Here is a 144,179-nt window from a genome sequence, read left to right as displayed (position 1 = left end):
GGCGCCCTCTTCTTCGACATCGCGAAGGCGTTCGACAAAGTCTGGCACAACGGTTTAATTTATAAACTGTACAACATGGGAGTGCCAGACAGACTCGTGCTCATCATACGAGACTTCTTGTCGAACCGTTCGTTTCGATATCGAGTAGAGGGAACTCGTTCTCGTCCCCGCCAACTGACCGCCGGAGTCCCGCAAGGCTCCGCGCTCTCCCCGTTATTATTTAGTTTGTATATCAATGATATACCCCGGTCTCCGGAGACCCATCTAGCGCTCTTCGCCGATGACACGGCTATCTACTACTCGTGTAGGAAGATGTCGCTGCTTCATCGGCGACTCCAGATCGCAGTAGCCACCCTGGGACAGTGGTTCCGGAAGTGGCGAATAGACATCAACCCCACGAAAAGCGCAGCGGTGCTCTTCAAAAGGGGTCGCCCTCCGAACATCACTTCGAGCATCCCACTCCGTAGTAGGCGCGCAAACACCTCCGCCGTTAGTCCCATCACTCTCTTTGGCCAGCCCATTCCGTGGGTCTCGAAGGTCAAATATCTAGGCGTCACCCTCGACAGAGGGATGACATTCCGTCCCCATATAAAAACGGTACGCGACCGCGCCGCGTTTATTCTAGGACGACTCTATCCAATGCTTTGTAGTCGAAGCAAACTGTCCCTCCGTAATAAGGTAACTCTCTACAAAACTTGTATACGCCCCGTCATGACGTATGCAAGCGTAGTGTTCGCTCACGCAGCCCGCACCAACTTGAAATCCCTTCAGGTTATTCAATCACGATTCTGCAGGATAGCCGTCGGAGCGCCTTGGTTCCTTAGGAATGTGGATCTCCACGACGACCTGGAGCTCGACTCCCTTAGTAAGTATCTACAGTCGGCATCGCTGCGCCATTTTGAGAAGGCGGCACGACATGAGAACCCTCTCATCGTAGCCGCTGGAAATTACATACCCGAACCAGTAGACCGAATGGTAAACCGTCGACGTCGCCCAAAGCACGTCATTACGGATCCTCCTGATCCATTAACGGTGCTTTTAGGCACCACAAGCACCGGTCACCGTCCTCGTCGAACCCGTCGCTTGCGACGAAGGGTTCGACGAGCGAACTAACCCATAGACACAGCCCACTGAGTTTCTCGCCGGATCTTCTCAGTGGGTCGCGTTTCCGATCCGGTGGTAGATTCTGCGAAGCACTGCTCTTGCTAGGGTCAGTGTTAGCAACTCTCCGGTTGAGCCCCGCGAGCTCACCTACTAACGTTAGGGCGAAGCTGAAATAGCCTCTCAAGGCTATCAGCATAGGTAGGGAAAAAAAAAAATGCGTTTCGATTTGAAGGGCGGGGCAGCCGTTGTAACTATACTGAGACCTTAGAACTCAAGGTGGGTGGCGCATTTACGTTGTAGATGTCTATGGGCTTCTTCTTCTCAGTCGGCCACTCTTGTCAGAGTGGTCGTGGTTGCGTTGACGCTGTATGTGCAGTAGGACCTGTTAGGTCGCCCATGCTCCCGACAACCGCCCTCCAGGCAATGCGCTTCCAGGTCTGGGGGCTATGGGTCTATGGGCTTCAGTAACCACTTAACTCCTCATGCTCCGAATTATGAAATAAAAAACATTAAAAAATACTACATAATTAAAATAATAATAGAAATAGAATAATAGTTAAAAATGACGCGTGTGTAATAGAGTTCTGAATAATTATTTACTCATTAAACATGTTAGTCAAAATACACTCCTACAAATGTTAAAATTTAAATATTAATACACAAATTCACATATGCATGCAAAATATTCATAATTACAAATATACATAATATTACTCACATTATTGTTATTTACTAACTATATTATGCTTACAATCCTGTAAGTCAGACGACATACCCTCAGTGAGTGGACACGATCATCATTGCACGTCAGCAATATCAGGAGTAAAACCAAGCTGCTGGCTACTATTTCCTTTGCCTTTTGAAAATTTCCTTTGCCCTTTGAAAAATTTGATTCGAGCCCTACACACCCCATCAGAGGGTAATAGGAAAGGATGATGATGATGATGCCTTTTTAGATGATGCCTTTTTAGTATGATGATGCCTTTTTAGTATCTATACTTGAGGCCTTAGAACTTATATCTCAAGGTGCGTGGCGCATTTACGTTGTGGATGTCTATGGGCTCCGGTAACCACTTAACACCAGGTGGGCTTGTGAGCTCGTCCAACCATCTAAGCATTACAACCAACCTGATCGTGAATGCTTACTGTCGCTCATAAACGTCAGCAATGGCAGAGGTAGAGCTACGCCAGTGTTTACCGTTAAGTGCTCCGCAAGCCTCGTTTGAAGAAGGACATGCCATAGCGCTCGGAAAACACCGTGGAGGTGAGGTCATTCCAAAGCCGGATAATACGTCGCAAAAGATAATTAGCGGATACCTTCCGCGTTACACGAAGTCAATGACCCCACACGGCAGCTCATTACTAATTGTGTTATATTAACTCTCAGACACAGCCCACTGAGTTTCTCGCCGGATCTTCTCAGTGGGTCGCGTTTCCGATCCGGTGGTACATTCTGCGAAGCACGGCTCTTGCTAGGGTTCGTGTTAGCAACGTCATCAGGTTTGAGCCCCGTGAGCTCACCTACAAACGTTAGGGTTACGCTGAAATAGCCCCTAAGGCTATCAGCTTAAGTAGGAAAAAAAAAAAAAAAAAGTGGTATATTACTTGCTGTGCAAAAAAAAGTTCTATCATGCTTATTAATCTCTATTCAGCTTTGAGGAATAACAAACAAAATATGTATTATTGAGTTTGAAAATTCATTGCCCAAATAAACATCTAATTTCGCTCCATTTAAAATGTATTGGATCCAAACAGTTTTGATTCAGGTTCGATATTAAAATCGTGTTCAAACCTACTAAAACGAACGTTTTGCATATTTATTACTTCGCTTGTATTAAATCTCGAGTGACAAAGGCGGGCTCTCGACGCGACGCAACGAAATTTTCCCGAAGACAACCTATTAAATCACTGTCGAATGAATATTGGAAACCGTTTAAAATTAGCAACTTACAGAGTGAAGTTCAGGTAGAAATATACCTGAATTACATTTAATAAGTTCATATAGAATCAGCTTAAGAAGAGTTCATTGCCACCACTATTCTAAGCAATTGAAAGTGGATGACTTAAGCGTCGTAATGCAAAATAAAGAGAATAATCATATTTAAATCTATTAATTATCTAAGTCTATTTGTTATAGAACAAATTTGCTAAATTTTATCAATTAGTGGTTTCTAAAAATTTACAAAATCCTTCATTAAAAATAAAATATAGGATGGATAATATATTTCTGCCGTGAAGCAGTAATGCGTTTCGGTTTGAAGGGCGGGGCAGCCGTTGTGCCGTTACCTTACAACTCATGCCTCAAGGTGGGTGGCGGTTTTTACATTGTAGATGTCTATGTGCTCTGGTAACCACTTAACATCAGGTAGACTGTGAGCTCGTCCACCCATCTAAGCAATAAAAATAAAAAATAAAACTAAGATAATGAACTGATCCATTAAAATCTGCCATGAGCGATCCCTTGTGTTTAGTCCCTTAGAATTACGACCAGTTATTTTTTTTTTTTTTTTTTATTGCTTAGCTGTGTGGACGAGCTCACAGCCCACCTGATGTTAAGTGGTTACTGGAGCCCATAGACATTTACAACGTAAATGCGCCACACACCTTGAGATATAGTTCTAAGGTCTCAGTATAGTCACAACGGCTGCCCCACCCTTCAAACCGAAACGCATTACTGCTTCACGGCAGAAATAGGCGGGGCGGTGGTACCTACCCGTGCGGACTCACAAGAGGTCCTACCACCAGTAATTACGCAAATTATAATTTTGCGGGTTTCATTTTTATTACACGATGTTATTCCTTCACCGTGGAAGTCAATCGTGAACATTTGTTGAGTACGTATTTCATTAGAAAAATTGGTACCCGCCTGCAGGATTCGAACACCGGTGCATCGCTTCAACACGAATGCACCGGACGTCTTATCCGTTAGGCCACGACGACCACAAAGTTAGAAGACATGTTGAGACACATGAGATCTACGACATCTAACAGCGAATCGACTCACTTGACCCTTATAACCGTAGCACGCGCTTAAAGGTGAAAATATCCAGAGCAATAGTTTTCATCCTTATAAGATCACAATACTGCCCATCACAGCAGTAAAAGTAATCCTTCTTGGCTATAACTTTAAAAAGAGACAATATACGTAATTTCTTTCCGAACAAGCGTTTTACGATAGCTAATCGTGAATCAGGATTTTCACCTTCGAACGGTTTCTTGTACGATTCACTAGCAACATTCTTGGGGTTTGCCTGGATTTACTTTAAAATATATAATGACAATGAGAACAATTAACAACTTAGATAAATTTAAGAACATTTCTTATTGACACCAAAAACGGAGGAATTCTATGGATCGACGGTATGTATTTTTTTATGTATGTTCAACTGATATCTCGTGTACACTCTCTTTTATAATACTTACTTTTATTACTTTGCTACACATACATACACGTGCATTGCTTTTACTTGTGGTAAGGACGTGTTGTGAGTCCGCACGGGTAGGTACCAAAGCCCTGTATATTTCTGCCGTGAAGCAGTAATGCGTTTCGGTTTGAAAGGCGGGGCATTGTAACTATATTGAGACCTTAGAACTTATATCTCAAGGTGGGTGGTGCGTTTATGCTATAGATGTCTATGAGCTCCAGTAACCTATTAACACCAGGTGGTCTGTGAGCTCGTCCACCCATCTAAGCAATAAAAAAATTAAATATGTATGATGTGGTCCTCGCAAATTAAAATTTTAAGAACGAACATACAGACCTACCCTGCATTTTAATATAATTCAACCAAGACATTATCATAAATTTAAGTGGTCTAGCGCGGGTAGGATCTCGACGTAACGCCTTAGGAAATTAGAATAAAGCATTGTATCTAACGACCAATTTCGTTTTTCTAAGCGAAAATCTAAAACTCCTATGTTAATGGTCTCTAAATTTTACTGAAAAAGTCATTGAAGGTAATGGAAATTAGTTTAGAATAGGATAGTGAATTAGTAATATATAAAGAGCGGACGGTAGAGAAAAGTTGCATCTGACTAGGAGATGTATGGAAATGGTAGTGCAAGGTACAGGGGGAAGAGGTCGACTGCAGAAGACATGAATGGAGTGTGTGAATGAAGATATGAAAGAGAGAGGAGTGATTGTTGAGATGACGGCTGATAGAAGAGAATTGAAGAAAAAAATTAGCTGTGTCGACTCCACCTAGTGGAATAAGGTGGTGAAAAAGAAGAAGTGAATTAGTAATTTAATGGTTTTTGGCATAGAGCGGCAAATATTGGAAATTGGAATGGATATTTATGTTTTAAAATGTTATTTACGATCGATATGCTTCAGTAACTGTTTAAAGCTAAGTGAGACGTGATCGTCTACCTATATAATAATTTTAAAGGCTTCTTTTTTCTTTTTCTTTGATAATATGTAAATAAGTTATTTATTACATTTTTACAGTATAACATATCAATCCCATGTTCGGACGTTCGACATCGGAATTAATGTGTTTGTTTGCTTAATATCTCAAAATAAATAATCTTTTATGTGAGTTTGACGTACGCCTAAGAAAATAACTAAATAGTCCGGAACAAGTCACACACACGATCATTTTGGGCCGAACTGGGATTTTATTTGGGAAACAAAGAATGACAAATATATTTGTTTACGTTTAAATACTGCAAATAGAAATTAAACACCCAGACAAAGAGCAAGCAATCCTGTTTGTGATAAGGTCTGGTAAGGCTGACATTGCTTAATATGAGTTCGAGCGTTCTACTTTACGTCACGACGACTTTTAAGTCATAGGGTAAAAATAAAAGTAATCACTAATTTTACTCGATAGGATCTCTAAAAACGACAACGACAATCCTTATAATTTCGAGTCTCCGCAGGGGGGGCGAGCCCTAAGGTCCCCGGGGATAGGGTTGCAACAAAAGCACTTGCCAGCCCTCGTCTGGATGTTAATGAACGCATTTGTTCTTTGATATGGATGTTAAATTGAGAATAAATCACTTTTCTGTCTCCTTTGTTCTGTTTGGGATTTTAACTCTTTGATGTAATACAATATTAGAAAAAAAAACTGATAAAGGATGCTCACTTTTAGATGAGCGGAATGGCCGGGTAAGTCCACCACACGAAGACGTCTTCCTATATCAATAACTAAATTGGGATGTTATAAAAGCTACGCTAGCCCTCAGATCGGAAGGAAGCCATAGTCACACCGCAGCAGAAATACTAGTGTAAAAATATAGCAATATAGCTTACCATTCGTAAAAAGATTCTAGGAAATACACAGTGGATGAATGTTCTTTCTAGAGCCGAGTGGTACGTTGCAAACAAAAACTGAAAAAATATTATGGTTGTCAATGGTTCTACGTAGTATGGCCAGGCCAGTGATGGGCGGTGCAACAATAAAGTAAGATGGCGGAATCATCTCGAAGAATTCTCTGGACCATACGATACAGAATATAGAGCGAATTGAAGTTCTTTCATAGACCTAGAGATTTAAAATCAGGTTTACCGACGATATCAACGGCCTTTTACCAGAAGTCAAAGGAAAATAGCTAGTACTTAAGAATTCTAACCCAGAGATGAGATTTGTGCTCCGCACGAACTCGAAGGGTGCGTCTTTGCATAAGACCTTGCGCAGATTATTGAAACCGGTTGAACCACGACATCTGGTCTATTCTTTATAGCGAGAACGAGTATTTAATACTTTCACCTTTGTCAAGGACTCAATTTTTGAAAGAAGAGGTCCTGGTGGTAGTCCGTCTTGTGAGTCTGCACGGGTAGATACTGCCACCCTGCCTATTTCTGTCGTGAAGCAGTAATGCGTGTCGGTTTGAAGAGTGGGCCAGCCGTTGCACTGTTAAAACTGAGAACTTACAACTCATGTCTCAAGGTGGTTTGCGCATTTACATTGTAGATGTCTATGGGCTCCGGTAGCCACTTAACGTCAGGTAGGCCGTGAGCTAGTCCAACCATCTATGCGAAAAAAAAGAAGAAATAATTCCAAAGAAGGGTGTTCTCAGGAAATTCAAAGGGAGTCATTTAGAATCGAACGGCCTGACAACGGACTTCTTGATGCTGAAGACATCATTTTGTGAATTTCAAACTTAAAATTAGTGATGATCACATAATGTTTGGAGCGCAAAATGTGATTGCCTCCCACGTATATTCTGATAGCTCTACATAACAATGCACATTGTCAATAGACAACCGATTTAATCAGGTGAGATAATCAAAACTATTGGAGACCGAATCACGAGTTCAAAGTTCTTGGTAGTAAGTTATGCGTTGTGTCAGCCAGGGTCGGAGCTGCTAATTCCACATTGTCACCACCTTCATCCTGTATAAAGTTTGTCGTACAACAGGCGCGTAACGTGAGCGAGCTGAGACTAGCGCCAGAGACGAGATTTTGAGGAATCTTGTGGTACAAAAAGTGAAGTTTTAGCGATATTTTTCTAAGAAAAAAAGCTAAAATAAGTATATAGTTTATTTAAATAATCTTATTTTACAAGAAACTAACAATCCATCCGGCATAAAATGATTAACGAATGTCGTAGAATAATTACGATAAGTTCAATGTCTTAATTGTATTGTACACGTAATATTATAACGTCTGTCCCAACCTTTGAACGGAACGTATGACTGATTCACGTCAGAATTAAGCAGAGATATGGTATCTAAGTCGTTGTGACCTAAAGGATAAAACTTTCAGTGCATTCGTATGTAGCGATGCAACGATGTTCGAATCCCGCAGTCGGGTACAATTTTTTCTAGTGAAATACGTACTTAACCAATGTTCACGATTGACTTTCACGGTGAAGGAAGAATACTGAGACTTTAGAACTTATATCTCAAGGTGGGTGGTGCATTTATGTTGTAGATGTCTATGGGCTCCGGTAACCACTTAACATCAAGTGAGCTGTGAGCTCATCCACATATCTAAGCAATACAAAAATTAAAAACTTACCCGAACTGACTCGCGGATCTTACAACTTGCACCAAACTCCATGCCTTATGTTGGATGCAAACTTCGGTCGGCAGCTGAATTATCGACATTGTACCGACTGGCTGAGGATTGGGGTTGGGGATAAGGGAGCAAAGTTCGAGAGCCGTGTTCAAACAAAACGTAGAAAAAAAAATGCCTCGATTTGGTGAAATGTTTTTCTTTTTCATTATTTTTTTCTATTTGATCGTTTTTCGCGTGGCACGGACAGAAATTAAAACTATTTCGACATTCCAAATACAGTTTCCAAGCTGACGAACCATTAAATTTATACATCGACATTTAAATATTATTCTAGCTAAAATATTATTCTTTTTTTTTTATTGCTTAGATGGGTGGACGAGCTCACAGCCCACCTGGTGTTAAGTGGTTACTGGAGCCCATAGAAATCTACAATGTAAATGCACCACCCACCTTGAGATATAAGTTCTAAGGTCTCAGTATAGTTACAACGGCTACCCCACCCTTCAAACCGAAACGCATTACTGCTTCATGGCAGAAAATAGGCAGGGCGGTGGTACCTACCCGTGCGGACTCACAAGAGGTCCTACCACCAGTGATTACGCAAATTATAATTTTGCGAGTTTGATTTTTATTACACGATGTTATTCCTTCACCGTCGTGAACATTTGTTAAGTACGTATTTCATTAGAAAAATTGGTACCCACCTGCGGGATTCGAACACCGGTGCATCGCTACATACGAATGCACCGGACGTCTTATCCTGTAGGCCACGACGACTTCAATATCACTTTGGTCGTCCATTACCATGAAAACTATGAAGTGTTCGAAGCGCTGGATTTAATCAAATAAAAATAATACATAAACGAGAAAATTAAAGGTACAAATAGTTTTAATTATCTCTGCGTCGATTTAGAACAGATGAGAATAAATTTGAATACTAATCGTTCTGTCTAATATATTATTATGCTGCACTGTACTTTCTCCTAACTAATTCTCAGAACTGTTCTCCTTATAAACTAGAGCCTAATCCAAACTGTACTCAGTGCAATAAATAAACACTTTCATATCTTTGGGGGCTTATAAATTCGAGTAAAATAGCATCGTAATCGCTTTTATAATCGATTCTCGTCTTGTCCTTAAAATCAAACATTTGAATCTAGAATCTGACATCCAATTTCCGTGAGAGAACCGTTATAACTCAGCGGTGATCCCGGGAACGCGAGCCTGTCGGCAAAAACTGTCCCGGAAAGAAAAGGAATGCAGATGGAACGATAAATCTTATCCGGGGTTGTGGGAATCGTCATTTTGTTACCAAATCCGAATGCACGTCAAAAGGTTTGCGTTTCAAAATCAAAGCTCTGACAACTAAGTCAGTCTTGTGGATTTATTGTTTAATTTTAGGTGCCATTTTAAATTAATTAATGCTCACAGAGGCTGTTTCTGAGATGGGACAGTTTCTTATCAAATTCCAGTTCAGTGTTAAGTTAAATCTGGTTATTTTTTATTTTTATGTTACTACTAGCTGGCCCGGCAGACTTCGTAGTGCCTCAATCGATAACTATGAGACTTTTGTATAAAATAAACTTAAAACAAACAAAAGGAATCCGTCCGACGGAGGACACATCAAAGGAAAAACAAAATTGTTATTTTTATTCAAATCCGAGCATTTTCATATTTATCTACCTTTTAAACATTCTCTGGGCTTCCACAAATAATTCAAGACCAAAATTAGCCAAATCGGTCCAGCCTTTCTCGAGTTTTAGCGAGACTAACGAACAGCAATTCATTTTTATATATAGAATTTATATAGTAATAAGTGATTTTGGGTTCTTTTATTATTCCATATTATTATGTGTAAACTATCTCACGGCCAACGAAATATTAAATTCTTGCCGAAGTTTCTCAACAAATCGCCAATCAACGTAAAAACAGCACGAGCTATCCAGAAAAAGGCTCGGAAAATTTTCAAGTCCTAAACTAATATCTCCTTAAAGTAATTCCCTCGCCAAAGGTTTACACGCCAGCAGCTCCGGAGTCGGCGAGCCTCCGAACGTCGACAGGTGGTGTCTAAAACAATTTCCGTGTTCATCTCTCTAGATTCGCTTCCTTTAAACTTGTTCGGAACAATTGGCTGGAGTCCCGACGGACTGTGTGCTTACTGCTACGATATTTTCTCGTACCCGTTTGACTTCTTTTGGTGTGAATTGGTAGATTTATGGACAGACTTTTAATCTTATTCCTTAATCGAGCAATTCTTGTATATATATAATCTGAATCGCGGAAACGGCTCCAACGATTTTTATAAAATTTAGTATACAGGGAATTTCGGGGGCGATAAATCGATCTAGCTACGATTTATTTTCAGAAAATGTTGTTTTATTCGTTTTTTCAATGGTCAACTCTTCCTGACATCTATTGGCGAATAATAATACTATTTTTCTTGATTGAGAGCAACTAACCGCTTTAAAGATATAACAAGATGGCAATACCAAAAAAAAAAAACGAGCAAAGCTCGGTCATCATCTAGTATTTATTTAAGTGTTCACGAACGATATTCGCGAGAAAAATACTTATTTAATCAAAGAAGAGCCCATTTCATTAGTTACGGTTATCAGTATCGGGACTCCAACTCTTATTGGAAGCAAATCAAATCAAATCAAATCAAATCAAAAAAGTTTTATTTATTTTAAATATATATTTTTTTTTTTTAATATTAATTTTTACAGTAAGTAATTATAACATAACAATTATTACAATATTGAAATGCCCGGAGCGAGCAACTCATTCCCACTTTGTGCAATCTTCTAGATAATCATTGACTTTATAGTAAGCTTTATTGCACAGATGTTCTTTAATAGTTTTCTTAAACCTATGTATATGTAGGTTCTGAACATCTTGTGGGATTTTGTTGTACAGGCGCACAGACAAACACCCGAATGAATTTCGTATCTTATGTAACCTACTCATCGGCACAACAAGCTTGTGTTTGTTCCTAGTATTTCTATTATGTATGTCCGACATTTTAGGAAATTCCTCAATATGTTTACGAACATACATCAAATTTTCAAAGATATACTGGGATGGCATAGTGAGAACTTTAATTTCTTTAAATTTTTCCCTCAGAGATTCCCTTGAGTGCATGTTATAAATAGCACGTATAGCTCTTTTCTGCAGAATAAATATATAGAAGCGGCTATAAAGCTTACTTTAACATTAGTAAGGATGATAAATGACACCCTAATGGAAATAAATAATCTAGAATTATGAACAATATCATGTATTGCAAAACAAATCACTTTTGTTTTTAATTTCCGTTTTTATCTGGGCTATCTCGCCTTGATCGTGCCTTTGTGTTTGAAGAGTGGAATAGTTAATATGAAACACAATTAAGAATTCAACTTCATGTCACAGAGTTGGTATAGCGACCATTTACGCTGTAAGATCTCTTCCGCTAACTCCAGTTTTTTTTTTTGCTTAGATTGGTTAGATCGGACGAGCTCACAGCCCACTTGGTGTTAAGTGGTTATTGGAGCCCATAGACATCCACAACGTAAATGCGCCACCCACCTTGAGATATAAGTTCTAAGGTCTCAAGTATAGTTACAACAGCTGCCCCACCCTTCAAACCGATTTGCTCTGAACTCCTATACGTTTTTTTTGACCAGGGGCTTCAATACCCCCTACTTAGTCCCCGCGCCTTAGGATGAGCTCCTATACTATAAAACGCATACCATTTTGGGCCTAAATTATTGTAAGCTTTGTTGACAACCTTAATAAATAAAGGCGAGTTTTTTTTTATCTTCTACGCATTGCTTCTATTAAGCTGAAGCGTCATACTTTCGTTTTCGCTACTTCGGAAAATATTTCTATGAGTTCACAGTAGGTATTTTCCGTAAATAGCGGAGCATGGACGTATTTTACTTGGAAATATATTTAATGAAACTATATTAAAAATAACAGAGACAAAATGTAGAATATCCGAATACTTATCCATTTAGATTCAATAGAAATTACACGGCTCCTGAACTAGTTTGTTAAGAATTCCGCTGATGAGGGCGACGTTCAATATTGCATTTTTTTTCCCTTGAAGACGAAGGATAATCCTTCGCCTGTTTAATTTATTGGAAAATTGTTTCCTATCCAATAGCGGTCCGGAAGGATTTTCATATTATTGTAATGCCAGTGATGATAGTGGTTTCATTTTAGTTGAATTTTTCGAATATTTTTTCAGTTGATTTTTTGTTTAACGAAATACAATCAATCATCTTCTCGTTTGGAATAACAAGCTTCTTAGAGTCAGTGAAATTACTTATATATTGAATAAAATGTGTTAGAGAGAGAGAGAGAGAGAGAGAAAGAGAGAGAGAATACACTTTATTGCACACCAAAACACAATTTACATTTTTAACATTCAAAAAAAAATCAGAAAAAGCAGATACATTTGTACAATAGGCGGTCTTATCGCTAAAAGCGATCGCTTCCAGACAGCCGTTTAATTTATAGAAATTCTGGAAAATATAAAAAATATAGCAGGTATGTTGCGGTGTACTATAGATAATACCTTATCACAGAAAATATATTATACATACAATAAACAAAATATATACCGTTTACTTATTTATAATATGAAATATATACCAATATACATACTTACATACAACTTTAACTTATACTTATACTAAGGTGCTAAGTTTGCGCATTATTCACGATTTTGATTGTTAAACTTAGCTTTCATATACAGGACGATGTTGGAGTTGCATGATGCAAAATTTAATTAATTTTAATAATATCAATCAATCCAATAATTTTTTTTCGTACTGAACTTAACCCTTCAAATATGACTGCCAAGATTCCCACTTATAAAAATATATTAAAAAACTAAAATTCAATGTGTGGTGAATATTAAATTACCAGGCCATATTTTCTTAGCGTCTTAAGCTAAATACCTTTTCTTTTTTTTTTTTTTTTCCACAGGAGAAAATCGCCGGATCCCCACCCGCACGGCAGGTGGGGTATGTGGGAGTCGAACCTCACTAAAAACTCCTGCCGCTCACAGCCGGCGCCCTACCCCGGACCGGGCGGGAACCCAGTCGGAGCTATTGAGACGGCGGGACAGGGTTTACGCAGAGCACATTACATCCATCCCGCCGTCCCCCAGACGCCGGACCGGCGGCCGCCAGCAACATGACCGCCGGTTCCCTCGGTCGACGGGCCAAGAGCCCGATTGATAGTGCCGCGCTACACCTTCCCCCGGAGCGATCGGGGGAACGCGACCTACCACGCCACCCCACGCCAAGGTTCCTCCCCGCACAAAGCAGGTGGAGCCCGAAGCTCTTAGGAGGCCGGGTTACGGACGGGACCCCGGTCCCGACCCCCTGCTCGGCGGCGGCGGGTTTCTGCGTAGTGAGGAGAGCTTTGCCTCACTCGCCCCGCCGCCTCCTTCTGCGAGATGGTGCACTCGCAGAAGTCGAGCATAAGCTAAATAGCTAAGGGTATTTGGTAAATATTTTGAAAAATAATTATTACAAAATCACTTTTCGGATTGCTCATGCTAAATTAATTTTTTCCTTCAGAGGAAAACCTGCCAGCGACACGTTTGACTTCCTTAAGCGGTAATTAGTTTCAAGTTAAAAAAGTTCCGTTCCGAAGAGAAGATAGGAGATTTAGTTATTCTAATGATTTATTGAAACGCAACATCATTTTTCTTCGTGACTGGTCTTGTCTTTAAATCGCGTTGCAAGAGTTTTTCGTGATGCTTTCATTATCATTCAGGAGTCGTTCTTGAACTTGTCTTAGATTATTTTTTTACCATCGTAGGCAGCCGAGTCAATGATGAGTAATTACCGTCGTCCATGGACATCAGCAATGTCAGGGGCAGAGCCAAGCTGCTGCCTACCGTTAAGTACTCTCCACAAGCCTCGTTTGAAGAAGAACATGTCGTAGCGCTCGGGAAATACCGTGGAGAGGAGCTCATTCCAAAGCCAGAGGGCAAAAAAATCTCTGGTAGCACACTGAGGATGAACGCATTGGTTATATGTAGTATGGGTGACCTCTACTCCGATAGCGAGCGATGGTAAAAACGAGAGGGTGGTATTATCTCAAACAATTCCACAGAGCAATCCCCATGGAACGTATGGTACAAAATACAGGGAGAACCGAAGACCCTTTGAAGTCATCGTGGCCTAAGGGACAAGACGTCCGGTGCATTCGTGTTGAGCGATACACCTGTGTTCGAATCCCGGGCGGGGTACCAATTTTTCTAATGAATTACGTACTCAACAAATGTTCACGATTGACTTCCACGGTGAAGGAATAACATCGTGTAATAAAAGTGAAACCCGCAAAATTATAATTTGCGTAATTACTGGTGGTAGGACCTCTTGTGAGTCCGCGCGGGTAGGTACCGCCGCCCTGCCTATTTCTGCCGTGAAGCAGTAATGCGTTTCGGTTTGAAGGGTGGGGCAGCCGTTGTAACTATACTGAGATCTTAGAACTTATATCTCAAGGTGGGTGGCGCATTTACGTTGTAGATGTTCATGGGCTCCAGTAACCACTTAACACCAAGTGGGCTGTGAGCTCGTCCACCCATCTAAGCAATAAAAAATAAATAAATAAAACCCTTCGCAAACCTAGAGAAGAATACGTAGAAGAATTTGGTACCTATTGCTGTAATTTGAACTTAAGTATTGTCACTTCCCTAAACAACAGTATAATGGGAGACTAATACGTTCGATGAATATAATCATCAAAATTCACAACAGACCTTTATATACTAGTTACTAGCTGTACCCGTCCGCTTCGCTGGGCTTTTAAAATTAACATTATTATGTCTCACCCCCACAAAGGTTCTCATCACAAACGCCCCCGCAACTGGTGTAAGGAGTCCAACACTCATGTAAATATTAACCTATCCATTAAGTACATGTATTTTCTACATGGATACCAAGTTTCAAGTCAGTCGGATGCATGGTTCAATAGTTATAACGGAACATACGTAAAAACCACTATTGATTTATTTAATAATTATTAATATTTATTTAATATTTATTTATTTAATTATAGACGTGTATAGTTTAGGTATGAAACCAAATGAAATATTATATTTTTATCTCTTTTGGTATTGGAAAATCTAAAATATGGTGCATCTAAATATTGTTTTTTAAAGCAAGCGTTTAATATAAGAAATAAATACGTTCCGAGGTAAGACTGAGTGAGGTGAGAGAAAAACTGTACGTCTTAGGACTTATTTCCCCGGAGGGTTGCGTTCATAAGTCGCTGTCTTAGAATGTTTACACAGCCGCCTTCGAGGAATAAACATAGGCCTTGAAAAAGGAGATATACAGGTTCTTCTCCATTTATTGTCTAAAACCATCAGACAATTGATATGAAAGGTTAAAATTCTATAGTCACTTCCGCAACGTGACTAATTTAAATCGTAAACTGTAAAAGTATTCGAAAGGTCGGAAATGCTGTAATAACAATAAAAAAGAATGTCAGATCAAACAGAAAAACTATGAAGTTTTTTTTTATATACTACGATCTGCGAAATCCGAATATATTCGATGTCGCTGCACGTAAATTCAACAATTCCTGAATCGCGGTGACGAGATGTTACACAGTTGATAGACATTCTCGTATTTCTCTTGTTAAATCATACTTACCTGGCGTAGGGATACCGTGATCATGCAGGCAGTTCTCCCAAGGTGAGGCTGCTCCATTGCACTGCGGAGTGGTTGACCCTTGCGATTATTTTTATTTTTTATAAGTTTCACTTCTACCGTGTGTGACTTGCACACACAAACTTTTTTTTAAAATCCTTCATTAAAAATAAAATATAGGACAGTTAATATGTTACTGCCATCTACAGGTGCTATGAGAAACTAATAACCCATATAGTGGCCGACGCCCGTAAACAGAATGTGTATAAGAGAAACGACCTAGCTTGCTTTCTCCCTCTCTCCAAGGTCGAGTAGTTCGCGAGACGCTGTGTCTATTTTCTCACTCTCGCTCGTCCTGAACTCTATCTTTTCTCTCTAGCCGTAACGAATCTGTAGCAAGCTACGTCGATTTAACAATATCTAAATAACTTAATTACTATTTAACAAAATTTGGCTATAAATGAGCAGACATTAAAACGATAGTACAAATTCAATTCAGTTTGTACAACATCGAATGCGTGCTCTCTCTCGTTAATATGCAGAATTAATTGACGTTGTTAAGTGAAAATCGATACACGGGCGTTTTCGATTTTGAGAACCGAACTAAAATGCGCGTCAATTAAGACGGGGCGAGAATTTCACTGTTTTACCGTGATTAGTAACTCTATTTGGACAACATATTCAATGCCCAACCTAGTGCGTAAAATGTCTTAGATGACTGGTGGTAGGACCTCTTGTGAGTCCGCACGGCTAGATACCACCACCAAGAAGCTCACTTACCTGAAGCAGTAAAGCATTTTGGTTTGAAGGGTAGGGCAGCCGTCAAGGTAAGTGGCGGCATTTACCTTTTAGATGTCTATGGGCTCCTGTAACCACTTAACACTAGGTGAGCCGTGATCTCGTTCACCCATCTAAGCAATAAAAATAAAACAGAGGCCTTACCGATCACAATCGAAATAAAATATTTAACAACAACTGTACGTACGGACTGAGAGGGGGTGTGCATCGAACTCAAAAAATTGCATTAAACATTAAAAACGAGTTATATTGGTGCGAGGTGACGCCAAGATACATTTATTTTTGAATTTAAGTTTTAATACATATCGTTAAAGTGAATTGTTTGATTCATTTTTTTTATAAATTATATGTTTTTTCTTTTTCTTTTTTCGATTATTATTAGCACATGATTAAAATAATTTTGTGAAACTCCGTTTCGTAATTATGCATTAATTATAATTAAGCCACATTATTGGTATTTAGTACGATATTTTCATATCATTATCAGTCGGAGTATTCGCTTTTTTAGTAGATATGTTAAGATCTAATGACCGACATGAGTGGTATATTCATTTCGAGCCATATAATCGTGGCGGTAGCCATCATAAAACACAAGATATTTGTTAATACCCGAACCTCCCTAATGACATTATTAAGATAAGCTTGCATTTACACAAGTTCCGAACAACAACATTCGAACCTTCGGTCTACCGAACAATATCGGTAAAAATCTTCTCTTTTTCGTATATTTCCAAATGTTATTATTGGTATTAAGTAAATGCGTACCTAACATGCGTTATAGAAGACCTTTTAAGTTAAACAAATTTGTCGACGTCGCCCCAAACACGTCATCTCGGATCCTCCCGATCCACTAACGGTGCTTTTAGGTACCCCAAGCACTGGTCACCGTTCTCGTCGAACCCGTCGCTGGCGACGAAGGGCTCGACGAGTAAATTAACCCTCAGACACAGCCCACTGAGTTTCTCGCCGGATCTTCTCAGTGGGTCGCGTTTCAGATCCGGTAGTAGATTCTGCGAAGCACGGCTCTTGCTAGGGTTCGTGTTAGCAACTTCGTCAGGTTTGAGCCCCGTGAGCTCACCTACTAGTTAAGGTTACGCTGGAATAGCCTCTCAAGGCTACTAGCTTAAGTAGGAAAAAAAAAGAACAAATTTTACATTAGATTCCGAAAGTCAAACTGACAATTTCTAAATTTGCACAATTGCTAATTTAATAAGCTAAACTAAACGAATAGGCACATAGAATACTCATATTCATTCTAACTGAGGCAACCGCATAAAACATATTAGGTAGAGTCCTCAAATATTGCTATAAATGTCTGAGTTGCATCATTTAAGCTGTGAGCTCGTCCACACATTTTAGCAAAAAAAAAAAAACTGTGACATTTATGGGTTTTGGTAGCCATTTGATACTAAACTGCGACCTTGTCCTCTCATCCACATTAAAAAAGGTAACACTACTACTGCTCTCCTTAGTCGATTTCGACCATGACATCAAAAGCGGTCAGTTGCGCAGGACTTATTAACGTGCACAAATGTACGCACGAGACACAGTAGAGGCATATACTCAACCTTATCTTTCTAGACCCGGTGGAACGACCGTTACGACTGGAGAAATACTCAGATGGACCAGTATAATGGTGAATAAGTTAAGGGGATCAGTGTAATTAGTGCGATCTTTTTAACGTTCTCGATAGCGTAAAAGTTAACTCAAGTTTGTATGCAGTTGGAACAGCGCCCCTAGTGGCAAACGTTCCAACTCCATACAAATTTGAGTTAACTTTTACGCTAGCGAGAACGTTAAAAAACTCGTACGCGTAGAGTACTTTTTCACACTTCCTTAATCGCCTTGAACGATACCCACGGGAAGACATGGGGTTGTGATACTCTAATCTAATCCGCCGACACCATACAGCTAAACGAAAAACTGACACCGTGAAATCGTTACGGCAACACTCGTCAGTGATCGCAGTAGCTAATGCCAAAAAACCAATCGTTTCCCGTGCCATGGAAAGGTATTTTATTACACGCTTTTACTAGTTTGGTAAGTTTCTGCACACCTATTTGTTGGTTGCCTAAAGAGCTATTGGAGCTACACGCGGACGGGTAGGTGAGCTCACAAGGCCAAGCATGAGAGAATTTTCTAGCACTAGCCCTAGCAAGAGCACTGCGTGGCAGAATCTATCACCGAATCGGAATCGCGGCCCATTGAGAAGATCCGGCGAGAAACTCAGCGGGCTGTCTTTGGGTTTATATACTTATATATGCTTGTTTGCATGTAACATAATCTTTGAACGTCATTTTCCTCGACTAAAAAACGTCCGATTGACGTGAAAATTTGCACAAACGCATCAAGGACCGATGATAATATAATAATTTTATAGCTTCGCTCTAATATAGTGACCAGTATCGACATATTAAAAACTAGAGACCCGCCCTCGCTTCGCTTCGGAAACATTAAAACACACATGAAACCAAAAAAATAAAAAAAAAATAAAAAAAAGTAGCCTATGTTCATCAGGGACAATGTCGGCTTCTAATGGAAAAATAATTTTTCAAATCGGTCCAGTAGTTTCGGAGCCTATTCGAAACAAACAAACAAACAAATCTTTCCTCTTTATAATATTAGTATAGATAATGATGCAATTGTTAATTCGGTTTACTGTTCAAACTAACTGCTGGAAACTAAAAAGTTGATAAACTACTAAAATGCTATACATTGCCAACTACGGTAATTGAATCGCAGTGCTATTTTATTTATTGCTTAACTAGCTGACCCGGCAGACTTCGTAGTGCCTCAATCGATAAATAAAAGACCTAAACTTTTGTATAAAATAAACTCAAATCAAACGAAAGGAATCCGTCTGACGGGGGACACATCAATAAACGAAAAACAAAATTGTTATTTTTATTTAATTCCGAGCATTTTCATATTTATCTACCTTTTAAACCTTCTCTGGCCTTCCACAATTAATTCAAGACCAAAATTAGCCAAATCGGTCCAGCTGTTCTAGAATTTTAGCGAGACTAACGAACTGCAATTCATTTTTATATACATATATAAATTGATAACAATAATAATAATTAATTAGAAAAAAAATACTAGTTACTATTTTAAAATTAACTATATTACCATGACATAGTGCAGCCGGAACATGTTTTGATTTTGAACGATCCCCTCGTTTTAAATAGGGTGCAAAAATAATCGGATGCTATAAAAATTTAATGCGATAAAAACTTAAAGCAGCTCTGAGCGAGAGTTTAAAATTATTATTTTGTTGACAAAGAGAAAAACATGGTTTTTTTTTTTTTATTGGAAAAAATATTATTTATTCTTGGGTATTGCAAGCAGCTTTATTTATTTTATTATTATCTTACCGTGATTGATTACATAAAGATTTCGAATCATCAAGTTTCAGCGGTAACTCATAAAAACAGAAAAGAGGGTAGAGAGATTTGTCGACACTAACGCCTTGCCTACAGTCTTCAGTCTACATCTACCCGCGCTCATTCCGCTTGCAGCTCGATAAAACTAAAAGACTTGATGGTTTATTAGTAATGTTTATAATATAGCATACTAATAACAATATGCTATAAGCAATCCTAACCAAAAGAGAAAATACGTCCGTTTAATTCTCATAACAAATAATTTTGAATTCATTCGCTTGTGAGACACGTTCAAGTAAATTGAAGGATGAATTGAAATTCATAACTTACAGCGTTTTTCATCAGCCACTTCATAAAATCAAAGCTTCGCTTTTGTAACGTAAAAACCGCATTTTCAAATCCAGTCCGCCATGATTGATGACGTATCCGAGAACGAGCCCCGATTGGCCGATTCGAATCACGAAGAGCCGTTCGTTCCACTTTCAAATTGAGTGTTGGAACGAACACTGTTGATTTGTGAATTGTATGCTTCATTAACGTTTTTTTTTTTTTTCGAATTTAGGGAGAAATTTCTAAGAGGTAATTTTACGCGCAATGAATAGGTAGTATACTTAAAAGGTATTGAATTGATGAGTATTGTTGGAACGTTGAATGGAGTTTTTTTTTAAATTAAGAAAGTCCCCTTTATTATTTTCTATAAGTAGAAGGGTCTAGATTTTTGTTGGGTGGCAGCGGCTTGGCCTTGGTGGGCAGCTGCTTAGCTGTGCCTTTAGCATCGCTGACGTCCATGGGCGACGGTAACCACTCACCATCAGATGGATGGTGACGTATGCTCTTCGTGATTGTGACGCTAATTAATAATTTTGACTAATAAAATGTTCATCGACTTAAATTCGAAACAAGAAAAGAGTGGCCACTCAAAGGAGACTTGTTGTTGATTTAACATTAACAAAGGGAAACAGACCAACGGTTAGTTCCTACGAAACTTCTGATCCTTCATTCGTATTGACTGTGCTCGAAATATAATTTAAAATATTAATAAAGAACGAAGCAAAAACTGACGTGTTTTACAAGGAAAACATTTATGATTTTTTTTTTTTGGTCAGTAGGAAATCGCCTGACTTCCGCCCTCCCCTGGGGATGAAGGGCGGGGCATGTCGGAGTCGAACTGACTAAAACCTCCTGTCGCTCAACAACCCGCGTCCGAACCTCGCATGAGACAGAACCCATGAAAAGGCAAAGGGGGGAAAGTGAAGCGTTTAGTGCGGAGCACATCTCTCCCATCACCCTCCCCCTCGGGACGCCGGACTGGCGGTCGTCGGCGCCACGACCACCAGCCCTCTCGGTCGGCAGGCTATCCGGAGCCCGCCTAGATGGCGCCGGTTAGAATGGGTTATCCTACAGAATACCCCGCTGAGTCAGAACCAGCGTGGGTCGAGGATAGCCGGCCTTCCATCACCCGGATGCTCTTGCGTAAAACGCGTGCAGAGCAGCTTGCACGTCGTCTTCTTAGGCCCCCTTCGCCGGTCCCCAGACCGACATGTGAAGGGGACCCGAAACCCTTAGAGGGCCAGGGCTTGGGCGAAATCCGCCTCCCTGGCCCCCGTCCGACGGCGGCGGACTTGCGCGTCTCTCACGCGCCCCGCCGAAACATTTATGATAGTGCCTCGAAATTCATCTCAATTGTAAAAGTGAAATAGAGCATATCATTTCAAGATTGATTACGCTCAATCAAGCGAAAACAGTATTCATTTTGCAGACTTTTAATAACGCCATTACTTCATCGTAGATGTCGATCGATAAACTAGGCCAGGCATGAATTTGCTAAAAAATTGGTACCTACTCGCAGGATATGAACTCCGGCATAACCGCATCTTGAAATATAAATACACGAGGATATAAATATACTTTTGACTTCAGCCGATTTTGATGATAGACTCTGAATAAAATATTTGTGACATTAAGACAGATAACCTAAACAGATAAACGAAAGGTCTCGCTACTGAATCCTAGATTGTTATTTCGAAAACTGGTGGTAGGACCTCTTGTGAGTCCGCGCGGGTGGGTACCACCACCCGGTGGGGCAGCCGTCGTAACTATACTTGAGACTTTAGAACTTACATATTTCAAGATGGGTGGCGCATTTGCGTTGTGGATGTCTATGGGCTCCAGTAACCACTTAACACCAGGTAGGCTGTGAGCTCGTCCACAAATCTAAGCAATAAAAAAAAACCCACTTTACTAAAACAAAATTTAATCAATTTTATTTAAAATTACGTGCCTACACCACACTTATCCCACCCCATGCCTTGAAAACACTTCAAATATCCCTTAAAGAGAATCCTCCATCTTCGGAATTACCACTCCACAAGGAAACAATGTATTAAAGGGTGCTTCGCATTGAGTTAAGTAAACGCTCACATCTCTGTAAGAGCATTAAACTTTTTGTTGCCTACCCTCTGAAGCAGTCAAATTGGGCGTGAACTGCGTAAAGGAAGGAGGGTTGCGTGAAGATGTGTTAAATTCTTTGGATGTTCATTGATTTTTTAGGCTTGTATAAATTACATTCATTATATAAAATCAATTAGCAGACAAGATAGATTTGTTTAAAAAGAAACTGCAGATCTAGTCACTTAATTTCCTCCTCCTGGTGAAAGTCACAGGGCGACCTGATGGGGTCGAGGCTGTACAAGGCGCCACCAGCTCTCTAACGGGCCACTCAGGAGTGACATCATAAGAGCAACCAGTTGGTGGTGTATCGGGTACCGACCCGGCAGGCTGGATCCGACCCACTATCCCGGGACACCAGCGTCACCGCCTGGTGGGTCTAACGAACCACTGTACCAGTACTGCCGATGTCCCAGAACCTTCGTTTTGCCTGGAAGGCTCCGTCGGCCAGGTGTCCTTGGGGTGAGCCGCGTGTCTGGTTGCAGGGCAGAGCGGTCTTTTAGTGAGTAAGGTCTTAAATACCATCCTGGGACCCCTGATTCGCTCCCAAAATCTACGGACAATCCAATCCCACATACCACGTGCTCCCCTCAGGCGTGGGTACCTAGTTTTTTTTTTTTTTTTTTTATACCTAAGCTGATAGCCTTGAGAGGCTATGTCAGCGTAACCCTAACTTTAGTAGGTGAGCTCACGGGGCTCAACCTGACGATGTTGCTAACACGAACCCTAGCAAGAGCCGTGCTTCGCAGAATCTACCACCGGATCGGAAACGCGACCCACTGAGAAGATCCGGCGAGAAACTCAGTGGGCTGTGTCTGAGAGTTAATTTACTCGTCAAGCCCTTCGTCGCAAGCGACGGGTTCGACGAGAACGGTGACCGGTGCTTGAAGTACCTAAAGGCACCGTTAGTGGATCGGGAGGATCCGAGATGACGTGTTTTGGGCGACGTCGACTGCTTTCCATTCTGTCCGCAGGATCGGGAATGTAGTTACCGGCGGCCACGATGAGAGGGTTCTCGTGTCGTGCCGCTTTATCGAAGTGGCGCATGGACGCCGACTGCAGATACTTACTGATGGACTCTAAGTCCAAGTCGTCATGGAGGTCGACGTTCCTGACGAACCACGGGGCTCCGACGGCTATCCTGCAAAAACGGGATTGAATGACTTGGAATGATTTCAAGTGTATGCGGGCCGCGTGAGCGAACACTACACTTGCATAGGTCATGACGGGGCGTATGCAAGTTTTGTAGAGTGTCACCTTATTTCTAAGGGACATTTTACTTCGCCTACATATCATCGGGTAGAGACGTCCTAGAATGAAGGCGGCACGATCGCGTACCGTCTTGATGTGGGGGCGGAATGTCATCCTACTGTCGAGGGTGACGCCTAAATATTTGACCTTCGGGGCCCACGGTATGGGCTGGTCGAACATCGTGATCGGGCGAACGGCGGGGGCGGGGGTATTGACGCGCCTAGTCGGGAGGGCGTACCTAGCAAGAAGTTCGTTCGACCCGTGTCCAAAAAAAGTCACTTAATTTGCAGTTTAAGCAATTATGAATTTGCAAGTTAACTTAAGTCACGTCCTATAAATATCTTGTAAATACTACCGTAAGTAAATATTATCTTGCGAATGCCGTATCCAAAATTATTTTAAATTTTCTTTGCTCCTTGGACAGAATTCGACGATGTGGAAAATAATAAAAAGATTCAAACGTAAATAAGTTTCAGTAACGGTTCTGTCTGTTCGATCCAATAGGCGCTTTCGCCAATTACTTACCGAGCTTCGGCAGATACCGACCGCGGTAGTGTAATTGATGAAACATGAAAAAAAAATGTGAATTTATTTTATATACGTAAATACTTTTTCATGTTGAGATATTTTCCGTATCATATAAAAGAATTTAACTTTAAATGAATTAAAGTTTATTCGTCTTCGAAAACCAATTAATACCAAAAAACATCTTCGTTAGGGATTATTGGCTTAATTGGTTTTACTTATTCAGAAAAAAATATGTAAATATTTAATGTATAAAGACACGTTGTCTTGGGTTTTCGGTTTGATGTCAATATTTCAATGTAATCCATGCAATTCCAATGACAAATAAATTTTACTGCAAATACAATAAAAATCGGTAAAAAAACTTTTAAGTTAAACGGTTTTATGTGCACTGAAAACTACAAAATAAATAAATAGTTACTTACCTATCAACCTACGTAAGTGATCTCGGTCATTAATATCTCTGATGGTAGTGGTTGTTATAACATGAACCATGTCAGCGGCCGAAAGGCAGTTCATGAAAGAACACTAACACCAGGGTTTGCTTGGTAGGTAAACTAAGCAGCCCACACTATAACAAGTAGGTATTTAGACCTTCTAGTTCAGAAATATTTTAGTACTAGGCAGAATAGCTTTTAGGCATATTAGAATAAAATAAAAACGTGGGGCCCCTCTGAAATCATACCTATGGCAGAGCATATCTTATACTTTGGTAGATCATGAGCTCGGCGCTCGCTGGTGAAGCCGCCACGGCTGGTTATTGATGGTCAAAACCTCCAATTACGATTATAGTAAGTCGATTCAGCGGACCCTGGACTCCGGAGCTATGAGGTTTCGGATGCGACCGGGATAAACCGCTAGGATGATGATGATGACGATTATAATAAGTCGATACAATCCACACTTAGTATAGTAGAAAGTAATATAGAAATAATAATGGGCCCCACGTTTTTATTTTAGTCTAATATGCCTAAAAGCTATTCTGCCTAGTACTAAAATATTTCTGAACTAGAAGGTCTAAATACCTACTTGTTATAGTGTGGGCTGCTTAGTTTACCTACCAAGCAAACCCTGGTGTTAGTGTTCTTTCATGAACTGCCTTTCGGCCGCTGACATGGTTCATGTTATAACAACCACTACCATCAGAGATATTAATGACCGAGATCACTTACGTAGGTTGATAGGTAAGTAACTATTTATTTATTTTGTAGTTTTCAGTGCACATAAAACCGTTTAACTTAAAAGTTTTTTTACCGATTTTTATTATTTTTGTTTGCTTTTTTATTTATTGTTACCATGTTGTTCCCACGATTAAGGAGAATTTTGACGGTCGACCCCCCCAGAGGTCCAGTAAAGGGGCAAGGCTTAATATACAACAAGATGCGCCCAATCTTGAGGGGGAAGCGGTTACGACATTACATTTTTATCCACCCTAATGCCATACAGTCCTCGGCACGTTTTAACCTATTATTTTCATCGCCGGATCATCATGCCATCGTCTTTAGTGACTGTGGTCGTAATCATAATGGATTGGATCGGAAGACCCCCGAGATTCCCACCCTCCCGATCGTGGCCGTACGCCGGCGAAATTGGATCAGTAGATGTTTAATGTCTGTTTCTGATGTTAAATAATAAGGGAAGCCCAGGGAGCGGGCTCCGGGGGAGAAACAGACGGGCCTGATCTACACCCTCTCCGCTGGACTACTGTGCGAAGCTCAACCAACGCCGCCCCCCATGACGGACGTCATCTGATTGAACCTGGTCCAGTTCATATGCGATCCTCTCAACACCAAGATTGTAACAGTCTGCAGTGTCGGTTCCCGAAGCCCGATTATGGTCCTCAACTCGTTAAAAGAAGCCAGGCTCCATACTCCCCTCCAAGATATCGTGCACGAAGTGGCTCGCACGCACTCAGCTTTCGGAAGTCCTAGTCTACCTGCGACCAACTCAACCAGCTCCCCGTGATTCCCGTATTTATTACGTTTCTCACGGTGGAGCTCATCAAGCGACCGCTGGCCCGAGACGACCTGCACGTCCACGATCATTCCGACACCATCCCTGGAGGCGATAATATCCGGCTTACGGAGACCCACCGATGCTCGTAGCCTAGGCTCCAGCTCAACCGTCCACTTGTTCTCTTCCATAGCTTTCGCCACGAAAGAGACAATCTTGTTATGTCGTAGAATCCGGCCGCCGTGTGTTCTGTGACACTGCTGTAGGATGTGAGCCGTCGTCTCCCTGACCCTGCAACCAGCACGGCAGGTCAACGCCGACTCACTCCCACCTCTACGCCCTCTCGATCCGCGAATGCGGGATGGGAGGGCGTTGATGTGCGTGTGCACGAACTGCACGAAGTCCCGTCCGGTTATCTGCGCGCATCGCTCCCTCATCCATTTAACTTGGGTGGTATAGCTACCGCTTACTAACGAGGTATCTAATTACCTAATTTTTTTTATCTGCCTCTCTAACGTCACACAATCTTGGACGCAATCTGTTCAATCTGTTCTCGACACGACTAATCATGCCCCCACCTAATACGCCATTTTGTAACAGCGTCCATCTTGAGTTTGAAATTTTGACATAATGACAGTATTCTGCTAGTGTAGTCCTATTATTTGATACCCATATTGTGGTGGTTGTGGAAAAATATGTACCTAGTCCGCCATATTGGAACGGCGTCCATCTTGAATTTTAAATTTTGACATAATCATCGTGTTTTACTAGTGTAGCCCTTTCATTTGATGCCCATATTAAGGGGGTTAAAGTAAAATATGTAATCCGCCATTTTGTATCGGCGGCCATCTTAGATTTATAATGTTACTGATTTTATTATATTATATTGTCATCTAAATTACATGTGTGTACCAAATTTCAGATCAATCTGACAACGGGAAGGTGCTTAAATTTCAATTTCTAATTTTGACCCAAATAAATAAAAAACAAATTCCGTACGGGTCGAGCTAAATAAAACCGTTTAAAAAAATACAAGCCGCAAACACCACAAGTGACGTCATCATTTAGACATGTGACGTTCGACTTAAATGCTCTGTGTGCATAATTTTTTTTTTTTTTTTTTTATTGGTTATTCTCACAATTTTAAGTTCTATTGAGTTCCAATTGCCATGACCACGGGTCGACTCAATAGTTGAGTCGGATGTAGAGGACAGACTAATTTGCCAAACAATAATTTTATCGGGACTTTTATTTAGATGTTATAAAGATATTCATCGTGGAAGTTGTTGTGCAGATTTGGTTTGAAAACAAAAAATCGAGATAATATACTCCAAGAACCCACGGAATATATTTACGGATAAAAAGATGAATAGTTCATGGTTGTTCAAAAAAAAAAAAAAAACATTATTCTACATTTAAATACAAAAACCAAGATCGTTCTAGAACAAATTTAATTACTTCGAAGTCGTAAATACGTCACGGTAACAGACTTGAGTTAAATTCAGCTCTGGCGCGAAGGTGGCGTTTTAAGTTCCGCTGTTCCGATTAAATTTATACCGCTGTGGATTGTTCGTTTGCGATTTGAATTCTAGTCTGTTTTAGACATAGATATTAGTATTGTTATTGAATTATTATTTTTGTACGTAAAAGGAGCCCACGACCCAGATATCCCAATGTGAACCCACACCGAGGCATTGGTACAAACTCTAGACTTGATCTTAATGGTAGAACTGTTTGGCTAATTTGATTTGAGCCAATTAAGAGATTTAGGTAAAACCTAGACTCGCAAGGTGGAATTCAGGTAGTGTTGCATACAGGCTTCGATAAGCTGTGCCGGCCACCACACAAGGTGAAACGTTAGATCCTTCATCCCGCAAGACAATAAAAAAAAATTGAATCAAATCTTAGTTCTATATTTTTTTTTTGTTGTCGCACTGTCAGTTTCACTTATAATTGAAGTGACATCTGCCAGCAACTTTTGTCAATTGCTCAATGTTTTGTATGGACTAGAGGTCCCGCAGTAGTCGAAATTCGACTATAATTAGTTGGAATTGTAAGTTTGTACACTATTATGATTGTATTTTTAAACGGTTTTATTTAGCTCGACCCGTACGGAATTTGTTTTTTATTTATTTGGGTCAAAATTAGAAATTGAAATTTAAGCACCTTCCCGTTGTCAGATTGATCTGAAATTTGGTACACACATGTAATTTAGATGACAATATAATATAATAAAATCAATAACATTATAAATCTAAGATGGCCGCCGATACAAAATGGCGGATTACATATTTTACTTTAACCCCCTTAATATGGGTATCAAATGAAAGGGCTACACTAGTAAAACACGATGATTATGTCAAAATTTAAAATTCAAGATGGACGCCGTTCCAATATGGCGGACTAGGTACATATTTTTCCACAACCACCACAATATGGGTATCAAATAATAGGACTACACTAGCAGAATACTGTCATTATGTCAAAATTTCAAACTCAAGATGGACGCTGTTACAAAATGGCGTATTAGGTGGGGGCATGATTAGTCGTGTCGAGAACAGATTGAACAGATTGCGTCCAAGATTGTGTGACGTTAGAGAGGCAGATAAAAAAAATTAGGTAATTAGATACCTCGTTAGTAAGCGGTAGCTATACCACCCAAGTTAAATGGATGAGGGAGCGATGCGCGCAGATAACCGGACGGGACTTCGTGCAGTTCGTGCACACGCACATCAACGCCCTCCCATCCCGCATTCGCGGATCGAGAGGGCGTAGAGGTGGGAGTGAGTCGGCGTTGACCTGCCGTGCTGGTTGCAGGGTCAGGGAGACGACGGCTCACATCCTACAGCAGTGTCACAGAACACACGGCGGCCGGATTCTACGACATAACAAGATTGTCTCTTTCGTGGCGAAAGCTATGGAAGAGAACAAGTGGACGGTTGAGTTGGAGCCTAGGCTACGAGCATCGGTGGGTCTCCGTAAGCCAGATATTATCGCCTCCAGGGATGGTGTCGGAATGATCGTGGACGTGCAGGTCGTCTCGGGCCAGCGGTCGCTTGATGAGCTCCACCGTGAGAAACGTAATAAATACGGGAATCACGGGGAGCTGGTTGAGTTGGTCGCAGGTAGACTAGGACTTCCGAAAGCTGAGCGCGTGCGAGCCACTTCGTGCACGATATCTTGGAGGGGAGTATGGAGCCTGGCTTCTTTTAACGAGTTGAGGACCATAATCGGGCTTCGGGAACCGACACTGCAGACTGTTACAATCTTAGTGTTGAGAGGATCGCATATGAACTGGACCAGGTTCAATCAGATGACGTCCGTCATGGGGGGCGGCGTTGGTTGAGCTTCGCACAGTAGTCCAGCGGAGAGGGTGTAGATCAGGCCCGTCTGTTTCTCCCCCGGAGCCCGCTCCCTGGGCTTCCCTTATTATTTAACATCAGAAACAGACATTAAACATCTACTGATCCAATTTCGCCGGCGTACGGCCACGATCGGGAGGGTGGGAATCTCGGGGGTCTTCCGATCCAATCCATTATGATTACGACCACAGTCACTAAAGACGATGGCATGATGATCCGGCGATGAAAATAATAGGTTAAAACGTGCCGAGGACTGTATGGCATTAGGGTGGATAAAAATGTAATGTCGTAACCGCTTCCCCCTCAAGATTGGGCGCATCTTGTTGTATATTAAGCCTTGCCCCTTTACTGGACCTCTGGGGGGGTCGACCGTCAAAATTCCCCTTAATCGTGGGAACAACATGGTAACAATAAATAAAAAAGCAAACAAAAATAAAAACGAAACTGCTACACAACGAAAAAGAACGAAGAGAACAAGAAACGAAGAGAACGGTTAGCAACAGAAACACCTGAGCAACATGATACCAGGTTAATGGCACAACGTGAGAGACAAAGGCAGCTGGTAGAGTCAGAAACACCTGAGCGTCATGAGTGCAGGCTAGCATCACAACGTGACAGACGAAGAGAGCTAATAGCATCAGAAACACCCGAGCGTCATGAGTCCAGGCTAGCATCACAACGTGGCAGACAAAGAGAGTTGTTAGCATCAGAAACATCTGAGCGTCATGAGTCTAGGCTAGCATCACAACGTGACAGACGAAGAGAGCTTATAGCGTCAGAAACACTTGAGCGTCATGACTCCAGGCTAAGATTACAACGTAACAGACAAAGAGAGCTATTAGCGTCAGAAACATCTGAGCAACACGAGGCCAGGCTAACAGGACGGCGTGAGAGACGAAAGGAGTTAGAAGCTTCAGAAACACGCCCACACAGAGCAACGCCACGACAGGTGAAATAACCAACGTGAGCGTGCACAGCAACGCAGAGCTGAAAATCATGTACAAGCGTTTGAAAATGCTATTAACACATCGTGTATACACGTTTGTGACATTTGCACGAAGCATTGTTATCCTAACCAAATTCATACTGTACGTTACAACACAGCTGCATTAGGATATCTACCTGCAGAACTGTCTTCAAAAACAACATTACTTTTATGTTTGCGCTGCCAAACACATGTGACCAGTAATAAAACAATAACACAATCAAAGGCGTATTGGAATAATCTGGATCCAGGTTCAATACCAGATGAGATTCAAACGCTGACGCAAGCAGAGCAGCGCTTGCTGTGTAGAATCATCCCGTTTGTTAAAATCGTAAAATTTACTGGGCTATACGGGCAGTACGGTTTCCGCGGACAAGCAGTGTTGTTGCCGAAGATATCTTTGAGGTCAGTGAAAGATTATCTAATATGCTTCCAAGATCTTCCAGCCAGGTGGGTATCGTTGTAGTTACAGAACGTTTGGAGAATTTGAACATCACAAGAGAATTCACAATATCTCGCGAAAAAGTCTACAGCGCTTTAAGATGGTTAACTAGAAATAACCCGCTTTATAGAGATGTACGCATTGACGAAAATGTCCAGATTAGTGAACAAGAATTAATACGACTTAGTGTGCCAGATATACCTGAAAACGGTGAACCTGAAAGAATTGAAATTCCAAATGTATTCATTAGTATTAATGACGTTGCTAGAATTATTCGGGCTTCATGGCATCAAGGTGACCACAGCGTTTTCACTTCGGGATTTGCCGGCGTGCAATGTAACGGCATGCACGTTATTTACCCTAAAGCCATACAGTTTCCAGCAAAATTCAATTATGGTACGGCTGAAAGAAGGACGTTGCCCTTAGTTTTGTCATGGGCATTCACCGTCCATAAAATTCAGGGCAGCACCGTCGACCATGCAGTAGTATATTTGGGCTCAAAATTGTTTGAGGAAGGACAAGCATACGTGGCTCTAAGTCGAGTCAAGTCTCTGGAAGGGCTATGAATTGAGGAATTAGATTGTACTAAATTATCAGGTAAGAAACCATGTAATAATGATGCACTGAATGAATTAAATAGAATGAGGAATATTTGGTAGACAATTTCACTAAATACTAAAAACAAGAAAATAAAAATCGGTAAAAAAACTTTTAAGTTAAACGGTTTTATGTGCACTGAAAACTACAAAATAAATAAATAGTTACTTACCTATCAACCTACGTAAGTGATCTCGGTCATTAATATCTCTGATGGTAGTGGTTGTTATAACATGAACCATGTCAGCGGCCGAAAGGCAGTTCATGAAAGAACACTAACACCAGGGTTTGCTTGGTAGGTAAACTAAGCAGCCCACACTATAACAAGTAGGTATTTAGACCTTCTAGTTCAGAAATATTTTAGTACTAGGCAGAATAGCTTTTAGGCATATTAGAATAAAATAAAAACGTGGGGCCCCTCTGAAATCATACCTATGGCAGAGCATATCTTATACTTTGGTAGATCATGAGCTCGGCGCTCGCTGGTGAAGCCGCCACGGCTGGTTATTGATGGTCAAAACCTCCAATTACGATTATAGTAAGTCGATTCAGCGGACCCTGGACTCCGGAGCTATGAGGTTTCGGATGCGACCGGGATAAACCGCTAGGATGATGATGATGACGATTATAATAAGTCGATACAATCCACACTTAGTATAGTAGAAAGTAATATAGAAATAATAATGGGCCCCACGTTTTTATTTTAGTCTTATATGCCTAAAAGCTATTCTGCCTAGTACTAAAATATTTCTGAACTAGAAGGTCTAAATACCTACTTGTTATAGTGTGGGCTGCTTAGTTTACCTACCAAGCAAACCCTGGTGTTAGTGTTCTTTCATGAACTGCCTTTCGGCCGCTGACATGGTTCATGTTATAACAACCACTACCATCAGAGATATTAATGACCGAGATCACTTACGTAGGTTGATAGGTAAGTAACTATTTATTTATTTTGTAGTTTTCAGTGCACATAAAACCGTTTAACTTAAAAGTTTTTTTACCGATTTTTATATACTTCTATAATCACAAATTTCGCCAAGACTACACTATAAAAAACATTAACAAAGACAATATTTAATCTATACTCAATTTGACAACAGACGTCAAGAACAAAATAAATAGTATGTATGCGTGTGTGCGTCAAATACATGGTATGTAGTGTGTGTAATGTTTTCTTTATTGATTTAATGTATCTTTTATGTATTATTTTAAAAAAATATTAACATTGTGCACTTCTTCTCTATATTCTCTATAAGTGTGGAAAATTTCATACTCCTCCGTCCGCGCAATTTTCGTAAAAAGGGATACAAAGTTTTTGCTTCACGTATTAATATATAGATAATCACTTTGTTGGTGCAACTTAATAAATAAATTACTTTTACTGCTTAATCTCGTATTTCTTATTGTTATTATATTCTTTCTGACGTTTCGGATAGATTACGATTTTCGTAGTCACGTCTGGCGGTCGTGTATAATATAATTACAAAACACAGCGCGATATTAAACTCTATAAGTATTTCGCGAAACCCAAAGAACTACCCATAGGTACTGTACAATCAACAACTTCGTCATAACTTTACATAAGGTCACTACATCGTAATATCAAATACCCCTTTAATACAATAAAAAAATACCCGGATACTTATTTTCCGGTTCCTTTACATCCAGTTTGTGTGCCACCGGGCATAGCGGTGCAGAATGCGACACAAAGACGCAATATTACCGGTTATTTCCCAAAGGAGAACTCGCGACTTCGAGATATCTATCCGAAATGCATAAACAGGTATTTGCAAGCACCAACTTGAATTGTTAAATGCTTGTTACACTTAACAAAGCACCGTATTGTTGTTAACAATGTTTGTTCATCACTAGAATAAGCAGACCTCGAGATAGAACTTAAGAGATGCAGAAAGTTTTTTTTTATTGCGTAGATGCGTGGACGAGTTCACATCCCACCTGGTGTTAAGTGGTTAGCGGCACCCACAGACGTCTACAACGTAAATGCCACCACCAACCTTGAGATATGAGTTTTAAGGTCTCAGTATAGTTACAACGGCTGCTCCACCCTTCAAACCGAAACGCATTACTGCTTCACGGCAGAAATTGGTGGGGTGGTGGTACCTACCCGTGCGGACTCACAAGAGGTCCTACGCCACCAGTAATCATGCAAATTATAATTTTGCGGGTTTGATTTTTATTACACGACGTTATTCCTTCACCGTGGAAGTCAATCATGAATATATTTTGTTAAGTACGTATTTCATTAGAAAAATTGGTACCCGCCTGCTTAATGAAAATAAATTCGTTAATAGTACGTGTACAATGGCAAGCAATAAAATAGGACGCGATTAGTTCGCGCGAAGGTACAATTAATAACTTGATGTACCGTCCTCGGGTCACACCTGGACGGATCGTTCGAGTTCGTGACGGGCCTTTGGTACGGATTGAGTCCTCCGGGCATTAGTGATGTGCTCTACGTAATGTTGTTACAGTCGATACTGTTTATAAATGTCGTTTTCGATTTTCGGTACATTTCTGAGTCCGCACGGGTACGTACCACCACCCTGCCTATTTCTGCCATGAAGCAGTAATGCGCTTCGGCTTGAAGAGTGAGGCAGCCGTTGTAACTATACTGAGACCTTAGAACTTATATCTCAAGGTGGATGGCGCATTTACGTTGTAGATGTCGACGGGCTACAGTAACCACTTAACACCAGGTGGGCTGTGAGCTCGTCCACCCATCATACCATAACTTCTTACGATACTGAGAACGAATGTAGCTCCTAACTATTTATATATCTTTTTCAATTTATAGTACAATTTTTCTTGCATTATCATTATTAATATGCATAAAATTTAGGTCATAACCTAAGCTTTTCTCAAGTTAAATAAAATTTCAATATTAAATATTTCAACTTAGATTTGTTTAAGTTATTACTTCTGCCGGGCATCTCGCGACGAATGTTTTTTTTTTAATTCCCCATTTTGAAAGAATTCACCTTCTTCTTCTTGCTATTATCCTGTATCGTGTAGGATCGGTGCAGCATATCCTTTAATGATGCTACGTAGAGATTTGATATAAGTTTTGCAACTGACCTAACGTGAACCCTTCGTAACTTATACGAGCTACTTTCACTGGTGGTAGGACCTCTTGTGAGTCCGCGCGGGTAGGTACCACCACCCTGCCTATTTCTGCCGTGAAGCAATAATGCGTTTCGGTTTGAAGGGTGGGGCAGCCGTCGTAACTCTACTGAGACCTTAGAACTTATATCTCAAGGTGGGTGGCGCATTTACGTCGTATTTGTCTATGGGCTCCAGTAACCACTTAACACCGGGTGGGCTGTGAGCTCGTCCACCCATCAAAGCAATAAAAAAAAGAGCATCTCCAGTACCATATCCATTGCAAAATAGATAGGTTACTGTTTCTGCTTCTTTTGGTTTTTATTTTACTTCATCCGTGTTTTTTTGTTCTATGAATTTTATTTCATTATTAACATCAATATTTACACTAGATTTTAGATTTTCCACCAAAGATGGAAGATTTTAGACCAAAAACATAGAAATGTCATATTTCATTCGATTCTCCCTAATTTTCCTAGTAATATCGTAAATTTGTGTTTATTCTGAAAGGATAAGGGGCGCGTAGTCAATATATTTCTGGGTAATCGGTGGCAGTGGGCTGAGACATTCTCTTGTACATATCAGACTCCTCTATGGAGGAATATTATTATTATTATTTTACATCGTATTACCTACTCATACATGTTTATCGATCAAGCTGCTCTGAAGCATGTCGAGTCATCGCCGAATGCACCTCTTCCAACCCTCTCATAGAAATAAATACAATAATAATTTATAATCAGCAGAGAGGTCTAATGCAAAGTAAGAAACATGAGTATGCGACAATGGCCGCCTGTAGTTGGGAACTAACCAAACTTATTTAATTGGCATCCGTTCCGTAGAGGTCCTTATTGAATTTAATAATGTACACAACTTGGTAGCTTAATTAATATTATTAGAATCGTAAATACTAGATTACGTTGCGGGTATTCGGCGAACAAGATCAGTTTATGGAATGCCTAAAATTGTAAAAGTAATTTACAATCAGAAACGTCAATCGTTTACTGTTTTTATTTTATTTTTACAAATAGCATTCTTAAGTACGTACAGCTAAAACTGAATGTGGCGTATTGAGAAATAATATTGTACATTGTTTCCTGTTGTTGATACTACCCGGTAAATTCCAATTAAAAAATGAATCGCCCGTGACGCTGGCAGATACGGGGCCAAACAAAAGATCCCGCGATTATTTTCAATTACCGCGCTAGGACGCCGAGCAAAAATACACAAAAGTGTTTAAGGCTTATCTTGTTTGTTTACCATTTCATGTTTATGTCTAGTCGTAAAGTTAATACCACCTTTTGTCCGTACCCTCTTGGCTGCGAAACAAAAAACCGTGCGGTGACATAGTTGAGATAGATCGCAGACAGTTAAAAGTTTTTTATTTTTTATTTCCCTTGTAGGCAGACGAGCATACGGCCCACCTGATGGTGAGTGGTTACCGTCACCCATGGACTTCAGCAATACCAGGGGCAGAGCCAAGCCGGTGCCTACCGCTTAATACTCTCCACAAGCCTCGTTTGAAGAAGGACATGTCATAGCGCTCCGGAAACACCGTGGAGGGGAGCTCATTCCGTAGCCAGATGGTACGTGGCAAAAAAGATCTCTGGAAACGCACTGTGGATGACCGCAGTGGCTCCAGGTAGTATGGATGAACTCTACTCCGGTGGCGGGCGGTGCGATGGTAAAAACGAGATGCCGGTATCATCTCGAACAATTCCTCAGAGCACTCCCCATGGAACATACAGTACAAAATACAGAGGGAGCCGAAGTCCCTTCGCAGACCCAGAGGTTCCAAAAGAAAGGTTCCCAAAGTCTGTATCACTAAGGTGGTTAAAGAGCAGCATTGTCTGACTAATATAGTAGAATACACCGACCGCCGACGGGCATGTGTTTTTCTCACAATCGGGCACTAGAATCTTTATTTTTTCTGACCCGAAGCAGTTGTAGTGTACTTCTACAAGTATTCAAGTCCTTAAACATGAGTAAACGCAGCTCCACATGTCATAACACTTACGTCATCTCACCTGAAGTTTTATTAACGGCACGTATTATTGTCAATTAATTTTGTTTCCAGCCAATATTATTGTCAATTAGTTTTCAATGTAAGTCTTCTTTTTCTTTATCTCCATGTATCCCACTAGGTGCAGTCGGCACAGCGAATTTTTTTATTCCATTCTCTTCTATCAGCCGTCATCTCCACACTCACTCCTCTTTCTCTCATATCGTCATTCACACACTTCATCCATGTCTTCTTCGGTCGACCTCTTCCCCCTCTACCTTGCGCTGCCATTTTCATAAATCTCCTAGTCACATGCATTTTGTTACATACATAGTCTTGAATGTAAGTGCGTGTTCTATTGATATTCATACAGTGTTCTTCTTGAAAATATCCGGTCAAATACAAAAAAATGAAAACCTCGGCATTTTTCTTCTTACGTCCAAACTGCAAGTGGTTGAATACAGAGACTCAGACACTTCACAGTCATGCGTTCCAATTTGAAGACTGTCATAGACTTTATATTAATATTATACAAATGACTCAAAACTCATGTCTAAATATGGACGCCGGTATTCACATTGTTAAAACTATGGTAATTCAAGACAGACCGTGAGCTATAAAAATGAAAATAATAGGATTGATAAAACTAACATACTGATTTATTTTTGGACTGCGTCTTCAGTATTGAGGTTTTTCCGAGAAACACCCTTTGTTTCAGATATAATCTAGATTATTGTTAGAAGATCTGTACTGTTTGAAGCGAAACGAAATATTACTATTATACCTAATACTAACTGATACGCTAATGTATCTATGTTAAAATAAATTATTAACTGAAACAAAAAACTCGATAACATTAAGAATACTAAGTTATAGGTGAAAAACAAGCTATGTCAATAAAGATGGCGGGAACAGGAAAATCTCTTATTCGTTCATTTTCAAATGGAAACGACTTCATAATCGACATGTCTTATTTTATTGCTTGTTCTCACTAGCAATATACACTAAGCACATTTAGAGGCATTGACAAAGAGAATATCTATGTATGTATTTTTTTAAGTTTTTAGACTACAATTACTACTTGTTATTTAACTTTTTTTTATTTTTATTGCCTTTCTAGGCAGACGAGCATACGGCCCACCTGATGGTAAGTGGTTACCGTCGCCCATGGACTTCAGCAATGCCAAGGGCAGAGCCAAGCCGCTGCCTAAAACTATGTTAACGCTGACTATTACTTTGAGACATGAGGTCGAAGTCTTGAGGCTGTCTAGCATAACGGCTGGCTGAACCTTCGAATGCAAGTGCGGTGTTCGCTCACACGGCCCGTATGCACATAAACTCTCTCCAGGTTATGTAATCCCGTTTCTGCAGGATAGCCGTCGGAGCACCGTAGTACGTGAGAAATGTCGATCTTCAAGTCAATCTAAGTTTATAACCGATACGTAAGTATCATAAGGTAACATCAGAACGCTACTTCGACAAAGCGACGCGACACTAAAACTCATATATCGTGGCAGTCGATAATTACATATCCGACCAAAGCGACGGGGCATAGCAAAGCCGCCATCGCCCGGAACATATTGTGTTTTCTGATCCCTGGGATCCCTGGAATCACTCTCGGTGCTTTAGGCCCCTCAAGCGCCGGTCCCCATCCGGTCACTAACCCATAGGCACAGCCTACGGAGTTTCTCACCGGATCTTCTCAGTGGGTCGCGAATCAGATCCGGTGGTAGATTCTACGAAGCACTGCTCTTGCTATGGCTAGGTTTGTAAAGTCTCTTAAGTTGAGCCCGTGAGCTCACTGACCCGTCCACGCGTATCTAGAATAAGTCCTTAGGCTACCAGCGAATAGATGAGGAAAAAAATACTCGCCACCAGTTATTAAGTGCATAGTTTACAGTTTGAATTCGACAACGCCATAACTATGAATTACGACTAAAACGAACAGCCTTCTCTGATTTTGTATTTCTTTTTATAGTTATACGTTTTTAAATACAAAAATATTATGTATGCTTCACGCAATATCAAGGTTGTTAATTTATTAATTAGCATGCGAAAAAAACGTGTTTGTGTCATTAAAATTACGCAAATTAAATTTATTGGTTTTCGTCAATAAAATGAATCTATATAAACGTTTTTATCTACTACCAAATCTCTCGTAAATTAAAATTTGTTTTGGTTTTTTAATATTAAATGTCAGTTATTACAATATGAGCAAATCACAATGCCTAAAGAGTCGGAAAGAATGAACTAATTTGTCAAGTAATGCATAATAAAAAGTTCATTATAACTATTATAATTATAACTTCCTCCCGAAAAATTACAATAAATTCAAATAAAGAGCAAAAGAATTATTTAAAAAAAAGGAAACATTGTTGTTTTGTAAATTGTAAGCATTACCTTATCGAATCGATACCATAACTGAGTATTGTAAAAAAAATGTACGAACGATGATAATTACAATGACAATTAACGGCCGTCTGGTGTAGTGGTAGGTGACATGGTCACTACACAAGGGGGTCGCGGGTTCGAATCCCGCCAAGGAAAGATATTTGTATGATAAATATAAATGTCTTTTCCAGGGTTATGGATGTATATTAAATATATGTATGTGTATAATAAAAATCTTACATTTATTTCCGTTATCTGGTACCTGTAACACAAGTTCTTAACGAACTCATCACGGGACCAGTTAACGTGGCGTGATTGTTAGTAAATATTTAAATATTCTTATCTTTGTATGACGGACTCTGTGTGTCTTTGTATGACAATTATATTATAAGCATTGCGACCAACTAGCTGACCAACAAGTTTGACGAAAGTTTGCATTTGTTTTTGTTTTCAGCCATTAATTCGAACTTCTTTGATAAGTTCATTACAACCTTAGAGTTTGCTGAAAAAACAAAAAAATACTTGAAAACAATTTAGAAATCATAATCCCTGAGTTGAAAAACTGACTGCGAACCAAACATTGTATAAAACATTTGTTCCGTCTTCTAAATTATTGGCTTAAAGTATTTATTAAAAAATATTATGTTAATTAATAAATAACTACTATACATTCAATACAGAGACATAGATTTCATTAAAATAATATTATTTTAGAAAAGTGAACTCGTAGGAATCCCCTATTATTGAAATTTAATTAATTTTGTACAATACAATTAAAATGCGCAAGAAGTCATAAACAATCGTCACTTTACAAGGAAAACTATAACGCATACATTAGTCGAAACATCAATAGAGTATTCTATACAAACAGAGTGAAGCTTATTTAATTTTTCGTTTTCCTTGTTTTTTTATTTATTTTTCAAATCTTTATTAAAAAAGTTATACTTGTCATAGCTTACTTCACAGTTTTACCACCTCACGCCAAGTCAGTGGTAGCCCATGAAGGTACAAAGAAATATAGATTAAGAGAACATTAAGGAATTCTTACGAACAGAAAATACACTTCGTAGAACTATCGTAACACTAAATCTATGAGCAAAAACAATGTAGTGTATTTTGTAACAACGTTAGTATTAGGACTACATAAGACTATATGGAAGGTAGGCAGCGGCGTGGCTCTGCCCCTGGCATTGCTGAAGTCCATGGGCGACGGTAACCACTCACCATCAGGTGGGCCGTATGCCCGTCTGCCTACAAAGGCAATAAAAAAAAAAAAATACATGTGTGCAATTCACACGTGGTAGAAGTGAAACCTTCCAAAATTAAAATACAATTATCCTAAACATCTTAAGTATATGTAAAATTTTGTCATTAGTAAATAATTGTAAGGTAGCGCCCTCTGTGAATTGATATTTTAATTTCACGTATAATCCTAAATTAAAATTCACTACAAGAGCTTTCATACACACGTTAGTATTAAAAAATCTCACAGATGGCGCTGTATTAAATAGTATGTATATTTCTGTCTCATTCTTTTGTATTTGTCTCTCTTACCTGTCGTTTTTTCCGTTGTATCCGGTTTGAAATCACAACGATTCTAAAGAAGTTTTCACTTCAAAAAAAACGTAGCTATTCCGTCTTGCCTATCAAATCTATTGAAATATGTTACTTTACAAGAAATTTATATCATAAGAAACTGTTATTAGCTTACTACTAGGGCAGAGCATGTTTCAAGGCCACGCTGCTTATTTCTGCCACGAAAAACTTATTAGTTGTTAATTGAAAATCAGAAAACCAGTTCTACACCTGCAATTGAGACGCGAATCTTGTATCAGTCTCAAAGTGGAAATATTGGCCAAATATAACACTTACATAAAGACACGTTTTTTTGTTAACAACGCTCCAAACATTTCTCTCTTTTGTTTTATGTGTATGTAACACGCGCTGCATGGTTTACGAGGGTTTTTGTTAATCCCCTGCTGTTAGTATATAAAGCCATTTTTTTTCTTTATATCCATCATTAGTTCTTGCATTGTGAAAGAGAACGTTAACAATGAAAAGTTTTATTGTATTGTTGTATGTTGTGGCAGCTGTCGGTTACGTCACCGGGCAACATTTTCCAACGAGTAAGTGAATTTTGTGTCTTAGTTTAACATTTTGACTGCAATGTGTCGTTGTGGACCCAAGGCCACAAGTCGTTGTGGCCTAAGGGATAAGACGTCCGGTGCATTCGTGTTGAGCGATGCACCGGTGTTCGAATCCCAGGCGGGTACCAATTTTTCTAATGAATTACGTATAACAACAAATGTTCACGATTGACTTCCACGGTGAAGGAATAACATCGTGTAATAAAAATGAAACCCGCAAAATTATAATTTGCGTAATTACTGTTGGTAGGACCACTTGTGAGTCCGCGCGGGTAGGTACCACCGCCCTGCCTATTTCTGCCGTGAAGCAGTAATGCGTTTCGGTTTGAAGGGCGGACCAGCCGTTGTACTGTAAAAATTGAGACCTTAGAACTTATATTTCAAGGTGGGTGCCACATTTACGTAGTAGAGGTCTATGGGCTCCAGTAACCACTTAAAACCACGTGGGCTGTGAGCTCGTCCATCCATTTAAGCAATAAATAAAGAGTTAATTATTATGTTTTCCATTTATATACGGCAAATAATTTATTCCAGTTTCGACGACGACGATTTTTATACGCCTTATTTAAGTAATGAGGAATTCACGGGGCTCAAATCTTGGCTAAGTTAGTCCTGTTATTGTTACACAGATTTATCTACATATATCTATTGCTAAAATGCTTATCCGTACGTCAGTAACATTCTTCTTCTTTTCGATCGTGTCACTCTTGACAGAGTGGTCGTGATCGTCATGTAGTGTTGGAAGGGGCAGACTTGATGCGTCTCACGACGTCGCGCCATCTCTCCCTGCTCGAGGCCATTCTACTGCACTCATTTATGGGTCCTCCCACTGCAGTTTTAATTTGGTCGGTCCACCGCATTGGTGGCCTCCCACGCGGTCTTGTACCATCAACGCTTCCCTGTACAACGAGGCGTTCTATGGACCGGCCATCTCGTCGCGAAACGTGTCCGAAGATGCCCACCATTCGAGAATCTACTATAGCAAATAGACTCTGCTTGATGCCGTGTTCCTGAAGTATCGAGACATTTGTACGAAAGTAACATTAACATTAACAAAAAACTTCGTTTGTTTTACAGGAAAATGCCCGAAAGGTGAACATTCAGTTCTGTATTGCCCTCAAATGGCTGAGGCGGACTGTGAGAATCCCGAAGTGCACGATTTCGTTGACTACGTGGGCCCATGCGACGTACCACAGTGCTTCTGCGATCGGCCTACTGTCCGGAACACGAAAACTGGCAAATGTGTTCCGGAATCTGAATGTTAATAAAATTGTGTAAATCTTTACATGTAAATAAAATTAGAGTGTCTGTTTCTAGTACTGAAATAACCGCTTTTTACTACATGCATATGAATATATATACGGTACATACACTAAAATAACATTTTTTACTATTTTTGTCTGTCTGTCTGTTTGTTCCGGCTAATCTCTGGAACGGCTGAACCGATTTTGATGAGACTTTCACTAATAGGTAGCTAATGATATAAAGAGTAACTTAGGCAACTTTTTTAGACTAGTGTCGCTCCGCGGCGTCACCCGCAGTTATTGTCGTACCACGCGCAACATGGCGGGCTTCGCCTATCATTGATAAAATTTAATGTTTCCGAAGCGAAGCGAGGGCGGGTCGCTAGTAATTAAATATGTGGTGATTGTTCACTGCGTTGTTTTATTGTGTAATACGTGCAATGATAATATTAAGGTAACGTATATGGTGAGAACGAATGGCATAGAAATGGATAGCTTTAAATAAAAATAAATTGACGTAAATTCGAAATCGATTTATCGTATACGCTTATGTGTTTGTTTTCTCGAGCAACACGCAAATTAATTAATCTTAACAATATTTACTATCGCGATGCGTATTTAAAATATTGAAACGTCACATTCAAGACTCGTTTTATTTCATCTTTCAGTGGTTTTATGCGTAAGTCACGTGAATAATAAACTGTTTGTACGAACACACAAGAAAATGCCTAAGTGAAAGTTATCGCGGGTACATAGATTATGCTGACAGATGAGAAATTAAATTAATATAAAAAGAGGCATATTTTACTGGTGGTAGGACCTCTTGTGAGTCCGCGCGGGTAGGTACCACCGCCCTGCCTATGTCTGCCGTGAAGCAGTAATGCGTTTCGGTTTGAAGGGTGGGGCAGCCGTTGTAACTATACTGAGGCCTTAGAACTTGTATCTCAAGGTGGGTGGCGCATTTACGTTCTAGATGTCTATGGGCTCCAGTAACCACGTAACAGCAGGTGGGCTGTGAGCTCGTCTATCCATCTAAGCAATAAAAAAAAAGGCATTTCTTCGCAGCGTCCTAATTATAAAGCGTATTCTCCAGAAAGATCCAGCTTCGAACAGCATTGAAGTTCTGAGGTCGGTATTTCAAGAGTGTTCAATAACATACATGGAAGCTAAAGTCAAGTTTGCTTCTAAAATGTTGAGAACACAAATTGGCCACAGCGGTAGTTTACGTCTGGACAAATACTGGCTTATATTCTACTAAGGTCTGATCTCGAGAAGATAACCCGGGCTGATGTCTGTACTCCTAAATACGGTCTACTTCCGTCTTATCGCAAGCATAAAAAGGGTAATTGGGGTTATCATTAATTCCGATCATGCTGTTTCTTTGAAACTTTTTAAAGTGTCCATAGTGAGAATTAATAAATCATGTGTTTCATGTTCAGTCCTCTGTGAAATTGTTTGACATGATCCTACCATATTTTTTTATCATGACTATTTGTCAATAGAGCACAGATCATCCGTGTTTCATCCATAGAGATATTTTTGCAAGTAGCGTCCAACTATGGAATGAAAACTCCAAACTAGGCTTAAAAGAGTCGTAAACGGTGAGTCGTCTCATCTCCTGCCTTGGTAAAAAAACGTCTGCAATGCCGTTCATAACCAAGCTGCTCCCAACCACAAATCGCCTATAAGATAACTTAAGATCAAGACGGCGACTTTGGAGCGAGGGAGAATGGGAAGATCTTCCACGATGTGGGCGAAATTGCTCGATAGAGCGATGAAATGTTATAATTCGGAACTTATTTATGTTTATGCTTGCAAACTTATCTGTGAAAATTTTATTAGTGGGATTCAGGCATTCATCACAGGTGGAGGACCTCAGTCCTTCTCTTCTCCCCTTCTTCCTCTCAGGAGGCGCCGAAGTCCGACATGACCCGGTCCATTACCCTCCTCGACCGGGTATCCTTAAATGGATAACCCAGCGTTAAAAAAAAGTTACAGTTCGTTTACAGCTATTAAACAAAAAGAAACTCCGCATTGCGCACTTTTCAGAAGCAACAACGGATTAGGCGATGCACCTCACACATTGTCTGCTCTGTGACCGTGCATAATCTCATTTGGAGCCCGCACAAAGCTTGTACACCGCTACATAAACCTATTTACTGTGCAAACCCATAAACTTAGTTGAACACACGAACGCTCTCACTGGTTGCCACAAAGCATTTCGTGTGTAATAAAATTTTACCCGGACGGGTCGGTGTTCGTTGGAAAACTTTATAGTTAGGTACCAGCGCAGCTTGAATGAATGAAGATCTCGCATGGAAAAATATAAACAAACTAGCTGACCCGGCAGACTTCGTAGTGCCTCAATCGATAAATAAAATACCTAAACTTTGATATAAAAAAAAAAAAAACAAACAAAAGGAATCCGTCCGCCGGGGGGGGGGGGGGGTTCACATCAAAGGAAAAACAAAATTGTTATTTTTTTTTAATTCCGAGCATTTTCATATTTATCTACCTTTTAAACCTTCTCTGGATTTCAACAGATAATTCATTTTTATATACATATAGACCATTGTTCTGGTTCAAGTCTTCTTGGATTCTCATAAACACAATCCACTGAGTTTCGCGCCGAATCATGTCAGTTGGTCGCTATTCCGATCCGGTGGTAGATTCTGCGAAGAACTGCTCGTGCTAGAGCTAGTGTTAGCAACGCTGATCCCGTGAGCTCACCTACCAAGGAGGCTACCAAGAATTAGGTAGGGGAAGTTATATATTTTTTAATTTAGACTCGTGAAATGCTTATTGAAAGTGGTCGGTGTCGAAATCTTTTTAGTTAGATATAAACTTTTGAAAGTTTGTTTCAGCGTGGGTTTAGCGAAAATTACCTTTTATTCGTGTTAAATAAATGTTTGAGTTTTATTATCAATCTCTCTCTGGCTCTGGTTTTCGATACTAGGATATCCAATGATGGCTTAACGTATTGTCCACATGAGTGGTACCACAATCCGAGTCCTTACGGATCCATCAGATCCAATAGCCTTTGCATTAGACGCCTTCAGCTCTAACACTAGGAGCAGGCTTAGGGACCCCGGTAACCGTATTCGTCGAACTCGACATAGAGTTCGACGTGCAGCCTAACCCATGAATCAGCTCGCTGAGTTTCTCGCCGGATCTTCCCAGCGGGTCGCGATTCCGATCCGGTAGTAGATTCATTCGCGAAGCGGCTGCTCTTGAGCTGTTGGGTCTCCTTCGGAGGTGCTCGGGCAGCTGTTAGTAAATCCCACCCCTATTGGCTGAGCCTTTGCTCGCCCACCTGTCCTGGTGAAACTGTAAAGGCCTCCGGGCCACCAGTAATCCTTCAATCATAAAAACAAAACCACAATCCGACCGATTAGTGCAGTGTAAAAATTATGAATTTAGGGTATCAGTGGCCACAGTTTAACACCTAGGAAAAATATCATCATCATCATCATCAGCCTAAAGCAGTCTACTGCTGCACATAGGCCTCTCCAATTGCACACCACTTAGGACCACCTCGGATCCTCGTGCAGCTTTTGCTAAGTACCCTGCATGGATCGTTGATCACGGAAAATGTAAATGGTGTTATACTGTGAAAATATGCTGAATATTTATGTCTATCTATTCTTCAACCCACAGACGTCCACTGCTAGACATAGGCCTCCCCCAAGTCTCGTCACAGAGACCGGTCCCACGCTGCCTGCAACCAGAGGATTCCCGTGAACCTCAATAGGTTGTCGGTCCACCACGGTCCTCCCACCACTCGAGAACTTTTCGGCTCCAGCGGCCGTCTGTTCTACGAGCAATGTACCCCGCCCACTACCACTTTAACATCGCAGTTCCTTGGGCTAAGTTGGTTACCACGGTTGTCCTGCGAATCTTTTATCATACATATATGCAATGCAATACTGAAAATTTACTAGCTCAGTACTAAATGAATTATTAATAGTTAAAAATGATACTCTATACGTATGTATGTATGTCGATGCCCTAGTTCGATGACTGACCTTCTTATCAACACATGTTTCCACAGTGAAACACAAGATTCTTCTTTTCTTTTTCTTCAGCTTATCCCACTAGGTGGGATCGGCACAGCTAATTTTTCTCTTCCATTCTCTTCTATCAGCCGTCAGCTCAACACTCATTCCTCTCTCTCTCATATCGTCATTCACACACTCCATCCATGCCTTCTTCGATCGACCTCTCTTCCGACTCTCTAATGAAACACAAGATTAGTGAATGAATTTCGTAAACTGAAAAACAAATTAAAATGAATTATTACATTTACAGTTATGAAAAACAAACCGAAACACAAACAATATTCAAGAAGAGCCGGCGTTAGTATTGCGTATTTTACGCGCGGCTCTACATGGGAACTTACTAAATCGAATATATGAAGCATAAAGAGGCATTGCTACGAATTTTATACCATACGATATGAATACGATGTTTTGTAATAGCAGAAAAATCTTCTTTTTTTGATAGGTTTAGCTTACCTGGTGAAAAATGATTTGGATGCCCTACTACCAAATAAAAACAAATCACAAATTATAGGCTACATATAATAATTAAATTTTTTTTATTACAGATCTATGCAGACTTTGCGGTAGAAGGTACTTCATGATTATTTAAATTAATAAATGTAAATAAGAACGTTTTTGACGTGATATAATTCGATGGAGCCGGCTGCACGCACAAAAAAACATGACTCATGCGGCGTTATCTCGCTCTGAGGCGTTTCATTTAAGGCTTGAAGTTCAAGCGAGAGCGCGCAACGAACGACAAAGAGGCACAATCGGCCTCCGCGTTCGGCAGCGTTCGACATCTGTCTCTGTCCTACTTGAGTAAGCGATGCATCCGCGTGGACAGCTGCTATACAATAATACAATTCAAAGCACATTCATACTTGTAAAAAAACTATGTAATAGTGATTTCCATTTACCTCCTTCTCTATATCCATAGAAAATATCTATCAAACAAATAAAATTAAAATTTTCTTCTGAAAAATGAAACCATTCCATCAGTATTTTCTTATGACGATGTCATGTTCAGCTATCGTCAGTAAACGGACTTTACAGACAACCGATTTTTTTATTATTTATGTCAAATTGAGTCTGTTTACGAATACGAAAGTATGCTGGTAATTTTGTTTCATTTTTCAGTAATTTCGACTTGTTTGACGTTTATATTTTGTTTATATTGCTTCAATAGGCACGTAGCGTTCTAGGTGAAGCCATCGGGGTAAACATTTGACGGACTTCAAGATTTTTTTTTCGCCAACCTATTCGTTGGTAGCCTAAGGGGCTATTCCGGCTACGCTATTACTGGTAGGTGAGCTCACGGGGCTCAACCTGAGAGAATGTACTAACACTGGTACTAGCAGTGCTTCACATAATCTACCAGCAGATTGGACTTGCGACCAATTGAGAAGACCGGTGAAAAAGTCAGTGGCTTGAGTCTATGGGTTAGCTCGCCAAATTCTTCGTCGTAATCGACGACTTCGGACGGTAATCAGTGCTTGAACAGCCTAAAAACACCGAGAGCGGATCTGGGGAATCTGACAAGACGGCGATCGTCCGAATCCGATATGTCGCACGCTATAAATGTCTCACAAAACACTCGTACACCGGACACAAGAAATGTGCCCGCAAAGAATATCATATGATAATATATTTTGCACTGCGTCTCTACTACGGATATTCTGACTTTATGTTTATGTTATATGCATGATTTGACCATTTGGCAGTACGGTTCTCTTAGTTAATTAACCGTGCCGCTCGTAAATGCGATAACTTAATCGTTCTAGACTGGACATGAGCCAAATCGTGTTTCATCGTAGATACACTCAAGCCCTGTGATGATCCCTGGAGCATAGGGATCATCTCGTATAAAGGCGAATGGTCATAATGGGCCGGACCCTGTTTATCGAAAAATTATGGTGAATTATGTGACTGTACAACTTCACTATTGTAGGACTCCAATTCCAATAGTCAAGAAATAACACACAGATCGCAGTAGTTCACATAATTCTGTATTGCTTTATTTGTAACTCCACTTGTACAATCTTTAGCTATGTGCTCAAACATAATACACCGCTTTTCTGCCGTTTTTTCAGACTACCGTCTTTTTTATTATGTCACGTCTCCACTACTGCCATTGCCCCCACCAACAGTGTTGCTATTTTTACTCGGCACACTTTAACGTCATTTCCGCGAACACTCAACGCATGCGGATTACATAACTCCTTATCAATGACCCGGTTTACAACGTGGTCACCGATCATTAGGTCCGTTATTATCAAATGTTATCAATCATTATCATCGTTCCAGTAAATTTAGATATACAATTAAATGTAATGAAAAAGACGAAAGAATGTTACGTTATTTATTGCTTGTCGTATTTTTTGTGAAAGTTTTTGCCGATGAGGAGGGGGAGAATCGAATTGTGGTCCTAAACGATGGTGCGGTTAGCGGAAAGAAATATTGGAATGGAGATTATTATGAGTTCTACGGTGTGCCATACGCTACTGTGCCTAAAGGAAAAGACAAGTTTAAGGTAAAACTCAATTTAAACGCCAACAATAACACAAAATTTTGTTTTCCCTTAATAAACATGATCAAATGCAGACTAGTGTTTTACCAAATCCCGTAAACGTGACAACTGTAATGCCGACAGAGACACCGCATTTTTTAATGTATAGACATAGTGACCTTCATTTTTGTATGAAAAAACTGGACATAGAGCAAAAAAAATGGTTGTGTTTAAGGTTCGTCCAAAGTGAATTAATGTACTTTTTTTTTTCTTTCTAATTCCCGAACTTCGAATGAATTGTGATATTTTAATTCAATTTCAGTATAGTTTAAATTTCAAAAACAATACAAATAAATAAAGAACCGGAAATGTATGCTTAAAAATAAAAAAGGACAGCTTTTTAAAATACAGTATTGTCCTGCCAAAAACACTTCGAATGGTCACCGTAAGTATAGACAAGTAACGTAGCTCACGGCACATCTGAAATTAAGTGTTTATGGGAACCCATGGATATATTTTTTTTATTGCTTTGTTGGGTGGACAAACTCACGGCCCGCCTGATGTTTAGTGGTTACCAGAGCCCATAGACATCTACAACGTAAATGCCGCCACCTACCTTGAAATATTAGTTCTATGTTAGTTTTTACAGTACAACGGCTGCCCCACCCTTCAAACCGAAACGCATTACTGCTTCACGGCAGAAATAGGCAGGGCGGTGGTACTTCCCGTACGGACTCACAAGACGTCCTACCAGCAGTCATTTGCATTGAATATTGCCACTGCCAATAAAACATGAAAGCTAAGTCTCCACTGTATCGTTTAACCTCTGTCCTAGCATTCAAACCGCTACCAGCCTTGCGTCTTACGACAGGGTATACCTACCAATATAGTCTTAATGTACGTCCTACCAACTTGTGACATGATTCCGAAGTTTACATTTTAATATAAAATTTAATTTTTTTTTTTTTAAACCTAACGCATCGCTCCCTCTCGTGTCTATAATACCCCCTACCACCGCCAATTGATTAAGATATTGATATAATATTGATTAATTATTAATTTCATAATCAATAAAATAATCACAATACCAAAATATTTCATTATGAATTTGGATATTATAAAAATATAGTTCGGAATATCTGTACATAATTGAGGCCTTTCGATTAGCTATGAAGGATAACCCATGGAATAAAATTTTAAAGTTTTATTGTTGATATAGCTCTCATTTTATCGTCATGTCTTAAGACGACAGTGACGTCACGGCACCTATAGACTCCGGTAATCTGTGAACATAATCAGATAGATAAATCGGTGCCTTTCTGCAACAAAAAAAATGTTATCCATGGCTAACGGATAATCAAATCTTCAAATCTTCAAACGCATACAATACATGTCCATACCATAACAATTAGTCACGATTATAAAAATTCGTGCTCACGATACATTTAAAAGCCATTTTTAAACTCGTAAAAGTAATATTCCTGATTTATATATTTATTTTCAGTCGCCATTACCTGCGGAACCATGGGAAGGTGTCAAAGAAGCCAACTCACTGAGCAGTGTGTGCGAACAAGTCTATTTGACAGATGACCCAGAGGATGAGGTCATGTTGCACGGAGAAGAGGAATGTCTGACTATGAATCTACTGGTTCCTGAGATAGCGAACGAAAATAATTTAGTTCCAGTAATGGTTTACGTACACAGCGGAGCATTCGCTGGAGGCAGTGGCAACATGGCAAAATATAATTACTTGGCAAGACACGATGTAATCGCTATCAGTTTCAACTACAGAGTCGGAGCGATTGGCTTTGCTTGTCTTGGAACTGAGGATATTCCAGGAAACGCCGGCCTCAGAGATCAAATAGCGGCTCTGAAATGGATCAATAAAAATATCAAGAAATTTGGTGGCGATCCTAACAGAGTAACACTTGGTGGGTACAGCGTTGGAGCTACTATGGCTGAATTGCTAATGCTGTCCAAAGCCACCGATGGATTGGTTCATAAATTGATTTTAGAAAGTGGTTCAGCTCTTGCCCCTTTTGCTATTAACAGACATCCTATTACTACAGCTAGAAATATTGCTATTTCGATCGGCTTCAACGATACTGGAAGCCTCAAGGATCTGAACGATTTCCTCATTAATGCTCCCATTATTGACTTGGCGTCAAAAAGCAAAAATTTCTATCTAACCAACAGTACTTTTGGTTTTGCTCCGTGCATCGAGACGAAAATAGAAGGTTTAGAGCCCATTATCACTCAATCTCCTCTTGACATCATCAACAGTGGTGACTACAAGAAGATCCCAATCATAACAGGCTTTGCAAACATGGAGGGCATCAGCCGTACAATCAAGTTCGGCGATTGGAGAGATAAGATGAATGAGAACTTCGCTGATTTCCTACCAGCGGACTTGAAGTTCGAAAACGAAAAATCAAGAGATGATTTCATTAAGGACGTCCTAAAATATTACTTCAAATCCGAGAAAATAACTCACGAATCGCTCCAGGCTTACATTGATTATTTTTCCGATTCAATGTTCAAATATTCTATAATGAAATCGGCGAAGCTCCACGCTCGGAAATCTGATAAGCCGGTATATTTGTATGAGTTTACTTACGTCGGTAAATTGAACATGAAGCATTATTACATGGATCGGGTGAAAGGTGCTAGTCACAGAGACCAAACGGCCTATGTTTTGGATTTCTTTGATCACGTTACCAAACCTAAAGACATGGATACGAGAGACAGACTGACGACTATGTGGACTGATTTTGTAAAATATGAGTAAGTAAATTTTGGATTTTTTTAAACATGATTTACAACATTTTGCTATTAAAAACTTGACGATTGATGCCATAGAACAAGATTAGACTACGAGCCTCTGATTAGTTTTATGAACAAACATTAACTTCAAGTGCCGTAATCAAAACAAATCCTCTCAAAAAATTATCTCATTTAAGTTTACGTAGAGCGCCCAGACGTAATAAATATTATGATGTTAATAAATATCTTGAATTTCAATTTTCAGCGACCCCACTGCGTTCGAAAGTTTACTGATGAACGTCAAATGGCTGGAATACAATGAGAAGGAACAAAATTATTTGGAAATCGGCGCCAAATTGAAAATGAAAAAAGATATATTCGTCAAAAGATACGTTTTCTGGGACAAAGTTTACACGAAGCATTATTGGACCCCGACTGTTGTTGGTGTTGAGAGTACAAAACAATAAAAATGCTTTTTATTTCATTTTTCTAAACAGACTTTTTAGTACTATCTTAGATATTCTTCATATACATAACTAAAAATGTTTTAAAAGCATAGTCTGGTGTTTTTCGTTATGATTTGACTATTGTTAACCTTTTTCGTGGTCAGAAACGACTGGATATCAGGGAGGGATGATAGAAGAATTATCTGTCGACGTTTGGACATGGCGCCAACCAAAGTCTAAGAACTAACATTATCTTGATGTCTGGCAATTCGTTTGTGTGTATAGAATATTTGAAACCTCGAAAATTATTCAAAATAATAAACGCAGCATTAAGGTATTTGAAGATTTAATAATTAAACGATAACATCGTCCAGACCATTGATAATATTTAGGAGCCACTGGGGGTAGCCGTTGTTACAATCCAATAGAGACTTGATTGACTCCAATAGAGATCTTGTCTCTTTGGTTTTTTATTGTTTTTAAAGAGTAATGAGGTCACAGCCTACCAGGTGTAAAGTGAAAATGGAATTCATAGGCATCACTTTGAATGAGACTTGAGGTCGTAATCTCAATTGTATTTTACAGCTGCTTCACATTTCAAACTGAAACGCATGACTACTTCGCATCTAAAATCAACAGAGTGATGTTATCTACTAGTATGGGCTTACAAATTTTAATGGATTCTGGTAAAACTTAAAATCAGATACGCAGTAAATCCGTCTTCCAATTAAACCAAAAAAAAAACACTTTTAATGCACAAGCAAGTAATTTCAGAATCGGTTTACGACAAACAAATTCAACTTCAAAAAACAAAATGGACTCCCTGTGGCGTCGCAAAATATGCTTTCTTTGCTTTTGCATCATTTGGAATCGTTTCAATACCTATTTGGAAAAGGGGTGATCTTGTCTGAATGTGTCAGTAACATTGTTTGGTGTAAGACTTAGGTTTATAGCATTCGAAGTGTTGTTTTGTTGAATCGTCAAAATCAGTGGGAAGTTCATGAGGGAAATCCTTAAAAAAATATTTGTTGAAACCTTTATCGGTAAATATTTTATTAAAAACTTTTGTGGTTTCTTAAATGTTTGGCATAAAATTAGATCATGGTCACGTTGCCCTACCTAGACTAGTGCGCGTAAATAATAATAAGAATTTTGTGGAAAGTATTTCTTTTCGGTATGCACAAGATTAGTGAATTAAAATTAAAATTAGAATTAGTGAACTGAAGTGGCAATGGGCCGGCTACATAGCACGAAGAGAGGACGGTCGATGGGGCAGAAAGATCCTGGAGTGGCGACCACGTACTGGCAAGCGCAGTGTGGGACGGCCACCTACGAGATGGACCGACGACCTAGTAAAAAGCGCTGGGTCTCGTTGGATGCAGGTGGCATTGGACCGGTCGCACTGGAAATCTATTGGAGAGGCCTATGTTCAGCAGTGGACGGCGATAGGCTGAAATGATGATGATGATGATGCACAAGATTTGTACCCGCTCGCTTCGCTGGGTATTTAAAATTAACATTATTACATTTTAAGTGATAAGTATTATATTATTATTATATTATCATTAGGGCCCCCGCAACTGGCTTAGGGAGTCCAAATACTCATATAAATGTTACCCTATCCATTAAGTACATGTATTTTCTACATGGATACAAAATTTCGAGTCAATCGGAAGCATGGTTCAGTAGTTATAACGGAACATCCGTAAAAACCACTGTAGATTTATATATTAGTAGAGATAGTATAGATAGGTAAACGGAAAAAAGCATTTTCCGGCAGTAAAATTTTAATACTTCGCAACGGTGCTCTCCAAACAACAGATTTAATAATCTCACCGCCGATTTAAAAAGTTTATTATCGAAACAATTGCCATTCGTATTTGCCTCATAAAATTCAGTTCGCAAGTTCGCAAATTGGCGGCAAAACCCCCGTTGTGTTGCGTAAAACGGAAACTTTCATATTATAATATAAATTTATTTACAAAATATTTCCGCAAACTTTACAACAGCCACGTCAAATTTTAAGCCGTAAATAAGCCGGCCTACAACGGGCTCGACTGACAGGGAATCGCTTCAAAATATTGTCCCTTCAATGAAAGGGTGAGTTAAGTACAAAATATATATAAAACCACGTTACGTAACTTTGCTTAAGTTTTGTGAACACAAACCTTTGGTTAGGCGATTTTGAACCGTACGGGTGTGGCACAGCCCGGTTATTGTGTTTGAAAACAAAAGTGATAGAGTCGAATTTCGCTTGGCAAGTGAACATTGCGCTGTCAATTGTTTGGTCTCAAGCAGGTGCTGCACAGATAAGTGACGTCAATTTATAAGTGTCAAAGTCAAGGGTTTCAGAAGGTGACGTGTCTGCTAAACGTTATCATATTATATTCTTTTTGAAATTCTGTTATGTATTTGTTTTGAATTGAATATTCCTGTATTCTCTTTAAAACTGCAAAACGTAGCGGTTGTTTGAAATGTTAGTGAAAATGAATATAGATTTTTTTTATTGCTTAAATGGGTAGACGAGCTCACAGCCCACCTGGTGTTAAGTGATAACTGGAGCCCATAGACATCTACAACCTAAATATAGTTACAACGGCTACCCCACCCTTAAAACCGAAAAGCATTACTGCTTCACGGCAGAAATAGGCAGGGCGGTGGTACCTACCCGTGCGGACTCACAAGAAGTCCTACCACCAGTAATTGCGCAAATTATAATTTTGCGAATTTGATTTTTATTACACGATGTTATTCCTTCACCGTGGAAGTCAATCGTGAATATTTTTAAGTGCTTATGTCATTAGAAAAATTGCAATCATTTATTTATTTTTATTGCTTAGATGGGTGAACGAGCTCACAGCCCACCTGGTGTTAAGTGGTTACTGGAGCCCATAGACATCTACAACGTAAATGCGTCACCCACCTTGAGACATAATTTCTAAGGTCTCAAGTATAGTTACAACGGCTGCCTCACCCTTCAAACCGAAACGCATTACTGCTTCACGGCAGAAATAGGCGGGGTGGTGGTACCTACCCGTGCGGACTCACAAGAGGTCCTACCACCAGTAATTACGCAAATTATAATTTTGCGGGCTTCATTTTTATTACACGATGTTATTCCTTCACCGTGTAAGTCAATCGTGAACATTTGTTGAGTACGTATTTCATTAGAAAAATTAGTACCCGCCCGCGGGATTCGAACACCGTTGCATCGCTTCAACACGAATGCACCGGACGTCTTATCCTTTAGGCCACGACGATTCCAAATTCGTTTGATATTTCGTATTTTATAATAATCAAGATAGACTAATTAAATTTAACCGTATCAAACTTTAATCTATAGAACCATATTTGCATTACACGTCTCTATAATAATTGATTGAATTTTGTATACGCGAAATAGCTTGGTGCCTCAAGTGAAATGGTATTCAGGCCTCGACGAGATTCGGTTTGTATAGCATCGCTCAGGGCACTGGAATGCGTTACTATACATACAGCCAGTTGTTTTAATGTTTTAATTTACTTTTTTTAGCGAAAGTCGCCTTGTTCTAACTATTAAGACACTCGATTTTCTCATACAAATGTTATAGACAGTTACTAATTCTGTAAAGTATATTTATTCCACACTTTTATTCAGATAAGACGCGTTTACGACTGAAGATGAAACGAGGGCCCAAACAAATGATTTATTTGAGTATTTATTCATTTGGGAAACGAACAATACAAAGCAAACTTATATTAAATAATAATATTTAAAAGAAATAGCTAAAACAATAACCAAACAAGTTTCCATCATCAAAATCACAAATAGAAGTGAACAAAAAAAAAAAAAAAATTTAGAAATTTAAGTTTACACAAAAACGAAACAAAAGCAACGTGTACATCAACTTACATTTTAAAACTTAATAATACCTATTTCAAAATAGCATTTCTATATTATATTGCTGTGAGTGACAAACAAAAGATGTCAGCATTAGAGAACTTAGTATCATACAACCTACAAGATCTACGGACTAAAGAGTTAGAAGCTTATTTCGTTCGAGCCGTGGACATGTGGAAGATATTATTGAAGTGAAAACTTCTTTAGAATCGTTGTGATTTCAAACCGGATGCAACGGAAAAAACGACAGGTAAGAGACACAAATACAAAAATGTGTAGGATGAAGCCAGCAAAGAATGAGACAGAAATATACATACTATTTAATACAGCGCCATCTGTGAGATTTTTAATACTAACGTGTGTATGAAAGCTCTTGTAGTGAATTTTAATTTAGGATTATACGTGAAATTAAAATATCAATTCACAGAGGGCGCTACCTTACAATTATTTACTAATGACAAAATTTTACATATACTTAAGACGTTTAGGATAATTGTATTTTAATTTTGGAAGGTTTCACTTCTACCACGTGTGAATTGCACACATGTTTTTTTATGTTTAGAACGCGCGGAAATACGACTACATTTAAATGAAATCTTGGAAAGAAGATAACTCGATCAATCTGATTATTTATTAGCTTATACAAAAACATTTACATTTACCAATCTACGTATTGTTAGCCCCCGCTATCCTATATCCTATATACATATTACATAATATTTCTGTGAAGATGCTGTCATATGACGACTTGCATCAGCCAGTAGCAATAATTAGACATTGTAAACATAGATAACAGTTGTTCTTAAGAGCGATATAATAAAAAAAAATTGTAGGCATAAGAGCATATAGCTTAAGATCTTATATTCCAAATTAATTATTATCTGAGTTCTCTAACTCTAGCTCAACTAACTTTCGACTGTATGTACATTTCTTTAAGGTATTTTTTCATCTAGTAATTAACGTTGTACCTAACAATGTGTGGATCACTAAATGCCTAACTATGCCAGGAATGAAACAACAGGGCTACAGTAAGTGGTTCGCCTTGCATACCGTCACAACGCTATGCTCACTGGAATCCAATCCTGCTCATTTGAAACTACAGTGTGCTGCTTTTTAACAATAAAACACACCTTAAAATTTAATTAATATATTCTAAAGAACATTTTTACGAATTTCTGGATTTGGTGAGCGCAATAATAATATATTTTATTATTTTCTAGACATTTAAAATGATTTTACTACATGAAAAGCCCTATGCGTTAATTATCTTCGACTTTCATTCACGCGCTAAACGAAGCGGCATGTTGAAGTCACAGGTACTCAATGAACCAAAATCCCGCCTGAAACCAAGGTCAGCCGAGGCATCGGATATATTTTTACTGGTGGTAGGACCTCCTGTGAGTCCGCACGGGTAGGTCCCCCGCCCTGTTTATTTCTACCGTGAAGCAATAATGCGTTTCGGTTCGACTTCGTCTTGTGGGGCAGCCGTTGTACCTATACTGAGACCTCAGAACTCATATCGCAAGGTGGGTGGGGACATTAACGTTGTAGATGTCTATCGGCTCCAGTGACCACTAAACACCAGGTGGGCTGCGAGCTCGACCACCCGACTAAGCAAAAAATAATCTCCGAGATACACACGGTCCCCCAATACTCTCCAACATCAGTGAATACTCAAATTCATATCTCATAACAGGATTTATTTAATCTAATCACATACTGATTGTGTCGACGCTACGGATCAAAGTGAAAGACAGTATCCACTAATACTAGATGGATTGTAAAATCCACCGCTCATTTATGCCAAAATCAAAAAATAATAACAAATTAATGAATTCCAAAAAATAGCACTCTGTATCTTAGCTTACAAGGCATGCACAATCCTCCAATACCGACTGCCAAGAACGACAATATGGCGCATACCGAACATGACAGAACAACTTTATACAGAGTGTAGTCTACATATTTTTAGAAACGATCAGAATTATGCCTGCGTTATTACTAGCCGTAGAACTATGGCCCGGCGCGGTAAAGGCAATGTGGCCTCACGCGTAGATACGTCATTTGAAACTGCCATTTTACGTTTCCTGGAACTACCGAATGAAAAGGTGGTCGCAAGACTTCTCGTCTACATAACAAATAATCCAACCCTCCTGACTGAGCCCGTACTCGCCCACTTGTCCTGGTGAAACTAGAAAGGCCTACGGGGCGCCAGTAATTCCTCAATCACGGAAAGAAATATGAGTTGCATGCGTCTATCCATGATACACACAAAATTAAAAGAGAATCGTCTGTAGACACTCACTTTAAGATTTCTTTTTTGAAAAATAGCAATGTTAAGCATTTAAGATCTCGTTGACAATAGCGTTCTATATGACTAATCGGGTTCTTAGGTGGTCTTTTATATTTAGAGTTTTCATTGAATTACTCGTAATATAAATCTAGAAACACATTACAAAAATTCCTTTAAATCGTATCGTAATGTTCTTCTTCCTCGTCAGTACACTAATGGACGGAATGGTCATGATCTTCATGGTGTTTGTGGTAAAATTTTCAATCAGAAGCCACTGCACTCTACCGACTGGCCATGAGAAGCTTATGTGCAGGAGGCAAATTCGTTGTAGCTGTGACTCGATTAGTCCACCTTAAGGGAGGATTTACTGCATGGTCTGAAACCTTCCACTTTGGCATGTCTACTAATCAAAAGTTCGAAAGAAGCCTAAACAAAAGTTTGTTAATTTTTAACAAGAACAAAAACTTTTCAAAATATCATTTCAATCCCTCTAATATTGTTTAAAATTCTTGATATGAACACTTTTGTTTTGTGCTAATTATGTAATTTCGTCGCGTATCTGAAACATTCGTTTTGTTTATTTGTGCATTAAGAAAGCATCTTAAGAAGAAACAATGAAAAATTTTGCCTCCGTCCAGCGTTCAGAAAAAAAAAGAGAAATTAAAAAAGTTTTTCACTAGCTTTCCATTCCCTTTCGGAGCAAAGCGAAAACGCTGCATTTACCGCAAAGATAACCCAAAAAAGTTCCCCTCACTTAAAAACCACCCCAAAATTTCTCGAATGACTGTGCAATTATCTGTATCGGCCTACATACAGCCCCCGCTCCGGGAAATTCTTATTTTGAGAGCATAAATCAGTTTTCCTTTTATTAAAAGAGCCCGCAGTTTAGATCGTTTGTTTTATTTTATTGTTAGCGTAAATTAGACATGAAAACACATGAAAATTGTTGAACATAATTCATTACGAAATAACCGATAAGTGCGTATATAAATTGGCATTAATACTGGCAGTTGGGCTTTGATCTGAAGACGAAAGGTGCAGTTTGAAGTTTTCTCTTATTGCTTAGGCGAGTATACGACCTCGCGGCCCAATTCGTGGTTAAATGGTCAGAGGAGCATACGGACATCAACAATGCAATGCCGCTAACCATCTTGAGACATGACTTCTAAGTCGCAGTCATATAGTAAAGCGGCTGCCCCATCCTTCAAATCAAAACGCATTAGTGCTTCACGGCAGCCATATTGAGTGATGGTACCTACCAGTGCGGGCTGATAAGACGCCTTACCAATAGACAAAAAAAAAACAGTAGACGCCCTACCACCAATTTAGCTTCAGGACATACTTTACAATATGATTGAGACGTTAACGAAAGTAATTAATAACATACATACAGATACACAATAGTTGGGATTATCTATTTTTTTCTTTCTGGCAACAAGAGTTCATTGATACTTAAATTCTATAGTAGCACCAAATATGTGAGTTTTTATCTATACCCAGTATATAGCCTGTGGAAGGACGCGGGAACCTATCACTAGCAATTTTCCCAAGAAAACCTTTACGTATGTATTCCGTAAAGGTCACGATCCTCAGCACTGACGAACACAAGACGCACGGAGGGGATAGACATATTTACGACTCGCAGACACATTTAAAAGTACTTTTACCGTCTAATCTCTTTAGTCATCCGTGACCACGAAAACTGTTAAGTATTTGAAACATCACAAATTTTAAATAGATATAATGACGATAATAAACGCGAAATGAACCCGTGAAAGTAATTTTAATTAAACCCAAGATTTAATAAGCAAATTATAGGTACATTGTATTAAATAAATCTCTCGAAATACGTTATTACAAAGATCACGAGTAGAACAGCTTCCAAGAGGGTTTGTGTTGTCTTTTGTGTCGTTCAAACCCCTCTGAATGTAATCCGCGTGATGCTGCACTCAGTGGGGAAGTTTAATTTTGTCTTATAAATACTATTAGAGATAAGAAGTTTAGTGAGAAGATTTCGTCATAAATGCTATGTTCTTCGTTATTTAAAAATTCACAGAAGGTGAGAGAAGTGTAGATAGATGATGACAGTACTAACAAAAACTATACTGAGACCTTAGAGCTTATATCTCAAGGTGAGTGGCGCATTTACGTTGTGGATGTCTATGGGCTCGTGTAACCACTTAACACCAGGTGGGCTGTGTGCTCGTCCGCCCAACTAAGCGATAAAAAAAAATGAAAACCCAACTTGTAATTGGTCTGCAAGTAAAAACTTCTTTAGGCGTGTCGAGCTATATTTGGTACAGGAAAAACTTATTGGTTCACGTCATCAAAAACTTTGACATATTCGTGATATTCGTGACGTATTCCGCCTACTAACTAGCGACGCATAGTATAGCGGCCTGTGGACACTAATACACTGTATATTATATGTACTAGACTATCAAAGGCGTGTTTGATTTTTGGATGGGTAGCAAAATGTTGCATCACCGACATGCTACAATAACTGAAGTAATTTGACCACTTGAAAAGCTTATTTTGTTTATACTGTTCCATTGTTCTAATTGTGTTATTCTATCTATATAAGTATAGTTATATAGAGAATAGAGAATAGATAACAGAGAATAGAATTATACATAATTCTGTGTACTATATTCTGTAAAGACGGTAATATAATATACGTAGGTAGGTACTGTAGTATAAACCTATATTTCAGTAACACTTTTCCGGTTTCATTTCGTGGTTATAGTTTTCATTTAATTATATCCAACTTTTCGAATACTTTAGAATTTTCGTGTTTGAATGAGTATCTTTTTTCTCTCTAACACATTACTGAATTTAGAGTTTTACACACTACTGCCTCCGCTTTGGGACACAATGAACCCTCTCTGAACGTACACGAAATTCATGAAAAGAAATCTAAACACATAACTTTAAATTTCAGAATGGCGTACAACGCCATTTTCAAATTCCCGTTTTTTTATGTGTATCACGCAAATGATTGTATTCGCGGTTCGCTGCTTAAAAAACCATTGTGGAACTCTATCAACAGAATGAACGACGACTAGCAGATATCAGGTCTGTAATTTAGACTATGATACTGTTACGCCGGTAAGAGTAACGCCATCTATCGCCGATAGTCCAACGAATATCGAAGGATCTAGAATGGTCGAGAAGTACAACGCCATCTATTGACAGATAGCGGAAACGACGACTAGAGATGTGTAGAATATTCTCGATAATTCTAGGGATGAGATATCGACTATAAAAGCGTTGTAGGGATGGAACGCAGTAAGTCAGTAATCGGAACTACTCGAAGCGAAACAGCGAACGGATCACCTGGTCCTGAAGCGAAGCGGAACAAGCGAATTGAGAGTTTTAAAGTGTTTGTGAAGTGTTTAAGTGTTCTAAGTGTACTTTAGTGAAATTTTATTTATCCCGAACTCCAGCGCGTAACAATACTTTGAAGTGTCTCCCAGCCGCATAAATAGTGTAGCTATTTACAAATCAAGAACTAGTATAAGCTGAAGCTTCAAAAAAAACGCGTCCCTAAGAGAGGAGCCATCGACAGACGTGCCCGAAAATTGTACTTTTAATTGAAAACAAACCAATTTACCACGACAATGCTCAATATCGATGCTATTTTCCGCGCAAAGTGAATGTGTAAAATACATAAAACCGATGACAACTTCACCTTTGTATCTGACAGTTGTGAAATTGGAGGCTTTTCTAGTGGCCGCCGCTTGTGGCCATTAAACGAGCAATAAAATAACTCAAGTGCAGGAGGATTATTAAGGATGGCGATTCTAGTTTAGCTTAGATGCGACAAAAAAAAAACAAATGAAAACCGTCGAAAAATCTTAAACACCACATTGTTCATAAAATAGATTGGTACACCTAAGGTATATCTTAAGGTGTTACTGCTGGGGAGTATACGTTAGAGGGAAGATCTTCCACCGAGCGGGTGCTACTGCTGGGTAGATCGACGGTCCCAAGCTGTTGTTCGGAACTTGTATATGCATATGTATGCAAGCTTATCTTAAAATGACGTAACCGAGATTCAGGCATCTGTCAAATAGCTTGTGTTATATGATGGCTACCACCACAACTGCTATAGACATCACAACGTGAATGAGACGTTGAGAGACATAAGATCAAAACTCTAAACGACTATCTCAACTTTCAAACTGGAAGGCGTATCTGCTTTGCGGAAATAGGCAGAATATTCGTATCCACCTACTCCCAATACCACAAGAAGATAACTTTTGTCTTTAAGTTTTATAAATGGAAACTATTGTCAAAGTCACCTGACTCCGATCTACCCATAGAAACAGCCCACTGAATTTCTCGACAGAACTTCTCAGTTGAGTCCGTGAGCTCACCTAACCGTGTGGGCGTAACTAAAATAGCCTCTTAAGCTACCAGCGAATAAGTAGAAGAAAAAAACTATCTATGTGTGTCCCATATAGACTCCGAACCAAAGCGGGGTGGATTTGCTAGTCATAAATAGTAATTAATCACCCAGACACACAGCAAACAAACAAGTTCGTCACACGAATATTTTCTTGAAATTTGATTCATTAAACATCAGGACCAGTCAGATCTAATAGTCTAATAATAAGGTTTAATAGTCAGAATCACTAACCACTGCGCCACGGGCTTAAAGTAACATACTACTAATGCGCTAGTCTTCAGCGTCTTGCGTGGTGTTTGTTGAGCGTATGTGTATGTGTATGTTTTTGGCCAAATATTTTGATCGAGCTTGTAACTTTTATTTTGTATGAAATTATTCTTGCCTTTGACCGACCTTGTCTGACGTAGTTGATTGGCTTTTGGTTCCGTTACGTGCTAAAATATGCTTGGATTATTAATTGAAACACACTATTGTATAACGAGCTTTTTGTTAAATAATTGTTTGTGTAAGGTATCCGCGAAAGTTTCAAAACATTCGTAAGTAATTTTTGTTATTTTATTAACACGTTTTCATAGCCCGACTTTAGAAAGCCCTTCTGGGCCCTCAATCAGGATCCCTTTGTGATCGAGAGCTATCTAATTGTAGACCCTCATTGTACCACCAATTTTTGTATTATAAAAGATTATTATTGGAAAATTAAGAGGAATACAGATATAAAACCCATTTGTGGCTCAGACAGACTTAATCTTGTCTATATACATATTATGTATAACGTTATATGCAAAGAGAGAACAATGAAGTACAATTTTCGAGTATTTGTCAGCCAATATTCGTTTCCTTTTTTTTTTAGTATCTACCTACGGTTGAGTTTTTGTGGTTTTTTAATATTTTTAAACGGTTTTATTTAGCTCGACCCGTACGGAATTTGTTTTTTATTTATTTGGGTCAAAATTAGAAATTGAAATTTAAGCACCTTCCCGTTGTCAGATTGATCTGAAATTTGGTACACACATGTAATTTAGATGACAATATAATATAATAAAATCAATAACATTATAAATCTAAGATGGCCGCCGATACAAAATGGCGGATTACATATTTTACTTTAACCCCCTTAATATGGGTATCAAATGAAAGGGCTACACTAGTAAAACACGATGATTATGTCAAAATTTAAAATTCAAGATGGACGCCGTTCCAATATGGCGGACTAGGTACATATTTTTCCACAACCACCACAATATGGGTATCAAATAATAGGACTACACTAGCAGAATACTGTCATTATGTCAAAATTTCAAACTCAAGATGGACGCTGTTACAAAATGGCGTATTAGGTGGGGGCATGATTAGTCGTGTCGAGAACAGATTGAACAGATTGCGTCCAAGATTGTGTGATGTTAGAGAGGCAGATAAAAAAAATTAGGTAATTAGATACCTCGTTAGTAAGCGGTAGCTATACCACCCAAGTTAAATGGATGAGGGAGCGATGCGCGCAGATAACCGGACGGGACTTCGTGCAGTTCGTGCACACGCACATCAACGCCCTCCCATCCCGCATTCGCGGATCGAGAGGGCGTAGAGGTGGGAGTGAGTCGGCGTTGACCTGCCGTGCTGGTTGCAGGGTCAGGGAGACGACGGCTCACATCCTACAGCAGTGTCACAGAACACACGGCGGCCGGATTCTACGACATAACAAGATTGTCTCTTTCGTGGCGAAAGCTATGGAAGAGAACAAGTGGACGGTTGAGTTGGAGCCTAGGCTACGAGCATCGGTGGGTCTCCGTAAGCCAGATATTATCGCCTCCAGGGATGGTGTCGGAATGATCGTGGACGTGCAGGTCGTCTCGGGCCAGCGGTCGCTTGATGAGCTCCACCGTGAGAAACGTAATAAATACGGGAATCACGGGGAGCTGGTTGAGTTGGTCGCAGGTAGACTAGGACTTCCGAAAGCTGAGTGCGTGCGAGCCACTTCGTGCACGATATCTTGGAGGGGAGTATGGAGCCTGGCTTCTTTTAACGAGTTGAGGACCATAATCGGGCTTCGGGAACCGACACTGCAGACTGTTACAATCTTAGTGTTGAGAGGATCGCATATGAACTGGACCAGGTTCAATCAGATGACGTCCGTCATGGGGGGCGGCGTTGGTTGAGCTTCGCACAGTAGTCCAGCGGAGAGGGTGTAGATCAGGCCCGTCTGTTTCTCCCCCGGAGCCCGCTCCCTGGGCTTCCCTTATTATTTAACATCAGAAACAGACATTAAACATCTACTGATCCAATTTCGCCGGCGTACGGCCACGATCGGGAGGGTGGGAATCTCGGGGGTCTTCCGATCCAATCCATTATGATTACGACCACAGTCACTAAAGACGATGGCATGATGATCCGGCGATGAAAATAATAGGTTAAAACGTGCCGAGGACTGTATGGCATTAGGGTGGATAAAAATGTAATGTCGTAACCGCTTCCCCCTCAAGATTGGGCGCATCTTGTTGTATATTAAGCCTTGCCCCTTTACTGGACCTCTGGGGGGGTCGACCGTCAAAATTCCCCTTAATCGTGGGAACAACATGGTAACAATAAATAAAAAAGCAAACAAAAATAAAAACGAAACTGCTACACAACGAAAAAGAACGAAGAGAACAAGAAACGAAGAGAACGGTTAGCAACAGAAACACCTGAGCAACATGATACCAGGTTAATGGCACAACGTGAGAGACAAAGGCAGCTGGTAGAGTCAGAAACACCTGAGCGTCATGAGTGCAGGCTAGCATCACAACGTGACAGACGAAGAGAGCTAATAGCATCAGAAACACCCGAGCGTCATGAGTCCAGGCTAGCATCACAACGTGGCAGACAAAGAGAGTTGTTAGCATCAGAAACATCTGAGCGTCATGAGTCTAGGCTAGCATCACAACGTGACAGACGAAGAGAGCTTATAGCGTCAGAAACACTTGAGCGTCATGACTCCAGGCTAAGATTACAACGTAACAGACAAAGAGAGCTATTAGCGTCAGAAACATCTGAGCAACACGAGGCCAGGCTAACAGGACGGCGTGAGAGACGAAAGGAGTTAGAAGCTTCAGAAACACGCCCACACAGAGCAACGCCACGACAGGTGAAATAACCAACGTGAGCGTGCACAGCAACGCAGAGCTGAAAATCATGTACAAGCGTTTGAAAATGCTATTAACACATCGTGTATACACGTTTGTGACATTTGCACGAAGCATTGTTATCCTAACCAAATTCATACTGTACGTTACAACACAGCTGCATTAGGATATCTACCTGCAGAACTGTCTTCAAAAACAACATTACTTTTATGTTTGCGCTGCCAAACACATGTGACCAGTAATAAAACAATAACACAATCAAAGGCGTATTGGAATAATCTGGATCCAGGTTCAATACCAGATGAGATTCAAACGCTGACGCAAGCAGAGCAGCGCTTGCTGTGTAGAATCATCCCGTTTGTTAAAATCGTAAAATTTACTGGGCTATACGGGCAGTACGGTTTCCGCGGACAAGCAGTGTTGTTGCCCAAGATATCTTTGAGGTCAGTGAAAGATTATCTAATATGCTTCCAAGATCTTCCAGCCAGGTGGGTATCGTTGTAGTTACAGAACGTTTGGAGAATTTGAACATCACAAGAGAATTCACAATATCTCGCGAAAAAGTCTACAGCGCTTTAAGATGGTTAACTAGAAATAACCCGCTTTATAGAGATGTACGCATTGACGAAAATGTCCAGATTAGTGAACAAGAATTAATACGACTTAGTGTGCCAGATATACCTGAAAACGGTGAACCTGAAAGAATTGAAATTCCAAATGTATTCATTAGTATTAATGACGTTGCTAGAATTATTCGGGCTTCATGGCATCAAGGTGACCACAGCGTTTTCACTTCGGGATTTGCCGGCGTGCAATGTAACGGCATGCACGTTATTTACCCTAAAGCCATACAGTTTCCAGCAAAATTCAATTATGGTACGGCTGAAAGAAGGACGTTGCCCTTAGTTTTGTCATGGGCATTCACCGTCCATAAAATTCAGGGCAGCACCGTCGACCATGCAGTAGTATATTTGGGCTCAAAATTGTTTGAGGAAGGACAAGCATACGTGGCTCTAAGTCGAGTCAAGTCTCTGGAAGGGCTATGAATTGAGGAATTAGATTGTACTAAATTATCAGGTAAGAAACCATGTAATAATGATGCACTGAATGAATTAAATAGAATGAGGAATATTTGGTAGACAATTTCACTAAATACTAAAAACAAGAAAATAAAAATCGGTAAAAAAACTTTTAAGTTAAACGGTTTTATGTGCACTGAAAACTACAAAATAAATAAATAGTTACTTACCTATCAACCTACGTAAGTGATCTCGGTCATTAATATCTCTGATGGTAGTGGTTGTTATAACATGAACCATGTCAGCGGCCGAAAGGCAGTTCATGAAAGAACACTAACACCAGGGTTTGCTTGGTAGGTAAACTAAGCAGCCCACACTATAACAAGTAGGTATTTAGACCTTCTAGTTCAGAAATATTTTAGTACTAGGCAGAATAGCTTTTAGGCATATTAGAATAAAATAAAAACGTGGGGCCCCTCTGAAATCATACCTATGGCAGAGCATATCTTATACTTTGGTAGATCATGAGCTCGGCGCTCGCTGGTGAAGCCGCCACGGCTGGTTATTGATGGTCAAAACCTCCAGTTACGATTATAGTAAGTCGATTCAGCGGACCCTGGACTCCGGAGCTATGAGGTTTCGGATGCGACCGGGATAAACCGCTAGGATGATGATGATGACGATTATAATAAGTCGATACAATCCACACTTAGTATAGTAGAAAGTAATATAGAAATAATAATGGGCCCCACGTTTTTATTTTAGTCTAATATGCCTAAAAGCTATTCTGCCTAGTACTAAAATATTTCTGAACTAGAAGGTCTAAATACCTACTTGTTATAGTGTGGGCTGCTTAGTTTACCTACCAAGCAAACCCTGGTGTTAGTGTTCTTTCATGAACTGCCTTTCGGCCGCTGACATGGTTCATGTTATAACAACCACTACCATCAGAGATATTAATGACCGAGATCACTTACGTAGGTTGATAGGTAAGTAACTATTTATTTATTTTGTAGTTTTCAGTGCACATAAAACCGTTTAACTTAAAAGTTTTTTTACCGATTTTTATTGATACATCAAATTCTTTTCCTCTCAATATTAGTGATAAAACAAATTAGTAAAACCAATACATAAAATGCTAAAAGAAAACAATAAGAATCATGACGATTCTAAATTAAATAAAAATCGGTAAAAAAACTTTTAAGTTAAACGGTTTTATGTGCACTGAAAACTACAAAATAAATAAATAGTTACTTACCTATCAACCTACGTAAGTGATCTCGGTCATTAATATCTCTGATGGTAGTGGTTGTTATAACATGAACCATGTCAGCGGCCGAAAGGCAGTTCATGAAAGAACACTAACACCAGGGTTTGCTTGGTAGGTAAACTAAGCAGCCCACACTATAACAAGTAGGTATTTAGACCTTCTAGTTCAGAAATATTTTAGTACTAGGCAGAATAGCTTTTAGGCATATTAGACTAAAATAAAAACGTGGGGCCCATTATTATTTCTATATTACTTTCTACTATACTAAGTGTGGATTGTATCGACTTATTATAATCGTCATCATCATCATCCTAGCGGTTTATCCCGGTCGCATCCGAAACCTCATAGCTCCGGAGTCCAGGGTCCGCTGAATCGACTTACTATAATCGTAACTGGAGGTTTTGACCATCAATAACCAGCCGTGGCGGCTTCACCAGCGAGCGCCGAGCTCATGATCTACCAAAGTATAAGATATGCTCTGCCATAGGTATGATTTCAGAGGGGCCCCACGTTTTTATTTTATTCTAATATGCCTAAAAGCTATTCTGCCTAGTACTAAAATATTTCTGAACTAGAAGGTCTAAATACCTACTTGTTATAGTGTGGGCTGCTTAGTTTACCTACCAAGCAAACCCTGGTGTTAGTGTTCTTTCATGAACTGCCTTTCGGCCGCTGACATGGTTCATGTTATAACAACCACTACCATCAGAGATATTAATGACCGAGATCACTTACGTAGGTTGATAGGTAAGTAACTATTTATTTATTTTGTAGTTTTCAGTGCACATAAAACCGTTTAACTTAAAAGTTTTTTTACCGATTTTTATTTTCTTGTTTTTAGTATTTAGTGAAATTGTCTACCAAATATTCCTCATTCTATTTAATTCATTCAGTGCATCATTATTACATGGTTTCTTACCTGATAATTTAGTACAATCTAATTCCTCAATTCATAGCCCTTCCAGAGACTTGACTCGACTTAGAGCCACGTATGCTTGTCCTTCCTCAAACAATTTTGAGCCCAAATATACTACTGCATGGTCGACGGTGCTGCCCTGAATTTTATGGACGGTGAATGCCCATGACAAAACTAAGGGCAACGTCCTTCTTTCAGCCGTACCATAATTGAATTTTGCTGGAAACTGTATGGCTTTAGGGTAAATAACGTGCATGCCGTTACATTGCACGCCGGCAAATCCCGAAGTGAAAACGCTGTGGTCACCTTGATGCCATGAAGCCCGAATAATTCTAGCAACGTCATTAATACTAATGAATACATTTGGAATTTCAATTCTTTCAGGTTCACCGTTTTCAGGTATATCTGGCACACTAAGTCGTATTAATTCTTGTTCACTAATCTGGACATTTTCGTCAATGCGTACATCTCTATAAAGCGGGTTATTTCTAGTTAACCATCTTAAAGCGCTGTAGACTTTTTCGCGAGATATTGTGAATTCTCTTGTGATGTTCAAATTCTCCAAACGTTCTGTAACTACAACGATACCCACCTGGCTGGAAGATCTTGGAAGCATATTAGATAATCTTTCACTGACCTCAAAGATATCTTGGGCAACAACACTGCTTGTCCGCGGAAACCGTACTGCCCGTATAGCCCAGTAAATTTTACGATTTTAACAAACGGGATGATTCTACACAGCAAGCGCTGCTCTGCTTGCGTCAGCGTTTGAATCTCATCTGGTATTGAACCTGGATCCAGATTATTCCAATACGCCTTTGATTGTGTTATTGTTTTATTACTGGTCACATGTGTTTGGCAGCGCAAACATAAAAGTAATGTTGTTTTTGAAGACAGTTCTGCAGGTAGATATCCTAATGCAGCTGTGTTGTAACGTACAGTATGAATTTGGTTAGGATAACAATGCTTCGTGCAAATGTCACAAACGTGTATACACGATGTGTTAATAGCATTTTCAAACGCTTGTACATGATTTTCAGCTCTGCGTTGCTGTGCACGCTCACGTTGGTTATTTCACCTGTCGTGGCGTTGCTCTGTGTGGGCGTGTTTCTGAAGCTTCTAACTCCTTTCGTCTCTCACGCCGTCCTGTTAGCCTGGCCTCGTGTTGCTCAGATGTTTCTGACGCTAATAGCTCTCTTTGTCTGTTACGTTGTAATCTTAGCCTGGAGTCATGACGCTCAAGTGTTTCTGACGCTATAAGCTCTCTTCGTCTGTCACGTTGTGATGCTAGTCTAGACTCATGACGCTCAGATGTTTCTGATGCTAACAACTCTCTTTGTCTGCCACGTTGTGATGCTAGCCTGGACTCATGACGCTCGGGTGTTTCTGATGCTATTAGCTCTCTTCGTCTGTCACGTTGTGATGCTAGCCTGCACTCATGACGCTCAGGTGTTTCTGACTCTACCAGCTGCCTTTGTCTCTCACGTTGTGCCATTAACCTGGTATCATGTTGCTCAGGTGTTTCTGTTGCTAACCGTTCTCTTCGTTTCTTGTTCTCTTCGTTCTTTTTCGTTGTGTAGCAGTTTCGTTTTTAAACGGTTTTATTTAGCTCGACCCGTACGGAATTTGTTTTTTATTTATTTGGGTCAAAATTAGAAATTGAAATTTAAGCACCTTCCCGTTGTCAGATTGATCTGAAATTTGGTACACACATGTAATTTAGATGACAATATAATATAATAAAATCAATAACATTATAAATCTAAGATGGCCGCCGATACAAAATGGCGGATTACATATTTTACTTTAACCCCCTTAATATGGGTATCAAATGAAAGGGCTACACTAGTAAAACACGATGATTATGTCAAAATTTAAAATTCAAGATGGACGCCGTTCCAATATGGCGGACTAGGTACATATTTTTCCACAACCACCACAATATGGGTATCAAATAATAGGACTACACTAGCAGAATACTGTCATTATGTCAAAATTTCAAACTCAAGATGGACGCTGTTACAAAATGGCGTATTAGGTGGGGGCATGATTAGTCGTGTCGAGAACAGATTGAACAGATTGCGTCCAAGATTGTGTGACGTTAGAGAGGCAGATAAAAAAAATTAGGTAATTAGATACCTCGTTAGTAAGCGGTAGCTATACCACCCAAGTTAAATGGATGAGGGAGCGATGCGCGCAGATAACCGGACGGGACTTCGTGCAGTTCGTGCACACGCACATCAACGCCCTCCCATCCCGCATTCGCGGATCGAGAGGGCGTAGAGGTGGGAGTGAGTCGGCGTTGACCTGCCGTGCTGGTTGCAGGGTCAGGGAGACGACGGCTCACATCCTACAGCAGTGTCACAGAACACACGGCGGCCGGATTCTACGACATAACAAGATTGTCTCTTTCGTGGCGAAAGCTATGGAAGAGAACAAGTGGACGGTTGAGTTGGAGCCTAGGCTACGAGCATCGGTGGGTCTCCGTAAGCCAGATATTATCGCCTCCAGGGATGGTGTCGGAATGATCGTGGACGTGCAGGTCGTCTCGGGCCAGCGGTCGCTTGATGAGCTCCACCGTGAGAAACGTAATAAATACGGGAATCACGGGGAGCTGGTTGAGTTGGTCGCAGGTAGACTAGGACTTCCGAAAGCTGAGCGCGTGCGAGCCACTTCGTGCACGATATCTTGGAGGGGAGTATGGAGCCTGGCTTCTTTTAACGAGTTGAGGACCATAATCGGGCTTCGGGAACCGACACTGCAGACTGTTACAATCTTAGTGTTGAGAGGATCGCATATGAACTGGACCAGGTTCAATCAGATGACGTCCGTCATGGGGGGCGGCGTTGGTTGAGCTTCGCACAGTAGTCCAGCGGAGAGGGTGTAGATCAGGCCCGTCTGTTTCTCCCCCGGAGCCCGCTCCCTGGGCTTCCCTCATTATTTAACATCAGAAACAGACATTAAACATCTACTGATCCAATTTCGCCGGCGTACGGCCACGATCGGGAGGGTGGGAATCTCGGGGGTCTTCCGATCCAATCCATTATGATTACGACCACAGTCACTAAAGACGATGGCATGATGATCCGGCGATGAAAATAATAGGTTAAAACGTGCCGAGGACTGTATGGCATTAGGGTGGATAAAAATGTAATGTCGTAACCGCTTCCCCCTCAAGATTGGGCGCATCTTGTTGTATATTAAGCCTTGCCCCTTTACTGGACCTCTGGGGGGGTCGACCGTCAAAATTCCCCTTAATCGTGGGAACAACATGGTAACAATAAATAAAAAAGCAAACAAAAATAAAAACGAAACTGCTACACAACGAAAAAGAACGAAGAGAACAAGAAACGAAGAGAACGGTTAGCAACAGAAACACCTGAGCAACATGATACCAGGTTAATGGCACAACGTGAGAGACAAAGGCAGCTGGTAGAGTCAGAAACACCTGAGCGTCATGAGTGCAGGCTAGCATCACAACGTGACAGACGAAGAGAGCTAATAGCATCAGAAACACCCGAGCGTCATGAGTCCAGGCTAGCATCACAACGTGGCAGACAAAGAGAGTTGTTAGCATCAGAAACATCTGAGCGTCATGAGTCTAGGCTAGCATCACAACGTGACAGACGAAGAGAGCTTATAGCGTCAGAAACACTTGAGCGTCATGACTCCAGGCTAAGATTACAACGTAACAGACAAAGAGAGCTATTAGCGTCAGAAACATCTGAGCAACACGAGGCCAGGCTAACAGGACGGCGTGAGAGACGAAAGGAGTTAGAAGCTTCAGAAACACGCCCACACAGAGCAACGCCACGACAGGTGAAATAACCAACGTGAGCGTGCACAGCAACGCAGAGCTGAAAATCATGTACAAGCGTTTGAAAATGCTATTAACACATCGTGTATACACGTTTGTGACATTTGCACGAAGCATTGTTATCCTAACCAAATTCATACTGTACGTTACAACACAGCTGCATTAGGATATCTACCTGCAGAACTGTCTTCAAAAACAACATTACTTTTATGTTTGCGCTGCCAAACACATGTGACCAGTAATAAAACAATAACACAATCAAAGGCGTATTGGAATAATCTGGATCCAGGTTCAATACCAGATGAGATTCAAACGCTGACGCAAGCAGAGCAGCGCTTGCTGTGTAGAATCATCCCGTTTGTTAAAATCGTAAAATTTACTGGGCTATACGGGCAGTACGGTTTCCGCGGACAAGCAGTGTTGTTGCCCAAGATATCTTTGAGGTCAGTGAAAGATTATCTAATATGCTTCCAAGATCTTCCAGCCAGGTGGGTATCGTTGTAGTTACAGAACGTTTGGAGAATTTGAACATCACAAGAGAATTCACAATATCTCGCGAAAAAGTCTACAGCGCTTTAAGATGGTTAACTAGAAATAACCCGCTTTATAGAGATGTACGCATTGACGAAAATGTCCAGATTAGTGAACAAGAATTAATACGACTTAGTGTGCCAGATATACCTGAAAACGGTGAACCTGAAAGAATTGAAATTCCAAATGTATTCATTAGTATTAATGACGTTGCTAGAATTATTCGGGCTTCATGGCATCAAGGTGACCACAGCGTTTTCACTTCGGGATTTGCCGGCGTGCAATGTAACGGCATGCACGTTATTTACCCTAAAGCCATACAGTTTCCAGCAAAATTCAATTATGGTACGGCTGAAAGAAGGACGTTGCCCTTAGTTTTGTCATGGGCATTCACCGTCCATAAAATTCAGGGCAGCACCGTCGACCATGCAGTAGTATATTTGGGCTCAAAATTGTTTGAGGAAGGACAAGCATACGTGGCTCTAAGTCGAGTCAAGTCTCTGGAAGGGCTATGAATTGAGGAATTAGATTGTACTAAATTATCAGGTAAGAAACCATGTAATAATGATGCACTGAATGAATTAAATAGAATGAGGAATATTTGGTAGACAATTTCACTAAATACTAAAAACAAGAAAATAAAAATCGGTAAAAAAACTTTTAAGTTAAACGGTTTTATGTGCACTGAAAACTACAAAATAAATAAATAGTTACTTACCTATCAACCTACGTAAGTGATCTCGGTCATTAATATCTCTGATGGTAGTGGTTGTTATAACATGAACCATGTCAGCGGCCGAAAGGCAGTTCATGAAAGAACACTAACACCAGGGTTTGCTTGGTAGGTAAACTAAGCAGCCCACACTATAACAAGTAGGTATTTAGACCTTCTAGTTCAGAAATATTTTAGTACTAGGCAGAATAGCTTTTAGGCATATTAGAATAAAATAAAAACGTGGGGCCCCTCTGAAATCATACCTATGGCAGAGCATATCTTATACTTTGGTAGATCATGAGCTCGGCGCTCGCTGGTGAAGCCGCCACGGCTGGTTATTGATGGTCAAAACCTCCAATTACGATTATAGTAAGTCGATTCAGCGGACCCTGGACTCCGGAGCTATGAGGTTTCGGATGCGACCGGGATAAACCGCTAGGATGATGATGATGACGATTATAATAAGTCGATACAATCCACACTTAGTATAGTAGAAAGTAATATAGAAATAATAATGGGCCCCACGTTTTTATTTTAGTCTAATATGCCTAAAAGCTATTCTGCCTAGTACTAAAATATTTCTGAACTAGAAGGTCTAAATACCTACTTGTTATAGTGTGGGCTGCTTAGTTTACCTACCAAGCAAACCCTGGTGTTAGTGTTCTTTCATGAACTGCCTTTCGGCCGCTGACATGGTTCATGTTATAACAACCACTACCATCAGAGATATTAATGACCGAGATCACTTACGTAGGTTGATAGGTAAGTAACTATTTATTTATTTTGTAGTTTTCAGTGCACATAAAACCGTTTAACTTAAAAGTTTTTTTACCGATTTTTATTATTTTTGTTTGCTTTTTTATTTATTGTTACCATGTTGTTCCCACGATTAAGGGGAATTTTGACGGTCGACCCCCCCAGAGGTCCAGTAAAGGGGCAAGGCTTAATATACAACAAGATGCGCCCAATCTTGAGGGGGAAGCGGTTACGACATTACATTTTTATCCACCCTAATGCCATACAGTCCTCGGCACGTTTTAACCTATTATTTTCATCGCCGGATCATCATGCCATCGTCTTTAGTGACTGTGGTCGTAATCATAATGGATTGGATCGGAAGACCCCCGAGATTCCCACCCTCCCGATCGTGGCCGTACGCCGGCGAAATTGGATCAGTAGATGTTTAATGTCTGTTTCTGATGTTAAATAATAAGGGAAGCCCAGGGAGCGGGCTCCGGGGGAGAAACAGACGGGCCTGATCTACACCCTCTCCGCTGGACTACTGTGCGAAGCTCAACCAACGCCGCCCCCCATGACGGACGTCATCTGATTGAACCTGGTCCAGTTCATATGCGATCCTCTCAACACTAAGATTGTAACAGTCTGCAGTGTCGGTTCCCGAAGCCCGATTATGGTCCTCAACTCGTTAAAAGAAGCCAGGCTCCATACTCCCCTCCAAGATATCGTGCACGAAGTGGCTCGCACGCACTCAGCTTTCGGAAGTCCTAGTCTACCTGCGACCAACTCAACCAGCTCCCCGTGATTCCCGTATTTATTACGTTTCTCACGGTGGAGCTCATCAAGCGACCGCTGGCCCGAGACGACCTGCACGTCCACGATCATTCCGACACCATCCCTGGAGGCGATAATATCCGGCTTACGGAGACCCACCGATGCTCGTAGCCTAGGCTCCAGCTCAACCGTCCACTTGTTCTCTTCCATAGCTTTCGCCACGAAAGAGACAATCTTGTTATGTCGTAGAATCCGGCCGCCGTGTGTTCTGTGACACTGCTGTAGGATGTGAGCCGTCGTCTCCCTGACCCTGCAACCAGCACGGCAGGTCAACGCCGACTCACTCCCACCTCTACGCCCTCTCGATCCGCGAATGCGGGATGGGAGGGCGTTGATGTGCGTGTGCACGAACTGCACGAAGTCCCGTCCGGTTATCTGCGCGCATCGCTCCCTCATCCATTTAACTTGGGTGGTATAGCTACCGCTTACTAACGAGGTATCTAATTACCTAATTTTTTTTATCTGCCTCTCTAACGTCACACAATCTTGGACGCAATCTGTTCAATCTGTTCTCGACACGACTAATCATGCCCCCACCTAATACGCCATTTTGTAACAGCGTCCATCTTGAGTTTGAAATTTTGACATAATGACAGTATTCTGCTAGTGTAGTCCTATTATTTGATACCCATATTGTGGTGGTTGTGGAAAAATATGTACCTAGTCCGCCATATTGGAACGGCGTCCATCTTGAATTTTAAATTTTGACATAATCATCGTGTTTTACTAGTGTAGCCCTTTCATTTGATGCCCATATTAAGGGGGTTAAAGTAAAATATGTAATCCGCCATTTTGTATCGGCGGCCATCTTAGATTTATAATGTTACTGATTTTATTATATTATATTGTCATCTAAATTACATGTGTGTACCAAATTTCAGATCAATCTGACAACGGGAAGGTGCTTAAATTTCAATTTCTAATTTTGACCCAAATAAATAAAAAACAAATTCCGTACGGGTCGAGCTAAATAAAACCGTTTAAAAATACACCTGTGACAGGAGATGTCATTTCATCCATTACGTATGGTTATATACAATAATAAAATAATGGGAGACTGTTATTATTAAAATCCTCGTACGAACTATAAAAATGTGTGCCAAGAACACATACGCTAGACAAACATTACCCTCCTTCTGGAGCTGCCGAGTAAAACAGATATAGTAAAGTAAAAATTTTTAACAGAAAATCCGGCTTTCACACAAAATTTTCCTCCAAGACAACAACCCTTGGGAAATTAAACTTGTCATCGCTAAATTATCCGGCGCCTACGCCTGTATTACACTGTAATTTCATGGGCTTTAATTAAATTCTTATTAATTATTAAAACTGAAACGCAATCAAGTTTATATTAAAATTCATACGTTCGACGCCATGATATTACGAAACGAATTCACTAATAAAACTGACACTTAATCATGTCAAAGTCAAACAAATATTCGAGAGTAGCTTAAAGCTCGACACGAAGTTTACGTCGTCGCGCAACTCATTACGCGGATGATAAAAATAAAATAAAAAATGTTGTAAAAAGCTCCCACGTGTCTCGAGTGCTTTCGGCCGGGTGCAGTTCAAAGACATGAATGCATACACATCAAGTCTCCTCCAGGGATTAATTTTATTAAACGGAATGTTTCCAGTGCCTTAATGAAAAGCCTTAAGATTCAAAGGGGGCTTTCGTGTAGAATTAAAAATAAACGGGGCGCTTGTTGTTTTGTGTTTTTAAAAACAAAAATAGTCGATTTCTTTTGACCTGACAACGTCTTATAATTCGATGGAGCCGGTTGCCCGCACGAAAAAACATGACTCATGCGGCGTTACCTCACTCTGAGGCGGTTCCATTTAAGGCTTGAAGTGCAAGCGAGAGCGCGCAACGAGCGACAAAGAGACAAAATCGGCCTCCACGTTCGGCGGCGTTCGACATCTGTCTCTCTCCTACTTGAGTCAGCGATGCATCCGCGTGGACAGCTGCTATACAATAATACATTTATATGTTTTTTTTTTTATTGCTTAGATGGGTGGACGAGCTCACAGCCCACCTGGTGTTAAGTGGTTACTGGAGCCCATAGACATCTACAACATAAATGCGCCACCCACCCTGAGATATAAGTTCTAAGGTCTCAGTATAGTTACAACGGCTACCCTACCCTTCAAACCGAAACGCATTACTGCTTCACGGCAAAAATAGGCGGGGTGGTGGTACCTACCCGTGCGGACTCACAAGAGGTCCTACCACCAGTAAAGCCATCCACCACCACATGTTTTCATCAAGTATGAAGTTCAGTGAAAAGTGAATGTGGTGTCAATTGTTTACAGCAACAATAATTGCGATAATTGAAAAATGAAACCATTCCATCAGTATATTCTTATGACGTTGTCACGTTCAACTATTGTCAGTGAACCGACTTTACAGACAACCGATTTTTTCAAGTCTTCCAGCCTTCCAGCCTTTCCAGCCTTCAGATAAAACTGAAATTCGTTTTAGTCTCAAAGTTTAATTGTTCATTACAATGAATTGTGAATGTCAATGGCAAACAAAACGAGCGAACGCAACCCGCAGCCCGCTGTCTAGACAAAACGACATCTGTCTCTAAAGAATGAAAACTCTAGTCAATGCCAACGAATTCAACGCTTGAAGAGAATAGTACATTGTGCACCAAGGGAGAAAAGTTGAACATTACCTCGCGTGTGTAAAACACGCGGGATGAGATGTCCTACTTTTTTCCGCGGTGCACATATTATTTTTTCTCTTACCAGGCCGAAAGTTCGACATTGTAAAAAACTTAGCACCCGTGGAGAACCGAGCCGGAGTCCAGGGGCGAAGCCCTGGCAGGGTGAGGGGGGGGGGGCGAAGCCCCCCTTTCTCATAACAAAACAATTTAAATATTTTTAAATTTTTAAATAAACTACTACTAATTGAATAAGAACTATCTGATGAACTCATCTTTGTTTAATACTCCACTATTAAATTTTATTGCCTTTTGTTTATTTCACTTTTACACTAAACACAATATTGCAAATTACCCGATCACAACAATGAAGAATTATAGGTGCGTGATAGCAGACGTAGACACTAACGCGCATGCGCACTTGTCCGTACCCAGGGAGAAAAAGTCTGACTTTCTTCCCTGTACAGCGGGACGAAAACCGAACTTTCGGCGTCGATAGGAGAAAAAATTATTTAACAAATAAAACAATAGGGTAGGATATTGAAATGATAATCAAAAAATTGTAGAAAAAATAGCAACAACGCTAACTACATAATGCTTTGCAATGTTGTACCCAGTTTTACACAAAATGTAATTTTCATGTTGATTTATCCCTTATTTAAGATCAGAATTTTTCGCTGAAGTAAACACAAGCGTTTTTATTTTATTTTAATGCTGTTATTGAAATTCCATTTCGCCTATTAAATAAAAATCGGTAAAAAAACTTTTAAGTTAAACGGTTTTATGTGCACTGAAAACTACAAAATAAATAAATAGTTACTTACCTATCAACCTACGTAAGTGATCTCGGTCATTAATATCTCTGATGGTAGTGGTTGTTATAACATGAACCATGTCAGCGGCCGAAAGGCAGTTCATGAAAGAACACTAACACCAGGGTTTGCTTGGTAGGTAAACTAAGCAGCCCACACTATAACAAGTAGGTATTTAGACCTTCTAGTTCAGAAATATTTTAGTACTAGGCAGAATAGCTGAATATTTTTGTTTGCTTTTTTATTTATTGTTACCATGTTGTTCCCACGATTAAGGGGAATTTTGACGGTCGACCCCCCCAGAGGTCCAGTAAAGGGGCAAGGCTTAATATACAACAAGATGCGCCCAATCTTGAGGGGGAAGCGGTTACGACATTACATTTTTATCCACCCTAATGCCATACAGTCCTCGGCACGTTTTAACCTATTATTTTCATCGCCGGATCATCATGCCATCGTCTTTAGTGACTGTGGTCGTAATCATAATGGATTGGATCGGAAGACCCCCGAGATTCCCACCCTCCCGATCGTGGCCGTACGCCGGCGAAATTGGATCAGTAGATGTTTAATGTCTGTTTCTGATGTTAAATAATAAGGGAAGCCCAGGGAGCGGGCTCCGGGGGAGAAACAGACGGGCCTGATCTACACCCTCTCCGCTGGACTACTGTGCGAAGCTCAACCAACGCCGCCCCCCATGACGGACGTCATCTGATTGAACCTGGTCCAGTTCATATGCGATCCTCTCAACACTAAGATTGTAACAGTCTGCAGTGTCGGTTCCCGAAGCCCGATTATGGTCCTCAACTCGTTAAAAGAAGCCAGGCTCCATACTCCCCTCCAAGATATCGTGCACGAAGTGGCTCGCACGCACTCAGCTTTCGGAAGTCCTAGTCTACCTGCGACCAACTCAACCAGCTCCCCGTGATTCCCGTATTTATTACGTTTCTCACGGTGGAGCTCATCAAGCGACCGCTGGCCCGAGACGACCTGCACGTCCACGATCATTCCGACACCATCCCTGGAGGCGATAATATCCGGCTTACGGAGACCCACCGATGCTCGTAGCCTAGGCTCCAGCTCAACCGTCCACTTGTTCTCTTCCATAGCTTTCGCCACGAAAGAGACAATCTTGTTATGTCGTAGAATCCGGCCGCCGTGTGTTCTGTGACACTGCTGTAGGATGTGAGCCGTCGTCTCCCTGACCCTGCAACCAGCACGGCAGGTCAACGCCGACTCACTCCCACCTCTACGCCCTCTCGATCCGCGAATGCGGGATGGGAGGGCGTTGATGTGCGTGTGCACGAACTGCACGAAGTCCCGTCCGGTTATCTGCGCGCATCGCTCCCTCATCCATTTAACTTGGGTGGTATAGCTACCGCTTACTAACGAGGTATCTAATTACCTAATTTTTTTTATCTGCCTCTCTAACGTCACACAATCTTGGACGCAATCTGTTCAATCTGTTCTCGACACGACTAATCATGCCCCCACCTAATACGCCATTTTGTAACAGCGTCCATCTTGAGTTTGAAATTTTGACATAATGACAGTATTCTGCTAGTGTAGTCCTATTATTTGATACCCATATTGTGGTGGTTGTGGAAAAATATGTACCTAGTCCGCCATATTGGAACGGCGTCCATCTTGAATTTTAAATTTTGACATAATCATCGTGTTTTACTAGTGTAGCCCTTTCATTTGATGCCCATATTAAGGGGGTTAAAGTAAAATATGTAATCCGCCATTTTGTATCGGCGGCCATCTTAGATTTATAATGTTACTGATTTTATTATATTATATTGTCATCTAAATTACATGTGTGTACCAAATTTCAGATCAATCTGACAACGGGAAGGTGCTTAAATTTCAATTTCTAATTTTGACCCAAATAAATAAAAAACAAATTCCGTACGGGTCGAGCTAAATAAAACCGTTTAAAAACTCTAAGGCCAATAGCAAATGGATGAATTTGCTTTTGTTTTCAAGTTTGAAGTCTTCATGGCCTAAAAGATAAGGCGCCCGGTGCAGTCGTGTCGAGCGATGCGTTAATGTTCGAATCCCGCCGCAGATACCAACTTGTCTAATGAAATACTTACTTAATAATTGTTCACGATTGACTTCCACGGTGAATGAATAACACGGTGTAATAAAAATCAAACCCGCAAAATTATAATTTGCGAAATTACTGGTGGTAGGAACTCTTGTGAGGCGGCCATTACGGAAGAGTCACGGCGTGTTGTGAAGTTGCCATCTAGGTCTGAAGTGATGACATGAAAACAATTCACGACAAACAATCAAATATAGATTTAATTACCAACCGAATTATTTTTTTAATGAAACAATGAGTTCTATAAATTTCAAATACGGCCAATTCGCATAAGATCGGCATCGAACCGAAAAGCAGCATCTAATACCGCATTGTTTCAGTGAAGGCGCTTGAATAATAAATATTCGAAGCAAGCTACGAATCGCGCGCGACTTTTAATTGAATTCAGACGATTATCTGTTTTTAATCTGTCCACCGTTGCATACTGATTGATGGCGTTTTTAATCTGTAACGGGTTTTAAAATTCGCTTTTTTTACAGCGAAGCTTTGTTTCGGGAGGGAAATAAAACGGAACGCGTGGATAATTTATATTAATGTGAGATTCGGATCGGAAAATGCTGTTGAAAGAGGACGTCAATTAAAATGTCAGGTAGCGCGCGTGTAACTTCAGTATATCGGGTTTTTTCTAACGTTTAGCGACAGTCAAAGTGGTCGGTTTTCACTACGACTGAATAAACGAAATAGCAACTCGCCCTGATGAATGTAAACTACTATTAGTAATAGTTATTGTACATATATTATTATCGTAATATGTAAAACAAATTCGAGTTTGTTCGGGTTGTTCGTTTGGCAAATATTCGTGTGATGAGCAGATCTGTTTGTTCATTGTCGATGTGCTTATTATCTATATACGTCCGTCTGGTGTAGTGGTAAGTGACATGGTCACTACACAAGGGGGTCGCGGGTTCGAATCCCGCCAAGGGAAGATATTTGTATGATAAATATAAATGTCTTTTCCAGGGTTATGGATGTATATTAAATATGTGTATGTGTAAAATAAAAATCTTATATTTATTTCCGTTATCTGGTACCTGTAACACAAGTTCTTTACGAAATTATCACGGGACCGGTTAACGTGGCGTGACTGTTAGTAAATATTTATTAATTATTTATTTATGTATTTGTTAAAAAAATGTATCTATGTCAGTTTCTGGTGCCCATAATACAGGAAATCTTAAATTGGGGCCGGATGACCGTGCGTGATTTGTTCCCAGTTATTTACATTGTTAAACTTACATCTCTTTCGTTTTACTGTATGTCCCGGTAAGAGTTGATAACCGAGACGAATCTCTTAGTAATTCCGTCGCCACAATCAAACACTAATCGGAATTCAAATCGAACAAATCCACAGTCCGCCACACCAATGAATTTACATTAATCACGGCGCACACCGTGCCGCAGCGCCCAGTACGTACGTACGTACATAAATATTCATACGGTGCACGTTTACTGAACCTGCAATTAATTGAACATCTGTAGATTTCCGAGGCGGAGAAGCTCGCACCGCTGGCGGCTAATGAAACACAAGTGGAAGTTGCTATTTGAAGGCTTAACGTTGTTACTTCTCTCGCATGACCGATTTTTTGAAGTGATACTTCTTTAGGCGCGTTGAGACTACAATTTAACTCGTGACCGATTCGTTATGGCTAAAGAGAAAAGATACAATTTAGGAAGAGCGAGAGCGAGAAAATAGACAGAGCGTCTCGCGAACCACTCGATCGTGGAGAAAGAGAAAGGACAAAGCGAGCTAGGACGTTTCTCTTATAGGTATACACAGCATTCCTTATTACAAGACAAATTTGAAATTTGATTTGACTTCTTCCACGTGCACCAAGTTTCACGCGCACTTTTTTTTTATTTGGGTTTTATCGAGCAACGGAAATTGAATACTACCATTGGGAGATAAGATCGAAATTTAAGTGGTATTGTCTAACAGCTATCCCGGTAGAAATATTCCAGATACCGTCTTGATCATGCGAGTTCACAAAATGCTTACTACCACCAATTACAAACTTTTAAGGACTATTCTATCGGAATGTGTGTTTATTTTTCGGGTCGGCAGGATGTTTGGTGGCTCGAAGGCCTTTTCAGCTTCATCAGAGCGAGTGCGGGTTCAGTCAGGAGGGGTTGAACTGCATGGTTGGTAAGTGGAGTCAAATTAATGAAGCACTTCAAGACAAAACATTTCATTGATACCGTATAGTGAGTAGCTACGTAGATAGTTTCCCTTGTCCCAATTACCGAGAAATGTCATATAAGAATACTAAACCTAATTACTGTCAGGTTTTTTTTCTTCTACAAATTTAAAGGAGGAAGGAAGAATATTAAGAAGGATTTAAAAAAAGGATTTTTCCATTTCTAATATGTATAATTTAAAATATATATATAAATGGAGAAGAGGTCGTTTCTCTTAAGCACAGCGTTCCTTATTACAAGAGAAGCTTGATTTAAGGATGTTAAATGAAGAATACCACAATAGCACACACCGCAAAAGAAGTTTCACTTCTTTCACGTGCACCTTTTTATTTATTGGATAAGCCTAGTGTCGCTACCGCTTAAATTTTTCAAGATATAAATATGTAATGATTTAAATAGGAAACTTCAACGTTCAAAGAAAGCCTTCGCATTTTTTTCGGAATCCAGTTAATGTGTTCTCGTTACTTAAAAATCCCATTAAATCCCCATAAACAAGTTTCGCCCGTTTCATCGCTTCAATTCGTATTCCATACACTTTATTGAGTTTTCAAGGGGTCGTAAAAATAAGTAATAAACAACGAACAACAATGTCTGAAGGCTCCCTTGTTTAGAACAATTAAACGTTTATCGTTTTTGCAACGGTTTATTGCTCTAAGTGTATATTTTGTTGTTTTTGGAGACGTTTTCAGTAGGAGCAATTTAGTTGAAATTTGACCTTTAAAGTTCTATAGCCTTAAAGGGAGCCAGCTGACGATCAATCTGGGGTTAATTGGTCACTGCAGTCAACACAATGTAAATACCGTTACCCGTTCTGAAGTATAGGGTGTTTAAAAGAATACGACAAAAGAAATATTTTCCAACGATCGGTGATTGGTCCGAATTTTGTTGTTCGAACTTGTTTATTTTTTCCGCTAGTAGCCGAAAGCTATTCCAGCTACGCCCGGCGGATAGATAGCTCACGGGTTCAACTTGAGAGAAATTGCTAACACTAGCCCTAGCAATAACAGTGCTTCGCAGAATTTACCGCCGGATTGGAATCGCGACCCACTGAGAAGATCCGACAATAAACTCAGTGGGTTGTGTCTATAGGTTGATTCGCTCGTCGAGCTTTCCGTTGGAATCAACGACGAGGATGGTGACCTGTGCTTGAAGATCGTAAAAGAACCGTGAGTGGATCCGGGGGATCCGACCAGACAAATATAGTTGAATTTCGATCATCGGACGAAAACTAATTTGATAAATGAAGACAAAACGTTCAGAAATAAAGTCAAAAGAGAAAAAATACCTCTTAAATAACATTTGGTAATTACTGTCGTTTTTTTGGCACTAAATAATCGCCCGTCTCAGTAAATATCTGAATTCTAGGAAAACTCTTTTCTTATCCTTTTATATTACACAGTCTCAATTTAATATTTAATTTTCGTGTAGGCCGAATATAAATCCAGCCCTAAAATCCGTGAGGGTCAACAAAAACTTCATTAGTATTCCTGGTGTCTCAGGTGTTGGACACGGCTTGGTGCAATGCATAAGCTTTATCAGAGTATCTATTATCTCGCACAAGATCCCTGTTCTCTTTTCTATTACCTACACAAAAACGTTCTGTTGTGACGGGAGAATTCGCTTATGATTCGAGCGTGAATTAATAATCGCTCGTGAATTGAGTCCGCGCACATAATCACAATTAATCAATTTAAACACAAATCAAACCAAATCAAAAAAAAAAAATTCAACATAAATGAAAGTATATACTTGTTGAACGTCAAAAGAACTACCGCCAATTCACAAAAACTAGCCTCCGTCCTGAGAAGAATTGCCAAGAAACTCAGCGGCCATGTCTTTTTTTTTTAATATTAAATATATTAGATAAAAAAAATTATATTAGATTTTTTTTAAATATTCATTTTTACATCAGTATTATAACATAACAATTATTACAATATTGAAATGCCCGGAGCGAGCAACTCATTCCCACTTTGTGCAATCTATACTAATATTATAAAGAGGAAAGATTTGTTTGTTTGTTTCGAATAGGCTCCGAAACTACTGGACCGATTTGAAAAATTATTTTTCCATTAGAAGCCGACATTGTCTCTGATGAACATAGGCTACTTTTTAAAAAAAATTTTTTTTTTTTTTGTTTCATGTGTGTTTTAATGTTTCCGAAGCGAAGCGAGGGCGGGTCGCTAGTCTTCTAGATAATCATTGACTTTATAGTAAGCTTTATTGCACAGATGTTATTTAATAGTTTTCTTAATCCTATGTATAAGTAGGTTCTGAACATCTTGTGGGATTTTGTTGTACAGGCGCACAGACAAACACCCGAATGAATTTCGATCTTATGTAACCTACTCATCGGCACAACAAGCTTGTGTTTGTTCCTAGTATTTCTATTATGTATGTCCGACATTTTCGACACAGTTCTTAATGACGAAATCGACTATGTCACACACGCGTAATGCATTCGACTTTGGCTTTTGCGAGTTGCATACATAAATTATAACCATTTTTAAGGTTTGAATTAAACTGTAAATCGAAGTGCAAATTCAAATTCAATTTAATAATTACACTATAATATTCGCTTCAGGTGCTTCACTTCGAAGAAAACTGATTCATGTCGTCTATGCCGCGATTTTATAGTCGTTTCGACTGTATCTACAACTTTCTAGAACATTCAAGAGATGTTATAGTTAATTAGATATTCGTTTATACTATTTGACGAGAGATGGCGTTACTTGTAGAGGCATAACAATAAGTTTCGGTTCGATGGGTGATGCAGCACTTTTATAAAAAAACTAGCTGACCCGGCAGGCTTCGTTGTGCCTCAATCGATAATTTTGTTGTAAGTTGATTTGTGTAAAATAAACTTAAAACAAACAAAAGGAATTCGTCCTACAGATGTGTACCACCAAAGAAAAACAAAATTGTTATTTTTATTTAATTCCGAGTATTTTCATATTTATCTATTGCGTCTCGCAATGACAAACCAAGCATAGCTCGATCAATAGCTCGCTGAGTAAGTTTTAGTTGGTAGACTAGTCGCACGGTCAGCGTCCACGTTTCGGCTCCGTAGGTAAGCACATTAGGTAAGGACATTATATGTTTAATATAATAAATCGGTTTGAAGGGTGGGGCAACCGTTGTAACTAAACTTGAGACCTTAAACCTATATCTCAAAGTGGGTGGCGCATTTACGTTGTAGATGTCTATGGGCTCCAGTAACCAGAATGCTAGAATTGGCGAGCGACTGAAGAGCTATCCCTCTGGGAGCCGTGCTTTTTGGTCGCTCGCCAAAGCTGCAGAAGGTAACTTTCGCAGGTCTAGTCTCCCACCACTACGCAAGTCCGATGACAGTCTGGCCCATAGTGCGAAAGAGAAGGCTGACCTTCTGGTCAAACTCTTCGCCTCGAACTCGACTGTGGATGACGGGGGTGCCACACCACCGAACATCTTCCGGTGTGATAGTTCTCTGCCGGAGATCTGCTTTACACAGTGTGCAGTCAGGCGGGAACTCCGACTCCTGGACGTCCATAAGTCGAGTGGGCCAGACGGCATCCCTGCAGTGGTTCTGAAAACGTGCGCCCCTGAGCTGACGCCTGCGCTAACGCGTTTGTATCGCCTCTCTTATTGCGCTAACAGGGCTCCGTCTTCATGGAAGACCGCCCACGTCCACCCTATCCCCAAGAAGGGTGACCGGTCGGACCCATCGAGCTATAGGCCTATCGCGATAACTTCCTTGCTTTCCAAGGTGATGGAGCGAATAATTAATATACAACTCCTGAAGTATCTGGAGGATCGCCAGCTGATCAGTGACCGACAGTACGGTTTCCGTCACGGTCGCTCAGCTGGCGATCTTCTTGTATACCTTACTCACAGGTGGGCTGAAGCCTTGGAGAGCAAGGGCGAGGCTCTTGCTGTGAGCCTTGATGTCGCGAAGGCCTTCGACAGGGTCTGGCATAGGGCACTTCTGTCGAAGTTACCATCTTACGGAATCCCCGAGGGTCTCTGCAAGTGGATCGCTAGCTTTTTGGATGGGCGGTACATCACGGTCGTTGTAGACGGTGATTGTTCTGATACCATGACCATTAACGCTGGCGTTCCACAAGGTTCGGTGCTCTCCCCCACGCTTTTCATCCTGTATATCAATGACATGCTGTTTATTGATGGCATGCATTGCTATGCGGATGACAGCACGGGGGATGCGCGATATATCGGCCATCAGAGTCTCTCTCGTAGCGTGGTGCAAGAGAGACGATCAAAACTTGTGTCTGAAGTGGAGAACTCTCTGGGGCGAGTCTCCAAATGGGGTGAATTGAACTTGGTTCAATTCAACCCGTTAAAGACACAAGTTTGCGCGTTCACTGCGAAGAAGGACCCCTTTGTCATGGCGCCGCAATTCCAAGGAGTATCCCTGCAACCTTCCGAGAGTATTGGGATACTTGGGGTCGACATTTCGAGCGATGTCCAGTTTCGGAGTCATTTGGAAGGCAAAGCCAAGTTGGCGTCCAAAATGCTGGGAGTCCTCAACAGAGCGAAGCGGTACTTCACGCCTGGACAAAGGCTTTTGCTTTATAAAGCACAAGTCCGGCCTCGCGTGGAGTACTGCTCCCATCTCTGGGCCGGGGCTCCCAAATACCAGCTTCTTCCATTTGACTCCATACAGAGGAGGGCCGTTCGGATTGTCGATAATCCCATTCTCACGGAACGTTTGGAGCCTCTGGGTCTGCGGAGGGACTTCGGTTCCCTCTGTATTTTGTACCGTATGTTCCATGGGGAGTGCTCTGAGGAATTGTTCGAGATGGTACCGGCATCTCGTTTTTACCATCGCACCGCCCGCCACCGGAGTAGAGTTCATCCATACTACCTGGAGCCACTGCGGTCATCCACAGTGCGTTTCCAGAGATCTTTTTTGCCACGTACCATCCGGCTATGGAATGAGCTCCCCTCCACGGTGTTTCCCGAGCGCTATGACATGTCCTTCTTCAAACGAGGCTTGTGGAGAGTATTAAACGGTAGGCAGCGGCTTGGCTCTGCATAAGCATTAAAAAAAAATGTACCCGCTAAGCCTAAGCATTTGGACTGCGCCAGAAAGATCCAATACGACCCCTACCTTGACAGAGGTCGGTCAATTGACACATTTTGACAGGTGTCCAGTCCATATAACTGTCACTGGGCACTGAAGAAGTTGACAGGTCGATCCACGTGGTTTAGGAGACTTAGGAATGTCTGAGGTGGAATTCGGAGAATTTAGTGAGTAAGGAAAGACAATAATGAGATTAGTCTCTCTAGTAATTATTTGTGCTTGGTTGATGTTTTGGCGCTGTAAAAATGCTAATTGAATTGTTGTACCGAGAGGTCACCGACCTGACATAGAGCTGAAAATCATAAGTCTCATTCTGGTGAGCTTATAGTGGAATACATTTTAACTAGAATTTACAAATCATCAATTAAAATTTTACAAAACAAAATAATTTCTTAAAGGCTTACTCTACTCATCTTAATTTAATCAAAGAGCATTCTGGTACAAAGAACATTTTACTGGTGGTAGGACCACTTGTAAGTCCGCACGGGTAGGTACCACCACCCTGCCTGTTCCTGCGTGAAGCAGTAAAGCGTTTCGGTTTGAAGGGTAGGGCAGCCGTTGTAACTATACTGAGACTTAAGAACTCATATCTCAAAGTGGGGTGGCGGCATTTACGTTGTAGATGTCTATAAGCATTAAAATTTATGGTGATTTAAATAACATATTATTACTATGACTATTTTTTTTTTTTATGAATTTTTCATTTTAGTATAGTATATGTATAATAAGCAGATAAAACCTCTTAATCAAAATAAAAATATTTTCATAATTTTAACCAAAACTTATATTGCTCGTTATTTTTATTCCACTGAATCCCTAATCGTGAGATATATGTGATATATGTGATATGTGTATATGATTTTATATGTGAGTCGACTATTATCAAAGCCGGCAATGTGACTTTTGGACAATTATTGGTAAATCAGAAAAACGAATTATTGACTTTGTATTCCATTGGCAGTCACAAAACTCTTCTGAACGACATCTTAGATAAATAACAGGTTAAGTATTAACCTTTATTTAATGCAGGTTTTGAACCGTATTCTTTGAAGGAGACGATTATATTCAAATCAATCTGTATTGACATATCAATAACATTTTTTTGTCCAAATGCACAGATTGCCACCTTTGATAATAGACGACTCATGTGTTCCTTTAAATTAGTACGCCTACTCTACATAAGAAGTAAATAAAAAATAAAATAAAAACGTACATAAAATAATCAAAACGTATCTTATCTTTGTCGAAAAGTTATTGTTTGATAACATTCTCCTACCAATTTTGCCTACATTATAAATCTCTATTCTCTTCGTAATCGATGTGATAAAATGTTCAAGTTAAATATTTCTAATTTATTATTGGTGATATTTGCTCTGAACAATATTAGTGTTTATGGTCAAAGTAAGTCTGAATAATTATTTACGCAATGTTGAAATGTTTGTTTAAATCGATTTCATACGTCGATTACAATTTCCAATCAATTCATATACAATCAAACCATGTCATAAAAAATCTGTTCATATTAATTTGTTTGAGATTTAAAAAATATTCTGGGTCTCAAATGAGACACTTTTAAAGTACATCAGTTCCCCCATCCTTAAAACCAAAACGCATAACGGCTTCACGGCAGAAATTGGCAGAGTGATGGCGGGCTCACAAGACGCCCTACCACCAATAATTACGCAAATTATAATTTTGCGGTTTGATTTTTATTACACGATGTTATTCCTTCACCGTGAAAGTCAATCGTGAATATTTGCTAGGTACCTATTTCATTACATTTTTTTTTATGTTTGTATGATTACTGGTGGCCCGGAGGCCTTTCCAGTTTCACCAGGACATGTGGGCGAGCAAAGGCTCAGCCAGAAGAAAAAAATGTACCTACCTGCGAGATTCGACAAGCACTACCTACCCGAGTGGACTCACAGTACCAATAGAACGCATATCCGTATTTTGTTGTTGCCCTTAATACGAGCACACGGCCTACTTATCGAAATATTGTCATATTTTATTTCTTTCGTGAAGCTGTAATGCGTTTCGGTTTGAAGAGTGGGGTAGCTACTACTAGAGTACTAATAAAAAACACGTGTGCACTCGAGGACTGCCGCGGTAAAGTAGACAATAATAATTTAATATTAAAAAAATAATAAAATAAGACCACGCTATATTTATAAACATTAATAAAAGCAAAAGATTAACTGTCACACACACTCATAAGCTAGACCGTGCGAGAGACAGACATGATGCGCATGCAGTGCGACGTGACGCCGTGCGCTTATTCACAAACACTACACAAGCGCAACGTGTGAATGTGTTGAACGCTAGCTATATGGTAAGCGGCGGTGTTAGGTTTTATTTTCGTTACGTAATTTCTTGATTCGGTCGCCGCACTCAAAGCCCGCGACAAAAGCTACGCAATAGCTTAAAATTTGAGATCTGAGACCAGCCAGTCTTCTCCTGAGGGCTCTCCGCGAGCCTGGTTTGAAGAATGATATATCGTAGCATCCGGGTAATACAGTGGAAGTTGATTTCAGAACAGACACTTCGGTGTTATTAAATTCATCATTTAATGTACGGCTAATCACTCAGAAGGTACCATCATTATTTCAGTAAACAACGTGAGATTGGTCGACCACGCAGATTATATGATAACAGTAATACAGAAGACAGTAGAAGAATTTGAAAACAGGGAATGGTGTAATTTCAAACTGCCTGACGTCGTTCAGGAAATAAAGTGGGTATTTTAAGAATTTTCCGCGAATTTTTTTTTATTTCTTAGAACACGGATGCCCTTTTGTAGCATCTAACTGACCCGAACATTCTTAACGCGATCTCCAATAACACTGTGAGAAATAGAAATAAATTGCTAACGATTTAAGCAATGATATGTTAGTTTACAATCAGCGAAACAAAGTAGTATAAATAAAAAGTGCTAATTTTACTTTCCTGCCAAACTTTTTCCCTAATTCATCTTGGGTATTACTAATACTGATTACGAAAAGTTCTGTATATCGAGCTAACATGCCGCTTACTTCTGCCGCAAGATAAATCATCAGGTAGTAGATCAAATTTCGAGCCAACCTTACAATCTTGATTATGCCCTTGATGTCGTCAATTTCCAATTTACTTTGTTACACCTTATAATTGAAAAACTCAGGACTATGGTGTAGCTTTATTTATTGAAAGCAAAGAAAATTATATGTTATACGAAATCGTAATATATCAGGTGGTAATACATTATGTATACTAATATACCCAACAATTTACTGTACAAATTGACTAAATTATATGACAAAAATATCAAAGATGGCTCTTATTTCATGAATTTTAGTAGCACTTTTCTTGATGCACCAATCTCAAATTCACAGTGAAGTCATTTTCGAACAAAAAACAAAAGGAACAGTTAAGTACGCCAACGGTTTCCTGGTCTCCGTACAGCATTTGGACATAATGCAGTCGACTGTCCAACAATTTTGGAACCGTACACACCCAGGGCTGGTTGAAGTCAGGGGAAGGTTGAGGATGCACGATGTGACCGTAGGGTTTGATGTATTGGCTAGCTTGGATAGTGAGCACAGATATTCTGGAACTTATAGGCACCCAATGGTAAATTTCGACTTTACGGTAAGTCTTCTTCTTAATTTTATTATCATAGCAACGATATTACAGTTTGACTTGACTCATATTTAGATTCAAAATCGGTCGCCATTAACCCGTATTAGGGGTATGTGTTGGAGTGAGGAGTTTTGAAACGGGATAAAGCTTAGTGGGCAAGACAAGTAGTAAGCTTTTACCAAGCTCATCCATATTGATATTCACGGCTGGAAAGAATATCACAAGACATTCTCTGATGTCATAATGTTTCATATTTAAAGACTGAAGACCTTTAAATACTTACGTTCATTTCCAATAATACCTTAACAGTTATATTTAACTTATTTTGCCTCGCATATTTTTGAAAAGACCTCTCCTTATTTCAAAGTTTTCTTTTATTATTAACTTACGGTCTTTATTCTGTATTATATTAGGTACAAAAGGATTTAAATATTGATGAGTTGAACGTGAGTGTGATTGGATCGGTACCGAATAGCAATAATTTGGTGCGCTTCCTGCCCGAAGACCGCATTACTGATATTCTGAATACTGTGGTATGATGATTGCAATCATTTATTTATTTTTATTGCTTAGATGGGTGAACGAGCTCACAGCCCACCTGGTGTTAAGTGGTTACTGGAGCCCATAGACAACTACAACGTAAATGCGCCACCCACCTTGAGACATAAGTTCTAAGGTCTCAAGTATAGTTACAACGGCTGCCTCACCCTTCAAACCGAAACGCATTACTGCTTCACGGCAGAAATAGGCGGGGTGGTGGTACCTACCCGTGCGGACTCACAAGTGGTCCTACCACCAGTAATTACGCAAATTATAATTTTGCGGGTTTCATTTTTATTACACGATGTTATTCCTTCACCGTGGAAGTCAATCGTGAACATTTGTTGAGTACGTATTTCATTAGAAAAATTGGTACCCGCCCGCGGGATTCGAACGCCGGTGCATCGCTTCAACACGAACGCATCGGACGTCTTATCCTTTAGGCCACGACGACTTCAAATTGCAAAAGGAATTTGTTTTAAACGTACCTAATTGTTTTCAGTACAACAGAGCGTCATCAACGCCAGGGATTATGGACTGGGCCTTCGAAATCATTCAGCCCATAGCCGATGAAATCGTACAAAACGAAGTACAATTCCCGATCGTATGCTACAACTGTCCTGTCAGATAAATCATTGAAAACAATTTTACTTATTTTCATTTTACAATATCGCAAACAACCGCTAGGCTGCGGCTTGGCCATGGGCGACGGTAACCACTCACCATCAGGTGGGACATACGCTCGTCTGTCTACAAGGGCAATAAAAAAATTAATAAAAAAACTTTAGAGTTTTCGTTAAAAATTTTACGAAACTATATAGTCTTTTATTATCTGCCTCACAATTTACCGAGTCTTAGCTAATGTTTGTGATTTATAAAATCTATGCTTAATTAATTTCCGTCATATAGAATGCAAGGGAATTGTTCTCGGAGCCGAACAAAACTACTTAGTATTTTTAAGTTTTTAGTGAACCTCCGATTTGAGAGTATTAGAACATTAAAGTCGACCTCGCGTTTCAGTTAATTTTCAACTAGATTATGACCGAGCTTTGCTCGGTTTTTTTTTTTTGATAACGCCATCTTGTTGTGTCTTTAAAGGGGTTAGTTGTCCTCAATTAAAAAAAGTTGTATTATTATTCGCCGATAGATGTCGGGAAGAGTTGATGATTGGAAACACGAATAAAACAACATTTTCTGAAAATAAATCGTAGCTAGATCGATTTATCGCTCCTCCAATCCCCTGTATACTAAATTTTATGAAAATCGTTGGAGCCGCTTCCGAGATTCAGGTTATATATATGTATATATTAATATACAAGAATTGCTCGTTTAAAGGTATAAGATAATGATACATTGCGTGCTCTTCAAAAACAGCTTCTTTCTAGACGACCAACAACGTAATTTGTCATCGTAATTGAGAACTTTCCTTATTACCCTTTTTTTTTTTTTTTTTTAGTCAGGAGGAAATCGCCGGACTTCCGCCCTTTTCTGGGGATACTGGGCGGGGTATGTCAGAGTCGAACTGACTAAAACCTCCTGTCGCTCAACAACCAACGTCCAAACCTCGCATGAGACAGAACTCATGACAAGGCAAAGGGGGGAAAATGAAGCGTTTAGTGCGGAGCACATCTCTCCCATCACCCTCCCCCTCGGGACGCCGGACTGGCGGTCGTCGGCGCCACGACCACCAGCCCTCTCGGTTGGCAGACTGTCCGAAGCCCGCCTAGAAGGCGCCGGTTAGAGTGGGTTACCCTACGGAATACCCCGCTGGGCCAGAACCAGCGTGGGTCGAGGATAGCCGGCCTTCCATCACCCGGATGCTCTTGCGTAAAACGCGTGCAGAGCAGCTTGCACGTCGTCTTCTTAGGCCCCCTCGCCGGTCCCCAGACCGACATTTGAGGGGACCCGAAACACTTAGAGGGCCAGGGCTTGGGCGAGATCCGCCTCCCTGGCCCCCGCTCGACGGCGGCGGGATTGTGCGTCTCTCACGCGCCCCGCCGCCTCCTTCTGCGAGATGGTGCACTCGCAGAAGTCGAGCATCGCCTTCCACGACTCGTCGTCGCCGAGCATCGATGCCACAACACTCGGCAACGACAAGTCGGTTCCTATTTTTGCGACGAGGACACGGCGCCACCCCTCCCATGCGGGGCAGGCGACGAGCGTATGCTCTGCCGTGTCCACGTCGCAACCACAATGGTTTCCTTATTACCCTTATTTTAATAATTGTTACAGAAAATCATCACAAAAAGTTAAATTTCTTTGTGTATACCACTGAATTGTTTTAATAATTTACAGAATCACCTTTCATGATGACCTTTCTATGATTTTACTTTTAATCTTTTTTCTATCGATCATTACGTGTTAATATTACATTACTATCAGAATACTTTGATAAGGTATCGTAATAAATTGATTGAAGGAGCACGGAGATTTGTTTTTAAAATTAATTAATTATAATTCAAATTGAATTATTATTTGATTAATACAAAATGATTTCTAGTTTAGTGCTAATACTGGCTTTGTCGTATGCTTCCGGGCAAAACAATCTAGGTGAGTTTTCCATTGCTTCCTTTTTGATACAAAATACAAAGATTTTTTAAGCTATACTTTTAGGTATTTCATAAATTTATTGGACGTAGATAATTTATATGGCTGTGAACAATAGAGCTGAGGCTCCTTTGTTTTTCTAGACGTTTCCTACGTAACTTTTTGCAAAGTCTAAAGCGTAAACATACAAAAACTCTGAAATAAATGTAACCAAATACAAATATTTTGGTTGGCTTTTATGTTTTTAAATTGTAACTTCTTTAGCTCTATTAAGTATGATTTGAAATTCGATTAATCGAAAATGACACGGCTCAATGAAACAGAAATGTCAAACGAAAAACGACTCTAAAACGAGACAAATATACTTCTATAAGTTTTAGCCTGCAAGAGAATGAGTATGTATTAATATTTGAACATAATTTCTGTTTTTAATTTTATTTGTCTATCGGCAATGGGTAGACAAGCAACCGCTCATCTAGTACAAATAGTTATCGGAGGTCATCTATACTAATCTATACTAATATTATAAAGAGGAAAGATTTGTTTGTTTGTTTGTTTCGAATAGGCTCCGAAACTACTGGACCGATTTGAAAAATTCTTTTTCCATTAGAAGCCGACATTGTCCCTGATGAACATAGGCTACTTTTTAAAATAAAAAAAATATTTTATTTTTTTGGTTTCATGTGTGTTTTAATGTTTCCGAAGCGAAGCGAGGGCGGGTCGCTAGTGGATAAATATCTATAGTCGTTGCAAAGTACGAGCGCGCGTGGCCTTTATTTGTAGTTGTAATCGTAAATATACATTTTCGTTAGTGTGAGTACCCGACGAAGCAGTCAGTAGCGAGTGAGCCATTGCTCGAGCTACATGTACTTATTATTTCCACATCGCTACTGTTTACGAAGTACGGTTGATTAGTTAATAATAACGATGTGGTTAGTTTTTATTTTGACACTACATATTTATTTTATTTTGACCTAATAAGTAATTTTTTAATTTGCTTAAATCATAAAAGTGGGTGAAATCGATAACTTGAATTAATGAAGTTTTGGTTACTAATTGTACGTGCTCTCACACCTACATTCACGCGTATAGAGATTGATCACTCACACAATTAGGGGCGGCGCGCATTCCTACTTTGCAGCAATTGTACTATCCTATAAATCCCATCATTGCAAGAGGAGCGCATGAAATATTTAGGACAGAAATACTCTCTACTAATAAAAGCATTAGGCTTAACACGACTGAATACGACTATCAAGAGTTTCCATCGAATAATTTCAATCAAATCTGTTGCTGTAGCTAAAAAAAGCGATTTGTAGCTAAAATAAGTGCTAACAGTTATCTGTTTTGTTACAATTACTTCTAACTGTTTAACTTTTCACGAGGTTGACCCGCGACTTGCTAAATGGCGCGGGAATCCGCCGGATGCGGTTGGCGCAAAACCTGTCATTGTGGCGAAACTTGGAACGTTGTGGGAGGCATAAGTTCAGCAGTGAGCCTCTGTGCGCTGATGATTATGCTTAAGTTTTGAAATTGAAGTATCATCACTCTATTTTTAATACAGCTGACATTTGGCAAGTAATCGCCCAAGTGAATGTGATAGATTTGTTTCTTTATGTGATTTTGAATCTTATGACAATTTACATTAAATTGAAAATAAAACTACGTCCTAGTTGTCGACACCAGGGCGAGAGTGCAGCATCACACAGAATACTACACAAAACTTATTCAAGAGCTAGTTTATGAGTTGGAAAAACGTGGTTTCTGCAATTTGAAATTAAATGACGTCATTATAGAACATAAGTAAGTATTATTTTATTTGCCGATGTTTATAATGTCATATGCCGACTATTACTGCTTACATAATCGATAATGAAGTTTTTTAACAAATAATTTTAACAAGAAAACTAACTTTATGAAAACTAACTTTAAACTAACATTATAAAATAAAATGAGTATTTGAGACAATGTATGTAGTCGAAGTAAATTAAATATTCGTTAGTTTGATAACTCAAAAACTTATTGTTCAGATCCTTATTTCTTGATTTAAATTATTACTGGTGGTAGGACCTCTTGTGAGTCCGTACGGGTAGGTACCACCGCCCCGCCTATTTCTGCCGTGAAGCAGTAATGCGTTTCGGCTTGAAGGGTGAGACAGCCGTTGTAACTACACTGAGACCTTAGAACTTATATCTCAAGGTGTGTGGAGCATTTAAGTTGTAGATGTCTATGGGTTCCAGTAACCACTTAACACCAGGTGGGCTGTGAGTTCGTCCACACATCTAGGCAATAAAAAAATTATAATAATAATTACATGACATGAAATTACACATGGGAAACGGCAGTTATCAAATGAAAAAAAAAGAATCATCAAAATGAATGTACCTGGAAAAAAGTTATGTTTCAAGTTTCTTCAATCAAATTGAGAACGTCCTCCTATTATGAAGTCAGTTTTAGAAGAAGTCAGTACTGGTGGTTTGTGAGTCCGCACGGGTAGGTACCACCACCCCGCCTATTTCTGCCGTGAAGCAGTAATGCGTTTCGGTTTGAAGAGCGGGGCAGCCGTTGTAACTATACTGAGACCATAAACTTATATCTCAAGATTGGTGGCGCATTTACGTTGTAGATGTCTATGGGCTGCGGTAACCACTTAACACCACGTGGGCTGTGAGCTCGTCCACCCATCTAAGCAATAAAAAAAAGTAAAAAAATTATGTCTAGTAATTTCTTACGTCTTCGCGTGTCATAATAATAAAATTAATAAAATTAAAACAACTTTTACGGCTTAACCACGCGTTTACTACATCTATTTTATTTCTCTTATTTCCTATACCCGGCTAAGCTTGGCACGGAGCTATATTTTATCTGTGCTACAGCACTATTTAAACACATCAAACAACAATCGATTTCAGTGAACAACTCTACAACTTCCTGGTATCTGGAAACGCGACTTACACTAACGGGTTTCTAGTGTCCATAGAGAAGATAGATGTCACGAATATGGAACAGAGAGTCACCAGGGATATTGTGAGCGGGGCGAGCGTTCCTAGGGCGTTAGTTCGCGGAAGATTGAATTTAAGGGATGTGAAAGTTGGCTTCGATGTTGATGCGCACATCAATGATGAACTTAGGCACTATACCGGAGCTTTTACACACATACTAGTCCAATACGAATTGAATGTAAGTAAAGCTATCTATGATCCCACTTTTTTTGTGGAAATAAACGCTTCTGTAGAACTATCGTCCTCGAAAATCAAACCTATTATAATAAACTTATTGGAGGAAGTGAGAAGATGAAAGGGCTTAGTTTCCACAGCCGTTAGTTAGTATGTGTTCTGGTTGGAAAGGTGGCACTGTACTACACAATTGAGGCTCATATCTAAAGATGGATGGTGATGACATCAATGAACCCCGGTAAATAATTACCAATAACTAAGTAACCAAAAATGTGTATAGAAATGCATTGCGTCCAATCCGATTGGCAATTGAAATTCATGCATTCGAACAGTAAACAGTCACCGTCGCTCTAAGCACTTCATTTCCGATCCTGCCGATCCACTATCGGTACCTCAAGCATCGGTCACCGTTCACGTCGAACCCGTCACTTACGACGAAGGGCTCGGCGAACAAATTAACCCTTAGACACAGCCTAGTTTTCCGCCGGATCTTCTGAGTGGGGCGCGTCACCGATCCAGTGGTTGATTCTGCTAAGCACTGCTCTTGCTAGGGCTAGTGTTAGCAACGCCCTCAAATTAGAACCCCGTGAGCTCACCTACTGGTTTGGCGAAGCTGGCCTAATAACTCGAGGTTACTAGCATTGAAGAGAAAAAAAAAACATAAATGACATAAATATATCTGTAACTCGCAGTGACTCTTTCGTTATCATGGCATTTTTAACGATAGAACAGACGAGCCCGCCTTTGACATTCAGGATATCAGAATACATTTACGCCACAACGTAAATTCCACCACCTTTGAGAAATAATATTATCTTCAGGTCCACAAGAATTTGGTGTCTGGGGAACTTCATACTTCTATGAGGCTGTTGAGTCTGATGCCCAGTGCTACAGTCCGGATGGACTACATGCCAACGGACAGCATCACCGAAGCATTGTCGAGACGTGTAAGTTCTCTTCGATAATCCACGCAAAAAGGAGGTTCTTGTAGAAAGAAAAGATGAAGGTGTTTTAATTTGAAGCTAAAGAGAAAATGCACTATACCGGTTGATGTGCAAAAAAAGTTTCCGAAAACAAAGACGGCGCTACCGATCCTTTTTTTTTCGGGCCGGGCACCGAATGTCCTACGAGGTCCCCGCGCGTCCCCTAAGCCCTAAGTATGTGGGACTGATCCGCGATTGCGAATCCGCGGGCCCAAGGATATGCGATACCGATCCCTTTTTTTCGGGCCGGGGACTGAATGTCCTACGAGGTCCCCGTACGCCCCCTAAGCCCTAAGTATGTGGGACTGATCCGCGACTGCGAAACCGCGGGCCCAAGGATGTGCGCTACCGGTCCCTTTCTTTTCGGGCCGAGGACCGAATGTCCTACGAGGTTCCCGCGCGCCCCCTAAGCCCTCTAAGTATGTGGAACTGGTCCGCGTCAAGCGAGATGCGTCAGTATAGTGTCTCAGAGGAATATGAAGTTTTTTGGGATAGCCTATGTTACTCTCTTAACAAACTTCTGAGCCTGCACGAGTAGTACTAATACCACCCTGCCTATTTTTACCATGAATCAGTAATGCGTTTCGGTTTGAATGGTGGCACACATTGTACTGTAAAAACAGAGATTTAGGACTCATTTCTCAAGATGGGCGGCGGTATTAGCGTTGTTGATGTCTATGAGCTCCGACGACCACTTAACACCAGGTGGGCCGTGAGTACGTCCACCTAGCTTAGCTAATAATAAAAAAAAAAACAGTATGACTTTTAAAGAGAGTATAGACACGTAATAACACCAATACTCGTAGTAAAAAAATCAAAAAGTACTAATAAGCGTAGTTTACTGTCGTTTCGGCTTCGGAGTCCGTCTTCCTCCACCCTGTCTACAGTAATAAAGTCGATTTATTATAGCTTATTGATTTATTATTGCAATAAATAACTATAACGTTGGCATTTTGAGACACGATACTCCAATTCTGTCGAACATTGTTCTTACCGCGAGTTTTTTAACGTTCTCGATAATGTAAAAGTTAACTCAAATCTGTGTGTAGTCGGAAAGTTTGCCTACGTTTGCCGATAGGGGCGCTTTTCCAACTACATACAATCTTTTTTTTTTTTCGGGCCGATCTGCACACGTACATAATAATTTCGTCTTCTCGCACTAAAACTGTATAATTTCAAAACCTACTAATTTTACAGGAGAGTGTCTTAAAGGTTTAACATGTCATTGTGATATTTTTAATATTAATCATCTTTGCAACATTTATTTTTTATTTTTTACCAGTTACATTATCTGTCTTTTAAAGTAAGATAAGATTATGTATTAATTTGTTAATAGTAGTCGAAACATAGGTAAACTAAAAAAAAAAAACTAAACTACGCTCTTTTGACAGTATTTATGAGAAAAATACTGGTTATACCAAATGATTCCGCATATTAACTAAATTTCGAATATTTTTGGAAATTGTACACTTTGAATGCGAAAAAGACGATTTGTGTTTATCGAATTTTCAGTTCGTACCAAGCATGAACAGGAATAGCGCTGACAATTGGGGAACATATTTCGCTTCGATATTGTTGGAGAAGGCGAAAACTAAAATACCGTTCCCAAATGTTTGCTTTAATTGTTAAATCATAAGTACAGTTTCATATAAATATATAAAGGAATAAATGATACGAAAAGTACACAAAACCTAGTGTTTTTATTGTTCCTTTAAAATAGTCTTAACTATACTAATTTAAAAATCTACACTGGTTTTTACGAATGTTCCGTTATAACTACTGAACCATGAATCCGATTGACTTGAGACTTGGTATCCATGTAGAAAATAGATACAATGTACATAATGGATAGGCTAATATTTATATGAGTGTTGGACTCCCTACACCAGTTGCGGGGACGTTAATGATGAGAATCTTTGTGGGGGTGAGAAATAATAATCTTAATTTTAAATACCCAGCGAAGCGGACGGGTACAGCTAGTCTCCTATAAAGATAAATTTACACCGACATAATAAGACTGGCTGGCAAAAACTATCGTGTGAGGCCGTATAGAAAAAGGCCCGATTTTTGCTTGTGCCGACATCACGGATCGTTGATAACTCTGAATTTACGGAGAAAGTTAGTGCTCAGATTTCTGTATCAGTATCTTCCATTAGGAGTGCTCAGAAATGGTCCCAAGATTCTCGTTTACAATTGCAGTACCTGTTATTGGTGCAGCGTTCATTTCTGCAACTTCTTCAACTGTGTGTTTTACGTCATCGTTTTTAAAACGCATTATCTGGCTTTGAAATGAGCTCCCTCCGTAGCGTTTCCCGAGCTAGGTATAGCACGACCTTCTTCAAAATAAATTTGATAAGAGTACTCAGCGGTAGGAAGCGGCTTGATTGTGTTCCTGACTTTGCTATTCTCAATGAGAGACGGTAACAGCTTTGCATAAAGTGGGCTTTTGGCCCGTATTATGGAAATTTAAAATCAGGGATCCAATAACCACTTAAATCAGATTGGCGGTGAGGTAAGTACCCGAAAATACTTTAACTGTAATAATATATTTGAAACTTTTTTTTTGCACCTAAGCTGTCAGCCTTAGAGGCTATGCCAATGTCATCAAGCGATTAGGTGAGTACACGATGCTCTAACCTGAGGACGTTGCTAATACTAACCCTAGCAAGAGCCGTGCTTCGCAGAATCTATCACCGGAACGAAAATGCGACCCACTGAGAAAACCCGGTGAGAAACTCAGTTGGCTGTGTCTGTGGGTTAATTTAGTCGCAAGCGTCGGGTTCGGCAAGGACGGTGACCGGTGCTTGAGGTATCTAAAAGCACCGTTAGTGGATCGGAAGGATCCGAGATGACGTGTAGTTAAACACTAAGTAATCTGTATACTAAACTCTGTTATTTATCGACATAGATGCTCACAAAATGATGTAATTAAAATATGTGTACGCTTGAAAAGTAATGGATTACATTAGATGAGACAAAACATATTTAGGTGCCATTTTTTCTAAATAATAAACCTAGCCTTTCTAGGTGATGATTAAAATAGCACATTCATTAGATTTATTTCTCCTTATGTTTCGTTATTTGAGCAATCTCGTAAACGAAATATATTGAAACTCGCGATTAGCAAGTAGCAAATAAATACGACAAATTCTAACTACTGGTGGTAGGACCTCTTGTGAGTCCGCACGGGTAGGTACCACCAACCTTTTTTTTTTTTTTTTTTCCGCTGTCTGCTCACAACACCATGCAGATCGTTGAGTCTCACATACCCCGCGCGCCCCTTTTGCGCGGGGACCTCGTAGGAGGTTCGGCCCTCTACCCGAAAAAAAAAAAAAAAAAACCACCACCCTGCCTATTTCTGCCGCGAAGCAGGGATGCGTTTCGGTTTGAAGGCTGGGGCAGCCGTTGTAACTATACTGAGACCTTAGAACTTATATCTCAAGGTGGGTGGCGCATTTACGTTGTAGATGTATATGGGCTCCAGTAAGCACTTAACACCAGGTGGACTGTGAGCTCGTCCACCCATCTAACTAAACAATAGAAAAAAAAAATCCTAGAGCCTTCATCTCCTCGCTTTGGTTTCCTCAATACTTAGGGTCGTGACCACTTTCATAGTCTCTTTCAAAAACTTACCTAAGTCCTCAATAAAATTCTGATGGTCGTCAGGCTATATTTCAACTTTCATTCTAAAAACTTATCGGACAATTTTAAAAAAAATTATAGATGTATACATTATTTTCTATTAATAATTTTATATTAATTTTTATTTATTTTATTGATTTAGTATTCCTTCTGGTTTCAATAGGCAATAACGAAAAGAAATGTGTTCACCCTGTTTTTTCCAACTCCTAAAACCGTCACTAGAGAGCGCTGTAATACGCAAATCCGTTGTCATGATACCCTTGTCATAAGTGACACGGTATCCGAAGATTATTGATTTTATTCATAGATTATACACTTAATATGATTTTATTGAATATACGAGTTTTCTAATCCAAGTTTATTTTCATAATCATCCCTCGGAAAGCCGAACATGGTCCAATACGAGCCGGATAAGAAAACAACTAATGATAAACAATAATTATAAGTGTAAAAGAACGTTACAAACCGTAATTAACACAAAACTATTTCGTTGCTAAGTACTAGTGAATGTGAAGAATGGGCCCGGAAAGTTATATTAAATTACAAACCGATGTTCAAAATAAGATATTTAAGGCACAGGTTAATTTCAAAAAGTCACCTGCGTCTAGAATAACAAGGGAATATATCGAAACGAGATTGCAATTATTGGAACAACACTGGTTAAAGTTTGAAGAAAATCACCAGAATGTTATATTGGGATGCGAAAATAACGATTATAGCTACTTTAAAGACGATGTTTACACCATGGTTGAGGATAAATACATTGAGCATAAGATAGAATTGAAACAAGCATTATCGCAATTTTTCCCGGTCGCTCAATTAAATGCGAACACCTCAATGAATAACGGAAATAATAACGGATTATCTGAATCCATGAGTGTTAAACTTCCGAAAATTGTACTACCATTATTTTCGGGTAAATATATGGAGTGGCCAACATTTCACGACTTATTTGAATCGCTCATCCACAATAATAGTGCGCTCGCTAATGTGCAGAAATTATACTATCTGAAAAGTCATTTACAAGGAGAGGCTGAGCAGCTATTGCGGCATATTGCTATTACAGATTCAAACTACGAACAATGTTGGCTACAATTAAACAAAAGGTACAATAACAAACGTTATATCGCGAACTGCATTCTGGCCAGGCTGGTGGGCCAAAGGGCTTTACCTTCAGAGTCATCCAACGGTGTCAAACAAATACTCGATACGACAAATGATTCCTTGCACGCTTTATCTAATCTTGGTATACCTGTATCGACATGGGACATCCTGATTATATATCTCATCACAATAAAATTGGATAATGAATCCCGGAAACAATGGGAACAAAAACTAAGCGAACAGGCTGATCGATTACCTACACTAAGCGAGTTCCAATCATTCCTGGAATCAAGATATCGAGCACTCGAGTTTTTAGAACCAAACCAAAGAATAGAGTCTAGAGGCAAAGATGTAGTGTATAAACCCAAGGTGTTCAGCGTGACGACGTCTGTATTCTGCCCATTCTGTTCGGAAGATCACTTGCTTTATCAATGCGAGAAATTTGTACAAGAAGCCATCGAGAATCGCCGGGAGTTCATCCAGAAGAGAAAACTGTGTTTCAATTGCTTCGGAGCTAACCATTCGGTAACACAGTGCAAACGACGCATGGCTTGTCGGTGCTGTGGCCGACGTCATCACTCGCTGCTGCACCAGGAAGGCGACACTTACAATCCGGCCCTAGCGGGCCCTAGTCAGCCCACTAATCAACAGCGGGAACCAGCACAAGAACCGCAGGCGGCGGATCACGTGGAGCGTGTTGTCAGCCATTTTTCTAACAGTGAAATGAGATCAAGTAGTCAAGTAATGTTAGCTACCGCATTAGTTAATGTATCAAGCAAGGGTATGTATCAAACACTTAGGGCATTGTTGGATCAGGGCTCTCAAGCCTCGTTTATTACTGAACACGCAGTTCAACTTTTGCAGCTTCGAAGGTTGCCAGTTCGAAGTACCGTATCTGGTTTAGGAGGAGACAAATCTAGTATTCAAGTAAAACATATGGTTCAATTTAAAGTACAGTCCACATATAACTCTTTTAGCTATCCCGTTCAAGCCTATGTTTTAAACTGCCTAACATCCACTCTTCCTTCACAGCAAATTCAATTTCAGGATTGGCCGGAATTGTTGCAATTGCAGATGGCTGATCCAGGATATGGTACACCAAGCAATATAGATCTTCTACTGGGCGCTGATGTGTATGGTCAGGTTTTGTCAGAAGGTATATTGAGAAATCCACCTGGAACCTTGACAGCTCAAAATACACAGCTGGGATGGATCCTGTCGGGACGAGTTCAGGTTAGTGGGGATACTCCTTGCATTATTAGCGCACATACCCATGATAACTCAATCAATGATTTGCTGCGTCAGTTCTGGGAGATTGAAACTGACCAGCCTCATCCACTTTTATCCAAGGAAGAAGAATCCTGTGAAAGATACTTTGAATCCACTACAACTAGGGACAGTTCGGGTCGTTATGTTGTAGGTCTTCCTTTTCGTGACAACAATCCAACTTGTCAATATGGTCGCTCGCGAACAATTGCATTGAAACGATTCCATTTGCTCGAGAAGAAACTTGAAAAGAATCCAGTCTTGAAGCAAGAATACTCCAAGGTAATAAATGAATACCTGGCTATGAATCATATGGAAGTAATTAATGACAAACAAGAAGCTGCTAAGCCAGGATGCGTTTATCTACCTCATCATGCAGTTGTTCGCGAGGACAAAAGTACAACGAAGGTCCGCGTTGTTTTCGACGCTTCGTGTAAGGGTACCAGCGGCAAGTCACTGAACGATGATTTGTTGGTAGGTCCAAGGCTTCAACCAGAGTTACGACACATAATTATGAAATGGCGTACTTATCCTATATGTTTCGCAGCGGACATAGTTAAGATGTACCGAATGGTCAAGGTCGTACCAGAGCATACTGACTTCCAGCGACTACTGTGGAGAGAGAATCCTAGTGAAGAAGTCAAGGACTGTAGGCTGTTAAGAGTTACTTTTGGTGTTTCGTCGGCCCCATATCTAGCAGTTAAGAGTTTGCAACAAGTGGCAAAGGACGAACGCAGCACCGGTGAGTATCCATTGGCTGTAGACAGGGTGATGAACTCTTTCTATGTTGATGATTTTTTGTCAGGGTGTGAAACAGAAGACGAAGCAGTTGCCATATACCACCAAATGGTTAGTCTACTAGGTAAAGGAGGGTTCCAGCTGCAGAAATGGGCGAGCAACAGTCTGAAGTTATTGGAAGAGATAAAGCCGCAGCGTCCTGACGCTCAGAAAGATATTAAAATTGATGATACTGTTAAGATTTTAGGACTCAACTGGAATATTCAATCTGATTCTTTCAAATATACTGTGAACTTACCTCCCCAGAAGCTGCCAATCACCAAACGGGTAATTTTGTCCGATATATCACGCTTATTTGATCCTTTAGGGTGGATTGCACCTGTTATAATACAGGCAAAAATATACATGCAGAAACTATGGCTGTCAGGTCTTTCTTGGGATCAGGAAGTTACGTCGAACCTGCTGGATGAGTGGATTTCGTTTCGCGACAACTTACCTGCTCTCAACCAAGTCACGGTGCCCAGGTGGGTCAATAAGAGTAAGGATACAAGTTACCTTGAGCTGCACGGGTTTTCCGACGCATCCAATGACGCATACTCAGCGGTAGTCTACCTTCGGGCGACTGATCATTATGGCAACGTTAGGGTAAGTCTAATTGCGGCTCGTACTAAGGTATCTCCTATCAAGCAAATATCCATTCCTCGCCTGGAGCTTTGCGGAGCAGTGTTGGTTGCAAGGCTCTTGTCTGAGGTCTCGGGCATTCTGCCTATTCCTGCATCGCAGATACACGCTTGGACTGACTCCACCATCGTTCTGGCTTGGCTGAAGGGACAGCCAAATCGATGGAAGACCTTCGTCGCAAATCGAGTGACTGAAATCCTGACAGTTTTAAACAACGACCAATGGTCGCATGTGGAGTCATGCCAGAATCCAGCCGACTGTGCATCCCGAGGGCTGGCTCCACAAGAATTTATCCACTGTGAACTCTGGTTCCATGGCCCTGCGTTTTTAAGAGAATCCACGTATGTATCGCCAACGGTAAACATATCGACTGATTTAGAAGCCAAGCCGTTGAAGTCTCATCACCTAACCATTTCCGAAGTAGCTGGGTCAGATCTTCAAACATGGACGAAGTATTCATCTTTATCAAAAACGGTTAGAGTGGTCGCGTTTTGCATTCGATTTATTAATAAATTAAGGTCAAAGCGATATCCTTCTTACTTGACGGCTTCCGAATTAGATCATGCATTAAAGATAGGAATTAAGGTTTGTCAGACTCAGGCCTTTTCTAAAGATATTGAGCAAATAAATAAAACTAATTCAGTCAAACGCAAGAGCAATTTATGCTCTTTAAGCCCATTCCTGGATAAAGATGGAATTTTAAGAGTTCGGGGTCGCATCCAACAAAGCCAAGCTAACTATAATGTTAAACATCCAATTATTTTACCGCGAGATCATCATTTATCCAAATTGGTAGTTCAGGATGCCCACGAAAAAACTTTACATGGTGGTCATCAGTTAGTTCTAACGTACCTAAAATCGAAGTATTTTATCATAAATGCTAAGAGCCTAGTAAGACAACATATTAATAAATGCGTTAGATGTTTGCGTTATAAGACCGAAAATTCACATCCCTTCATGGGAGAGCTGCCAAGCTCCAGAGTTACTATTGCTCGACCATTCTATCGAAGCGGTGTCGACTACGCCGGTCCTATTAACATCAGGTTGTCTAAGGGCAGAGGTTGTCGTTCCTACAAAGGTTATATCGCGTTATTTGTTTGTATGGTCACGCGTTGCATTCACCTCGAAGCTGTGAGCTCTCTTAGTACAGACGCATTTTTGGCAGCGTTTCGTCGGTTCACTTCACGTCGTGGCCACTGTAGTGAAGTGTGGAGCGACAACGGCACAAATTTTGTTGGGGCCTCTAAAGAGTTGCGCGTTCTATTCCAGGAACAGAAATCAGGAATCATGAGTGAAATAGCAGAAACACTTGCTCTCACTAACACCGAGTGGCACTTCATACCCCCCACGCCCCAAACTTCGGCGGGCTGTGGGAGGCGGGGGTAAAATCGACCAAATACCATCTAAAACGGGTTTTAGACGGCACAATGTTAACATTCGAGGAGCTAACAACGGTTTTAACACAGGTCGAAGCATGTTTAAATTCCAGGCCTTTATATAGGTTGCCATCATGCCATGAGGACGCGGCTCCTCTCACGCCTGGCCATTTCCTTATAGGTGAAGCGTTGGTGACAGCCCCTGATCGGCATTACGAAGATGCCAAGGTAAGTCCATTGCATCGGTGGCAGTTAATACAAAAAATGACTCAACAGTTCTGGCGTAAGTGGTCTGCCGAGTATCTCACGACTCTAAATCAGAGATATAAGTGGACTAAAACTACACCAGAACCCCAAATAGGTGACGTTGTTCTTGTTAAGGAAGATGGTCTCCCTCCTTCAAAATGGTTATTGGTTTGATAGAGGAGAAGCACACTGGTCCAGACAATGTCACAAGGGTGGTTACTATCAAATGTAAGAAATCTAAAATTGTAAGACCAGTCTCCAAACTTTGCATTTTGCCTATCGCTTCTTAACATTACTTACCTGAATAACTGTGGATATTTCATGCAATGTATGTAACTTAAATCCAATCCAAATCCAAAGATAGGATGCATCAGCTATTAAGTATTTTGTTATTGTTTAGTTGTAAGTACGAACTGTTTAAAAGCAACCCTTGACTGAACTTTGTCGTTATTATGGTTTCTTTAATGTGATAGTTTATATTTAGTTCATGTTGAGCAGTTCTTTATTGATTACTATTAGGTTAAGATGTTACGGTTTCATGGAAATGTTAATTGTACATGTAAAATTTGATGGCCTCATTGTTGGCTATGAACTTTTGTAGTTCATGGTGGGCGGAATGTTCACCCTGTTTTTTCCAACTCCTAAAACCGTCACTAGAGAGCGCTGTAATACGCAAATCCGTTGTCATGATACCCTTGTCATAAGTGACACGGTATCCGAAGATTATTGATTTTATTGAATATACGAGTTTTCTAATCCAAGTTTATTTTCATAATCATCCCTCGGAAAGCCGAACAAAATGTGAAAAAATGTAACAAATCCACTCGAAGTGGCTTCTCAGGTTCTTCTAATAAGTCCACTGAAAAATCGTCAGTAAATAACAAATATTTTACGAAGACCTCAGCGATAATTAATCCTATCTCATCTTGTTTCATTTACCATTTCGCATGTTTCAGCATTGAAGAACTTTTCAAACTTGACACTGGCAACAACAGCGTCGAAAGAAGCTAGATCATAATTATTAATTTATGTTTTATGAGCTAGATGTTATATTAAGTGTTTAATCTATGTAGGTACAAAAAGAAATAAAATATCGGACTTTTTGGCGGGAACGCGAGGAGTAAAGTTGTGTGATTTGTTTTATTTTGTCTATTTAATGTTTTTTCAGGTTTAAATGTGTAATAACGGTGGTTTATTAACTGTTTAATATCTGTGAAAGTGCACAAATGTGGGAAAATTAAACAAAGCCGCTGGACGTCACTTCTCGGGATCCTCCAAAAAGTCCAATGAAAAAGTCTCAGTTGATGACCACCTTTTTACTGAGATTATATTATTTCATCCCATATCATCTCATCTCGTTTCATTTGATTTCATCCCAGTTGATTAATGTCTCATATCAATCATCTTCATTTCATTTCATCATCTATACTAATATTATAAAGAGGAAAGATTTGTTTGTTTGTTTGTTTCGAATAGGCTCCGAAACTACTGGACCGATTTGAAAAAATATTTTTCCATTAGAAGCCGACATTGTCCCTGATGAACATAGGCTACTTTTTTTATTTTATTTTTTATTTTATTTTTTTGGTTTCATGTGTGTTTTAATGTTTCCGAAGCGAAGCGAGGGCGGGTCGCTAGTTTTTCATAAAAATAAGAAAATAAATTAAAATAAGATATGACTTAAAGGTCCTAGTTACCAGGTCATAAAATCCCTTAAAATAAATAAAATATCAACTTGACAGTGGTAAACGTCAGTCAACATCATAGATAATACATTTATGGTCAACATAAACATTAAACAAATATTTCAAGACGACCTAAGTGCACTTAATTTAAATACGCAGGACACAAAATAGAATGAAAATGTAAAGTAATTACAGAAGAGATGCGGTTATGATCTTAAAATTGTTGTATTGTTAATCAAGGACAGTTGTGAGGCCAATAATGGCTGAAGAGAGCTACGAGGAGAGACAAAATAATGAGCTAACCGCCTTACAGGTTATATTTTGTTGAGACAATGCTTTAATTTCGCCATTTAATTAGGCAATATGGCATATTGTAGTTGTATTATCTAAATTACGAGAAACTAAACTAGAGTCTAAAAGTTTTGTAGGATTTAAAACCATTGTTTAGTTGTTTTAATTCTACCTCCTTCAGAGTTTTCTTAGAGCCACATCAATTATTTAATGCTGTTTGTATAGTTATTATTTATATGATAATGATAATATTCTAACAATATTTCACATAAAATAAAAACAGAATTAATATGTAGTGTTGGTAATAAAATAAAAAAAGTATATTTCCTGCGGAGCAGTAAAAAGAAGCCTTTCTATTCTTTGTAACAGACCACAGCTGAAACTGTTTTTACTGCATGACTTTTTATTTATTAAGTAGTAAACTGAATTTTGGCTACACAAATCTTACAGATAAATTTGTATTCGCATGTTATATTTTATGGTGTTTATTATATTTGTCAATATAAATACTTCACAGGCTATATATGGTGATGCTGTTATTGATAATCGCGAAAACATTGCTTGGAAAGTATGGCGTCCGCTCGATATAATGTTGACGTTGAATCCACTTCACAACTCAGATATACAAGGTGTTCACTGCTCTGTAACATTGCATTTAAAATGTTGCAATAATTATCCTGACAAGTAAGTAACAATATATAAAAAGAAAATACTATAATAATACCAATCCTGATATCCATTTGGGGCAGGCCTATACCCAACAGTGGATGTCTGTAGATTGAAAGGTAGACAGAAAAGTTAGATGATATCCATTGATTATGTGCAAGCTCAGACTAGAGGAAGTTTCTAGTTAAATCTATTGCTAGAACTAGATTTTGCTAGCACCTTAGCAGATATAACATACTATTAAAATATATCTGGTGGTTTTTACAAGTCATAAACATAATTAAAACAACTTTTATAATTTTATCTCACATTTATTACTTTGATTAAATTATTTTTATTGTATTATATTAGTTTTGAATTATTTACAGTTTCTATGGACAACAGTAGTGGTAATATAGAAAATATTATACCATAAAATTAGTGCTAATTATAAAAAAAAACTGCTATTTTCTAACATTTAATGTTACTCTTACATACTACTATATTAAACATATATTTAATTATATTTAAATACTCAGTGTCAAGAATCAAAATAAAGAAATGGTACTTAAAAGGGGTATACTTCAAAAGGAAGAATCACCTTATTAAAGGATGCTCCCTAATCCACACAAGGATGCATTCAAACTATGGATATACTATTAAACAACTATTACATACATATTTTAGTAGAACACTCTGAAGTGCACCTCTTAGTATGAACTATTTCTGCCGTGAAGCAGTAATGCGTTTCCGTTTGAAGGGTGGGGCCATTGTGACTATACTGAGACCTTAGAACTTATATCTCAAGGTGGTTGGCGCATTTACGTTGTAGATGTCTATGGGCTCCAGTAACCAGTTAATACCAGGTGGGCTGTGAGCTCGTCCACTCATCTAAGCAATTAAAAAAAAAGCTCATAGCAATAGCCTAAAGGTTTTCTGTTGTATTTGAAAATTATATTTCAGGCCACCAAGTCTAGCCATACACAAGATGCATGGATTATCCACAGACAATGCCACCAAATTATTGGCTGAATTGGAGACATTGTCACATCAATTGTGTGGTGAAGTTATGATATTCCAACTAGCCCAGCATGCACAGGTAAAGTATATGTCATATGACCGACAATATTGTCAAACGCTTGTCTACATGTTGTGGGTTTGATGCAGGAATCAGAACAAGAAATTTCTTAATACATTTTTTTTTTCTCGAGAATTTATGAGCAGACCCACCCTCTGGTACCCGCTTAGCGTTGAATTTTTGCCACATATTGTATATATTCATTATATTATAGATACACGATCATTTTAAAAATATGATGTTAAAAGTTGAACTATAAGAAAAGATTGTAAAATTATTACTTCAAAATTTACAGCAATTTCTGCACGATCACAATAAGCCTATATTGTCGTTTTACGATGAAATGCTGAAGCAGAAGAATGAAATGGAGAAACTGAAACTTCATGATTTACAAACCAAAGAGGAGGAAGAAGTAATATATATTTACTTACTAATTTTATTTGTACAAACTTCTCAAAGTAAATAAATAGTTAACGAAGTTTGTAAACACCTGGCACACTACAAAAACGACTGTTATCATAACCAAGAGCTAGACCTAGAATTATAACTAAGGAAATGGTCTAGATAGTATTTATTGACATGTCAATTAATTTTAATTGAAAGCTGATATATAGCTTAATTAGATTGCGAAGCTGTAATAGACACTCGGTTAATAAGACGTCTATGTCTACATAATATAATTAAAGCTATAAACCGGTCTCTGAAAGCTGATGGCGAGATCCACATTTTGGTCTCTTTCGACTCTGGTAACTGACTACTAAAAGGGCTATCAGCTCGTTTGTTGGTTAAGAAAAATAACATTAAAAAATTGTAAAAGCTCTATGAACTAATAATTTTTTTTCCTAATCAGCGCCAAAAAATCAAAGATGAGATACAACGTCGTCAAGAGATACTCAAAGGTGCCGGAAGACAGCGCGTCCGCGTCTCCAGCCTCTGCCATGATAACAGCGCGGAACAGGACTGCACTGATGAAAAGGTGGATGCACCAGAGCTTGTATTGTGAGATTTTTTTGTTTATATATTTTTTTAACTGCATAGACGACGAAGAAGTTCACGACCCACCTTGTGTGCTTGGTGCGAATTTTTTAACTTAGCTTCCCTTCGTTTGCCGCTAGGGGCGCTGTTCCGACTCCATACTGAGGTGACTTTCACGCGATCTAGAAGTTAAAAAACTCGCACTAAGCACACAGGTGACATGTCATTTCGGATCTTCCCGATCCACTAACGTTGCTTTTAGGTACCTTAAGACTGATCACCGTGCTAACCCTCAGACACAGCCCACTAAGTTTCTCGCCGGATCTGAGTGGCTCGCGTTTCCGATCCGGTGGTAGATTTTGCGAAGCACTGCTCTTGCTATGGTTAGTGTTAGCAACGTCGTCACGTCTGAGCTCCGAGAGATCTCCTACTTGTTATGTTACGCTGACATAGCTTCTCAAGGCTATCAGCTTAGTTAAGAAAAAAAAAAACCGGGTGTAAAGTCACACGTCGTGAATGGCGTTATCTTGCTAGACTTTGGGTCTGTCTCAATTGTATAGTAATTAATCAAAATACATTTCATGATTTTTGGACATTCTTGGAAATTCATTCATTACGACTAAAATAATGAAATTATTTTAGTTTTATTTTATTAATTATAATTTAATTAATAAATATTAAAAATTATTTTTAATATTAATTATAATTTAATTATAATTTAATTATAATTAATTAAAATATTAATTATAATTTAATTAATAAATATTAAAAATTATTTTTTGTCAGCGACCTTGACACATCCCACCCTGTGCGTAATACGATTTAGGAAAACGTCATGGACGCACAGACTAAAAAAAAAAACTTGTGATGGCCCCACCAAGTTACACGTCATTTTATTTGTTGTTTCTCAGCTATGCGGACGATAAAATGTCGCCAGTAAAGAAATCAACACGTCTTCGAAACATGGAGGTTCCGTGCACGTGTAACACGCGAGGAGTGCAAGTACTCAGAGTGACGCAACGGAACAACAAGAAGGTTTACATAGGGAGCTGTCTAGGTAAAGAATTTTTGGAATCTGTAGTAGGTATAAATGTGCATAGACCTGCGCCATATTGTGACGAAAAAAATAGGTAAAGTCAGTAAAAAAGGTAGGATTTTTTTTAATATTAATTTATAAACCAAATCTTCGAGCTTGCCGATTCCACTCATCCCCAATGCTTGAGTAATCATCATCATCGTCGCCCATCCATAGATTATAGGGCTCGACAGTGTTGCAGCCGATTTTTAAATAAATAGGTTTTCTTTTTGATATCATCTAAATTCATGTTTAATTTACCTCGAACAGTAGTCAACATATCAAGGAAATTAAGGCTGTGTGTAAGACTCATTACAACAAACATATTAATGAGTCTTCATTATTAGATAAATAATTAATTAAAAAATAGAATAAAAAAATATTTTTCTGTTGCTGTCCATACTTTTTTATCGAAGTTTGACAGATCAAGGTCATTGACTATTGACGTGCACATTCTTATTTGAAACGGCCTACGGTTTTCTAAAATCGGTGGCGTAGATACAGCGCCCGATGCCCGTGGTATATTCACAAAACTTAAGAAATCACTGCAGTAGTCACCCAATAGCATTACCAATATCGTTTGCGTATTAATTAAAACATTAATTTATATTTTATTTTTTTTGTTGTTAATGCACTGTCGATTGCACCTATAATTGAGGTGACATCTGTCATGAACTTTTGTCAGTTGATCACTTTGTTGGTGCAACTTAATAAATAAATAAAGAATAAAATTAAACCATATATTTTTAATTATATCTAGGACCCATATAACCTATGAATACAAGTCTACATTTCTTGACAGGACATTCATCGACCGGCGCGACAACATATCTAGCGATAGACGACGACACAGGGGAAAGTCTTATCGCAAAGAAGTGGAGCATCCCACCGGCTTCAGACTTCCAAACGAGAAACAAACAGCTTACATCGATACAGCAAGACGTGAAGTCGCTTGCCCGACTCAGCAACGCATCCCTAATCCCATACGTTGCAATGGAGATGTGTAAAGAAGTTAACAAACGAACGTCAAAACAGTGCATTTACATATTCAGAAGCTTCATTCTGGGGACGTCTTTGAAGAATCTAGTGAAAAAGTTGAGTGGTTTCAGTGATTGTTTTGAGGTTTTGGGCCTCTTGAGACACGTGGCTGACGGTGTTTTGAGTGCGTTAAACGAATTGCATGCAGCGAATATAATACATAGGGATGTTAGAAGTGAAAATGTATTCGTTGATGACGTTGGGCAAGTGAAGTTGGTTGGTGCTAGCTTGGACACCAGGTTGGCTGAAATGTTGGACAATGATAACTATTGTGATAAGTAAGTTTTATTTCATCATCATCATTCTTTCCTATTACCCTCTGCTGGGGTGTAGGGCTCGAATTTTTTCCATTTATATCGGTCTTGTGCAGTCTGTTCTAGCTCCTCAAACTTTTATATTACTGAAACTTGAATCAAGTTTTATTTACTGTGTTATTATATAGTTTCTGGAATAGAATAAATGTTTATAATCCCACAAATTGAATTACAGTGCCCGGGTAAATACTGGCATTCTGCCTATTGTTACCACACAAGAGCTATACATTTCGGCTTGAATATTTAAAATGCAATTTTTATCATTATGTCCAGTTTGTCCTACGGTAATTAAATCAAGCATGAACAGCTCTAAAATTATTCTTAATACCTAATCTTTCATAGGCAAACCGCAGCCCAAGATATCTATGCGACCGGACAACTTCTGTTATCCATTGTTTGCAAAGAAAAATCGTATACAGAGATACCGCAGGAGCTCCCTTGCGTGGCAAAAGACTTCATTTCCAGGTAAGTGTGAATAAAAACAAATAAATATAAAAAAAAATTAACACGCATTTAAATGAAACTAAAGTGTAAAACTACTTTCTTCATTCGATTAGGAGTATTCTTTTAAAGATTTTAAATCTGAAGTTCATCTGTAATAAAGTTTAAATTCCATTGACAACTGAACCTTTGAGCATTTATAAGGGATTTCAATTCCTCAAAAATATTCACTATTATTAATGTTAAAATCTCTAAGTAAAGTCTAATAATTCAAATATTGTTAATGAAAATTAGCTATTAGTAAATTGTTTATGTTAACCTCAAATAATTTCACTTGTAACTGGTGTACTGATGATTTATATCTCTGGTTCCCACACTACAGGAAATTGCAGTCTGCGATTGGTCCCCAATTATCTATATATTTATAGATGAAATAGTGACGTAAAAGTTAAAATATGCAAATCATGTTTGTTTTTCATCTTAATTTAAACAAATTTTTCGTTTATCTTCAATAAAGAAATAACAAAAAGGTTTTTTTTATTGAAAATTATACAGTAGCTAGAACAATACTGCAACGCCACAAAAGCTACAAACTATTCTAAACGCCAGGTAAAATAATATGATAGTAAAAATAACTCGAGACAAAACCGTAAAAGTAATTGTAATTGTCTACGAACTTATAAAAGTTTTTTTTTCTTTATATTTAGAGTCGTGTGATCCGAAAAAAAAATACTGTAATTTTCATATTAATTTCAGATGTTTAACGGAAGACGAACATTCGCAATGGTCGGCGAAGCAGTTGATGAGTCATTACTTCTTAGTTGAAGCTCCGACAAAGAAACCTTACGTCAAACGTGCCGACGACGGTGGAAGCGGTTCAGAGGTAACTTTTTTAAATCTTCTTCTTATGACTACCTTATAGAATACTCCCAAAATTGATGGAATCATTTCAAATAGATGTTCCTGTGAAGATTCTTCTGTCTGCTTGATTCTTTACTGGGGGTTGAACCTCTTGTGAGTCCGCACGGGTAAGTGCCACCACCCTGCCTATTTCTGCCGTGAAGCAGTAATGCGTTTCGGTTTGAAGGGTTGACTTAACACCAGGTAGGCTGTGAGCTCGTCCACCCATCTAAGCAATAAAAAAAAATATTTGGGAACCTCTTTCATAAAATTAGCCGCCGTTACTAGGCAAAGGGTTGCGCTTTGCCAAGCCTTAGTTGATTCGTGTTTGCATCGCAGGACGACGACGCCGTCAAAAAGATTCGACACATGAGTTTTGCCAACAACGGGCTGTCGCGGCTGGACGCTGAGTTTGAGGTGCTAGCGTGGCTCGGGAAAGGCGCATTCGGTGATGTTTTGAAGGTATATATAAAACTTGTCCAAGTTCTAAACACTAAAAGCCGAAAATTAATAAAAAAATAAAAAAATAATGAAACTTAATGGCACTGATAGCGGAATTAAATGTTAATATTTCGATATGTTACTAATACGCTACGAACCAATTCCGATTGAAAAAAAAAAGAAACATGTGTCCAATTCAAACGTGGTAGAAGTGAAACCTTCAAAAATTTAAATACAACTATCCTAAATGTCTAAGTACATGTAAAATTTTGTCATTAGTAAATAATAATTGTAAAAAATATTTTATAGTATGAGGTAGCGCCCTCTGTGAATTGATATTTTAACTTCACGTATAATCCTAAATTAAAATTCACAAGAGGTTTCATACACACGTTAGTATTAAAAAAAGTTCATAGATGGCGCTTATTAAATAAAACACTACACTGAGAACGTCTTATGTGTTCTATCTCATTCTCTCGCCGGCTGAATCCTATACATTTATGTGTTTGTGTCTCTATGGACTTATTTTTTCGTTCCATCGAGATTGAAATCACAACGATTCTAAAGAAGTTTCACTTCAATAAGCTTTATTTAAATCAAATATATTTAATGTACTGAAAATACCGGGTCGATTAAAAAAACCACACCCTGTATAATCACTTTGAAAAACTGCTCACAAATCGTAGGTAAAGAACAAACTCGATGGAGGTTTCTACGCGATAAAAAGAGTTCAACTGAATCCCGAAAGCGTTCAGCTCAACAAGAAGATAACAAGAGAAGTGAAACTCCTCTCCAGGCTCAACCACGAGAACGTAGTCCGCTATTACAACGCGTGGATTGAGTCGACAACTGAGCCGATAGACTGTGAGGAATCTCCCACCAAAACTCCTACCCGGAAACCCAGCTTGGAAGGTATTGTCGCCAAACTGGGACAAGAGGTCAAAGTGGAGTGGTCAATGTCAGAGGGACCGGCGCAGATGACGAATTCCACATCGGACACCGAAGATAGCGATGACGATGAACCGGATCCGTGGTTTAATATCATCAGGTTAGTGGTTCCTTATATTTGTGCGTTTAAAAATAAATAAATCGAAATAAGCGCCATCTATTGACGCATCATCGAAACATTTCAGCCCCGGTGACGAATCGAGCGAACTTATCGAATTCGAAAAGACCTCTGACGACGAAGAATCTCAGACGTTACCATCGGAAGACGTTGTCGACGCGCCGAGACCTCAATCCGAGCGTCTCAAGCAAGTCCTATACATCCAAATGGAATTTTGCGAGAAGCATACGTTGAGACAAGCCATAGACAACGGCCTGTTCCAGGAACATTTCAGAGCGTGGAGGCTGTTCCGGGAGATCGTCGAGGGTCTAGCCCACGTGCATCAGAGAGGCATGATACACAGGGACCTCAAGCCTGTGAATATATTCTTGGACTCGAACGACCATGTCAAGATTGGGGACTTCGGACTAGCGACTAAAGCGTTCACGGGACTGCCGGTTGAAGGTCAAATATTATTTTTATAACTTTTAATTACATATTTATTTATCACGTGGCGACTCACTTATCCGCCACTACATTTTATTTTTTATTTTTATTGCATCCATGGATGGAGGAGCTCACAGCCCACCTGGTGATAAGTGGTTACCGGAGCCCACAGCATATACAACGTAAATGACGCCGCCCACCTTGAGATATGAGTTCTAAGGTCTCAGTATAGTTAAAAATTTTCTATATCAATTATATAAACTTTAATTGAAAATTTCTTATTAGCATGCGATGTACCACTCAGTGTGATATGGTATTGTTTATTTACAGATAAAACGAAACAAGAAGAAATAGGCGGTTCCCTAACTGGGCAAGTAAGTGAATCATATAAACCAATTAAGTTTTTCGGTTTCTGTGCGGAATCCGAAAATATTTTCAGATAAACAATGGCTCCCAAACTGTCTCGGTTTTGAATAGACTCTCTTTTAGTAAATCGTTTTTTATCTAACGCTTTCAGTAACACTGACCGACTAGGTATACCAGAAGGGGTTAAGTACCATTTTTAAGATTTTTCACGTGCTTACATTGAATGAAGGTGTTATGTGCCTATAAACCATATTAGACCTGAAAACTCCGGACGTAAAGGCTATTTTTAGAAATCGCATGTGATTAAGGAGTTATGTACGATGAAAAAATATTATCACGTCGAATGAAAGTGACATGGGCGCTTAACGTATTTCAAATGATATTCTTATTCTTTATTTTTCATTTCCTTTCTCCATATTGGTAAAGAAATGGAAGTACTATAATTTCACTTTTAAAATAATAAAAATAACAGTCACAAACGCATATAATATCTCAAAAATAAGTAACAGAAGTTTGTTGCCCATTTTCTCAAAATTAACAAATTTTATCATATCCCTTTCAACCACTCATATCTTCAATTACCGCTGCGTACCATCCAAGATCCAGTTAGCCACTTGCTTAATAGAGTTGACGGAGAACCAAAGTGGCGTTAGGTGTGGACATTGGTCTACAGAGCACTCGAAAATTTTCAAGGATGTACCATCAAGATCGAGAACGCCATCGCTGCTTTTTTATTTACCAAAATAAATATACTAAAACTCCAGCGTGCACGTAGACTCGTGCAGAGCTAAGACTAAGATGCTGCGGGCGTTGTACCGAGTGCGACCCCACCCCCCAACCCCCCTCACTGACTCACGCTTGGCGACCTTTCTTCGTACTCTTACTCGGTATTTGTCCGATTACTCATAAAATCACATACCTCTAGACCAGACCTAGATCTAGACTAGACCTAGTTGCCATTTTGAATGTGGCACATTAAACTTGAATATCCATCTCGCCCCGTCTTCTAGTCCTGGTTTTTTTCTACCTATTTTAGTAACCTCGAGGGGTTATTCTAGATTCACCGAACTAGTAGGTGAGCTCACGGGACTCAAACCTGCTGTATTTGCTAACACTAATCCTAGCAAGAGCAGTGCTTTGCAGAATCTACGGTCGGATCGGAAATGCGACCCACTGAGGAGATCCGGCGATAAACTCAGTGGGCTGTGTCTGTGGGTTAATTAACCCGTCGAGCCCTTCGTCGTAAGCGACGGGTTCGACGAGAAAGATGACCCTGGTGATTCGCTTAGCTACATCACAATGAATATGGTGTGTGGCGCATTTACATTGTAGATGTCTATGGGTTCCAGTAACCACTTAACACCAGGTGGGCTGTGAGCTCGTCCACACACCTAGGCAATAAAAATAAAAAATATACGCCCTTAAAAAAATTTTTTTTTTTTTTTTTTTCAGATAGGAACAGCCCTATACGTAGCTCCCGAACTACTCCAGTCTGCTACAAAGGTCATATACAATCAAAAAGTGGACATATATTCATTAGGCATAATATTGTTTGAAATGTTCCATCCGCCCCTCGAAACTGGAATGGAGAGAATGATGGTGCTCACCAATTTGAGGAGCAAGGATATCGTCATACCGAATAAGTTTGATGTCGACGAAAATGTGAAGCAGATTCATGTCATAAGGTCAGTGCTGTCGCTAGGGTGACTGAGATGTAATGGGAGAAAGGTACATAATTCATGGACCAATTATTATAATTTTGTTGGTAGGACTTCATGTGAGTCCGCACGGGTAGGTACCACCGCCCTGCCTATTTCTGCCGTAAAGCAGTAATGCTTTTGTGGGGCAGCCGGTGTAACTATACTTGAGACCTTAGAACTTATATCTCAAGGTGGGTGGCGCATTTACGTCGTAGATGTCTATGGGCTCCAGTAACCACTTAACACCGAGTGGGCTGTGTGCTCGTTCACCTTAAGCAATAAAAAATAAAATATCTTATGTCGACGCTGCTCGTGTTCCAGAAACATTGTAATAGGTAAAATAATAAACGAATAATTTGCGATAAATCATAAAAGGTCATTTGCGCTGTGGGAACCAGAGACTGGACGCACTTTTATACGTTCTCCTCCTATGAAGCTCCTCGGCTGCCCGTCCGCGGTGCCCCACCACCCAACTATACTTCATGAGGTTTCTGCGACGCTGGCTAACGCGAAACCTTGGTCGATGGTCAGATGGTTGCTGAACCACGAGGCGAGCCTGCGGCCCACGTGCGCGGAGCTGCTGGCCAGCGAGCACGTGCCCCGCGCCGTGCCCGAGGGCGCGCTGGCCGGGCTGCTGTCGCACGCGCTCAGCGACCGCACGGCGCGCGGCTACCAGCGCCTCGTGGCCGCCTGCCTCGACCAGAGGCCGTCCGCGGCCGAGGACTACACCTACCACAACGGGATGAAGACCAAGCCCGCCCGTCTCCTGGAGTTCGTCAAGGATGCTGTTGTCAAGGTGATGAGAAATGCAATTCTGAATGCAACTTTGAAATAGCACAGCTTTTTCGCGTATCTTGTATTACGGAATATATGACCCGACAGACTTCGTAGTGCCTCAATCGATAAATAAAAGACCTAAACTTTCGTATAAAATAAACTTAAGACAAACAAAAGGAATCCGTCCAATGGGGGACATATCAAAGGAAAAACAAAATTGTTAATGCATCCCTGACTCAATAAAATACATAAATACTCTCAAAACTTTAAGCTACCACACATTTTATTGAATTATTTAATAGGTATTCAAAAGTCACGGAGCTTTAGAGTTCGCTCCCCCTCTCCTGATACCGAGAGCGAGAGCCTGGGACCAGTATCCTAACGCTGTCAAAGTCATGACGTCATCGGGCTCGGTCTGTCATTTACCGCACGACTTGAGGCTGCCTTTCGCCAGGTAAGCCTTTTGAATCAACTCAAAAAGTATGGGCCTTTAATAAAAAAATCTATACTTAGTCTGGCCATAAATACTGTTACAATTAAAAATAAACCAATATTACATTTGAATTTGGAATCTGTCATTTTTATATGATTGCTCATTGAGTTCTCATTTTGGCGCCAATATATTGTACAGTATTTTGCGATATTAAAATGGAGTGGGGTGATAAAGAGAACCGAATCGCTGTGATTGCATTACACAAAGTAGGTATTTTTTATTTTATTTTATTTTGGAGCCAAATGCAATTTTTAAAACTCTCCATACGCTTGGTATTAGAAAAATGTTTGTGTACCGGGCTATTGATAGGTGCAATGAGACCTCCTCTGTTTGTGACAGAAAAATATCTGGCCGTCCACTTAGTGTTCGTACGAAAAAGGTGGTCAAAGCAGCAAGGGAAAGAATTCGAAGAAATCTTGTCCGAAAGCAAAAGATTTTATCTCGGGAGATGAAGATAGCACCTAGAACCATGTCGCGTATTTTAAAAGATGACTTAGGACTTGCAGCCTATAAGAAACGTACTGGTCATTTCTTAACTGATAATTTAAAAGAGAATAGGGTGGTAAAATCGAAACAGCTACTGAAGCGGTACGCAAAGGGAGGTCATAGAAAATTTTTGTTTACGGATGAGAAAATTTTTACAATTGAGCAACATTTTAACAAACAAAATGACCTTATTTATGCTCAAAGCTCTAAGGAAGCTTCCCAATTAGTCGACAGAGTGTAACGTGGGCACTATCCGACTTCAGTGATGGTTTGGTGGGGTATTAGCTATGAAGGAGTGACTGAGCCATACTTTTGTGAAAAAGGTATCAAAACATCGGCACAAGTGTATCAAGATACCATTCTTGAGAAAGTAGTGAAGCCCCTTAACAACACCATGTTCAATAATCAAGAACGGTCCTTCCAGCAAGACTCGGCGCCAGGTCATAAAGCTCGGTATAGCAGTCTTGGTTGGAAACGAACGTTTCGGACTTCATCAGAGCTGAAGTCTGGCTGTCGTCTAGTCCCGATCTTAATCCGCTGGATTATGATTTATGGTCAGTTTTAGAGAGTACGGCTTGCTCTAAACGCCATGATAATTTGGAGTCCCTAAAACAATCCGTACGATTGGCAGTGAAAAATTTTAGTGCGTGCTTCTATTGATAACTGGCCTCAACGTTTAAAGGACTGTATTGCAGCCAATGGAGACCATTTCGTATAAGCTTTTTATACTTTAAATTGTTTTATATTTATGTATTAAACTAACACACTATAAAAGTAATAAATGTTATTTGCAATATATATTTTTTTATTTTTAATTGTAACAGTATTTATGGCCAGACTAAGTCTATCAATACGTGAGGCAAAAACTTTGTACCCCTTTTTACGAAAATTGCGTGGACGGAGGAGTATGAAATTTTCCCACACTTATAGAAAAAACATTACACGCACTACCATGTATTAGACACACACACGCATGCATACTATTTGCTTATTGTCAATCTTTTCTTATTACTTTACTGTCTTTGACAATAGAATCATAATAATGTTCAATCTTATAATTTCAATTAATTATAGTCGAATTTCGACTACTGCGGGACCACTAGTAATAATTAACGTTTGATCTATCAATAATTTTCAGGCACATAGCATACTCCGGTATAAAAAATCTCCGTCGTTTTATAGTCGATAGGGTTTATAGAGAGAAGCACGTTCAAGGTTTTCACCCGAAGGAAATTCTTGAATGTGCCTACGATATCGTCACCCCTAAAACTGGTGAGTAATTGAATTTTTGTTTTTTTTTTTTAGCAAGTACGTAAAATCTTCACACCTTCAAATTTTATGTTGTTGCAGACAATAAATAATTGTTAAACTGTGCCTTAAACATTGTTTTGTATATAAATTTCTCTATTAGTAAATATTCGGTAAACATAAAGTCAGATTTATTAATGAATTCTAGGAAATTGTCTAAAATGAAAAAGATAATAAATAGCATTTGGTCCTTCGAGCATGATTGATATCTGGTTATTTATTTTGTTCGGTTACGGGAATTAACAGCATATTTTAAATGTCACTGCACTGAATTGGAGACAAAATGTAATGTAATCCAGTAAACAATATTATTTTAATTTTACAGACTCTCTATGGCCGGACGCAGAATTAATAGAGGTCGCAAGTAGAGCGGCATCGGAGTGTTCCCTCAAAGTGTCGATACAACTAAATCACACGGAACTGATTCGCGTCCTGCTACAGTCGTGCGGGGTACCGACAGACAAACAAGCTGATATATACCCTGTTTTGGTCGACGTCAGCTTCGGTGAGTACTAAATAAATCAATTATGATTTTAATGTGAGATAAACGTAGCAACGTCGTTGCCATATTGTTGCGTGAGGTCGATACGAGTGCATGAACCTATTTTACTGGTGGTAGGACCTCTTGTGAGTCCGCGCGGGTAGGTACCACCGCCCCGCCTATTTCAGCCGTGAAGCAATAATGCGTTTTGGTTTGAAGGGCGGGGCAGCCGTAGTAACTATACTTGATATTTTAGAACTTATATCTCAAGGTGGGTGGCGCATTTACGTTGTAGATGCATATGGGCTCCAGTAACCACTTAATACCAGGTGGACTGTGAACTCGTCCACCCTTATAAGCAATAAAAAAAAAATTAACCACTAACCCACAGATGTAAGACCTCTAAATGTATTTAAATAAAAAAAAACTCATAATCTTTACATAGACGACCTAAAAAAAAAAGTTATTTTTTTTATTGCTTAGATAGTTGGACGAGCTCACAGCCCACCTGTTGTTAAATGATTACTGAAGCCCATAGTCATTTACAACGTAAATGCGCCACTCACCTTGAGATATAAGTTTTAAGGTCTCAATATAGTTAAAACGGCTGCCCCACCCTTCAAACCAAAACGCATTACTGCTTCATGGCAGAAACAGGGAGCGTGGTGGTACCTACCCGTGCGGACTCACAAGAGGTCCTACCACCCGTAAAATGACTTTTACAATTTTTAGGTCGCATAACGAGTCTGCAACTTCAAACACACCTGACGTCGCTCTGTATAACGAACCGTGACGTCACGAACCTGGTCCGCCTGATGGAGGCGGACGCGCCGGTCCAAGAGCTCCGGGAGCTGGTCACGCCTCTCGTCAAACAAGCGAAGTGCAGCAGGATCGCGAGTCAGGCTGTGCACGACCTGGAAGCCGTGTACAGGAACGCCAAGGCGCTGGGCTGTGAGGTGAGAGGCGTGGTGGTACCACCGCCCCGCCTATTTCTGCCGCGAAGCAGTTATGCGTTCCGGTTTGAAGGGCGGGGCAGCCGTTGGAACTGTACTTGAGATCTTAGAACTTATATCTCAAGGTGGTTGGCGCACTTACGTTGTAGATATCTATGGGCTCCAGTAACCACTAAAGACCAGGTGGGCTGTGAGCTCGTCTACCCACATAAGCAATAAATAAAAAAAAATATCAATACGTGTGCCCAACGATAATAACATTGAAATTAATTATTGACATTGACATTAAATATTTGTATTTTCAGTGCCCGATGACGGTGGCTCCGCTCTCGGCGTACAACGTGACGCAGCACAGCGGCGTGTTCTGGCAGATGTCCGTCGTGCGAAGCGAACAGAAGTCGATCACCAAACGACGTTCCGGGGACCTTATTGCGGCTGGCGGAAGGTCCATTATGCAATGATTTTTTTTTTATTAGTTTTACACGACCTGACTTCACGGCCCGTCTGCTGTTGAACGGTTATATGGCTCCATAGACGTCTCGATGTGCATGCCGCCATCCACCTTGAGACATGAGGTCTATGACACCCAAAAGTCAGGTTTTTAAAGTGTGAACCATCAGCAAGACTGCTTGTTTGGGAATACCGTTTGGATGCACTGCCATTTATCAAAAGTCGGTTGTACAAAAAATAATAATTTGAAAATAGAATTCCATACATATTTTTGGAATAAAATTCATTTAAATTTAGAATTTATTGCCATACACAAATTACCGAGTCAAATGGCCAGTATTGTAAAACGGCAACTTCATAGTTAAATAATACCTATTATTTATCTCGTTATGCCAGGCTTAGTTATTTTTTGCTCTGTTTTTTTTATAAACAATGTATATTTATATAGATACGATGCTCTGGTCAAGGAGTTCTGGAATGTAGCGAGCGCGGAAAACGATCAAGACAGCGCCGATTTGAATGTGTGCTCGGTCGGGTTCTCGATGTCCCTCGAACGGATGGCGGCCTTCCTCAACAAACTGGAGACGCAAACGAACGTGCCGATCAAAAGTAACGAGGTCAGTTATATAATAGAACCCCCTCCCCCAACCCCGTATGTCCCCGCTGATGTCATCATAATTATTGGCGTTAGACTGGCGTGCTTCAATCACAATCAGCATTTACTGGTGGTAGGGCGTATTGGAACATCGTACAGGTAAATTAATGACTGTCTTGGTTGCCCTGAAGCAATAGGTGGTACCTATTCAAGCACCGGTCATCGTTCTTGTCGAACCCGTCTTGCGACGAAGGGCTCGACGATTTAATAACCCTCAGACACAGCCCACTGAGTTTCTCGCCGGATCTTCTCAGTGGGTCGGGTTTCCGATCTGGTAGTAGATTCTCCGAATTACTTCAGTGCTTTTTTTTCCTACCTATTCTAGTGACCTCGAGATGTCATACTAGATTCACCGTACGGGTAAGCTCACGGGGCTCTAAACAGAGGGCGTTGGTAACACTAGCCTTAGTAAGAGTGCTTCGCAGAATCTACCATCGGACCGGAAACATGACGTCATCAATGAAGTTGTTGTGATGTGTGTCGGCAGACGCCGCTGGTGCACGTGCGCGTGTGGGGCGCGGTGGGCAGCGGGCGGGAGGGCGCGGCGGCGGCGCGGCGGGCGCAGCTGGCGTGCGAGCTGTGGGCGGGCGGGCTGCGGGCCGGGCTGCACGCGGGGGACGCGCCAGACCTCGCGCCCGGCGCCGTGCTGGCCGAGCACGACCCGCCCCTCGTCCGGCTGTCCTGCTGGGACCAGGACAGGTACGCCTTTTTTTTAAGAGATTTTATGACCTGGTAACTAAGACCTTTAGGTCAAGTCTTATTTTAATTTATGTTCTTACTAGCTGACCCGGCAGACTTCGTAGTGCCTCAATCGATAAATAAAAGACCTAAACTTTTGTATAAAATAAACTTAAAAAAAACAAAAAGAATCCGTCCGACAGGGGGACACATCAAAGGAAAAACAAAATTGTTTGTTTTTATGTAATTCCGAGGATTTTCATATTTATTCACCTTTTAAAACTTCTCTGGACTTCCACGAATTATTCAAGACCAAAATTAGCCAAATCGGTCCAGTCGTTCCCGAGATTTAGCGAGACTAACAAACAGCAATTCATCTTTATTTAAATAGATTTTTAGGAAAAATGATAATATGAAGCGAAATGAAATGAAACGAAATGAGATGATGTGGTATGAAATATAATCTCAGTAAAATGGTGTTCGAATCCCGCAGGCGGGTACCAATTTTTCTAATGATATACGCACTTAAAAAATGTTCACGATTGACTTCCACGGTGAAGGAATAACATCGTGTAATAAAAATCAAACCAGCAAAACTATAATTTGCGTAATTATTGGTGGTAGGACCTCTTGTGAGTCCGCACGGGTAGTTACCACCACCCCGCCTATTTCTGCCGTGAAGCAGTAATGCGTTTCGGTTTGCCGTTGTAACTATACGGAGACGTTAGAACTCATATCTCAAGGTGGGTGGCGCATTTACGTTGTAGATGTCTATGGGCTCCAGTAACCACTTAACACCAGGTGGGCTATGGTGAGCTCGTCCACCCATCTAAGCAATAAAAACAGATACATTTGTAATATAATTAAAAACAATATAATTGGTATTTGAAGAAGTAAACGCATTTATTCATTTTCCTGGTCACTTCAAGATACCTCTAAGAAATATACGACACATAAATGACATCGAATCTGTTTTGAACCGTTTTTGCAGGATCCGGGAACACAGGGTGCCCTACGTGGATGTTGTCGATTTCATCAAACAAAAAATTATCGGCGACTCGTCTCGGAATCCTGAAGGTAAGCATTGTTAAACGAAGTGCGGACTTTTTGGCTGGAACGCGAGGAGTGAAGTTGTGTGATTTGTTTTATTTTGTTTATTTAGTGTTTCTTCAGATTCAAATGTGTAATAACGGTGATTCATTAACTGTTTAATATCTGTGAAAGTGCACAAATATGGGAAAATGAAACAAAGCTGCTGGACGTAACTTCTCGGGATTCTCCAAAAGTCCACTGAAAAAATCTCAGTAAATTATCCTTTTTTATTTAAAAAAATAATAATCTAAAATAAGATATGACTTAAAGGTCTTAGTTACCAGGTCATAAAATTTCTTGAAAAATAATAATTAAACGAAGTGCAAAGTAAGTTTGTGTTAGACAAAAAACAACTTAATTTGACTCTTAACGCGAATTATTAAGGCTTATTTTTAAATGACTAAAAATTGTAAATATGATATTAATAAAACATTATTTGTAACGACTTAACGTATATAGTCTTTTCTTTATTTATTCATTGATTAAATCGTTGTTGCTTGCTTAAAGAGAAAATAAAATACAAATCCATAAAATGACACGCACATATACATATAAACTAAGTAAAAGTAATAAGATTATTTTTGACAAAATATTAAAATAACAAAATCAAATTATAAAATAAATAGGTGGGTAACGTTTGGCAATAACATAAAAGAAATAAAATTGCGTAGTTAGGTGAACGAGTGCACGGTCCATCCGGTTTTAAGTGGCTATTGGAGTTCATAGATATCCCAAACATGTATCCACCCGCCTTGAGACATGAGGTCGAAAACTCTATTGTATTATGTCAAAGCTGTTCCATTTTCAAATCGGAACACATGACGGCTTCGCGACTAAAATATCAGGCATGGTGGTACCTACCCGTGCAGACTTCATTATACTACCGCATTGTGCTACCGTACTGCTTGCTACCTATTGATCAGTACGTACTGATTAATTGCGGTACTCTGGTATAATAATCAGAGCACTTAAATACACCAATTCATCAATTACCTCTTAGCCGTATTACTGATGGTAGAACGTCTTGTTTATTAATTATTTCTGATGCTGAAGTTGCAACTTTTCAACGATATACCAACAATAATCTTTAAAATTGTATAAAATATATTTTTTTTGCAAAATTCCCCTTTATACCTAACAATAGTATTTTAGTTGAACTATCAAAACAGTCCACGATAAATAATAAAATATAGATTTTATTGTTAACCGAAAGAGGTGTTTCGTTAAATAATGAGTTCTCTTATAAATTTCCAAACGGTCAAGTCGCATTAGGTCGTCATTTACTGGTGGTAGGACCTCTTGTGAGTCCGGTGGGTACCACCACCCTGCCTATTTCGGTTTGAAGGGTGGGACAGCCGTTGTACTGTAACAACTAAAACCTTAGAACTTATATCTCAAGGTGGGTGGCGCATTTACGTTGTGGATGTCTATGGGCTCCAGTAACCATCTGACACCAGGTAGGCTGTGAGCTCGTCCACCCATCTAAGCCCTTTTTACTGGTGGTAGGACCTCTTGTGAGTACGCACGGGTAGGTACCATCACCCTGCCTATTTCTGCCGTGAAGCAGTAATGCGTTTCGGTTTGAAGGGCGGGGCAGCTGTTGTAACTATACTTGAGACTTTAGAACTCATATCTCAAGGTGGGTGGCGGCATTTACATTATAGATGTCTATGGGCTCCGGTGACCACTCAACATCAGGTGGGCTGTGAGCTCGTCCACCCGTGAAAGCAATAAAATTAAAAAATCAAGACACTTGGTCAAATTCTGCGTCTATATGAAATTTAATTTCATATTACCCGATGATTTCCTAATTAATACTTATGACCTTTCGGTTTTGGTGCATTTCAACAGGTTCTAGCACAAACCGATCGATAAGCTGGTCCGAAAGCTCCGAAAAGTACAACAGTCCAAATATATCGGTCACTTTCATAACGGCCAGCGACAGAATGACGAAAAACTCGAAGAGGCACTGCGAGAATCAGGTGAGCTCTTAAAAACTACACTATGCATAATAATAATTTAATAAAAGCGAATGTATCTGAGTATATATGTTCGCCTAAAACTCAAGAACTTGAGCCAAATTGATATGAAAGGACATGGGCCATTTTCGGCAAAGCTACCCGTGCTCTCACGGACATTAATGAAATATCTATAGAAAAACAAGTTTCATTTTTACATATTTACTATAAAATTTAAGGGTATTTTAATGGTGGGATAATTAAAATCATAAATAAAAAGAAATTATAATAGTATGACCAAATTAGCGAAAACCACCGTTATTACACATTTAAACCCGAAGAAACAATAAATGGATAAAATAAAACAATTCACACAACTTCACTCCTTTTAAGGGATTTTATGACCTGGTAACTAAGACCTTTAAGTCATGTCTTATTTTAATTTATATTCATATTTTAATGAAAAATGATATTATGGAGTGAAATGAAATGAAGATGATTAATTTGAGACATTAATCAACTGGGATGAAATTAAATGAAATGAAATGAGATGGAATGAAATATAATCTCAGTAAAATGGTGGTCATTTACTAAGATTTTTTCAGTGGACTTTTCGGAGGATCCCGAGATGTTACGTCCAGCGGCTTTGTTTTATTTTCCCACATTTGTGCACTTTCACAGATATTAAACAGTTAATAAACCGCCATTATTACACATTTAAACACGAATAAACACTAAATCGATAAAATAAAACGAATCACACAACTTCACTCCTCGCGTTCCCGCCAAAAGTCTACGTATTCGCTTATATTACAGATAAACACTCAAGTGACGTCGATTCTGGTAAGTCTGGGCCTCCTGCCGGTCATGGCGAGGGTGCGCGTCAACGTACTAGCCGTGGCCTGCGACTCCGCCTGCGTCAGGTACATGGCCTCGCAGCTGACGGCGCCACTAGATGCCGATGATCTGTCGCAAGCCTTCAGAAATGTTACGGAAATGTGAGTAATTTATATATTATTAATACGTGAAGCAAAAACTTTGTACTCCTTTTTACGAAAAATGCGCGGATGGAGGAGTAAAAAAATTCTCACACTTATAGAGAATATTGAGAAGGAATGTTAAACGCAATTTTTTTTTTAATTGTCCATTTATAATACATTAAATCAATTTAAAAAAATATATACACACTAATATTTATTTGACACACACATACACACATATATGCATAGGTACTCTTTGTTTGTTGTCAAACTTTTGTTATTGCATAGCCTGTCGTCAAATTGAAAATAGGTTAATATTGTTTATCTTTAATATTATTTGTCTATAATGTAGTCTTGGCGAAGTATAATAGTTTTTGACAATAGAACCTAATAATGTTTAAAATGATAATTTCAATTAATTATAGTCGAATTTCGACTACATAGGGACCACTAGTAGAATTAAAGATATGAATGGATGTGATATGATACAAATTGTTAATTTTGAGAAAATGGGCAACATTACATATCCTTCTTCAAACGAGGCTTGTGGAGAGTACTTAACGGTAGGCAGCGGCTTGGCTCTGCCCCTGGATTTGCTGAAGTCCATGGGTGACGGTAACCACTCACCATCAGGTGGGCCGTATGCGCGTATGCCTACAAAGAAAATATATACGCCTAAATGGGTATATAAATATATAGATAATGAAGACTCAAACAAAGAACAAACAAAACAACCCTCTGCGCCACAATCAGAGCCGGTAGCTTAAGTAAATGCATTTATCAAAAAACCCAATATGAGCACTCATGATCTTTTTGTGTTATGTACATTGTTAAGATCTTTACATACACAAAGCTTCAAACCGTCGTTACATAGTAGGTTATAAACCTAATTTATATATAAGCCTTTGAAGATATAAAGAGACCTCAGCTTTACATTATCCCTCACAAATCAGCGAAATATAAATTAATTTTCGTTCCCAGGTTCCCCAAACGTCAGGGCCTAATAGACGAAGCTCGCTCCGAGCTTTCGAGCTTATTGAAACAAACCAGTCCGAGTCGGAACAACGAAGAGACTCAAATATACGCCCTATATTCAATACCGGATTCATTGTGTCGACTTATTACTTGATGCTTACTAATGTAATTTTAATTAATATCTCTAATAGTATTCTTAGTCATTCGAGTAATTATTTGGTACATTAGAAATAATGCACAGCATCGATAACTATGTAAACAATTAGTGAAATCAATGGCGCTTCACTGTGATTATTGCCATATACGAAATACAAGAAACTACTAAAACTAATTGCGTGCCATTTGCCGTACGTTGACTGAACTACGACTAAAACCTCCCAAGTGCCAACAGCAAATGTAGCAATTATCAAGTCAATTTGACAAACTGTCCGCGAACGAAAAGATAAAAAAAACGAGCAAACACAAATAATAAATTGAAGTGAAACTTCTAATGCGACTTCTAACAAGGTTGCGTTAAACGTTTAACGCTACCATGGAATAGAAAGAGACAGATTAAGAGCGAATGCGTGGCACTCCAACGTATGCGCGTAGTATACCTGTTACAGGTCAGCGCGAGCGTTAGCAACGAGTAGCGTCCAATATTTTAATGAAATATTTAAAAAAATATATGTATATTCATTTTTCTATCTATAATTTCAAATATGTCACTACATAGTATAAAACAAAGTCTCTTTCTCTGTCCCCATATCACTAGGTATGCTTAAATATTTAAAACTACGCAACGGATTTTGATGCTGTTTTTTTAATAGATAGAGTGATTAAAGAGGAAGGTTTATATGTATAATAACCTCCATTAAATAGTGGAGAAATCAATAATAAGTTACAGTTTTTGAAGCGAAGCGAGGGCGGGTCGCTAATATAATATAAATGTTGAAGATATCGCATCTCTTATACACAGCATTCCCTATTACAAGAGCAATCTGATTTTTAGGATGAAAAATGAACAAAACCACATACGACACATCGAAACAAGAAGTTTCACTTCATTCACGTGCATCAAGATGCACGCGCACGGTTTTTTTTTAAATGCTATGCTTTTTTTAATAATTAAGTAAATGAATACACAATGTCTACTCGGTATTATTTAAGATAAGATTTATGATAAGTTTCAAGGATGAGGTAGTCGTTGTCTAGGCATGAGGTTGTGTTGAGGCTTGAGGTCGATCCTCGTGCCTCAAGGCTGGTGGTGACGTTTTTTTTTATGTAATGTCTAATGCCTCCATATATTTATACAAGAAAGACTGAAGAGAAAAAATTGTTTATTAAACTTAAGAATGTATTTCAAAATCATTTGCGAGTTAATAGAAAAAAATATGGAATTGTGTTTTTATTTAAAATGTTCAGATTTCTTTTACCAAGGCGTACATATTTCTCTTTATAAATACTTAACAGATATCTGAATCATAGTTATTGACTATGATTTGTTAATTTACTTTTAATGATAGAGAGAATTATGTACGCATTAGTGAATTACGTCAAAATTCTTAAGTATACATAACTTTTTTTGCGCTCACTGAATAAGTGAATAAATATCTACCTCTGTTGAATTGCCTACCCCATCGGTTTCAAATGTGAGTATAATCGAACTTCCACACGTGGATCATATGAATACAAACCACAACTTTCATTATCGTTCTGATATTCCAAACAAGGCAATCTGTCTATATTTATCTAGCTATAAGGTAAGTAAGATCTAGATTATCCAACAGCTCGAAGAATAAATTTAACTAGGTGGTAATTTTGGCTTAAAAGGAACATATATGAATTTTGTTATTTCAAACAAAATAGCAATTTAGAGCGGATGTCGTTAGAGCATTTTTTTTATTTTTTATTGCCGTATAGGCAGACGAGCATACGGCCCACCTGATGGTGAGTGGTTACCGTCGCTCATGGACGTCAGCAATGTCAGGGGCAAAGCCAAGCCGCTGCCTACCGTTTAATACTCCCCACAAGCCTCGTTTGAAGAAGGACATGTCATAGCGCTCGGGAAACACCGTGGAGGGGAGCTCATTCCATAGCCGGATGGTACATGGCAAAAAAGATCTTTGGAAACGCACTGTAGATGAACGTAGTGGCTCCAGGTAGTATGGATGAACTCTACTCCGGTGGCGGACGGTGGCCTTTTTCGTGTAAGCTACGATTTTATTTTTATTTCCTTTTGTGTCCTGTCTTTGAAGAGTCGGTGTCCAAATTCTCACAAGGTAAAACTTAAAAACAGCTGTATAAATATAGTACAGGCTAGAGATTATGGGATTTCATTGTGCATTAGGATTATTTTGGCAGCTTGCATCAAATTTGTATTTTCTTCAACGTTTAAAAATACTTCTTATTAAGCAATGAGATGGTTTAGCTTTTGCCCTAACTCTGCCATTGCCTATGTCCATAGGTCATATTATTCAGAACAAAAAAAAATCGTTTTGGAGTAGTTACATCCCTCTGAGAAATTTCAATTTCAATTGTTTCTCTTGTAACTTAAATGTTATAAGTTTTTTTTTTTACTTTATATAGTTATTGAAGGCTATAAAATTACTTCTCTCATAGAAAATAAGGAAAGCATAGTACAATACTATTAATAAGTTTTGTGTAGTATGATACAAATTGCTCCTATCATAGAAAATAAGAAAAACACAGTACAATACTAAATAAATTTTAATAGTTATACAGTATGATGTTTTTTATATTTATTTTCTAGTTTTGTATCATTGATAATAATAATACATGGAATTCGTTTTTGTGCTATCGTGAGTTTTATTGAAGTATGAAATACGTGTCTACAGTAGTAAGGATGTTAAACTTAAGGTCACAGCTCATTAAGAGCCACCAGGCACTAATGTGGTGACATTGCGCAAATTTCGCCAAGGCTACACTACAAAAAATATTAATAAAGACGAACAATATTTAATCTATTTTCAATTTGGCCTCAGACGTCAAGAACAAAAGTTTGACAATAAATAGTATGCATGCGTGTTGCGTCAAATACAGGGTATGTAGTGTGTTATAATGTTTTCTTTATTGATTGAATGTATCTATTATGCATTATTTTAAAAAAAAATAGCATTGTGCACTTCTTCTCTATATTCTCTATAAGTGTGGAAAATGTCATATTCCTTCGTGCGCGCAATTTTCGTAAAAAGGGATACAAAGTTTTTGCTTCACGTTTTAATATTTGTGATTATAGAAGTATAATAGTCTTTGAAAATAGAATCATAATAGTGTACAACCTTAATTATAGTCGAATTGCGACTACCGGGCGGCCACTAGTACCTACCAATTAACAGACTACTCGAAAATTCGTTAAAAAAGCGACGTCCATTCGTTAACCACTCGGAGACCATCCGTGGACCGCCTGACGAGCACGAGTGGAAATCGCGCGACGAGCCGGTGCCGGGTTGCTCTAATGAGCTGTGACCTTATGACAACTAGACGATTCGATTTTGTTGATGAATAATCATGGAGACTAGTTTATTTTTAAATAAATGCTCTATTTAAATCGATATAAGTTTTCACATGCGACGAACGGACATCGGAAGAAATTTGAAATACGGGGTATTTAAATTTGCGATGGATGAGCGTGCTCGTGGTTCGTAGCTCATTCCCGATTCTGTGGAAAGAAGGGAAAGCAGTCGACGTCGCCCCAAACACGTCATTTCGGATCCTCCCGATCCACTAACGGTGCTTTTAGGTACCTCAAGCACCGGTCACCGTTCTCGTCGAATCCGTCGCTTGCGACGAAGGGCTCCATGAGTAAATTAACCCTCAGACACAGAGGTTCTCGCCGGATCTTCTCAGTGGGTCGCGTTTCCGATCCGGTGGTAGATTTTGCGAAGCACGGCTCTTACTCGGGTTCGTGTTAGCAACGTCCCCTCAGGTTTGAGCCTCGTGCGCTCACCTACTAGTTAAGGTTCCGCTGAAATAGCCTCTCAAGGCTATCAGCTTAGGTAGGAAACAATAAATAAAAAAAGGTTCGTAGCGATTATCGAAGCACGCAGCTGACGCAATGTGGTTGTGAAATAAAAACGATCCCTTCCTTTAAATGGGAATGCATAGATGTACCAATAAATTATTAAGAATGAAGGTAGGTAATTTTTACGGTAGAAATCTCAACTGTATTCCATATTGGTCGTTGGCAGATCAGAATGCATGAGTGTTTTGCGAATGAACTAGACCATATGAGCTTATTATACCTATATAGTATTTTGCTTGTTATACCGCCACTTGTTCGATATTACACGACAAATAGCAAAAAATCTCCTCACACGTCTCTACTTAAGATGTACAGAAATCAAAGTCAGTATTATTGTATGAAACTGATTCATTTCTATTTTTATTCTATCTAAACAGATAAATTACGTACATAAATAGGGCGTCCGAAATCTTGCTTAACTTAATTTAGGAGTTTTCTTGCGACAATTTTTTTTTTTTAACACTATATTTGCAGTTTCATACGTACGTATAAGTTTAATTAAATTTAAAACAAGTTTCAACGGTCGATCTTCGGCCATTATTCGAAGGTACACAATATAAAAACCGGTAATTATTTCCTTGAAATAATTCTAATTTTAGTTAAAGTTAATATTTTAACAAGCATCTACTAATATGAATAAAATATAGATTAGATTAAAATAACCGCTCGTATGACTCAGATTAAGAACAGTATTCTCGCATAACTAAAGCGCAAATTATTACTTTTGGCCTTAAATTTAGACAACGACAGTATTTCTGCCTTCGGTTCCTAGTGTCCTCAGAGCATTTAATTATTTCCAAACTCACTTATAAAGCGTAAACTTTCGATATTAATGGGGTTAATGAGAGATGCACGGGCGGAACGCTGGGCATCTCATTCGTGACAACTTCGGTGCACTGCGACTGCATCAGAATGCAGGTGATGATGGCTAGGAACATAGCGATGATCGCCCAGAACATAATGACTAGGCAAAACTGGACTCGCCGCCAGACAACTTCTTGACGAGCTTGTAATACTTCCTCTTGGGTTAGCGGCCTGTAGAAACAAAATTTAAAATAATATAATAACAAGAAAAACAGGTTTCCTGCTTGAGTAAACCGGTTTACAGCTCAGCTGAGACGTACGCATTAGGTCTATTTTAAGAAGAATATTAAAATGAAGGCAAAATTGTCTTTGATAATTTACATTATAATATCGTGCACGTCGTCTTTTCGCATTAAAAGTGAACGATTTCCAAAAATATTCGAAATTGAGTTAATATGCGGAATCATTTAGTATCACCAGTTTTTTTCTCATAAATAATTTTTGGTAGGCAGCGGCTTGGCTCTGCCCCTGGCATTGCTGAAGTCCATGGGCGACGGTAACCACTCACCATCAGGTGGGCCGTATGCTCGTCTGCCTACAAGGGCAATAAAAAAATACTGTCAAAAGAGCGTAGTTTAGTTTTAATTATTTTTTTAGGTTTACCTAAATTTGGCTACTATTAACAAAATTAATACATAATTTTATCTTACTTTAAAAGACAGATAATGTAACTGGTAAAAAATAAATAATAGATGCTGGAAAGATGATTAATATTAAAAATATCACATGCTAAACTTTTTAAAACACTCTCCTATAAAATTAGTAAGACTTGAGATTATATAGTTTTAATGCGAGAAGACTATAGTCGGATTTTTAATTAGACGAAGCCAGCTGACAGTAGCTAATGTCACTTTGTGAAATAATGTTGCTATATTTAAAGTAATAGTGATGCGTTCAGTTCTCGTTCAATCACATAAATGAACAATGAGTGTGAAGAGTTACTCATTAATTTCAAACTATAAAAGAATATTATTTATATTTTACAATAAAATTGTATTAAAGTGATCCAATATAATAATAATATATGTTACTAGTAGTATGTAACTACAATCAGTTTTTTTTATTTTCATTACCTATGTACCTATAATTGTTATATTTTATACATCTATAGTTTCAACTATATGATGCATTGGAAATAGGACAGTCTTACAAGCTTCCTCGCAATGTTTTTCTTAATGTTTAAAACACTCGGTATTCAGTACAGGTAGATACCATAGGAACATAATGTTTCGTCGAAAACTCGTTGGTATGTACAAAGCACGGCTAAAATTCGAACCCCGTGCCCGATATCGGCAGTTCGGCACACTAACTATTCACTAGACAATCGAGGCAATTTCATTAATTCAGGAGTTTTTTCAATCGTTCACTTTGTCACAACACTATTTTTATTTCATCAAAAACTGACAACACAGTAAACGTCAGTTTACTTCGTCTAATAAAAAATCCGACTATATGTATATTCACGAACTTCGGCGGACGGTAGCACTTTGACCTTTTAGCACTGAGTGGGTCACAAGACTATACAAAATACCTTCGGATTTAGGACAGAAAAAACAGGTTATCCGTAATACAAAAAAACACGTTAATTAAAATGTTTAAATATATCACTAAATCAACAATAAATCACGTGTATCGTTTATTAAAATTGTCGTACGGTCGCTTAACAAAAACCAGTTATATGAGTTCACATTTCAAAGATCAGAAATACCATAGAGCTTCAATTAGAACTATAACTACAACAATAAACCGTGTTTATGACTCGCGAAGAAACCAAAGCAATTTAAACACAAAGCAATAAATACGATTTAATAATCTAACACAAAACAAAGAGGTCTCCCATCTTAAATAGGTCAGCTTATGGAAACCTTTTTTTCAAAGGACAAGAACCATAACTCTCGTGATGGTAGGGCGTCTTGGGAACTGGTAGGTACCACCATCCTGCCTATTTCTGCCGCGAAGAAGTCATGCGTTTCATTTTGAAATATGGGATTTTTTTTTTTTTTTGGTTTCATGTGTGTTTTAATGTTTCCGAAGCGAAGCGAGGGCGGGTCACTAGTAATGTATAAACTGCGACATAGAAGTTCTGTCTCAAGTTGGGTGGCATCATTTACGTTGCTGATGTCGATGTGCTGCAGTGACCACTTAACACCTGGTGGGCCGTGAGCTCTTCCACTCATCTGTACAATAACACGTCATCGAGTACTGTGAATAAATTAGCGCGACCTACAAATATAAATCCGAGTAGCAAAGTTGATTTAAACATCCCGGGCTTATATTCAAAACGTTTGTATTTGTTTCTGCAGCTTCTTATTGCTTAGATGGGTAGACGAGCTCACAGCCCACCTGGTGTTAAGTGGTTACTGGAGCCCATAGACATCTACAACGTAAATGCGCCACCCACCTCGAGATATCAGTTCTAAGGTCTCAGTATAGTTACAACGGCTACCCCACCCTTCAAGCCGAAACGCATTACTCCTTCACGGCAGAAATAGGCGGGGTGGTGGTACCTACCCGCGCGGACTCACAAGAGGTCCTACCACCAGTAAACCAGATGTTGCATTGCCCTTGCAACTTAAAATACTGTGTTATGTGAGGTATTGGTCTTAAATATACCTTCCAAGTCTTTGTTTTATGTCAATAAAGAACTAATTGCGCATATTTAAGTAATTGACTACTGATAAGGCGTACTCTGAATCTTGCTCGCTAGGTTACCCTAATTATTTCTACGAAGCATTCACGCGTCGGTTTGAGGGCTTGGGACCGGTATTCTATACTAATGAAACTCAGCCTTCGTGTTAGTGCCGAGATCACGTTCTATGGGGTAACAAATTAACATCAGTTGAACCGTGGGCGCGCTCACAAGTCTAAGCAGTAAATAATGTTTGTTATTTACATTGGTACCTAATGAACTTGGGTCCCGTATTAAGGTCAGCTAACACAGACCCTCGGGCGCACTAGAATACGCATCGGAGCAATAACACAAACACCGGGTTGACATATCTACAATCACCGATAACTGAATTACGGAGGTCGCAGCCTTAAGGTCTTAAAAAAAAACCGAAAATGAATTTAAAGTTTATTAAAAATTAAAAATTAAAATGTTGGGCGTATCATGGACGGAGCGCCGAACAAATGTGTCAATTCTCGAGGAGCTAAACGTCAAGACCCGTCTATCTACAATCTGTATGCAGCGTCTCCTCAAGTACTTCGGACATGTGGCCCGACAAAATCCTGAGAACTTGGAAAAATTAATAGTTGTAGGTCACGTGGAAGGAAAGAGAGGTCGAGGAAGATTGCCAACCAGGTGGACGGACATTATCAAGGAGGCCACAAACACCAGCGTCCCGGGCGCCATTAAGCAGGCCGAATGCAGGCAACATTGGAGGAAGCTGGTGCAAAAACTGGACCAAGGTGGTCACGACCCTCAGTAATGAGGAAACGACAAAGAAGAAGAAGAAGGAGAAAAATTAAAGTGGTTACAATTAAACTTAAACTTAATTAATGCTACCGGTCTGTCTTCCGACGATGTAAGTTTAGAAGTGCGGGCCCCGTGGCTGACTTCGAAGCTCCATGAGGTAAAGGTGCTGAAACGGCGTCCCCGCAGTCATGTGCGTCAATGTGCCATTTACATCATTGCATAGTTTCTAGGGTGTTGCAATGCTGTCTCAGCGCTCACGACAGTCACGTACGCCCATGTATATGTGTGGTAAATTCCTGTTGCATATCGGCATATTACATGGAGCTAGTGTATATAACAACTGTAGGCGGTATAATACTTGCCAGAGCAAGTTTGAATCGCAGTCAACAAAAACACAATTCAGAAGGGACTTAAAAGGATTTTTAGATTCGATTGACGAAAAACGAACATTTGTGAAGGCGATTTGACAAATTCGTTAAAGTTTAGACAGTAACACCCTATCAGATTATTACTTAAAGCGCTTGTGGTACTGAGCTATAGCTTCGTTTTCAATTAGAAAGACATTAAAAAAGTAATTTGATATTATCTTTGTTTACTAAGAGGGAATGCGTTAACTAAGAAATGCATTGTATGTCTCTAAATATTTGTGATCTTAATATGTGGTCCGGTTGTTTTAAATAGACTTATAAAATTATAGTAGAAATATTGTGTTACACTCAATCGTTTAGTCAGTGCCAAGATAAAAAAATTTTTTACCAAGATTTTTTTTTATTTCATCATACCTCGGCAAACAGTTACCAACATAACAAACATACCTGAATCTTCTACATCTGACATCGGGGCCCGATCTCCGCAACAGCGGTTGCATTTCTGAATCCATTTCCAAATAAAACACAAGCGTATTCCAATATTAAAACAACGGCATTACTGATTATTTGTACAATTAAATACAAAGTTTAAAATTCGTGTCGACTGGACGAAGAACCGTCTTCGAATAAAAATTGATTTATTTATTTCTCTATAGTACATTTAGGGTTCAGCGTGTCATTTAATATGTTTCAAAAACCTCTGACTGCAATAGGAAGTTGATTTTTTTATTTCATTTTTTCTTTTGTTTAAGTGAAGAGAGATGTAGTCCAAACTTTTATCAAATGATCGATGACTCTTTGAATTGGAACCCTTATTGATTATAATAGGCAAAATGACAAGATGTGTGAACCTCTTAGTAAACATGTGCCAGAACGATACTTAAAATAAAGATGATAGCTAGCAAGAACAGTAAGTCGGAGATCCTAGCTGTTAATAAGAACCGCTGATAAGAAGCTATCAGTAGCGCGTCGTCAGAGGTCTGTGACCAGAGGGAGCAGTTGTTGGTCTTGATGACAATGGAGTATTAATAGGAAAATTTTTAGCTTAGGTTTTTAATGCGTGACGTTTAAAAAAATAAATTACTTGACAAAACCTGAGTTAGTGTTTGCCATATTTACTTTATGTAATATATTATTAAGCAATCAATGATCTCCTGTAATAGAAGCCAATAAAGTTGACGCTCGCGTCCCGAACTGAATCTTCCCGTCTTCACCTTGTTCAAGTAGTCAACGTTTGTTCATCAGAAAACAATCCATCCGAATAAGTATTTTGATACTTGGGGTCGACATTTCGAGCGATGTCCAGTTTCGGGGTCATTTGGAAGGCAAAGCCAAGTTGGCGTCCAAAATGCTGGGAGTCCTCAACAGAGCGAAGCGGTACTTCACGCCGGGACAAAGGCTTTTGCTTTATAAAGCACAAGTCCAGCCTTGCGTGGAATACTGCTCCCATCTCTGGGCCGGGGCTCCCAAATACCAGCTTCTCCCATTTGACTCCATACAGAGGAGGGCCGTTCGGATTGTCGATAATCCCATTCTCACGGATCGTTTGGAACCTCTGGGTCTGCGGAGGGACTTCGATTCCCTCTGTATTTTGTACCGTATGTTCCATGGGGAGTGCTCTGAGGAATTGTTCGAGATGATACCGACATCTCGTTTTTACCATCGCACCGCCCGCCACCGGAGTAGAGTTCATCCATACTACCTGGAGCCACTGCGGTCATCCACAGTGCGTTTCCAGAGATCTTTTTTGCCACGTACCATCCGGCTATGGAATGAGCTTCCCTCCACGGTGTTTCCCGAGCGCTATGACATGTCCTTCTTCAAACGAGGCTTGTGGAGAGTGTTAAGCGGTAGGCAGCGGCTTGGCTCTGCCCCTGGCATTGCTGAAGTCCATGGGCGACGGTAACCACTCACCATCAGGTGGGCCGTATGCTCGTCTGCCTACAAGGGCAATAAAAAAAATGCTTTTTTCTTTAAACTCATATACGGAACCAATTTTAAATATTCTAATAAACAGCAACCCTTATCAACTGTTTGTTTTCTTCGACACATTTTATCTCAATGAGTTATGTGTGCTGCATCGTTAATGTTCAGCAAGTTATATTCATAGATAATAAATAAACAATCTCTATTAATAATCATTAAGTTCATTGTGTACTAATAATACACATTAAGCAATAATCATTAAGTCCAACATCATTATGATGTATTTTTAATTTATCTGGTTAATATACGGAAAAAATAAAAAATAGCAATCAAAGAACAAACAATCTTTAACATCCCCGTTAATATTTGTCGTTTTTGAATGTTGTTAAAAGTTTTCCAGAATTAGTGATATCGGTTAAAAGGTTGAGATCTTTATTACTCGAGAAAGATTTCCATGAAAAGATTGTATAGATTTCCTAAATTAATACAAAAACTTCGACGAATATCACCATTGTGAAAAATGATTAATGAATTTTTAACATCTTCAAGAATGTCCTCTCTGTATTCAAATCGAAATTTAGAATTAAATGCTTGCAAAAGAGCACACCTAATTAACTTGAATATTCTATATACTATTCCGTTTTAATAGAATAAAAATCTGTCTGTTTACGAAATCGTAAACCGAGTTCTGTATTTGGCATTGGATTATCGCAACACGTTTCGCTCGTGCAAGATTATAAACTGGTTAATTGATTTAACTTACAATTAAAATTGAACTCTTAAAAATGTGTGCAAAATTTTATGGTTCCGTATTCATATTATATGAAATCGAATGCTTAGAATTTCGTCCTGATGCTCGTATTTCACAGGTCTCTGATCCTAAGTAAATACTCATCTTACACTACACCAGAATTCCTTGTACTACGGGAAATAGAGACAGATAGCATAGGTACTTTTTTACTGGTGGTAGGACCTCTTGTGAGTCCGCGCGGGTAGTTACCTACCACCGTCCTGCTTATTTCTGCTGTGAAGCAGTAATGCGTTTCGGTTTGAAGGGTGGAGCAGCCGTTGTAACTATACTGAAACCTTAGAACTGATATCTCAAGGTGGGTGGCGCGTTTACGTCGTAGATACCTATCTATGGGCTCCGGTAACCACTTAACACCAGGAGGGGCCGTAAGCTCGTCCACACATCTAAGCTATAAAAAAAAATAAAAAAAAAATGTCTTCAAACTGGAATGCACAAGTGATTCTCAATAGAAATAGATAAAAAAAATACTGATCAAAAATAAATTTTGCGAATTATGTGACTTGAAATTCATCGCGGAAGTCGTTCGTGATAACGATCTAGATACGTATTTTCTTATCAAAATGATTATCTGGTTCCGGGATGAAATCCACATA

General features: G+C 39.5%; 7 protein-coding genes across 8 annotated transcripts; 6 read left to right on the top strand and 1 right to left on the bottom strand.

Moving 5' to 3' along the window:
- The first annotated feature begins 40,955 nt into the window (after positions 1-40,955).
- On the top strand, positions 40,956-42,459 carry LOC149499819 (uncharacterized). Its single transcript, XM_089738341.1, has 2 exons — positions 40,956-41,110; positions 42,209-42,459. Exons 1-2 carry the CDS (start codon positions 41,038-41,040, stop codon positions 42,394-42,396), a joined length of 261 nt encoding a protein of 86 aa, XP_089594467.1. The 5' UTR covers positions 40,956-41,037; the 3' UTR covers positions 42,397-42,459.
- Positions 42,460-47,926: 5,467 nt separating this feature from the next.
- LOC114251492 (carboxylic ester hydrolase) lies at positions 47,927-52,181 on the top strand. Its single transcript, XM_028185779.2, has 3 exons — positions 47,927-48,948; positions 50,429-51,708; positions 51,953-52,181. Exons 1-3 carry the CDS (start codon positions 48,766-48,768, stop codon positions 52,152-52,154), a joined length of 1,665 nt encoding a protein of 554 aa, XP_028041580.2. The 5' UTR covers positions 47,927-48,765; the 3' UTR covers positions 52,155-52,181.
- A 37,620-nt stretch (positions 52,182-89,801) lies between these two features.
- Positions 89,802-93,334, top strand: LOC114251485 (uncharacterized). Its single transcript, XM_028185769.2, has 5 exons — positions 89,802-89,935; positions 91,145-91,268; positions 91,903-92,158; positions 92,563-92,682; positions 93,192-93,334. The coding sequence occupies exons 1-5, from the start codon at positions 89,863-89,865 to the stop codon at positions 93,318-93,320; spliced, it is 702 nt and encodes a 233-aa protein (XP_028041570.2). The 5' UTR covers positions 89,802-89,862; the 3' UTR covers positions 93,321-93,334.
- A 1,745-nt stretch (positions 93,335-95,079) lies between these two features.
- On the top strand, positions 95,080-101,067 carry LOC114251484 (uncharacterized). Its single transcript, XM_028185768.2, has 5 exons — positions 95,080-95,239; positions 96,910-97,039; positions 98,149-98,416; positions 99,234-99,359; positions 100,908-101,067. The coding sequence occupies exons 1-5, from the start codon at positions 95,179-95,181 to the stop codon at positions 101,022-101,024; spliced, it is 702 nt and encodes a 233-aa protein (XP_028041569.2). The 5' UTR covers positions 95,080-95,178; the 3' UTR covers positions 101,025-101,067.
- A 4,591-nt stretch (positions 101,068-105,658) lies between these two features.
- Positions 105,659-109,238, top strand: LOC114251976 (uncharacterized). Its single transcript, XM_089738352.1, has 3 exons — positions 105,659-106,149; positions 106,452-106,472; positions 106,573-109,238. Exons 1-3 carry the CDS (start codon positions 105,711-105,713, stop codon positions 108,210-108,212), a joined length of 2,100 nt encoding a protein of 699 aa, XP_089594478.1. The 5' UTR covers positions 105,659-105,710; the 3' UTR covers positions 108,213-109,238.
- A 972-nt stretch (positions 109,239-110,210) lies between these two features.
- On the top strand, positions 110,211-134,972 carry Gcn2 (eukaryotic translation initiation factor 2 alpha kinase Gcn2). Of its 2 annotated transcripts, XM_089738365.1 has the most exons (26): positions 110,211-110,446; positions 110,942-111,108; positions 112,033-112,168; positions 112,443-112,559; positions 112,998-113,146; positions 114,034-114,179; positions 115,000-115,513; positions 115,892-116,014; positions 116,747-116,873; positions 117,230-117,352; positions 118,018-118,379; positions 118,465-118,841; positions 119,154-119,197; positions 120,642-120,874; positions 121,421-121,685; positions 121,969-122,120; positions 123,784-123,917; positions 124,279-124,458; positions 125,167-125,390; positions 125,693-125,832; positions 126,286-126,454; positions 126,980-127,191; positions 128,162-128,247; positions 130,114-130,244; positions 131,037-131,218; positions 132,182-134,972. In XM_089738365.1, exons 1-26 carry the CDS (start codon positions 110,393-110,395, stop codon positions 132,327-132,329), a joined length of 4,695 nt encoding a protein of 1,564 aa, XP_089594491.1. In that variant the 5' UTR covers positions 110,211-110,392; the 3' UTR covers positions 132,330-134,972. The 2 variants fall into 2 exon arrangements, with proteins under 2 accessions (XP_089594491.1, XP_089594492.1); XM_089738366.1 differs by lacking the exons at positions 110,211-110,446; positions 110,942-111,108 and having other exon boundaries at positions 112,998-113,123.
- On the bottom strand, positions 134,867-141,501 carry LOC149499818 (uncharacterized). The gene is made up of 2 exons (XM_089738367.1): positions 141,297-141,501; positions 134,867-137,234 (listed from the first exon to the last, which is right to left on the bottom strand). Exons 1-2 carry the CDS (start codon positions 141,359-141,361, stop codon positions 137,006-137,008), a joined length of 294 nt encoding a protein of 97 aa, XP_089594493.1. The 5' UTR covers positions 141,362-141,501; the 3' UTR covers positions 134,867-137,005.
- Positions 141,502-144,179: the final 2,678 nt, after the last annotated feature.

This window comes from Bombyx mandarina, chromosome 25 (genome assembly GCF_030267445.1).
Source record: "Bombyx mandarina strain Sakado chromosome 25, ASM3026744v2".
Classification (NCBI taxonomy): domain Eukaryota; kingdom Metazoa; phylum Arthropoda; class Insecta; order Lepidoptera; family Bombycidae; genus Bombyx; species Bombyx mandarina.
This window is presented reverse-complemented; position numbering and strand designations above follow the sequence as displayed.

Excerpts from the sequence above, each read along its gene's own strand:
- LOC149499819 (XM_089738341.1), top strand. The coding sequence starts at position 41,038 with ATGAAAAGTTTTATTGTATTGTTGTATGTTGTGGCAGCTGTCGGTTAC. Across the intron at positions 41,111-42,208 it reads CGGGCAACATTTTCCAACGA|GAAAATGCCCGAAAGGTGAA; the intron begins GTAAGTGAATTT and ends TTTGTTTTACAG.
- LOC114251492 (XM_028185779.2), top strand. The coding sequence starts at position 48,766 with ATGTTACGTTATTTATTGCTTGTCGTATTTTTTGTGAAAGTTTTTGCC. Across the intron at positions 48,949-50,428 it reads AAGGAAAAGACAAGTTTAAG|TCGCCATTACCTGCGGAACC; the intron begins GTAAAACTCAAT and ends ATTTATTTTCAG. Across the intron at positions 51,709-51,952 it reads ACTGATTTTGTAAAATATGA|CGACCCCACTGCGTTCGAAA; the intron begins GTAAGTAAATTT and ends TTCAATTTTCAG.
- LOC114251485 (XM_028185769.2), top strand. The coding sequence starts at position 89,863 with ATGTTCAAGTTAAATATTTCTAATTTATTATTGGTGATATTTGCTCTG. Across the intron at positions 89,936-91,144 it reads TATTAGTGTTTATGGTCAAA|TAAACAACGTGAGATTGGTC; the intron begins GTAAGTCTGAAT and ends TCATTATTTCAG. Across the intron at positions 92,159-92,562 it reads TGGTAAATTTCGACTTTACG|GTACAAAAGGATTTAAATAT; the intron begins GTAAGTCTTCTT and ends GTATTATATTAG.
- LOC114251484 (XM_028185768.2), top strand. The coding sequence starts at position 95,179 with ATGATTTCTAGTTTAGTGCTAATACTGGCTTTGTCGTATGCTTCCGGG. Across the intron at positions 98,417-99,233 it reads TAGTCCAATACGAATTGAAT|GTCCACAAGAATTTGGTGTC; the intron begins GTAAGTAAAGCT and ends TATTATCTTCAG. Across the intron at positions 99,360-100,907 it reads CCGAAGCATTGTCGAGACGT|TTCGTACCAAGCATGAACAG; the intron begins GTAAGTTCTCTT and ends TCGAATTTTCAG.
- LOC114251976 (XM_089738352.1), top strand. The coding sequence starts at position 105,711 with ATGAATCATATGGAAGTAATTAATGACAAACAAGAAGCTGCTAAGCCA. Across the intron at positions 106,150-106,451 it reads AAAGGACGAACGCAGCACCG|AAGCTGCCAATCACCAAACG; the intron begins GTGAGTATCCAT and ends TTACCTCCCCAG. Across the intron at positions 106,473-106,572 it reads AGCTGCCAATCACCAAACGG|GTCTTTCTTGGGATCAGGAA; the intron begins GTAATTTTGTCC and ends TATGGCTGTCAG.
- Gcn2 (XM_089738365.1), top strand. The coding sequence starts at position 110,393 with ATGGCTGAAGAGAGCTACGAGGAGAGACAAAATAATGAGCTAACCGCC. Across the intron at positions 122,121-123,783 it reads TTGAGGCTGCCTTTCGCCAG|GCACATAGCATACTCCGGTA; the intron begins GTAAGCCTTTTG and ends AATAATTTTCAG. Across the intron at positions 127,192-128,161 it reads TCCTGCTGGGACCAGGACAG|GATCCGGGAACACAGGGTGC; the intron begins GTACGCCTTTTT and ends CCGTTTTTGCAG.
- LOC149499818 (XM_089738367.1), bottom strand. The coding sequence starts at position 141,361 with ATGGATTCAGAAATGCAACCGCTGTTGCGGAGATCGGGCCCCGATGTC. Across the intron at positions 137,235-141,296 it reads GTCAGATGTAGAAGATTCAG|GCCGCTAACCCAAGAGGAAG; the intron begins GTATGTTTGTTA and ends TTGTTTCTACAG.